This window comes from Pagrus major, chromosome 15 (genome assembly GCF_040436345.1).
Source record: "Pagrus major chromosome 15, Pma_NU_1.0".
Taxonomy (NCBI): Eukaryota; Metazoa; Chordata; class Actinopteri; order Spariformes; family Sparidae; genus Pagrus; species Pagrus major.
In genome coordinates, this window is record NC_133229.1 from 24,585,265 (window position 1) to 24,724,561 (window position 139,297).

At 41.1% G+C, this 139,297-nt stretch overlaps 26 protein-coding genes and 1 long non-coding RNA gene across 27 annotated transcripts; 13 read left to right on the forward strand and 14 right to left on the reverse strand.

The window, feature by feature from the left end:
- Nucleotides 1-1,352: 1,352 nt before the first annotated feature.
- LOC141008969 (bifunctional 3'-phosphoadenosine 5'-phosphosulfate synthase 2-like) lies at nucleotides 1,353-14,435 on the reverse strand. The gene is made up of 12 exons (XM_073481348.1): nucleotides 14,152-14,435; nucleotides 11,635-11,749; nucleotides 11,318-11,553; nucleotides 11,079-11,217; nucleotides 10,774-10,892; nucleotides 7,856-7,969; nucleotides 6,827-6,938; nucleotides 5,207-5,412; nucleotides 4,889-5,024; nucleotides 3,287-3,555; nucleotides 2,959-3,188; nucleotides 1,353-2,285 (listed from the first exon to the last, which is right to left on the reverse strand). The coding sequence occupies exons 1-12, from the start codon at nucleotides 14,176-14,178 to the stop codon at nucleotides 2,144-2,146; spliced, it is 1,845 nt and encodes a 614-aa protein (XP_073337449.1). The 5' UTR covers nucleotides 14,179-14,435; the 3' UTR covers nucleotides 1,353-2,143.
- Nucleotides 14,436-16,976: 2,541 nt separating this feature from the next.
- On the forward strand, nucleotides 16,977-19,575 carry LOC141008972 (uncharacterized). Its single transcript, XR_012180111.1, has 2 exons — nucleotides 16,977-17,205; nucleotides 19,023-19,575. It is a non-coding gene; the product is annotated as an uncharacterized lncRNA (long non-coding RNA).
- A 359-nt stretch (nucleotides 19,576-19,934) lies between these two features.
- Nucleotides 19,935-25,114, reverse strand: LOC141008971 (multiple inositol polyphosphate phosphatase 1-like). Its single transcript, XM_073481350.1, has 5 exons — nucleotides 24,475-25,114; nucleotides 24,198-24,392; nucleotides 23,518-23,615; nucleotides 22,992-23,122; nucleotides 19,935-20,615 (listed from the first exon to the last, which is right to left on the reverse strand). Exons 1-5 carry the CDS (start codon nucleotides 25,061-25,063, stop codon nucleotides 20,231-20,233), a joined length of 1,398 nt encoding a protein of 465 aa, XP_073337451.1. The 5' UTR covers nucleotides 25,064-25,114; the 3' UTR covers nucleotides 19,935-20,230.
- A 2,554-nt stretch (nucleotides 25,115-27,668) lies between these two features.
- LOC141008970 (multiple inositol polyphosphate phosphatase 1-like) lies at nucleotides 27,669-32,392 on the reverse strand. Its single transcript, XM_073481349.1, has 5 exons — nucleotides 31,714-32,392; nucleotides 31,437-31,631; nucleotides 30,049-30,146; nucleotides 28,664-28,794; nucleotides 27,669-28,350 (listed from the first exon to the last, which is right to left on the reverse strand). The coding sequence occupies exons 1-5, from the start codon at nucleotides 32,369-32,371 to the stop codon at nucleotides 27,966-27,968; spliced, it is 1,467 nt and encodes a 488-aa protein (XP_073337450.1). The 5' UTR covers nucleotides 32,372-32,392; the 3' UTR covers nucleotides 27,669-27,965.
- Nucleotides 32,393-33,712: 1,320 nt separating this feature from the next.
- Nucleotides 33,713-34,435, forward strand: LOC141009542 (histone H4). Its single transcript, XM_073482192.1, has one exon. It carries the CDS (start codon nucleotides 33,831-33,833, stop codon nucleotides 34,140-34,142), a length of 312 nt encoding a protein of 103 aa, XP_073338293.1. The 5' UTR covers nucleotides 33,713-33,830; the 3' UTR covers nucleotides 34,143-34,435.
- Nucleotides 34,436-35,092: 657 nt separating this feature from the next.
- Nucleotides 35,093-35,726, forward strand: LOC141009520 (histone H2B-like). The gene has a single exon (XM_073482168.1). It carries the CDS (start codon nucleotides 35,093-35,095, stop codon nucleotides 35,459-35,461), a length of 369 nt encoding a protein of 122 aa, XP_073338269.1. The 3' UTR covers nucleotides 35,462-35,726.
- Nucleotides 35,727-36,281: 555 nt separating this feature from the next.
- Nucleotides 36,282-36,706, forward strand: LOC141009764 (histone H4). Its single transcript, XM_073482460.1, has one exon. It carries the CDS (start codon nucleotides 36,282-36,284, stop codon nucleotides 36,591-36,593), a length of 312 nt encoding a protein of 103 aa, XP_073338561.1. The 3' UTR covers nucleotides 36,594-36,706.
- A 2,655-nt stretch (nucleotides 36,707-39,361) lies between these two features.
- On the forward strand, nucleotides 39,362-40,412 carry LOC141009377 (histone H1-like). Its single transcript, XM_073481979.1, has one exon. It carries the CDS (start codon nucleotides 39,467-39,469, stop codon nucleotides 40,070-40,072), a length of 606 nt encoding a protein of 201 aa, XP_073338080.1. The 5' UTR covers nucleotides 39,362-39,466; the 3' UTR covers nucleotides 40,073-40,412.
- Nucleotides 40,413-41,185: 773 nt separating this feature from the next.
- LOC141009093 (histone H2A) lies at nucleotides 41,186-41,687 on the reverse strand. The gene has a single exon (XM_073481501.1). It carries the CDS (start codon nucleotides 41,611-41,613, stop codon nucleotides 41,230-41,232), a length of 384 nt encoding a protein of 127 aa, XP_073337602.1. The 5' UTR covers nucleotides 41,614-41,687; the 3' UTR covers nucleotides 41,186-41,229.
- LOC141009089 (histone H3) lies at nucleotides 41,602-43,226 on the forward strand. Its single transcript, XM_073481499.1, has one exon. The coding sequence runs from the start codon at nucleotides 41,978-41,980 to the stop codon at nucleotides 42,386-42,388; it is 411 nt and encodes a 136-aa protein (XP_073337600.1). The 5' UTR covers nucleotides 41,602-41,977; the 3' UTR covers nucleotides 42,389-43,226.
- Nucleotides 43,227-46,649: 3,423 nt separating this feature from the next.
- Nucleotides 46,650-47,165, forward strand: LOC141009499 (histone H2B 1/2/3/4/6). Its single transcript, XM_073482144.1, has one exon. It carries the CDS (start codon nucleotides 46,650-46,652, stop codon nucleotides 47,016-47,018), a length of 369 nt encoding a protein of 122 aa, XP_073338245.1. The 3' UTR covers nucleotides 47,019-47,165.
- Nucleotides 47,166-51,282: 4,117 nt separating this feature from the next.
- Nucleotides 51,283-52,528, reverse strand: LOC141009512 (histone H3). Its single transcript, XM_073482158.1, has one exon. It carries the CDS (start codon nucleotides 51,761-51,763, stop codon nucleotides 51,353-51,355), a length of 411 nt encoding a protein of 136 aa, XP_073338259.1. The 5' UTR covers nucleotides 51,764-52,528; the 3' UTR covers nucleotides 51,283-51,352.
- Nucleotides 52,125-52,552, forward strand: LOC141009513 (histone H2A). The gene has a single exon (XM_073482160.1). It carries the CDS (start codon nucleotides 52,125-52,127, stop codon nucleotides 52,506-52,508), a length of 384 nt encoding a protein of 127 aa, XP_073338261.1. The 3' UTR covers nucleotides 52,509-52,552.
- Nucleotides 52,553-53,636: 1,084 nt separating this feature from the next.
- Nucleotides 53,637-54,623, reverse strand: LOC141009373 (histone H1-like). Its single transcript, XM_073481974.1, has one exon. It carries the CDS (start codon nucleotides 54,306-54,308, stop codon nucleotides 53,703-53,705), a length of 606 nt encoding a protein of 201 aa, XP_073338075.1. The 5' UTR covers nucleotides 54,309-54,623; the 3' UTR covers nucleotides 53,637-53,702.
- A 2,307-nt stretch (nucleotides 54,624-56,930) lies between these two features.
- LOC141009736 (histone H4) lies at nucleotides 56,931-57,266 on the reverse strand. The gene has a single exon (XM_073482427.1). It carries the CDS (start codon nucleotides 57,264-57,266, stop codon nucleotides 56,955-56,957), a length of 312 nt encoding a protein of 103 aa, XP_073338528.1. The 3' UTR covers nucleotides 56,931-56,954.
- A 9,597-nt stretch (nucleotides 57,267-66,863) lies between these two features.
- Nucleotides 66,864-67,335, forward strand: LOC141009642 (histone H4). Its single transcript, XM_073482327.1, has one exon. The coding sequence runs from the start codon at nucleotides 66,864-66,866 to the stop codon at nucleotides 67,173-67,175; it is 312 nt and encodes a 103-aa protein (XP_073338428.1). The 3' UTR covers nucleotides 67,176-67,335.
- Nucleotides 67,336-68,538: 1,203 nt separating this feature from the next.
- LOC141009430 (histone H2B 1/2/3/4/6) lies at nucleotides 68,539-69,500 on the forward strand. Its single transcript, XM_073482057.1, has one exon. The coding sequence runs from the start codon at nucleotides 68,548-68,550 to the stop codon at nucleotides 68,914-68,916; it is 369 nt and encodes a 122-aa protein (XP_073338158.1). The 5' UTR covers nucleotides 68,539-68,547; the 3' UTR covers nucleotides 68,917-69,500.
- Nucleotides 69,501-72,099: 2,599 nt separating this feature from the next.
- LOC141009511 (histone H3) lies at nucleotides 72,100-73,468 on the reverse strand. Its single transcript, XM_073482157.1, has one exon. The coding sequence runs from the start codon at nucleotides 72,640-72,642 to the stop codon at nucleotides 72,232-72,234; it is 411 nt and encodes a 136-aa protein (XP_073338258.1). The 5' UTR covers nucleotides 72,643-73,468; the 3' UTR covers nucleotides 72,100-72,231.
- On the forward strand, nucleotides 73,007-73,390 carry LOC141009514 (histone H2A). The gene has a single exon (XM_073482161.1). The coding sequence runs from the start codon at nucleotides 73,007-73,009 to the stop codon at nucleotides 73,388-73,390; it is 384 nt and encodes a 127-aa protein (XP_073338262.1).
- Nucleotides 73,469-74,294: 826 nt separating the features above from the next.
- On the reverse strand, nucleotides 74,295-75,701 carry LOC141009288 (histone H1-like). The gene has a single exon (XM_073481814.1). It carries the CDS (start codon nucleotides 75,618-75,620, stop codon nucleotides 74,925-74,927), a length of 696 nt encoding a protein of 231 aa, XP_073337915.1. The 5' UTR covers nucleotides 75,621-75,701; the 3' UTR covers nucleotides 74,295-74,924.
- Nucleotides 75,702-79,082: 3,381 nt separating this feature from the next.
- LOC141009095 (histone H2B-like) lies at nucleotides 79,083-79,549 on the reverse strand. The gene has a single exon (XM_073481504.1). The coding sequence runs from the start codon at nucleotides 79,547-79,549 to the stop codon at nucleotides 79,181-79,183; it is 369 nt and encodes a 122-aa protein (XP_073337605.1). The 3' UTR covers nucleotides 79,083-79,180.
- A 980-nt stretch (nucleotides 79,550-80,529) lies between these two features.
- On the reverse strand, nucleotides 80,530-81,351 carry LOC141009804 (histone H4). The gene has a single exon (XM_073482513.1). The coding sequence runs from the start codon at nucleotides 81,349-81,351 to the stop codon at nucleotides 81,040-81,042; it is 312 nt and encodes a 103-aa protein (XP_073338614.1). The 3' UTR covers nucleotides 80,530-81,039.
- A 3,804-nt stretch (nucleotides 81,352-85,155) lies between these two features.
- Nucleotides 85,156-86,334, forward strand: LOC141009290 (histone H1-like). The gene has a single exon (XM_073481817.1). The coding sequence runs from the start codon at nucleotides 85,186-85,188 to the stop codon at nucleotides 85,798-85,800; it is 615 nt and encodes a 204-aa protein (XP_073337918.1). The 5' UTR covers nucleotides 85,156-85,185; the 3' UTR covers nucleotides 85,801-86,334.
- Nucleotides 86,335-87,366: 1,032 nt separating this feature from the next.
- LOC141009094 (histone H2A) lies at nucleotides 87,367-87,750 on the reverse strand. Its single transcript, XM_073481502.1, has one exon. The coding sequence runs from the start codon at nucleotides 87,748-87,750 to the stop codon at nucleotides 87,367-87,369; it is 384 nt and encodes a 127-aa protein (XP_073337603.1).
- On the forward strand, nucleotides 87,382-88,595 carry LOC141009092 (histone H3). Its single transcript, XM_073481500.1, has one exon. It carries the CDS (start codon nucleotides 88,112-88,114, stop codon nucleotides 88,520-88,522), a length of 411 nt encoding a protein of 136 aa, XP_073337601.1. The 5' UTR covers nucleotides 87,382-88,111; the 3' UTR covers nucleotides 88,523-88,595.
- A 1,473-nt stretch (nucleotides 88,596-90,068) lies between these two features.
- Nucleotides 90,069-90,451, reverse strand: LOC141009565 (histone H2B 1/2-like). Its single transcript, XM_073482221.1, has one exon. It carries the CDS (start codon nucleotides 90,449-90,451, stop codon nucleotides 90,083-90,085), a length of 369 nt encoding a protein of 122 aa, XP_073338322.1. The 3' UTR covers nucleotides 90,069-90,082.
- A 1,011-nt stretch (nucleotides 90,452-91,462) lies between these two features.
- mrps5 (mitochondrial ribosomal protein S5) lies at nucleotides 91,463-111,848 on the reverse strand. The gene is made up of 12 exons (XM_073481498.1): nucleotides 111,776-111,848; nucleotides 110,794-110,946; nucleotides 108,770-108,895; nucleotides 108,142-108,255; nucleotides 106,896-107,015; nucleotides 105,271-105,305; nucleotides 96,695-96,785; nucleotides 96,251-96,297; nucleotides 95,965-96,022; nucleotides 92,701-92,763; nucleotides 92,183-92,319; nucleotides 91,463-92,008 (listed from the first exon to the last, which is right to left on the reverse strand). Exons 1-12 carry the CDS (start codon nucleotides 111,822-111,824, stop codon nucleotides 91,784-91,786), a joined length of 1,218 nt encoding a protein of 405 aa, XP_073337599.1. The 5' UTR covers nucleotides 111,825-111,848; the 3' UTR covers nucleotides 91,463-91,783.
- Between the last annotated feature and the right edge of the window lie 27,449 nt (nucleotides 111,849-139,297).

The window sequence follows — 139,297 nt, forward strand, 5'->3', positions numbered from 1 at the left end:
TCGCTGCCGTCTACTGTAACAAGCGTCATCATCAGAATATCGTGACGCCCCTGCTCCCAACTCTGCCCACAACAATATCTGAAGGGTCAGAGGTTTCACGTGATGGCCTATCAACACTGACTAATCTGAATCTGCAGAGTAACTAGACACTAAAGTAATCAAATACATGGTTTTTACTTGAGTAAAAGTTAAAGTCTTAAAGTATCTGATTAACTGTACGTACGCATTAAAAGGACAAGTAAAAGTAAACCATACATATATTTACATGTGTGTATATACTACATACTCTGGGTCAACTGATTAATGATCACTATAGCTCTGATGCAGTGTGTAATCTGCAAAGTAACTTGTAACTAAAGTGTTCAAATAAATATGAGTAGAAAGTTCAATATTTGCCTCCAAAATGTAGTAGAGTGCAAGTATAAAGTAGCAGAAAATGGAACAAACTCAGTCCAAGTACCTCAAAACTGTACTTAAGCACAGTACTTTCCATGACTGAGGGCAACTATAGAGTAGCAGAAATACTCAAGTAAAGTACCTAACATTGTACTTAAGGACAGTACTTTAGTAAACTACATTCCATCAACGGTTATTTTAAATTCTGACACTTAAACACAAGATTCGTATTTTTACTGCAAATGCATATCGGTTCCAAATATCAGTTACTGGCCTCATTGATTACTTAATAATCGGTATCAGTATGAACCCTGAACAAACACTAGACAAGTCGCAACACAGGACTATCTTTGGTCTGGTCCTAGCGAATACTATCATGATGTAACAAATTACATCTACTCAAATTACTGTAATTACGTCATTTTTTGGGTACTTGTATGCATGTAACTGTGTACAATTTAAATTGATATCTAAATCCTTTATCTGTGTTTTTGTAGCCGATAAGGCTATCCTGAATGAAAACCCTGACATACTTTTACTTAAGTATTACTTTAATACCACTTGTTTTACTTGTCCTTACAAGTACAGACTTTTCAGTACTCTTTCAGTAACCAAGGCTGCCTCCTGCCAGAGAAACCCAACATGACTGTGCCCTTTTACATGCATTTACAGTGGAGCCTTGTTCTGTTATCACTGTTTTCCTGCACCACTTCTCGCCAGCAGGTGGCAGCATTGTACTTTTCACACTGCAGCCACAAAATGCCAAACTGCCCAGTTGACTTCAACCTTTATCCCTCGATAGATAAGCATGCACTTTGTACAGGCATAAGTTAATGTGAGGTGTGTTGCATAACCATGACAGAGAGCGATATTGCTGAAAAGAAAACATTTCAATCGTTCACATTACAGGATTATCTTATCGACACATTATCTCAATATCAGGCGTTCACCAGTGATTCTTAACACCGGATAAGCTCCTTTATTACTGCGTCGTAACATACTCCGTCTTCCTAATTCTTTATTACACGAATGCACATGCCCATTTTTATAAAATCACATAAATCTCAGAGACATTTCAGGCAAACGCCAGGAAAAACATTGAAGGTTTTACAATGTCGACATTTGTGAGAAAGGCACTTTCACATTATTAAAAAAAACAATCTATGTTGCGTTTCACAATAATGTGAAACTTTAACACGATGAATTAATCAACATCCATACATGTAAAACAAATAGGCAGTGTTGGTATTGATACAACAAGAAAGTGACTTTCATTCTGGTCCGACAAATAACTCAACAGACGGTGATATCGTCGCCGTACAATGCTATAAAAAGTGACATCTACATGTTGTTGTTTGTCATGCATCCTTCAGATAATTAAATGTAAATATCAAAAATGATTTCCCTGTCTTGGTATGTGCTCCTATGCTTAAAAATAAAAAAAGAATCTCAAGTTACCTTTAATTTACTAAAATACATAGATTAAGTTAATATGCATATAAACAAAATATGGATTTATAAATCACATAGCTTTATAGGAATGTAAAAATGTAATGCTTTAACTGTTGAGGACAAGTCTTTTTTTGATTTGGTGAAGCCTTGCACAAAACACCCACCCCTGCCAGACTGACTCATGATTTACGAAATTCTTCACTTGAAATGAATAATCAATCTAAAATTCCCCCTTAAAGATCCTGTAATCTTTTTGAAGTATGCTGTTTTGCTGGTGAGCCGAGCCCTGTGTCGATTACTTGTCCTTCTTCAGAGAGGTGTAGTACTCCACCAACACCTTCCAGGCCTTGGGGGCCATGAAACCATCCGGAGGGTTCTCCCCGCTGCGAGCCATGTTCCTCATCTTGGTTCCCGAGATGAACTCAAAGTCGGCTTGTCTAAGAGGGTGAGGAAGGGCGATATGAGGAGAATGTGCAGAAACGATATTTACAAATTAGGCCATAATTACACCTGCAGACAGAAATACCAAAAGGTGGATACAAACGCAATGAATCTACAAGAACGACTTCTAATTTACAGTCAGAATTTCGTGACCCGTCTTTATGTTTATACTACAATCTGCTCGCAGTGCCAACAAGATAAGGCGTTGTGTTACAGAGCAGAAGACTGCTGACTCATTGTTTCACAGCAAGTCTGAAAACACGTGGTGACAAGGACAATCGCTCAAGTAGCAGCACTGTGAGCTACTGCACTTCGTTTTCATTCACAAAATAAATGATGCGAGTTTGGTAACAAGACTCGGTGGTTTAAATTTCAAGTAAATATGGCTGAATCCAAACGTCCACCCTCTTGACTTGTGGACTGAGCCCTTGTGGACTAGTCGTACACAATGTAACGTGTTATCTGTCATCACGTTAAGCCTGCGAGTTCCTGACACTTCATGGCTATACAAGCTGCTGGCAGACAGGCCTGAAGACTACAAGAATAAAATGCACCTATACAAGTTACGGTAGTATCACCATAATTGGTTCCCCAGTGACTTCTCCAGGAAACTCATGAATATGAAGAAGTCAACTGTCACATTCTCAGATCACTAAAATGTTGACTCACCGCTCTGGGTCGTAAAAGTCCATGGCCTTCTTTGTCTTGTTGTAGGCTGCTACCCTGAAGGGAATGATCTCCACAGAGGTGAGGCCCGGGGCCATGGTGAGCACCTTTCCTCCGTGGGTGGGTTCGTACAGGTCTTTTTTCGTCTCCGGGTGAGGCATGCCTGCAGGGTCCCGGCCAACAATGTAGAAGTTTGCTCCGGCGACCATTCTTGCTCTACAGTGCCACTGGACCTGGAGGGCATACAGGTTAATGTTCAGTCGCACATTTGAAATCGCAGGTGAATGGTTGAACAGTCAAGAGTTAGACTTAAGTAAACATTGCCCCTCACCTCTGTGGGTCCAGCGTACATCATAGGAGATGGAAAAATGGCGACGATGGTGCTGGCTGGGTCCAGGATGCCCTCCTCCAAGACGGCAGCGTGCTGCTTCATCCTCCAGTCCAGAGGCACGTCGTCATCTTTGGTCCAGCCGCCGAGTGGGTGCAGCAGGAGGACTGGATTCTTGTAGCCTCGCTCCAGGAGACGGCGCTTGGTGTCCTGCATCAGCAGGGCGTGACCGTTGTGGACGGGGTTACGCAGCTGGAATGCGAATACCGCATCTATCGGGGGATAACATGTGAGAGTTCATATCATGACAGTATTTGTTTGGTATTACAGTACAGTGGAGCTTCATGATATGTGCAGTCCAACATGTGCAGGGTATTGTGCATTTTAATAGCTTTCATGCTCATACTGCTTTACACATAACTCAAATGGACTCTTCTGATTTGTACAACAGGACGAGTCTGTTGATATTCCATATGTTTCTTATTGTTAACACAATCCAAGAAAAGACCAGTGAAGTGATCCTCCTCACGAGTATTGTTTGTATAACAAAACCTAACTCATTCCTCTCTGTCACAGAGTTGTTTATTTTCTGTCAAATCCCACATATATAATCCAGAATGCTCACTGGCGTACCGACTCTCTGGCCGGAAATAGTCCCCAACCAAATGCACAACTTATTTAAAAGTCAATATTCTTTAACTGTTTCAAAACATGTACTTCTTCTGGGGTCTGAGAGACGCAGACATGCTGGGGAAGTTAGAAAGTATTGAGCAGGTGTGTCACGATTTCAATTATAAATTTGACAATCGACTGAAACGATGCTTTCATCAGGTGTGTGTCCAAAGAAAAATAAAAACAACACTCGCAGCTCTTGCTGATACACACACACGGCAAAAAAAGCCACAGAAAGCCACTACTTGATACCAAGTAGCCTGTCATGTCAAAGAGGAATTTGAAAATGTGGATAACACGGATGGAAACCAATGATCTGTTGAGCTTTATGATTCAACACTTGGTAGTTTAACGGCACAGCTGTATGTAGAAAATGTATGAATCGAAAATTGATTTGAATTCTCCCCGAGTATTGAGAGATGGACAAACACATTGCTGGTTTTGGTCTTTTCATGGGTTGCGAACAATAAGAACTTATAGAATATTGTCAGCCATAATCGTTTAAGCGCACATCACAACATGCTTGCACCAGTAACAAAACTCAGGATGGGACCACAGGGCAGCACAGAATACTGCAAACGAAAAAAAAACATGACCGAGACACACTCTGTGATGTGACGTAGATAAAAAAACATGATACGAGTGAGGGAGTGAGACTAAAAACAGGTGATCACATTTCATTGTTCATTACTTTTCAAAGAGATAACGTACGTCTCCATCGGTCACCAAACACAGATCACAAACATCACCATGCAGCTTTAAATTTACCATTTTATTTCACCTGGTCCTTTGTCAAGAACGTCTGAAAAACAAATGGTGCACTGCTAAACAATTTGCTGCGATGGATATATTATATTTATGGAATTGTACTTAATGCCATTTTCTGATCCCTGATTGTTGCTGTGGTTTTGTGAGTAATTTAGATTTTCAAACCTGCTTTCATGGCTTTGAACTTCTGCTTGAGCTCCTTTGGCGTCAGGCGATAATGGTCGAGCCCATCGTTCCATCTGATTCGCTCCAGCACCTCCAGGTCACCACCTACCAGCCAATCACCTCCCTCCATAACCATCTGCACAAGGCGATAAACACTGTTATTTGTTGTAACTGCAATTAGCATTAATGATCAGTTAAAATCATTAATTTATGTTTAGCTTTCCACAAAAAAACAATGACGTAAGTACCGGAGGATCTAACTGTCTACCGTGTGGTAGACATCCAAATTATAACTATGTGTGATGAATGCCTTATTACCTTAATGTAAGGGTGCTGTGGACAAGTGGTGCCCCACTGTCTGGCACAGCGCTCCTCTTTGCGGTGTTCGTAAAACTCTGGGTTCCTGAGAATAGCCACACGTCTACCCTGGTACTCGAGAGCTACCGCCGTGCAGCCGTCCAGCTCCTGCTTTTTCTCAGTGCTAACAGGCAGGACGATGGGAACGGACAAGTTGATGGCCCCACCTGATTGAGAAGAGGATGCAGTGATATCAACCAGTGAACCAAAGCAAATATTATTTCAGAAACGTTTGAATTTCACGAATCGGAGATCAAGGAAATTCAGATTTATCTTTGGGGATAAGAACAACCCTGGGTACTCGAAGCCAAAGGGGGATTTCTGCATTTGCCGGGAGGTATGTGATAAGATTGTGGAGAGGTGCAACTAAAGTTACCCTTTAATTTATCCACATGTTAAGTCAACTGTAACACCTGAACACTACATGATACAATTGAGAGTTAAAACTATTGAAAAATGGGGAAAAAGTATTGTATGAGCTCAAAATATTGGATGAACAGACAAAAACATTAATGGATAAACAGTTAAAATGATTACCTGGATGTAATAAATAACAGTAAAAACAGATGCCTAAATTAATGGCTATATGATTGGAATAGAGAGCTAAAGGTAAAACCACCAATAACTGCTCAACCGCAGCCTGTTCCTGGATCTTTTTATCCAAATCGGCACCAAAAGTTAATGGGGTCTTTTCTATTCTGAGCTAAGACCCATACTCCATCAAACCACGCAACCAAACAACCAACCTTCCTTGGCGGCGATAATACGTATACGGTCTGGCGGATAGATAAGACAGAAGACTGTGTACATAAAAAATATCTCCTCATAGAGGACGCACTGAAATGTGGTCTACGTGCAGACTTGTTTAAAAGATGAATTTGATTAAATTTGATTTGTTTTTCAATCGTTTTAAAAAGAAATCAGATGATAATGTAATGGATTCCAAAAAGACACAAATTTAGAAGATATCTTCGAATCAAAGGAGGAAAGGCTCTCCGCCCAGAGGTATCCGCGGTATCTTACCATAACATCTGGACACAGGATGTTTTGATGGTTCCGAAGAACTGGATGGTATTTCTTAGTTATGTGAGTTACATGAGACAGAAAAAGAAAAACATTTCTTTTCAAAGTGTCCTATGTGTCATAATCTTAGAAAGAAGCTCTCAGTAAAACCAAAAACAAGTTTTATTTGATGGAAGATGCTGAAAAAAGGAAAAACTCAGTAGGTTAGTGTAAGTTTAACACGTTTTACTGTCTGTTCTCAGCTTTAGGAACATGATTAGTATTGGTGTATTAGTATTAGTGGTTTGCAGCAATTATTTGTTTTGTCTTTGTTGTGGGATGGACCTCAGTACTTTGGTTGACCCCTCTTGTTTCTGTGTTTGTGTTGGACTATTTGGAAATAGGCTGCTTCGGTTATATATCTTAATAAAGTCATAAATAAGAATCATTCCCACTTTCATTCATTCAAAAATGTGTAATCTGTCTTATTTTAAATCTAAATCTGGTTGAGTGTGTAGTAAAGGCAATGCCCTGGCAGGTTATTCGATGCATTAATGTGACGCTGCGCTCGTCTCTCACCATCCAGCAGATTGCCAAAGTGTATGACCTGGAGGAACTCTCTCTCTCTCATGAAGCCTTTCAGAGGACTCGCCCAGCCCTCTGCCAAAATCTGCACCCATTGTAGATCCAACTGCAGACAAAGAAGAAATGCTGACCATAAACAGACGGCACTCAGAACATTAACACAACTTTTAACATGTGTTTCCACTTCAGAAAAGCTGTGGCTTTATTTGCACCGACTGTAGTATTGTTAAAGTTGATCCACACGTCAACTAAAAGCCTGTAATTACACTAAGAATGACAGAATCAGTGATGGTTAGAAGACAGGCCGAGTGCCAAATCAAAAGAGAGCCTCACTGTAACTGATGATGTATTTATGATTAATGTATTAACATCCGCACTAAATCGTGACAAGATGGTCTGAGATAATTTGTGGTAACACATGAATAACAGACTGCCTACGCTGCAGCTTGCACAAACAGAAGATACCACATCAACTGAAGTCTTTACAGAGTGAATACATAACTTTGACCACGAATTAGTAAATGCAAGGAAGAGGAATGAAGAGATGCTGTTAAGAAAGACATTTTAAATTGAAGTATTTGCATGTAAAGTAGGTTGCAGTGCGTCTTCAGGACGCTGACATGTATCTTGACTCGACAGATTGATAACAGCCGTAATATATATCACTGTCATCAGACATTAATCTCCATAACTTACTTTACTAGAGTTATCACAGTGATATCTTGCTCTAAATTCAGGAAGAAAATGAAACGGCTATTTTTTAGTAGAAATCTTCATTCACCTCCAGGGAATCAACCTGAACAGTAATTTGATATGCTAAGCTCACTGCTGCACGCCTGGCTGGTTTCTTTTGTCTTTATTGGTACCCAGGGAAGTCAGAGCAGTCACATTAGCACAAGGAGTCCAAACAGTGGTGAATGTTTATGGGCTCATCACGAGCGGCTCTGTGCCGTGTCCAGTATTGACCCCCTCGCCCGTTTGCCGCGTGATAAAAGGAGCCTATAAGCTGAAGTGGTGGGTTACCTTGGTGATGCTGATAGTGGGAAGCGTGTTTGCGTCAGCCACGGCAAGATTCAGCTTGTTGTCCGGAACAAATAGTTCATTCAGCTCCTCCATGATCTCGCCTGGTACAATATTCTGTATGGAGGGAGAAAAAAGGGAATATTCATATTATAGTTGGAGACGTTTGGTAATGTTGCGACGTGATAGTTAACTTTTGTTGTCAGTTCATCTTATGATTCATTTCTCAATTAACTGTCAAATTGTTTGGTCTATATATTGTTTATCATACATATTTTGTCTCTATTTTAGGATAAGAGTAACTGAAAACCGTTGTAGCTCGTAAACATGAAATCCACAAAGTTTGTGTGAGTGAATATTAAATTCATCCTTTAAAGTATGCAACTTCTGCCTCTCAATTTATACAATGGAAAAAAGATACAACAAAAGAAGAAAGAAAACAAATTTTGGTAAGGTCGTGAAGGAGCGTGGGATCATGGGAGATGTTGTCTTCATTGTTTAACAACCACCTTTGCCGATGAAAATCTATCTGACGTGACTGGATGAGGTTAATGTATAAAAGTTTTACTCTTGTTATGTTTTACACGTTCACTGACTTCCTTCCTTGCTCTCTGACGTCACTGAAGCAAGTTTATCTAGCCTTGAGTAACCAAAGAAGAGCTTTTAGAGAGTATTTGTTTTCTATCTCTCTCCCCCTTCTCCCCTTCAAACTGTCATGATTGAACTCTTGTCGTAAAACCTACATTTTCTATCCAGCACCAATTAAAGTTTAACCCGCCCGAGTAGTGTTGGTTTTCTATCCAACAATTCCTACCAGGTAGTTTTTCTGCATTAGCATGTTGTTGAAAGTCTTTTCAAGTCTAGTCACTATTAAAAGATAAAAAGTAAACCAACCAACGTCTGGAGGAAGATACTGATAGTCAGTTTATTTTTTGTGGTTGTTAGGGTCATGAGTGTTCAGGTAGTGAAGCTAATCAGACACAGCTCAGTTTGGCAAAGTGAACAACGGGAGAAATGTGTCAATCACTCAACACCGACTGGTGCAACCGCTACGTTAACGGCTGTTGCCTTTGGGCGTTTATTAAGCAATGCACTCATGGGAACAGGATGTCTTTGGAAAATCTTTTTGCAAGCTCATGCTGGCACAGCACCGTTTAATTTAAAAGTCATTTACTTATACCTCTGTCACAGGACAATAAAAAAAGGCTGCCGTGTTTACACATTTACTTTATCAGCAGAGCTTGAGCCTTGGCAGTGGAGGTGATTATACCTGTGTGTACTCTGTGTCTGTATCGGCGCCCAGATCTTCCATGCATATTTACAAATGATCTGTGGGTCATAATGGCATTGAGAGCAAGAGATTAATTGCTTTTAGATTACGTACATTACTGTGGGAACCGAGCCCGAATGAGATTTCAGTTGCTCTTTGAGAAGTGAGAGTCATCACCTGGAGCTCTACAGCATTTTTTTTTTGGTTGTTTTAAGCCCCAACAAACTTTAATTTTGATCTCATATGTTTCATAATGTGTATTCATATGCTTTCAACTGAATCATCATTTTTGCTTCTAGGGATGGGAATTAATAAGATTTTATTGATACCAGTGCTATTATCGATTCTGCACATCAGTCTGACTCTTATCGATTCCCTTATTGATGCCTGATCAATTTCCTGTGTGGAAAAGAAGTAGGCCCACACTTTCAGGTTGTCAGAGTCAATGCAACAGTGTAGACACAGTAAAAAAAAAAAAAGACGGTTTGCATACGACTCTGTTTAATTTGGAAACAGTTCTTGGAACAAAAGGCTGAAATGAGGCGATATTTGTACAGCACTCAGTCATTCAAAGCAAATATTTGCTAAGCCTGACTGTAGCACTAATGCTAATATAACATATAATATTTACCTTAAGTAACGGTTGTGCTAATAGTTAGGAAGCAGCGGCTCTCATGCGAAAGAGTGTCAACTACACGGCATTCCTTGAATTTAAGCCCATGTTGTGTAGAAAGATGTTTTCATTCTCACATAAAATGATAATTTCGCAGACATTTGACCTGGCAATGTTGCTTCGGGAGGTTTCTTCATCTCAGCCATGATTCCTTCTTGTTGAAGTTCCCACCATGAGTTTGCTTCATTGTTTTGTGATGCTCAATGCACATGGTACAAGACACTGATAAGCTTGGTAGCGTACGATCTGGCCACCGACGGATCAGACAAGTTCAGCTCTCAAATCCCATCCCTGTTAACTGCTGCAATGACCTACTATCCCTGTTGAGATCAATAGTGTAATCTATTCTGAGCAACCGAACACCATCTAAGGGTCACCAGGATGCTCTCTCCCTCTGTATAGTTGTTATTATTTCCCTCAACAATTTTCTCATTTTGTTTTTCTCCGATTTACTGGGTATCGGCAAAAGTAAGGAGCCGCCGTTAGCAGACAGACCTTCAGAAAGAGGAAGAGGAAGGATGAAATGATGCAATACTACAGCCTGCAGAGCAGAGGAAGACGTACGAGCAAGTGAGAGAGGAGGCAAAAGTCAATGAAGGGGAAGGTCTCGCACCACGTGGAGTGAAATTTGGAAGTGTATTTCTTCTTCACTGGACCTGTTTCGTCCATTTTCAGCGCCAAACTGAGCTCAGTTAAAAACAGGGAGACTTCCCACGAAAGCCTATAGTGTTGGCAGGTATGTCTTCTGTTTCGTATCTGAAATCATTGTCCGGGTTAAACGAACCAGCTAGTCAAGCCCATCCCTGAGTATATTGAGCTTTCTTTGTGAAATAAGCTGCTTGTTTGAACAGGGATATATTATTCTGTATACTGGCAGATTTGTGGGTATTAGCTTTTGACATGTATGATGAATGACGGAGGACTGTGTAGGTAACAACATGTACAGTACGTTCTGCTGGACTGTCTGTTAACACCCACCTGGTCCCTGAGCAGCTCCAACACTTGGTGGAGGCATTCGTTGACTGTGAGCTCTCCGGTTTTCAGGACAAGATCTGGTTCCTCGGGACGCTCGTAATTTGAGTCGATACCAGTGAAACCTGGCAACAAATGTAAGAATCGCAAGGATCAGGGACATTTTCGCTCTAATAACATATGGCGCAACCCTCAAGTGAACTACCCTGTGGTTGGAGAAAGGGCTTGGCATTCCTTTAATGACTCATTGAATGGCACATATTGCAAATAACTGGGAGAGAGTTGGCTGAGGTAAGGATCGACATACAGACCTTTGATCTCTCCAGCGCGAGCCTTCTTGTAAAGTCCTTTTACATCCCTGCTCTCACACACCTCGAGAGGAGCGTGGATGAACACCTCGAAAAATGGCAGTCCGGCACTGGCATGGATCTTCCTCGCCTCCACACGATCCTGTGAAAGAAAATAGTACATGCATTTCATTTAAAACTAAAGTTTTAAGTATTACTAATTTGCTGGTAATTTTGGATTTGGGTGTAACGGTTTTCCTGACCTTGCTGAAAGGAGAGATGAAACTGGTGACACACACCAGCCCGGCATCGGCAAACAGTTTGGCCACCTCAGCGACGCGACGGATGTTTTCCTCGCGGTCTTCAGAAGTGAAGCCCAGATTCTTGTTCAGGCCATGGCGAATGTTGTCCCCGTCCAGCGAGTAGCAAGGGATAGCGTGGGACACAAGGTACTCTTCTAGAGCAAAACTGATGGTAGTCTTCCCGGCACCAGACAAACCTGGTGGGAAAATGTGACAAGCGTGAAGCTGGGTTGAATGAGGCACTGTTTCAGATGTCATATTAGACTACTGAGATTTACCGGTGAGCCAGATAGTGCAGCCTCTGAAGCCTCCCCTGGTGCCCACGACCTGCCCTCTCTTGCTCCGGCTGACATGGTGGGCCTGGTACACCACGTTGGTTGACCTGTTCAGGTCCTAAAATAGAAAAAACACAGGCTCAGATCGGTCCTAGGAAATCATTTGTAAAATAATAAAGTGAGTGGATGCCATCTGAACGCTGTAGTAGTCTGACCCCGCCTGACTTATTCTGTCATGCCATCCCAACTAACATATAATGTCACTTTACATAGCGATTAGAGCTCAGTTTAGCGTAGCATGACTGTTTTTACATGCCCTCTCCGTAGTGACTGTGTGGATAAATGGGGCTGTATTGACTTCTAAAGGGGAGGGGTAGAGGAGGGAAGGGATGGAGGGAGGGGGAGGACCGACTGGACAATGTGTCCAGTGTGCTGCCTGCAGCCCAGCGATGATGTGGCAGTGCTCGTGCCCACACGTTCGCCCTCTGCATCCACTCTCCCTTCTTCCCTACATCCATCCCATGGCTTCACTTTTTTTGCATACTCACCCCTCACCTCCTCCCTCCCCTCAGTCACTACAACCTCTGCCTATAAATGCCTGAATAGACACTCACAGGGTTTCAGTCTCCATTTAAAGAGTCCTTTTTCTCTCTCGTGCAAACCTTGCCGTGACTGTATAATGTAATGACCTTGAACCATCATACACAAGGTGTGTTTCATTTTATAATGTGAGATGATCACCACATAAATTTAGACTTTATGGTTGTCTTCTAGAGGAGAGTAATTGCCTGGTTTATAGCTCACCAATCTGACCACTAAAAAAAATCAAATGGCAGCTTTCAGGGCCGAAAAATGAAGCCAAACTACACTTCCTCGAACGGCCAAACTGGCTCCAGAAGCGAGTCAATCCCCCCAGACCTCCATAATAAAATACCTGAAGTTTACTTCTGAAATAAACACGTTTTAAAAAATGGTTCTGAATTTTTAAATCTCTCGCTTGTTTAAATGACATTAAGGCTTAGAGTAAGGGTGTTAGCTGTCAGCGACGGGCTTCATTTGGCTCGCCTCAGCTCAGACAGATTTTTGGGTGTGACCCCTTTTGAGGAGATTTCAAAATATTGAGATATATATCTGGAATCCCAATATAGCCTAAAAATATGGTGACATTATTATAAGGCCATATCGTCCAGCCCTAGGAGTCAGGCAGTGCCAAGATGGCGATCGCCACCCACATGGAGCTTCACAAAGGCTCTTCAGAAGCCTATGGATGACACGGCAAAAACTTTGTCCATGTCATGATCATGTCAAATCGACTCGCTGCTCCACCTCACAACAGTACAAAATATGCTTTACACGGTCTAATCATGAGCAAATAACATGTCGCCTACACTCGGTGCCTGTGCTGCACACACCCACACAACTGGAGTGACATACAGCATACCTTTTTTTAATTGGAAGACATTTCTTCGTGCTGTCATCCAAAACATGACTTCACTTCCTATTATTAACTTTATTTCTGGTTAATCCACTTTCTCTTTCCTGTTGAAAAGCCCTTTCATCTGCATTCCTGCATAAGAAATGCACCACAAAACCCTCGTTATTACAAATGTGGAGGATCTTACGTAACTCTTTTATCTTTCTCCCAGTTCAGCTCAGGGTGCATCCTGTTTCTAAGGAAATCACAATAGATTAAATTACAATAAAGAGCTCTCGAGTTACTCAAGTGCAGGAATTTGAGCAAGGATGAAATAACTTTGTCAAAGCGATGATAACACTTCTCGTAACTTGATAACTCACGATTTAAGGGCTCGGTCGAGTATTTGCATCATCGATTTTTAAATGTTCAATTTCTCATATAGGAAAGGGAACATCAGCAGCACATACTCGTGTTTGACACCAATGTGACTAAAACCCTGCAGCAGTTTGCAGCTTGTGGGGCGAGAAAAACTAGCATGAAGGGTTTTTTTTTTTTTGTGCATTGAAACACCACCTCATATTCAAAGATCACTCCACATATGCTCTCCAAGTTTGCAGCATTCCTGTGCAGCATCAAGCCAGCCGGTCTCACAGTGGTTTCTTTCTCCCCTCACCTCCTCCACCTCCTCCTTCTCCTCCCTCACTAGTTATGAATGGGCCAAAGTGACATGGATACGTTACTACAACAACCCCTCTGTTCAGAGTCAAGGCTGTGACCATCACACCTGGTTAGCTGGTTACAGTCAAGAGGCATATAAGTGAAATTAACTGAGCTGTTGTTGGGGTTTTCTTTTACTTTACTTTGAAGGGAAACTGATTTTTTTTTTCTCTCTCTGTAGCAGAAAAAAGGAGGAGAACATAGCGGACGGTCAGATTGACCTCATGTGTTGACAAGACACTCCTTTAAGTTAGCAAAAGGGAGTTTTGCACATCGTGGCTTCGCTTCTTGACACACATTTGAGGCTAATCTGATGACAGCTTGAATTCCTCTCCTCTCCCCCCCCCCTCCTTTTTATCTCCAGATCTACTTCTTCGTCTACTCACCGTGCGAAGCTTTTTCACTCCGGACATTTCTCTCGACTGCTGCCGCCGCTGCTGCTGCTGCTGCACACCGGGCTCAGACACACGGAGGCCTGGATGAGGGGGGAGTCAGTCTGTCGCTCGCTCGCTCGGGTTGTAACCACCAAAGTTTTTTTGGCAGCGGTGATCCAAGAAAGACGGAGGGGCTTTAAAAGGGACTTCCAAGACACGTAGCATTCCGCTGGCCCAGCCTCCGGTCCTCCTCCTCCGACGTCGTGTAAATCTGCATAATTAGCAGTGCAGCAGCCAATACTCAAGAATAACGACATGACGGGGCCGATCGGCTGAAAAAAACCGGCAGAACTGGGGCTGGAGGTTGGGCATTATTTACATTATCGACTAAAGTTGGTCAAATTTAAACTAGGCTTTCCGTCACGGCCCGAACAAGACGACGGACTGGACTCGGCTCGGGTTACCGACAAACACCGTTAAAAACACATTAGCTCCGTTTGAACTCGCTGCCACCTCCGATAACTCGCTAAAAAGTCACTTTTAAGCTAATGACAAGTGTGCTAGCTTAACTTTATTGGAGCAAAATGGCTAAAAATGAAGGTTATTCTCATTTTCCTGGGTAATGTCCTCATCCCAGTGATGTTATTCATAAAGTTGTGCCCATAACATAACCGAGTAAATGTCAAGTGAGGTTAATATTAAATGGCCGAAACGTGACATTAATGCACGCTGTGTGTATTAATGATGTTTTCGTCATGTTAAAATGCCGTAATAATGGTTGACAGTGAGATTAGACATCGGCTACAATATAAATCGTTTCAGTTCAGGCTACAAAAAAAAACAGTCCGTCCTGTTTGAAGCCGAAACATTTAAAAACACATTAGCTCCGTTTGAACTCGCTGCCAACTCCAATAACTAGCTAAAAAGTAACTATGAGTATGCTAGCTTAACTTTATTGGAGCGAAATGGCTAAAAATTAATGTTTTTCTCTCTCCTGGGTAATGTCCTCAGCTCAGTGATGTAATTCACAAACTTGTGTTCATAACATGAAGTAACCTCGCTTCATTATTTACCGAGTAAATGTCAAGTGAGGTTAACATCGAGTGGCCGAAACGTGACATTAATGCGAGCTATGTGTATTAATGAGACGCAGCGTTACATTACCGTAATAAAGGTCGAGAGTGAGATTAGACATGAGTTACAATGCAAGAGGTGTTAAAGTACAATTAATCAACTTATCTGTTTTATACAGACGTGTACTAATGCATTTAGAAAAAACTGCACTTAGGCCCACAAGCGTAAGTTATTCATCAACAGAGTTTTAATTCATCTGGTCTGTGGCTGATAATAAAAAAGAACAAGACCTGCATCTGATCTGTAAAGAAAAAGTAAATGATTGTCTATTAAAAAAAAAAAAAAAAAAGATTATTTAAACCCCAAAACCCTAAACTGAATTTCTGGCTTTAAACATGTAGTTTTGAGGAAGACATTTTAATCAGAAGAGAAAGATCTCTCTTTTTGTTTTCATGACTGAATAAACAAACTGACCTTAAGGGACAAAACAGAGTTCATGCTTTGTTTATATCTGGCGGACCCTGCCACCTTTCTAGCTTCAAACAGTGTTCTGGGGACCTTATTTTCCTCCGAGAATACAAACATTGTTCAAAGAAGCAGCCGGAGGAGTATTGTAAATAGCTGGGAGCTAAACTGCAAGGTGTCAGTAATGGCTGTGAACTAATCTGAATAACTGACTTAACTTTGTACTTTGTAACTGATGGATGAGGGGCAATATAAATGATGAAATAAAAACGTATAAAAAATACATTTCAATAAATACAGCATCATAAAACATGGTCAGAATGGCGGTACTGTAACAGGACATAGAAAATGTTCACGCTGCAAAAATACACACTTTAATTCATGTTATCTCTTGTTCAATAATGGAAAGAAAGCTTGCAATTAAGCACTATATAAGTAGTAATACTGTAATGGTACAGGTACACTTTAAATTCATTGATATGTTCATGCAAAGAAAACACAACAAAGCCACTGTAATGTCGTCCTTTCCAGAGTCGACCCTGTCTGCCTAAACATCAGCAGGAGGCTTGAACAGCTGACGCTCAGCCTCAAAGTCACAACCTTGCAGCAGTTCCCTGTAGTGCTCTTTGACGTCTTCATAGACCCAGTGAGCGAAAAGTGGTCTAGATCACGTCTTTTAGATGTCATTTATGGACATCCAAGATGTCTAAAAGACGTCCTCTGGGGAGCCAGAATGAAAGTTTTTTATACGTCTTTTCTGGACGTTGTATAGACGTTTATATGTTGTTTATCGACTAATTGTTGAATTAGTCGATAAACAACTATGTGAAAAGGGCTAGTGGCAGGAGTCATAGCTTGCAGGAGGACAAACAACATCTGAGTCAGGTCTAATCCAGATTGAACTTTTTTTTTTCTTCTTTTTTTTTTTTACAAGGTAAATAGCCGAACACAAAATATAACAAAACCACAGCGCACGTGGCAACTGAAATCTTATCCTGGTGATGAAGAATCTCATTCAACAAGTTTGCCACACCCCTTAAGGCTTTAAGCTTCAAACAAAATCAAACTTGTAAACTTGTAACTTGTCAACAGATAACTGACAATTGCAGGGGATCAAGAACATTGTGTATGTCTGTGTGCATGTTTTGTAGTGTATGTTGTCTTACATTTCCAGTTTGACAAGTCATGATGTGACTAGCCCTTTTCACACAGAAGCCCCGTTATCTCTGCAGCTGAGGTTTGCCAATTCTCCGCCTTTGTTTGTTCACACAGAACCAAGCAGCTCCGGCGTAAAGGCGCACCAGTGTGTCAATTCATACGGCAAACGGTACACGTCATGATGAGATCCTGACTCACCATACATCCTGGAAAGAGACAAAGTTATATTTTTCGCTCTAAATTACATAAATAATGCTGTTTTCTGGGGGAAAGTTCACTGAAGCCTTAGTCGGGAGGGCTGACCGTGGCGGCGATTTGTTTCAAGACAGTAACTACAAGAACACAATAGTGGAAGGAGACAAACACTTGGTGAGTTAAAGTGTTTTGCCGGGACAGACGCTGTTTTTCGGGCAGAAATGTGACGAAGAGTCGGTGGGACAGACAGGATGACAGAGGCTTGCCAAAGAGTTGCCAAAGACACGACCAGTTACTACGTTACTGTTGTTTGGTCCTGTAACGTTGCTTTGTGGGACATTTCTCTTTATTTTGTTGAGTGATGGACCTGTTTAGTTATCAGACTGTGAACACCATCTGATCGACACGCCCCCACTCTGCGCTGCCGGCTTATCCATTCACACAGGTTTGGTTCGCCTCTGATACTACCTCCGGAGGCGCAGCGAAATTTCTCCCCTCGTCGCATCTGAAACTTTCACACAGAGGAGGATGCGGAGAATTGGCGCAGGATCCCCGCACTCAAAGGGCAGTGTGAATGGGGCTAGTGATACATGCGAGACTCCAGTGTGTTTTTAGTTACCATAGGTTATGTAGGGTTCAAAAGGGTACTATGCCGAAAGTACTTTGTTAGGAACACAGCTATGGACACCAACCAGCTAAATATGATTGATTTTTTTTCATAAAGATCCTTGAATTAAGTGGAAGTAATATAGGAAAATGTAGAAAAATGCCTTTTCTAGGAATGTTTAAGAACGTAAGAAAACAATCCTGGATCTGTCTCTTTATCCAGATCCACACCGACACCCGTCCTCCATCCAAGTTTTGTGGAAATCTGTTCAGTAGTTTTTGAGTAATCCTGCTGACAAACCAACCAACTAACAGACACGGCTGGAGGTAAAAATGTATTGTAACACAATGCTCCATTTTTAGCACTGGAGGAAATTTACTCACTTGTTCTCGTTGACTGCTTCGTCCAGTCAACTAAACAAATCATTGAAGAGGATGCAGCTCGACTTGCTGTTAATATCAAAACCGTAGCCACTCTTCCAGAATTTCTTCAGGTCATTTGCGTACTCCATAACCTGTTGAGCCAAATAGTTAAACTCATTAGTGGTTTGGATACGGGTCAGTTGGTCTTTGTTTTGCAAGATAACATTTCAGGTTACCTGAGTGTTAGGTCAGCTTGTAACACAAGACACAAAACACTCTTTGTGTCATTCAATGAATGAATACAGTAGCAAAGCAAAGGAAAGCACTACATACTGTTTAGGCAGGAGTCTTTCTCTAACTTGGCCTTGTTTTTTGTTTTTTTTATATATAATTTACTGTATTTATTTGTTTATTAAACAGAGACAATACAGATTACATAGGAATAAGTAATACAACATGTAATAAAGGGTGTCATAACCTTCCACATTGTTATAAATGACTAAGAGTAACATAACTTACAACAAGCACTTCAATTATACTTCTGTGCCTGTGCATCGACCTCATCGATGTACCGACACCAGGGAGAGTTCACAGTCTTGATGGCAAACTCATAAGCACATAAGTAAAAGGCAGCTTCGGCCATATCTGGAGGGGAAAGGTTGAAGTCAAATGTTAATGTGTACTGCTGAATTACTGCACCAGTTTGAGGCCTGTCACATCTAGTGGAGCCTCAATACATTAATATACAGTACAGATTAGGAAACAGCTCCACCTACTGTGCAAATACTCACTGTGAAATATGAAGTTCTACATACTATCACTGTTATCCCAATGATACAGACAAATACTTATACTGTATTAGTGTTTGTGTTAATAATGTTAGACATTTGAGTGGGTTTTCCGGTTTATTGTATACTGTGTGATTTGGTACTAACTATTGTCAGTTTTTAATAATGAATGAACAAAACATCTGTTTTCCCTCTACTCTTCTAAATTACATAATTTTTTGTTTGTTTTTACAGGGAATTTGTCACCTCCATGACTCAGTGGACCTACTTCAGTCTGCAGAAAAGCCACACAGATCAACCGGTGATGCCATCGGCCTCGCCATCCCTCAACTGAACCAAACATATGTAAGATGCTGTTTATTTTGACAATAGTCAGGAACGTAAGAAGTACACACAAGTTATGTGTTTAAGTATTACTTTGAGAAAAGTTAAAGTCACTTATAGGAGTAGCACTGGAGTAAAAGTCTTAAAGTATCAGATATTAAATGTATTAAACGCGAGACGGTCTGCGATCTTCTCCTGGACCCTCCTCATCTCTGGTCCCTGCCTGAACTTGTCCACGTCTGACAGAGCTGATGGGTTGTTATCGACTTCCTCCACAAACCTGGTGCACTGGTCAAAAAACCTCATCAGGGCATCGTTCAGTATTGTTAATAGCTGGGAGCTTCACTGCATGATGTCAGTAATGGCTGTGAACTAATCTGCATAACTGACTTAATTTTGTACTTTGTAACTGATGGACTTTGTATGACTGAGAAGATAAATACATCTTGCAATGTATACCATATCTGGAAAATTTTCAGTTTTTAAACTAGTTTCTTTCTGAAAGTATGAATGAGGAGATAATACTTGAAATTGCGAGTGTGACGATGTCTGCTTCCTGTATGAGTGTGTGGCAAACTACATTGTCTTGTCTCAGTTAGCTGTGTGTTCCCAACATGTGACCCGAACACAATGATATAAAAATCTGAGAAGGATCAGCTTTTAAAACTCCACATTACTCTATTAAATTTAGTTCAAATCTATTGGGCATGAGGGGCAGTATAAATGATGAAATATTAAAAAACTATAGAAATTACATTTCAATAAATACAGCATCATAAAACATGTTCAGAATGGTGGTACTGTAACAGGACATAGAAAATGTTCACACTGCAAAAATACACACTTTTATTCACGTTATCTCTTGTTCAATAATGGAAAGAAAGCTTGCAATTAAGCACTATAGAAGTAGTAATACTGTAATGGTACAGGTACACTTTAAATTAAATCCCTGGGGTGGCATTGCTGTGTTGCAGAGACACCAAATCTGCCTTTTCTCAGGTGCAAGACAAAGGGAGTGAAAAATACTAAAAAGCCAAGTTCATACTGTGATATGTTCATGCAAAGAAAACACAATAAGCCACTGTAATGTCGTCTTTTCCAGAGTCGACCCTGTCTGCCTAAACATCAGCAGGAGGCTTGAACAGCTGACACTCAGCCTCAAAGTCACAGCCTTGCAGCAGTTCCCTGTAGTGCTCTTTGACGTCTTCATAGAGCGGCATGGAGGCCCTCTGGTCAGTCAAACCGGGGAAACTCACAGTCTTCTCGTTGAGCAGCGGCTGCAGTCTCAGGTCGCCTCCCCCACAGTCATATAGGACGAGGAGTAAGTTAGCTGCATAGGGTAACATATAGCTGGTGCGGAAAGAGCGTTGGGTCTGAGAGGCGTAGTTGGTGGATGTCAGGGCAGTGCTGTCCTTGAAGAAGCCCAGAAGTGTAAGCAGTGGCAGGAGGGTCTCTGCATGGCCGACCTGGACTGTCACAGCTTCAGTCACCGACTGGCCTGACCTGACATACAGGAGAAACAACATCTGGTCACAAAGATTGTATCTTATAAGGCAGGAGACACTAGTTTGGAAAAGATCCTCTCAAGAGCTAATTTAGCCAGATTTTGAGCCAAACAGCAAATTTACAAATACTAACCTAAAACTAGATTATTACTGCTGAAAAAAATAGCCAATTAAATGATTAATTGATTGGCAGAAAGTTTATTGGTGAAGGTGAAAAATCTCTGGCTCCCACTTTATACATCTTTGTTTTTAAATCCAAATGGCCAAACCTGGACTGTCACAGCTTCAGGCACCTGCTGGCTTGACCTGCCATGCAGGACAAACAACATCTGGATCTGGTCTAATCCAGATTGAACTGTCTTTGTTTCTCTCTCTCTCTTTTTTTTTTAACAGTTTTCTGACATTTTCTAGAATAACAATTGATAACTGATGGATGAATTGATCAGCACAATAATTGTTGTAATCTTAGCTCATCGTATTAACAATGTTTGATGATTTTTCTCAGAAGTTGACAACCAGATTGAAAGTATAAAGAGAGTTAAATGCTTTTAAGTAACTAGGTAACAGTCCAGTGTTGTCCGAGTTCTGTAACTGCAGACAAATTTAGGACTAACTACTAAATATGGCTGATTTTTTCCATAAAGATCCATGAATTAAGTGGAAGTAATTAAGGAAAATGTAGAAAAATGCCTTTTCTATGAATGTTTAAGAAAGTAAGAAAACAATCCTCGATTTGTCTCTTTATCCAGATCCACACCGACACCCATCCTCCATCCAAGTTCTGTGAAAATCTGTTTAGTAGTTTTTGAGTATTCCTGCCGTTGGGACCCACTGATGAAGTCGTTCATTGTGGATTTCAAAATGTACTCTGAACTGAACTCAGTTTCCCAGAATTCCACCGTATTCACACCTAGCTCCAAATTCAGCTTTGAGCTACTATTGGTCAGTGTGGCCAGATAGTCAAAACTCCAGCTCCTTCCTTTGTTCTCTCTCTTCTCCACCTCTCTCTCCACAGGGCTGCCTGCTCTCAAGTCCTCTTCTCCTGGACTCTGCTGGGCCTAACAGCTGCATTTCCAGCAGGCCCAAAGAACTTCTCCTCACAACAGCGACGCAAGGTCCTGCTAGTATTCCGGCTTAGTTAGCGCCAGCAGCTGCAACGCAAAGCTGACCAGCTAACTACACAATCCAAGGAACACGAAGCAAGATAGCACTGAACTGCTATCCCTGCAAAGGAATGGAACGACCAGTTTCCTCCACCTGCTGTCTTTCATCAGGCCTTCCACAGCAAGAACAGCATTGTTCAACATTGAATCACAACCTTCTCCTGCTTGGCCCATCAGCCAAGGAACCATCAGCACCTTTTCTTCAAAGACTGGTAACGTTGAACTGGGCCTAGATAGCACACAGCATAGCATAGCAAGGCTAAGCACAGGACTTTTTAACTCTGGTTAATATAATGCACATGTGTTCAATATATGTGTCTGTTCACTGTTTGGGTGTTATTGTTATCTCAGATCAGGTTATTGGCAGTTTCCTTTGCGACACGGCTAATTTGACGCTAGTTGAATTATGCATCACACAGACTCAGGGTCTTTGCATGCAACTAACCATCTTCTCTAACTTGGCATCATGTGACACACACACACACACACACACACACACACACACTCCTTCAGCCAGGAGCATATCACACCCACGTGATGTCAGTGAGCACCACCAGTTTCTTTGTTCTCTACTATCAATGAACCAAGTGGTGATTCACCATCTAATCCAACCCTTCGATCAGCCATCTCGTAGTCCCTTTTGATCAGCCATTTTGTTTGTAGTCTTCCTTTGTCCATGCTGTGCGTCATGGTACTTTGAACCCTAGCCACCATTTTACTTTTGTTCTTCCAGACACACACACACACACACACCTGTATATAGTACATGTTAGTTAGGTTGTGTGTTTTCATCTTTGTGTTAAATAAAAACTTTTGAACCTTCATGCTGTCTATTTAATATTGTACAAGAGTGAAAGTTGCCAACCTCTACTCTGTCAAGGACTCCAAAATCCTTCGAGCATTACTAGCTGTTATGGTAATTTTGGTTGTAATTATTTAGTTAATTATTAATCAGTTACAAAATGAGAGTTGAGTACTTTTTTCTGAGACTGATTTGGTGAATTGGCTATCTTTTCCCTTCTTCAAGGGTGGTGCCCCTAGGTGATCTAATGTAAATTGGATCTTATTATTTAGATAATAATTCCACTCGATAGCCAAATTTAACCCAAAACTCCCTATTAATGTTGCATAAAGCTGTACACAAGTTCATTCTGCTGACAAACCAACCAACTAACTGACACCACTTTGAGCACCGGAGGAAATTTACTCACTTGTTCTCGTTGACTGCTTTGTCCAGTCGACTAAACAAATCATGGAAGAGGATGCAGCTCGACTTGCTGTTAATGTCATGACCGTAGCCTCTTTTCCAGAATTGTTTCAGGTCATTTGCGTACTCCATAACCTGTTGAACCAAATAGAAAAACTCATAAGTGGTCTGGATACAGGGTCAGTCGGTCTTTGTTTTGCAAGGTAACATTTCAGGTTACCTGAGCGTTAGGTCAGCTTGTAACACAAGACACAAAACACTCTTTGTGTCATTCAATGAATGAATACAGTAGCAAAGCATAGAAAAGCCCTACATACTGTTTAGGCAGGAGTCTTTCTCTAACTTGGCCTTGTTTTTTTATTTTTTTTATCATTTACTGTATTTATTTGTTTATTAAACAGAGACAATACAGATTACATAGGAATAAGTAATACAACATGTAATCAAGGGTGTCACTACCTTCCACATTTTTATAAACGACTAAACTTACAACAAGCACTTCAGGTTATTGACCCCTTAATAGCCCGTACCTGTGCATCAACCTCATCGAAGAGCCGACACCAGGGAGAGTTCACAGTCTTGATGGCAAACTCATAGGCACATAAGTAAAAGGCAGCTTCTGCCATATCTGGAGGGGAAAGGTTGAAGTCAAATGTTAATGAGACGTGAAATCAAACACATGATGAAACACAACAAAAAGCACTGGGACGACGTGATAATTTAACCTGAAACTTAACACTGTGGTGTGTACTGCTGAATTACTGCACCAGTTTGAGGCCTGTGACATCTAGTGGAGCCTCAATACATTAATATACAGTACAGATTAGGAAACAGCTCCACCTACTGTGGAAATACTCAGTGAAATATGAAGTTCTGCATACTGTTATCCTCCTGATACAGACAAATACTTATACTGTATTAGTGTTTGTGTTAATAACGTTATTTGAGTGGGTTTTCCAGTTTATTTAATACTGTGTAATTTGGTACTAAGTAGAGTAAAGTTTTTAGTAATAAATGAACAATAAATGAACAATGAATAGATTTAAATGTGTTTTAAGAATATCAGCAGCTCTAGTGTCACTCTGCTGCATTTCATTGCGCAATCCTGTGTTGCATAATGACGCCTAAGTTGCACCTTGATCCTTTGCAGCGTGGTGATGTGTACGCTCCTCGCACAGATAAAACTTTCCCAACTTTCTCCAACACTCACCGTCTGTGATGGTATTGTACGGGACTCTGAGACGGTCTGCGATCTTCTCCTGGACCCTCCTCATCTCTGGTCCCTTCCTGAACTTGTCCACCTCTGACAGAGCTGACGGGTTGTTGTCGACTTCCTCCACAAACCTGGTGCACAGGTCAAAAAACCTCATCAGGGCATCGTTCTCTGCGTGGGCAAACTCCTTATCTGGGTAGAGAATAAAAGGAGCACGTTAAACTGAAAATGAATGTAAGATGTTAGTCATAATCATGTCATGATGAGGTCATACCTGTGATGGCCCACAGCCCTGTCAGTCCTGCCTTGAAGGACAGTGTGCTGTTGACACACCTGTGCTTTGAGCTGGTTATGAAGTTGATGAATCCTCCTCGGAGCTTCTCCTCAGAGATCATCGTGGGGAAGAGCTTGGACAGCCTGACAGCCAGATGTCTGTGGTCGTCCACACCTTTCTGGACGAGTCTGCCGTCCATGTCCTCAGTGTACCACATCCTCCACTGGGTCTGGATCTCACGCAGCCAGCTCTCCTTGCCCGCGGCGCTGCTCTTCACCAGCTCGTACAGCTTCTGCATCTTCTTGACGTTCTTGCTGGTCGGGTACCTTGTGCCGTGTCTTATGATGGCGGTCAGATGGATTTCGCGACATTGCTCAGACGGAGGCTGTAAGATGGATCTGTTCACGGCGAGTATGTCGTCTATAAGATACGGGTTCACTTCCTCGTACCTCCCTTTGGTGGTGAAGTATTTGGCAATGGCCGGGATGTTTGGGTTGTCCTCGGCGCTCACGTCCGTGCGAAAACAGCAGCAGAAGCCGATAACGGAGGTGAAATAAACAACAATAACTTTCCAAACAATGTCCGGCATGATGCAGCCTGGTAGCCTGGATGTATGGCCGCATGCGCCTCCTCCTACCAGAGACAAACTGGTGACGTGGTGTCGGGCCGTCCCACCAATCAGCGGAGGCTTTCAGCAGCAACACGAGCCTGACCCGAAACTTTACATAACGCACAATAAGGGACATTGACCGCTTTTAACCACAGTGCTGCTTGAACACAAGTTTTGATTTATAACTTTTAAAAAAAAAGTAATAAAAGTGCGTCCTGTCCTGCTGGTGATTTATCCTGTAGCTAAAACATTAACTCTCTAAATTATGTTGGCTAAAACGTCAAAGAAAAGCAGAAACAAAGACACAAAATGGCTCCATAAAAACACCTTACCTTATCGTGTCACCAGGGTAACCGCTAACTGCTGATAACTGTAGCTGCCGTTAACTAGTTAGCGCAGTAAGCGGTTCATTTAGCGGTCCTCACAGTCCAGGGGAGTGTTAGTGTTTAAACAGGCTGGGGCTAACTGGTTAGCATGCTAATTTCAGTGGATATCTCTCCAATATAGGCGTCATAACTTCAAAACTGTTATTTTTTCATAACATATTGACAATTTTTGTTTATTTTAAAGTTACTTTTTAAAAAAAGTTAGCATAAAAGATAGTCCTGTAGGTGATTTATCCTGTTGCAAAAAATACCCCCAAAATGATTAGGCCTACTCTTTATACTCTGTTGACGCTAGTTTTCTCCACTCCTGACTTTCTAGCTCGTCCATGTTTGAAGAAAGCTCTTTTAACAAATCTAAACAAGTCAAGAAGATGGCTACTTGTTTTAAAAACGTCAAAGAACAGCAGAAACAAAGACACAAAATGGCTCCATAAAAACACCTTACCTTATCGTGTCACCAAGGTAACCGCTAACTGCTGATAACTGTAGCTGCTGCTAACTAGTTAGCACAGTAAGCCGTTCATTTAGCGGTCCTCACAGTCCAGGGGAGTGTTAGTGTTTAAACTGCTAGCATAGGAGCTTTTATAACTTGGACAGGCTGGGGCTAACTGGTTAGCATGCTAATTTCAGTGGATATCTCTCCAATATAGACATCATAACTTCAAAACTGTTATTTTTTCATAACATATTGACAATTTTTGTTTATTTTAAAGTTACTTTTAAAAAAAAGTTAGCATAAAAGTTAGTCCTGTAGGTGATTTATCCTGTTGCAAAAAATACCCCCAAAATGATTTGGCCTACTCTTTAACTTTCTAGCTCGTCCATGGTTGAAGAAAGCTCTTTTAACAAACCTAAACATGTGAAGAAGATGGCGACTTGTTTTAAAACGTCAAAGAGCAGCAGAAACAAAAACACAAAAAGGCTCCATAGACATTTTTTTTTTTTTACACCTTGAGCAATTTAATGTCTGTGCAATTACTACTGACCATGTATTTATTACCTTTATAGGTGAAGTTAACAGGTGCAATTGTCCTTCTCGGTCATTTGTAGGAAGAAAGTTAATAGCGTGTAAATAGTCTTTATTTTAGCAGTGGAATGTTCATTCTGTATTTTTATCATTTTATTGTTTATTGCTCTATTATTTCTTGGCTTTTTCCCTGTTTTTAATTCCTTAAGATATTAACCACTGCTGTAACAGCTGATCTTCCCCAGTGAGGGATGAATAAAGTCATATCTTATTGTATCGTCAGGGTAACTGCTAACTGCAGCCACAGTTAACTAGTAAGCACGGTTAGCCATTCATTTAGCGGTCCAGACTGGGAGCTCACAGACCAGGGGAGTGTTGGTGTTTACACTGCTGACATAGGAGCTTTTAACCTGGACGGGCAGGGGCTATGTGGTTAGCATGCTACTTTCAGTGTATATCTCTCCAACATAGACATCATAACTTCAAAACTGATAATCCTTAATAACCTATTGATAATTTTAGGTAATTTTAAGGTTAGTTACTTGCAGTTGAAAGAGTACAAATATTGGGAAAAGGGGCGAAGGATGCCAAATATTGTGTAAGCCCGGAGCTTAACTGCAGGTAAGGCAAGTTTATTTGTAGTAGACTAACATTGTTTAAAGAAGCAGCTGAAGGAGTACTGTTAATATAATCAGTAATGGCTGTAAACTAATCTGCATAACTGACTTAACTTTGTACTTTGTAACTGATGTAATGCAATGTATACCATATCTGCAACATTTTCAGTTTTTAAACTAGTTTCTTTCTGACAGTTTGAATGAGGAAATAATACTTGAAATTGCGAGTGTGACAATGTCTGCTTCCTGTATGAGTGTGTGGCACTATCTTGTCTCAGTTAGCTGTGTGATCCCAACATGTGACCCGAACACAATGACATAAAAATCTGAGAAGGAATAAAATTGCACAATTGTGTAGGTGAATAGTAGGGATTGATTTAAGGAGACCTATTAAGCAGGTTACTTTCTTAAAGTTCCACTTTGTAAGAAAGTAGATTTTTGCAAAGTGGACTTTTAATTGCAGAGCTAATCAGCTTTCAAAAATCCAAATTGCTCTATTCATTTTAGTTCAAATCTACTGGGCATGAGGGGCAATATAAATGATTACATTTCAATAAATACCGCATCATAAAACATGGTCAGAATGGCGGCACTGTAACAGGACATAGAAAATGTTCACGCTGCAAAAATACACACTTTAATTCATGTTATCTCTTGTGCAATAATGGAAAGAAACCTTACAATTAAGCAATATAGAAGTAGTAATACTGTAATGGTACAGGTACACTTTAAATTACATCCCTGGGGTGGCATTGCTGTGTTTCAGAGACACCAAATCTGCCTTTTCTCAGGTGCAAGTCAAAGGGAGTGAAAAATACTAAAAAGCCAAGTTGATACTGTGATATGTTCATGCAAAGAAAACACAATAAAGCCATCGTAATGTTGTCTTTTCCAGAGTCGACCCTGTCTGCCTAAACATCAGCAGGAGGCTTGAAGAGCTGACACTCAGCCTCAAAGTCACAGCCTTGCAGCAGTTCCCTGTAGTGCTCTTTGACGTCTTCATAGAGCGGCATGGAGGCCCTCTGGTCAGTCAAACCGGGGAAAGTCACAGTCTTCTCGTTGAGCAGCGGCTGCAGTCTCAGGTCGCCTCCCCCACAGTCGTATAGGACGAGGAGTAAGTTAGCTGCATAGGGTAAAAAGTGGCTGGTGCGGAAAGAGCGTTGGGTCTGAGAGGCGTAGTTGGTGGATGTCAGGGCAGTGCTGTCCTTGAAGAAGCCCAGAAGGGTCAGCAATGGCAGGAGGGTGTCTGCATGGCCGACCTGGACTGTCACGGCATCAGTCACCTGCTGGCCTGACCTGACATACAATAAGTCAATTCATTGATTAGTTGATTGCCGGAAAGTTAATGGCCAACATTTTTGATAATCTGTTAATCATCAAAGGCGAAAATTCTCTGGCTCTAACTTCTCAAATGTGAGGATGTTACCTTTAATGGATGATTTATAAACGTATTTCTTAATCAAAATGGCAAAAACTTGCAAACAGAATGAAACAAACAAGACTGAAGGACAGGCTGATAAAACCGATGATACCTGTGATTGTTTTATCTGTTCCACTGAGGCTTTTTTATATTTGTTTGGACTTCAGCTCACTTTAAAAGTTCACTTACTTGTTCTCGCCGGCCGCCTTGTTCAGACGGCTAAACACATCATGAAAGAGTGCGCAGCTCGCCTTGCTGTTGATGTCGTGACCGTAGCCTCTTTTCCAGAATTCCCTCAGATCACTTGCATACTCCATGACCTGTTGGTACATAGTTAAAAGATAACCTGTACGTGCGTGGGCTTTTAAAACAACAATATCCCCGTTTAGATCGGTTTTGCAAACACAAGACACAAAACATCCTTTCTTATGTACACAATAGCAGAGGGATTCTCAATGAATGAATAGCGAGCCACAACAAACAAGGTAATGAATACAGCAAAAGACAAGATATCTAGATGACTTGTCTAATGTTGACGTTGCTGAGTACCTCTTACCCAGAGTTGACTGAGCTGTTTGTTTGCGTTGTCCTGTTTGTGTTGGATTCAACAGTTGGTTTGGTTACTGAACATTCCTGTGCCCTCAGGTGACTTAAGTGCCCATACGATCAGCTGCCTCGCTGGTTAATTCAAGTGCCTCTTCATTTGTGACCTTTATCAAAATTAAACCTCACCCTTTCCTGCTGTTGACTACAGTGGAAGGATATTTGGAGGCCATTTTTAACTATTTAAGCTGGTGTACCATGTCCCAAATAAGAAGCGGGCATTGTTTTTGTCTACTAGCTTCAATGTTCTGTTTCTATGTTATTCTGAAATAAATATATATAGATATAAACATATATTGAAAAAAGTTTTTGGCATGTTTTTTCACTTGTTAAGGAGTAAAAACAACTTAAAGATTCACGCATGAAAGGGTTAAACATAAACCTTACAATTACCCTCTCCTCTCTGTTTCTTTGCCCTTTGTAAAGTCCAAGCAGTTTTGCTTGTGCTAAATTTGAACTATTTTATTTGTACTATGTAGAAAAACAGCCTGCACTTGGTGATAAACAGCCCTGTAGATAAATTAACTTGTGGCAGTGAAACAGTAGGCTTCTTTCCTGGCAAAAATGCAGAGTATGTTTCAATGGTGTCATTGGAGCAGAAGCACAGAAAAGCACAGTTTTAAATAATAAATCGCTGATGGGTGGATTTCATTTAGCTGCCTCAGTTTTAGCATCCTGGAGCTTTGAATGCTGTCTCACTGTCACATTGTCATGGCTTACTGCGAAAGTTGAATAAAACAGATCCTTTGTTCCTTTGTAGTAGAAAATACCAAGGCCTATTGTGCTGGAAAACATCCCATTTGCTCTCGCTGTTATATCTAACGCCATGAATAAATGAACCTGAAATAATGCTCAAATACCTCCTGGCTGACTTTAATCAGCCTCATAAACATCACAGCTGACTTGAGGGCAGTTATTTGATACCGCTGTCACTTTAAATCTACATACTGTTGACCACTAATTGCTCCTACCTTTGCATCGCTCTCATCGAAGAGCTGACACCAGGGGGAGTTCACCGCCTTGATCGCAAATTCATAAGCACACAAGTCAAATGCAGCCTCAGCCAAATCTGCAGGAGAGAGGTTGGTGTAATAATGTTCAGTGGTGAAGTTACACTGAAAATGCAGCCATGTGCAAATGTCATAGAAAGCATGTACTTCCACTTTAAGCACTGTAAACTATCCTCCTATCTAGTAACACTACAGTTTTTTTTTTCTTCATCTTTAAACTGAACCTAAAAGGGCATCTCTTGTTCAATTATTGCATTTTTGAGGTCTATAATAATAATTCAAGGCCATTAAAGACTAAGTTTACTGCTGCCTGCTGCAGAGGCCTCGGGACTTCCAAATTAGAAAACAGCTCCACCCAGTGGACACTGACTACTTCACTATTTTTGTGTTTAAAAGCTGGTGTGCAGTATCTTCTGTCTGCAGTGTGTTTCAGGCTGGGACACAGCTAGAGTTCTGTATATTCACAACGCTTTGATTAAATAAAGGGCTGCACAATTAATCAAGGTATTATCGATATCACAATATGGCCCAGGTGCAATATCAAAAACACTGAAGCTGCAATATTTGATAAAGGTACAGACCAAACATTGTTATAATGAAGTACTGATGTAAGAAAACATGTTTGTTTGGTATAGACCCGAGCGGTCCGTGCATGAAATATAATTCATTTGCACTTGTTCATGTTGTATAATGGAAAATGCCAGTTAAAGGGATATTTCCTAATTTCGTTGTCCTACTTGTGCTAATGCAAATGTACATTGCCGCTCGTTCTTCGATAGCCGATGCTGCCTAAACATTGTTAACGCTTGTTCCGTTATCCAACATGTACATGGAAATACTCAGGTAACAGGGGTGTACAAATGAACCGATATGAATCGGAAAGTTGGACAAAAAGCAGGCAGCTTGTAAGGTCTGTAGAACAATTTTCTGTAATTCTGTACTTGAGCATATGCTTTTGACTTTGTTTATTAAAATTTTAGTTTAAAACACTCAAATTGTAACATTATTAAGGGAGTGTTACTCTGGCGATATGCTGCACCCCATGTGTTTGGAGTATGAATCTGGCAGTAAGAGCTCATCTAGAGCTTTCATACGTATATCTACATTTCATGCAAAATGTCACTTACTTTGGTTCTCATGTTGTGCTGTGTTATGTGCATGTAACTGTACATCTTCCTCGTAAATATAGTTTAGTTTTCACTGTTTTTCCTTCGAAGCTACAGCTGCATTTCATTGTGCAATCCTGTGTTGCATAATGATGACAAAGATGCACCTTGATCATTTGCACTGTGGTAATTTATATGTTTTTTTACGTAGATAAAACTTTCCCAACTTTCTCCAACACTCACCATATGTGATGTTATTGCATGGGACTCTGAGACGGTCAGCGATCTTCTCCTGGACCCTCCTCATCTCTGGTCCCTGCTTGAACTTGTCCACTTCTGACTGAGCTGACGGGTTGTTATCGACTTCCTCCACAAACCTGGTGCACAGGTCAAAAAACCTCATCAGGGCATCGTTCTCTGCGTGGGCAAACTCCTTATCTGGGTAGAGAATAAAAGGAGCACGTTAAACTGAAGATGAATGTAAGATGTTGATCATAATCACGTCATGATGAGGTCATACCTGTGATGGCCCACAGCCCTGTCAGTCCTGCCTTGAAGGACAGTGTGCTGTTGACACACCTGTGCTTTGAGCTGGTTTGGAAGTTGATGAATCCCCCTCGGAGCTTCTCCTCAGAGATCATCGTGGGGAAGAGTTTGGACAGCCTGACAGCCAGATGTCTGTGGTCGTCCACACCTTTCTGGACGAGTCTGCCGTCCATGTCCTCAGTGTACCACATCCTCCACTGGGTCTGGATCTCACGCAGCCAGCTCTCCTTGCCCGCGGCGCTGCTCTTCACCAGCTCGTACAGCTTCTGCATCTTCTTGACGTTCTTGCTGTTCGGGTACCTTGTGCCGTGTCTTATGATGGCGGTCAGATGGATTTCTTGACATTGCGCAGATGGAGGCTGTAAGATGGATCTGTTCACAGCAAGTATGTCGTCTATAAGATACGGGTTCACTTCCTCGTACCTCCCTTTGGTGGCCAAGTGTCTGGCGATTGCCGGGATGTTTGGGTTGTCCTCGGGGTTCACGTCGGTACGAAAACAGCAGCAGAAGCCGATAATGGAGGTGAAATAAACAACACTGACTTTCCAAACAATGTCCGGCATGATGCAGCCTGGTAGCCTGGATGTATGGTCGTATGCACCTCCTCCTACCAGAGACAAACTGGTCAACATCGTGTCGGGCTGTCCCACCAATCAACGGAGGCTTTCAGCAGCAACATGAGCCTGACCCAAAACTTTACACATTACACAATAACAGACATTGACCGCTTTCACTTGTACTTATGTATACAAGCAGTGTTGACAAGTCCGTTTGTGATAAGCAACTTTGGGCTTGTTTCTAAAGTGCAGTTGCTCATTCGGGCTTCCTGCATTAAATAAAGTTTGAGTGAGCTCTGTGTGATATATATTTATTATATCCTAAATCCTAAATAACGGCTTTTATCTCACTTTACTGCTAAAAGAAAAGAAAGCAGACTTGCTGCCAGTTGCAGTGTCTTATTTTGATTTGCTGACTGTTCATTTTTTGTCTCAATGATTGTCATTAGTACTTAAATTAATAGAAATCGCTGCATATAAAAACGACTCATCAAAATCAGTTAAATGTTAGTGCTTTTTATTCAGAAAACCCACAGTTTTCACATGTACTTGTATTTGTTTACAGGGCAGACCTATCCAATATGGCGGACGTGCTAACGTACCGCGGCAACGGTCGTCTACTTATACATGTCTATGTGTTCACCGGGGTCTTGCGTTTCCATCAAAGCTGAGCCGAGGTGATGATGGTCAGTGGGGACATTTGAAAATGCTTGTATTATGAAGAAAGACTGTCCATTTATAGATATACAATGAATATTTTAATTTATTTTGCAGTACATTGCAAACACATCGATTAATACATTAATTAATGGGATTAAAAAGCATTATGGTGGTTTATTTCAATTGAAAAACCTTTAAACGAGCCTGGGGGACTTAAAGGGCACCGATTTCAGGGAACACTTTTGACTATTTAAACCTGGGAAACATGAATCAACACTCCTTATCCAGAAAAAGTTTGTTTAACCAGCAGCAACTGACATATCCTGCCAAGTACACCTTTAATGTTAGTGTGACAGATAAAAGAGTGTTAAAAGATCTGGGACTGTCTGGTGAAACAGAGATGTGTAGTTTTATACCTTCAGCATAAAAGTGATATGTACCATTATGATGATTGATAATGTTGCTCAGAGGGAGCATGTATAAAACAAAAAAAGAAGAGGACCTAGAATTATTCAGGAACACCGTATTCAATGCCAAATGTCTGTGACACAAAGTTGCTTAAACTAACAAAAACAATTTGGTTTCTGACAAATACGAGCGAGTGGACACAATGTGATGGTCAGTCATACACAGCAGATGAAAAAAAAATAAAAATACATCTTATGTGAAGTGGGGACATGATCCTGATTCATGTTTTTGTTCAGTATGTGGCGCTACAGACCAAAGAGACATCAGACTTCATGGAAGACTAACGAAGAAGAAAAGCCCCCCACCCCCACTACCGCCGGCTTCAATTACGTCCGTAGATGTGATTTAAATACCAGTGGAAATCTGCCCTTGAAAGTATTCAACGTCAATCGTCTGACTAGCAACAATGAGCGGCAGAGGAAAGGGAGGCAAAGGACTCGGGAAAGGAGGCGCCAAGCGTCACCGCAAAGTCCTCCGTGATAACATCCAGGGGATCACCAAGCCCGCCATCCGCCGTCTGGCTCGCCGCGGCGGAGTGAAGCGTATCTCCGGTCTGATCTACGAGGAGACCCGCGGTGTGCTCAAGGTTTTCCTGGAGAACGTGATCCGTGACGCCGTCACCTACACCGAGCACGCCAAGAGGAAGACCGTGACCGCCATGGATGTGGTGTACGCGCTGAAGAGGCAGGGCCGCACCCTGTACGGCTTCGGAGGTTAAACATCGATCTCTGCTTCATCTAAACCAAAGGTCCTTTTAAGGGCCGCACACTGATTTCACATCAAAAGCAAACTTCCTTGTGTTGATATATCAATACTATGTTAACGCTGAGGTTTTCATGACTCTGACCAACCTGAGGTATAACTAATGACTGCCATGAATAAGGTCTGCTTCCGGAGCTGTAGAACAAGACTTAAAGCACAGTAGTGTTGAGTGTCCATTTGCATATGTCTTATTGTATTAAAATGCGGTTCAGTGTGTTTAGGCAATAAAATCGACCTTGTGTACTTTGATCATGCACACTTAACTCTTACGACTGCATTCATCTGGTAATGTCATGGTTCATCCCACTCACAAATATACACTAACACATAAAAAGTAAAAAGCAAATAGTGTGGTTTAGTTTTGTTCATTTGTACTCGCGTGTGTCTTGCTTTGTCTTTTTACCCCTTAGTTGTATTTATAATTCAAACAATTTAAATGAATTATTAAACACTCACATTAACATTAAATGGTGAAAAAAATCAACTTTAAAAAGTAAACTTGCAGGAGGCTACTATTATAAACATGCACAATATATTATGCAAGTCAGTTCTCCATATTTTGTTTGATCAGTATCATATGAGAACTGCTTCTCATCTGCTTCCTCTTAAAAATACAGGATGAAAAGTACACATATAATTAATACGAATCTCAACATACAAAACACAAGATTGCTTTATTTGTCCCGAGGGAAATTTAGTAGACATAAGTCTGCCATGCAAAAACATACATACACTTCACTTGATGCAGGTTTTAGGGCGGTTAAACTGACGCATGCTCAGTTTCAGTCCATACATCAACCAATCCCGTGCGAGCAACGCTACATTTGTATTTGCACCAGGCGCACATATATACCGCGCTCCGACCTCCAACACTTCATCCGTTACTCGTGACCAATCTGATTGATCATGCCTGAGACAGTGAAAGCGCCCAAGAAGGGCTCCAAGAAAGCCGTGTCCAAAGCGACCAAGACCGGCAAGAAGAGGAGAAAGTCCAGGAGGGAGAGCTATGCTATCTACGTGTACAAGGTCCTGAAGCAGGTCCACCCCGACACCGGCATCTCCTCCAAGGCCATGGGCATCATGAACTCCTTCGTGAGCGACATCTTCGAGCGCATCGCCGGTGAGTCTTCTCGTCTGGCTCACTACAACAAGCGCTCCACCATCACCTCCAGGGAGATCCAGACCGCCGTGCGCCTGCTGCTGCCCGGTGAGCTGGCCAAGCACGCCGTGTCTGAGGGCACCAAGGCTGTGACCAAGTACACCAGCTCCAAGTAAACCCGCTGATACCACCAACACAACGGCTCTTTTAAGAGCCACCCACCGCTTCAAACAAGAGCACTTTCCTGCACAACTGTGTAAACTCCCCTATTTAACTAATTGCACTAATGAGTTTAGATTACTACTATAGCATTAGTTTATATCGTTACTTAATGGTTCAGATTTATCTTCACCTGCCTTAAATGAAGTTGACCACAGGGCGGCGCTGTTAATCAGAATATACTGACCTGCCTAGAGATGAACTACAAACTCAATCTGAAGTCCCGAGTACATAAAGTCCCAACACGAAACAGTCACTATTCCCTTCTTCTATGCTGCTATATGATCTTACACCAATGAAAAGATTTGAACTTTTGATTCTATGAAACTCACAGCAATCAAATAAATGACGAAAAGTGCTCATCAAGACACCATGGTGTGAAATGCACGTGTCAGATGTGACTCAGATGTCGTCATCCTTCTGTAAAGCGAGTTGATCAGAAGTTTCCACATGAAATGAGAGATCAACTTACAGCAAATGATACCCGACGAGAATTGGGGACGTGCAGAGGGATTCAGCTTGTTATCCCCACACAACAAATAGTTCATCAGTACGATCTTTTGATTTTGGTTTACAATGTATGAATCATTTTAAATAGAGACAATCAAAAGGAACAGTTTTCTCTCTTTTCAGCTGCTAAGATGCAGGACTGACCACTGAAGCACCGCCCACAGAAACCCACCCCTGTTGCTCTCTTTTACGTCCGCAGAAAGGGTTTATAATGCGCGTGCCTGCCCTTTACCAGCAGACTTGAAACAGTCAACAAAAATCTTCAACATGAGCGGCAGAGGAAAGGGAGGTAAAGGACTCGGGAAAGGAGGCGCCAAGCGTCACCGTAAAGTCCTCCGTGATAACATCCAGGGGATCACCAAGCCCGCCATCCGCCGTCTGGCTCGCCGCGGCGGAGTGAAGCGTATCTCCGGTCTGATCTACGAGGAGACTCGCGGTGTGCTCAAGGTTTTCCTGGAGAACGTGATCCGCGATGCCGTCACCTACACCGAGCACGCCAAGAGGAAGACCGTGACCGCCATGGACGTGGTGTACGCGCTCAAGAGGCAGGGCCGCACCCTGTACGGCTTCGGAGGTTAAACATCGATCTCTTCTTCATCTAAACCAAAGGTCCTTTTAAGGGCCGCACACTGATTTCACATCAAAAGCAAACTTCCTTGTGTTGATACATCAATACTGTGTTAACGCTGAGGATTTCAAACACTTTCTGATGGTTCAAAAAGGCCTTAATGATCATACTGTTGCACCGTGAATATACCCACAGCGTAAGAGCTGGTGAGAAAGTAAAACACAATCACACACACACACACACACACACACACACACACACACACACACACACACACACACACACACACACACCTATGCCTTTTAAAGCTTAAGTTATAGAAAAAAATGTCATTAACATACATGAAACACAGCTTATAGTGAAGCTTCTGTCATATTACATCTACTGCAATAATTGCAAATTAGGTATCTATCAGGTCACAATGTTAATGAGAACACCAAACTCCATACCCTTACGAAAAATACTATAAAATAAAAATTTCTGTGGTACTATAACACATCTTCCTGTAGTAGATTCCTGTGGTACTCTAGAGGTATGTGTGGTATTTTGGGACATTTACCACAGGATTGTACCTCAGGCACTGCAGTACTTTATCATACATTCTGTGGTACTATACCACATATTCTGTGGTGCTGTACTATACATTCTGTGGTATAGTACCATATATTCTGTGGTACTGTACTATACATTCTGTGGTACTATACCATATATTCTGTGGTACTATACCATAGGCTACATTCTGTGGTACTATACCACAGTCATATATATGACTGGTATATACAGTCAGGTAACGCTAACGCAAGGGCTAATACCGCAACATGCTAGTTCTTCAGTAAACTACTAAGACACACATTATACAGTCACTCAAAATACACACAATATAAAACGAAACAGTGACAAACCTTGTGCCCCCGTCAGCCAGGTGCTAAATAAGACAAAAAATATTACGTTTAACTTAGTTTAACAAGTGTAACTTGCGTACCATCTATCTTATTTATGCCCTTTGTGGTCCTTTCAAAGTAAAAGCTCCAGTTTTATAAAACGGAAATGAATTAATACAAATAGAAAACAACGTATTATTTGGGTCACTTACAGTCGTGGAAATGCTCCAGTGTGTTACATTCGAGTGCCATTTATACAAGTAATGTAAATATCACACACAGGTTATCTTGCTTTGTTTAGTGTAGTGATTTTGATCATGTCTAAAATGATCATCTCTCTCGATCTTTGTTAATCGAAAATCATGAAATAAACCAAACTTTATGAAACAGACTGGAGCAGTTTTCACAAAGAGTCATGCTTCTGTTTAGTCTGAATAAAAATACCCTCCGTCTGCTGCTGTTGTCTCTGATATTGAGATCTAAACCAATCTAAATCACAAATCAACCAATATTTCAACTCACCCATTTGTTTCCATTTTTATGTGCAATGTTCTACTGTTGTTTGTTAGCACATGTTAATGGTGTAAGTTATTGCCTATCATCACCTATCTACACTTTACTAATTATGTAGTAAGAGGCACATATATTAGCATGTCTATTTCTGGTAGCCTAGTATTTTATATTGTCAAATAGATTTAATGTCATTTTTAAAAAAAATTCTATTTATTTTATTCTTACTAAATTTTTATTTAAAAAAATCTTTTCTCTATCTATATGCTCTTATAGTCTGTCTACACTCTGACATTTCTATTCCAGTAGGAGCAGCTGTAATGTACCCAGTGTCTGACTCTGATGTGTTCAGGTGCATCTTTTAAAGCACTCAGTGTGGCACAGTCACTGTCCAAGGTGCTGACTTTTCATCTCTGTTGTCTCAGCTGACGAAAAGCTGTGATGCTGCCAACTGCTTGTACTCAGGGGACCACAAACGCCACACGTGTTTAATAAAGGGAAATAAACTAAATACACTGTATCCCAACATCAATATCTTTCCAGCATGCGTTTGTTCCACTTATTCCCTTTTGGGTCACTGCAAATCAATACAAAGAGGTCTGAATGACCACCTGTATCCTGTGAAATGTGTCTATTCTGATGGGAGGGCAGTCACTGAATACTTTAAGTATAACAATTATGTGAATCAGACGCTGTGAGGGAAAATCTTCTGGAGGAAAATCCCCCCAGCAGAGTTCAGAGACTTGTAGAGTCCATGCTGAGGCATGTTGATGCTGTGCTGGTAGCACGTGGCTGCCCAACAATATTGACACATGTTCTTGTGTTTTCCTTTAATTTGCCACCTGTCTGTACATATCGATGTGTTTGTTCAATAACAGAAGATCTATCAACACGTTATTTATATTAAAACTAGCTGTCAGCAGAAGAAATGTTGACAGCCGCAGTGAGCAGCTCTGTGTGACACCATGAGCCTCAGCCGTCATCAGTGTGTTTGCTGCCGCCACAATAACTTCAGTTTAACAAAATATGAGCAACGACAGATGGTTGTTTTTATATTTAATCTCTGAACAAACATGTTGAGCAGCTAGAAATCATCTTTTGACGGATCTCTGATGCATTTTAAACATTTTAGGGGAGAAATGAGGTGGAAAAGTCGCTGCGCAGCGCTGAGCACGGCGGTGAAAGTGTGAGGTTTGGAGGCTCCCTGAACAAAATGCAGAGAGCATCAGAGCTCAACATGACTTCAACACGAAGAGACACGAGTCCGCTACCGGCTCCTTCACCGTCAGCCTCCAACACCTCTCCCACAGTCAGTCCGGAGGGTTTTATCGATGAAGAGAAAACACAAGTGACACGACATTCAGCCTGCACTCAGCAGACAGCGGCTGGGTTGAGTCTCCACGGTTCTCATGGTGTGTTTAAGGACCGCCTCCTGCTCCGTACTCTCCACTCGTCCAGTGAGACTTTCGTCGAGAGAAGGACTTTGAACGAAAATGGCAGAAGAAGCACCAGCAGCACCGGCCGCCGCTCCGGCGAAAGCCACCAAGAAGAAGGCGGCCGCCAAGCCGAAGAAGGCCGGGCCCAGCGTCAGGGACCTCATCGTCAAGGCCGTGGCCGCGTCCAAGGAGCGCGGCGGCGTGTCTCTGGCCGCCCTCAAGAAGGCTCTGGCCGCCGGAGGATACGATGTGGAGAAGAACAACTCCCGCGTCAAGACCGCCGTCAAGGGGCTGGTGGTGAAGGGGACTCTGGTCCAGACCAAGGGCACCGGAGCGTCCGGCTCCTTCAAGATGAACAAGAAGGCGGCCGAGCCCAAAGCCAAGAAGCCGGTCAAGAAGGCTCCCGCTAAAGCCAAGAAGCCCGCAGCCAAGAAACCCGCGGCTAAGAAGCCCAAGGCGGCAGCAAAGAAAGCAGCAACCCCCAAGAAATCCCCCAAGAAGGCGGCCAAGAAACCCGCGGCCGCAAAGAAAGCAGCAAAGAGCCCCAAGAAGGCCGCCAAGAGCCCCAAGAAGGTGGTGAAGAAGGCCCCCGCAGCCAAGAAAGCCCCCGCAAAGAAGGTCGCCAAACCCAAAGCAAAGAAGGCAGCACCCAAGAAGAAGTGAGCGGTCTGAAGTCTGAGTACAAACAACAAAAGGCTCTTTTAAGAGCCACCCACACCATCCACAAAGAGCAGCATCCTGTTACTGTGTCCTGTACAAACTAAAATATTAAGATTATTAAATCAGGCTCGATTATAACCGCTTATGTTGCTTTAAAAGACGGAGGAAATATGGTGTGTAAGAGTCACAGGTTATCAGTTCAATCAGAATGAGGGGAATGATGGGAAATTTTCTTTAGGGGAAAGTGCCCTCACTTCAGATTCAGTCAATTTATCTGTAGAAGTCGAGATTGAAATTGAACACATCTTTCTTACATCCATTCAGTGGATGAAGTGATTCATGAGTGGGATGATGCTCTGATAATAATCTGTGAGGTCACTGACAGCTGCTTTCCTGCTTTAAGGCAAAATCTTTCATGGTTGTCGGTGAAAACTTCTCGATTTTGTATAGAAATGTTAAAACAACTGATTCAGTATCAGTTTATTTTTTTTAATAAATAATGTTTGTATATTGTTTATATGTGCTACTGTTGTAGCATTTTAAATGTAGTTAATGCCTTTAGCACACACTCAGACCTATTGACATTGACGCAACGTAAATAATATTTATACAAATGCTTTACTTCCGTGCAATTTTAAAGGCGCTCGCTCTTTACTTCAGTATGTTTTACACTTCATGCAGGAGACAAATCCTGTAAATATCAAACCTACTCTATTATATAACCTCAGAGTTAGTTACTGTGTAGCTATAATGCTGTATTTGAGCAGTGTAGTACTTTTAAATTAGTTTGTTGGCATCCGATTAGATAAATAGAAGATAGTCCAATATTCAGTCCAGACAATCAGACCAGTAGTAGGCCTATTTACTGTCACACGTGGGTTATTTTCCGATACGCCAATATATGATTTATACAAGTAATAAAGTAGCGAAGTTGAGTTTTACTTTAATTGTAATTAACGAGTCATGACGAACGCTGAATTATTGTAATGCCTGATATTTAATAGAGAATTCAAGACTTTCATGCAAATACCGAACTACTTGAATGAGTGGCTTATAACAAGAGTTATAATCATGTATCAGTAACATGAGAAACATGGCTCTTTATCAGCAGAGTGTGTGGCTCTTAAAAGAGCCTTTGTTTGTTGGTCTGTTCGGGTCTTTTACTTCTTGGCGGCCTTCTCGGTCTTCTTGGGCAGCAGCACGGCCTGGATGTTGGGCAGCACGCCGCCCTGAGCGATGGTCACTCCGCCCAGCAGCTTGTTGAGCTCCTCGTCGTTGCGGACGGCCAGCTGCAGGTGACGGGGGATGATCCTGGTCTTCTTGTTGTCGCGGGCAGCGTTTCCAGCCAGCTCCAGGATCTCAGCGGTCAGGTACTCCAGCACGGCCGCCAGGTAGACGGGGGCTCCGGCTCCGACGCGCTCGGCATAGTTGCCTTTGCGCAGCAGCCTGTGGACGCGGCCGACTGGGAACTGGAGCCCGGCACGGGAGGAGCGGGTCTTTGCCTTGGCTCGGGCCTTTCCGCCGGTTTTGCCTCTTCCACTCATGTTTGTCTGTTTTCTAGAGTCGCTGCTCACAGAAACTGTGTCACTCACAGCCACCACCCTCCTTTATATGTGTGCGCAGCGCGCGGGAGAGTCCCTGTCGGACCAACCAGAACAGAGGCTTCAGCAGAGGCTGCCGGCCCGATTCTGGCGGACTTTTTGAACACGTCTCTCTCCAATGAGCAGCGGAGACTCGGGCGGTGGGTCGCTCTTCTAGGCGGTGCTGAGCTCCACGTGGAGCCCCCGACCAATCAGAGGCCAGAGGATGACGCAGCGTCACTGATCACAGCCGCTCTCACAGCTTAAAAGCAGCGAGTCTCCGCTTTCTTCACGACTCTTTTCCTTTTTAGAGAAAGAAGAAGAAGCGATGGCAAGAACCAAGCAGACCGCCCGTAAATCCACCGGAGGCAAAGCCCCCAGGAAGCAGCTGGCCACCAAGGCTGCCCGTAAGAGCGCCCCGGCCACCGGCGGCGTCAAGAAGCCCCATCGTTACAGGCCCGGTACCGTGGCTCTCAGAGAGATCCGTCGCTACCAGAAATCCACCGAGCTGCTCATCCGCAAGCTGCCCTTCCAGCGCCTGGTCCGGGAGATCGCCCAGGACTTCAAGACCGACCTGCGCTTCCAGAGCTCCGCCGTCATGGCTCTGCAGGAGTCCAGCGAGGCTTACCTGGTCGGCCTCTTCGAGGACACCAACCTGTGCGCCATCCACGCCAAGAGGGTCACCATCATGCCCAAAGACATCCAGCTGGCCCGCCGCATCCGCGGAGAGAGAGCTTAGACTCACCCGAGACCTGCGAGACTCAACCAACAACACAAAGGCTCTTTTAAGAGCCACCTCACTCTCACCTAAAGCGCTGCTTCCTTTACTGATGATACAACATGACAAAATGTAACATATTAATGATAACCATAATGACATTCAACCAATTTCATACTTAAATAACCTTTTTTTCTCCTCCCAAATGTGATAAGTCAGTGGTTGCTGCCATCATTTCCAGGAAATCCCTCTTGATTATGAACAAATGTAAATCTGTGTAATCTAAATAGACATGTTGGCTAGTAAATTATACAAACATCAAGCGAAATGTGGTTCTGTTGTAGTTTAGGGTGTAAATCTGTTCATCCTGAGGGACAATTATAATATGTTTATGAAGGTTCTCGGTCATCCACGTCATGGTGAACCTAGGTCCTGTATCGTAGGCAACTGGACTTATAATATACATTTTTGTCTCTAACTTAGTTATAGAGCATCTGTTTAATCTTAGTTATAAATGCTTGGTTGGTAGTTTAAAAAACTAAAAAACAAATCTGCTTGCACCTGCATATTGTGCATTATGAACCTTTTAGTCTTTGCTTCTACCTGACATGTTATAAAGGCCAACATCACTACAGAATAACTGATCTGCTGAGAAACAGCATCAGAGCATCCGGACCAACCAAACCAAGACTTTGGTGTGTCAATAATGAATGACGGCTCACGGTCTTACTGGCACACTTGAAAGAACAGAGACATTGAAGCTGTTACTCAAAGCAGAGCTATTCAGTCTGGATTTTATATAGTGACTTATAATTTTATGGTTTTAATGTTTATACCTATTTTTAATTAATTTAGTTTTTTTTCCACAACACTTTGTTATTTATATAGATTTTATTTACACTTATTGTGATTATTATTATATTTTATTTAAACAAAATGAGTGAACTGTTATGTGCAGTAATATATTTTATCTTTGTTGTAATTTATTGTTATTTACATTTTTATCGTCTTAATTATTCATTCTATTGCATTTGGTGTGCATTCGTCTCTAAACCTGTTTAGTTTTCTTAATATCCCATGTTTTTTTTGTTTTTTTCAATCACTTTTCAATAAAAAAAAAATTTTGCATTTTGATTTGTTTGAAATGTGCTATATAAATAAATTGGTTTGATTGATTGTCAGTGTTACTATCAACACCTGTATTTTTCCTACTAACACAAGTCAACATGTGAGCTGAGAAATAGGAGTGTGTGTGAGTGTTTTGAGTCTGTCACCACCCCTGATTGAGTTTTCAATATACTCTATACCTGATATCTTTAAAGAATTACAACTGCCATGATTTACATCTTTATAATGAACAGCCATGGGATATTAGGGATTGCCAGTTGTTATTTCATACTTATGCTCAGCCAATCTTGCCTTCAATTTACACTTTGTTCTCCCAATATAGAAATGACCACATGAACATTCAAGCCTGTAAACAACGTATGAGGGAATTGCAATTGATAAATGAATTTATATCAAAGTTACAACCAGATGTAATGTCAGTAAAGTGGTTAGCATTTATCATATTACTGCAGTGGTTACAGTGTCCACACTTGTGATCACCTTTTCTGGTGGAGAACCAGCTTTTTCGTTGTTTAGGGGGGAGATGACTTTTAACAAGTTTATCATTTAGGGTTGGAGCGTTTCTGAAGCTGATGGTTGAGCATCTGGGAGAGCTTCTCTAAGAGTACTATCACTTTTCAATATGTCCCAATTTCTTTTGACACTTTGTTTGATTTTATTTGCTTGATTACTATATTGTGTCACAAAGTATACTTGATCTGAATTTTGTGGATTTTTCTGTTTAGAGGCCAACAGCTGTTCTCTAGGGAGACATTTTGCTTTATTGTAAGCTCTGGATGTAGTTTTTGCGTATTGCGGTCAGTTGATTTTCTAAAGATAGAGGTGTGTAAATCTCCATTGACATCTTTAGAGATTTTTAGGTCTAGAAAGTTGATTTCAGATAAAGAAAAGTCAAGACTGAGCTTCAAATTTCTATTAGTATTATTCAAATACGAATGAAACTGAGGGAGTTCTGTTTCTGAACCTGACCACAGTAGGATAATATCATCGATATACCTGCCCCACCATATCATTTTATTCAAATAAATATTAAGGTCCGAGTATACAAATGTTTCTTCCCATGCTCCCATAAACAGATTAGAGTAATTAGGTGCAAAGCAGGCTCCCATTGCTGTACCCTTTTTCTGTTTAAAGAATTGATTATTATGTTATTATGATGTTTTCATTAGCTGACAGCCATTTTAATGCCTCTGCTTCTTCTTTTGTCAAATTGTAGTCCATTTTTCTCTTAGTTGCAAAAAGTTGGTCAACTTCATATATCACTTTTTTGTGGAAGGTATTCAGAGTGTGATTGCATATAGAAGTTCATTATTTGTCCTCGCACCCAGAAACCAAACGATACTCCTATACTGGACTAACACTGTGCTGGGTCCAGGTTTTCAAAGTGTCCGTCTGATTGTGATTGTTTCATTCAACATAACTTTATTTAGACATTTGCCCAATATAAATTATAATATTAATTCAGGGCCCACTCAGGTTGATGGTTGATGATAGCAGTAAAATGAAGAAGATTTCTTGTTACAACTTATTTTGTATGTGTATTTTGTTTTATATATATATAGGGATAAAGATGAATCTCTCACTGCTACATGTATTTGTAGACAACATTATATTCTTACAAGCTTAAAATAGACACATAAATTAGCCTACTTTAATGTTTTAGCTCATATCTCGTCAAACGCTTTGCAGCATAATGTTATTTAACTAGAGTAGTGGTTGGACTTGAATTAAAAATTCATGATTGATTGATTGAATGGCAGACAATATGACTTAGGATGCATTCAGATCTGGAAATGTTTTGAAATGTCTAGTGAGATGTGATTGTCAGACAGTTTTTCTCAGAGTTTCACTCAACGATTTCTGTTCAATTTACGTATCTACTGAAAATTTTTTGCATCCTGACGACCCACAAAGTCTCATAAAGACTGACGAAAGTGACACAGCCGACTTCCATCATTGAAAATATAAGATCTGAGCACCTGAAGGTCTTTCTGTGTATTTTACCATCAACGCTCAAGACTAGATTGCTTACAGACTCGGGTAATAACACGCCAACACACAGTGTAAAGCTAATGATACATATCATTTTATTGAAACAACCTAAATGTTTTTAGTTGCAGGATCAATCCAAAAACATATATTTCTTATAAATTTCAGTCCATTTTTTTAAGCGAAATATTGTGAAAATGATTGTTACAGATTCAAGTCAAAGCTTCGGTACATTTTCCATCAATTATGCAAAATAATTAAGAATAAGAAATAAAGCCTGGAACTCTGGAAGGCAGCTGTGGACTCAACTCCACCTACAGCCTGTGGAGTGCCCTGCTCCACCCTCAACCAATAGCATCTGGAAACCACCAACATATCTCATCTGCCTTTATGATCTGCTGCCTCCACTTGCAGAAAGCTGTTCCTAAAGGCTGAACGACCTCTGCAAACCTCCATCTACAACCACTGCCAGACACCTGCAGCCACAGCCTCCACCTGCTGGTTCTGGCAGAAACTCTCCAACAAACCTCAAACACTGTCCTCTCCTCCTGTGTACCAGCCACTCCTCAGTCTGACTGCTTCCACTGAAGTTATTACAACACGTCACAGCAGCTTTGATTAGGAGAACAATATTTCTTCAGTCTGGCCGAAATCAGATAGATGCCTGCGCCACAGAAAAGTTTGTGTCTCCACAGTATTGGGTTGTATGGAGAATTGCAATACAAGCGCATGCATTTATTCAATATTGACTTAAATGTCATTGCATAGAAATAAGGCTGAGTTATAGTTATAGGATTATAGCTAGAGGATATAAAGCAGCACTCCAGGGAGACCTCTGAAACAGATTATCCCACATTTTGTATTTTATTTATTAGGATTTTATAGTCTGTATTCGTAATGGTCAGATGTCTGAATGATCTAAATCAGTCTTCACCTTTCTTGACATAAAACACCACAAAATCATGTCCGACATTTAAAAAATCTGCTCAGATCACACTTTGTACTTTAAGATTATTACTTTGTGCGACGCATGCTCAGTCTCGACCACAGCCCAGCCAATCCTGTGCGAGCAACGGCTCAGCTTCATTTGCATCAGGCGCATATATTTACAGCTGTCCGACCACTGTGAGGGCATCTGTTAGCTGAACGAGTTACCGGAACAACCATGCCTGAGACCGTGAAAGCGCCCAAGAAGGGCTCCAAGAAAGCCGTGTCCAAAGCCACCAAGACCGGCAAGAAGAGGAGAAAGTCCAGGAGAGAGAGCTATGCTATCTACGTGTACAAGGTGCTGAAGCAGGTCCACCCCGACACCGGCATCTCCTCCAAGGCCATGGGCATCATGAACTCCTTCGTGAGCGACATCTTCGAGCGCATCGCCGGTGAGGCCTCTCGTCTGGCTCACTACAACAAGCGCTCCACCATCACCTCCAGGGAGATCCAGACCGCCGTGCGCCTGCTGCTGCCCGGTGAGCTGGCCAAGCACGCCGTGTCTGAGGGCACCAAGGCTGTGACCAAGTACACCAGCTCCAAGTAAACCCGCTGATACCACCAACACAAAGGCTCTTTTAAGAGCCACCCACCGCTTCAAACAAGAGCGCTTTTCCTATTTATATATAAAACCCACTAATCAGTTAAATTACATGTTCTAGCTAAATCAAGGCTTTAATGAGTTTATTCAGTGGATGTGCCCCCTTACATTCATGGTGCTGACGAGTCCCTCTAGTCATTCATTGAAAATCACAGCTGCAGTGCATCTGTTGACCACAGGGTGATGCTGTTTACCAGACTATACTGACCTGTCTAGACTTCAAAATAAAATCAATTGTATTTATGCAGTCCACAATAACATTGCCTCAGTGGGCTTTACAATCTGTACAGTGAATGACACTGTGTCCTTAGACCCTCGATTCAAGTGAGGGGGGAAATAAAAGATGGAAGAGCCACAGGTGAGGGATCCCTCTCCCAGGATGCATAGACATGCAACAGGTGTCGCATGTGCAGAAAAGAACAAAATCACAATTTGCATTGACAATATCTGACAATTTATTTAATAAATGTAAAGTGTGTGGATCCAGGAGGACGACTGAGCAGGCCGAGGCATCGCCAAGTGGTGCCAGGGCCCCATGACCTCCCCTCCACCATGGTGACCTGGAAGAGGGCAGGCCACACAAGATGATTAGCAGTAAAAAAAAAAAAAGAAAGTATCAGAGTGAAGAGGCATCGAATTTTACAGATATTAGGAGATAGTAAACAGAGGACAGCAATGATCCAGCGGAGCCCAGGGTATGATGATCCAGATCTGTCAATATGTGAGGCAGCGGGAGCCAGGAGAGGTAGATGTTCCCAAGGGCCACACATCATATCCTACTGTAAACTCGTTTTTCTGTGTCACATATAGTGTATTTTTTATACGATACCCATAACTACTGTAATGAGTACTGGAATTGGACATGTAGGCTGATTGATTAAAACCTAATTAAGACCTATACTGAAGTGTGTAGCTGACAACATAATCATTCATTATTATTGTTGTTGTTATTTAGTTTGACTTATTTTCTGTTATATATGAATAAATGTGACCCTGTTCCATTATTACTACAATCCGTGTTGGGGAGGACCACTTTAGTAATGTTTTCTGATAGTTACTGATTACGTGTTATAAATGTAGTCAGCAATGTAATCCCAAGTATCACAATAGAAGAGTAACGTAAGTTGATTACTCTCTGTTACTTTTGGAAAACATCATTACCAAATATGTGCGAATAAAGTCTGTCCTACCGACTCTTCGACACATTTCTGCCCTGAAAAACAGCAGTTATGTGACGCCATTCAGAGCAAAAACCTTAACTCACCATGTCTTTGTCTCCTTCCACTATTGTGTTGTTGTAGTTACTGTCTCTGGAAACTTGCATTGGAAAAAAGAAAAAAGAAAAAAAAATCAATGAATGATAAATATAAATAAATGAATTTGTAAACTAATTTATTAATGCCTTTTTTTATTGCACAATTAGTGAAATGCTTTATTACTAATTCGGTGACACTTGCGGTCCTCCATACATATGTAGGATAAACCTGGATGACACCAGGTGAGTCTGCACCTCTGCTAAAGTGTTTGTGTAGCATTTTGATGAACACTGACAGCCTTTAGTGGCCACGATCAGCACTGCAGCCAGTGGACGCATGATATACTGTACACCTGAACCGAATGGATCAAACCAACTCTGGTTTCAGGAACGGCCTGAGGGACCTGACGATGAACTCAAGCTGTAAAACTGGCCTCCTAATTCCACTGATCCCAATCCAGTTGAGCGTCCATGGATCGTTCTCGGCTCAGACTTGTTACGGTGCAATCCAGTGGATGCTGAATCGGATTGAGATCTGGGAAATCTGGAGACCAGGTTGCACCTTGAGCTCTTTGCCACGATCCTCAGGTCCTTCCTGAGCAGTGTTTGCAGGGTTGCAGGCACTTTGTCCTGCTGGGGGGGCCACTGCCATCAAGGGGTGCTGCTGCCACGAGGGTATTTTTCGAGGTATTTTCTGAGGAAATTAAGCAAACTTACAAACATTCTGTCATCATCAAACCAGAAACTCCTTTCAAATATTAATGTTCCCCATCTGTGTTTTTACTAAGCAAGTATTTTGTAGTTAATGAGTACTACTAAGTACTACTAAGGGTCAGTCTAATATCCATGGCTGGCAACTCATCGAGTGTTGTCCCTCTCTCTGTCACAGACAGTCTCTATGGAGGACCGCAAGTGTCACGGAAATAGTAATAAAGCATTTCACTGATTGTACAATAAATATAGGCATTAATAATTTAGTTTACACATTAATGTATAAATCTATAGATAAATAGACTAAATTACAAAGTAATTCATCATTTGATATTTTAATGGGCAATAAAAAGAGGAATTAAAATGAGTAAAATATCAATCTTTGTTAGAGAGACATCTTTTTCAAGCATTTCTGAAAGATATTTCTGTAAATCAAGCCAAAAGGCAGTAGTATGGAAACAATCTGTAAAAACATGTTCAATAGTTTCACAATGTAAGCTTAAGGGAAAAAGTCTTTTTCGTGACAATGTTATTACACAGTTAATGCCAGGCTTTGAAGCCAGTTTTTGTTGTGGCCAAACCGTGTAATTACATAAAAAATAAATAAGTCAGTCAGTAAGTATAAGTGTAACTTTTGATGCTACAGCTGATGCTATGAACTGCATGTCACACCTGTGGAAGAGTTTTTCATTGTGCACTTCCAGAAAGTCGAGATATCGAGAATAAAGATGAAATAAAATTTTGTGGATAAAGTTGAAATGCCTTGAATAAACTTGACATTTCAAGATTAAACTTGACCTTCGAGACTGCCTCAACAAAATGCCTTGTGTAGCTGAATTGGTGAAACTGTCCTTCAGAATTGGCTTTACTAACAAAGAAACTATTTCTGTTTAAGCTCATAAACAAAGTGTAGCTGTCAGCTTTTGGTTGAAAATGTACTTTTACAATACACAAAATTGTATTTCAACTTTATTCTCGACATTTCTACTTTTTTCTTAATGCATGAGTGCATAATGGGAAATGAAATAAAATGAAATAAAACAAGTAAATAATCTTTTTTTTCTTGTATAGTCACAATTTTACGTCACTACTATCCTACTATAAACTATATTATATAAATTATAGTTTTTATATTGTTCCCATAACTACTATAAATATAAATACTAGAATTGAACGTGTGGCACAGAACATGTAGGCTTGCCATAAGAAATACTGATATCGTTTGATAATATTTTCATATGGCACAAAAATAAGTTAATCTACTGTGTTGAAAAATAACACCAACAAATAACTGTGCAGCAGAAAACATAATCACCCAGTCATTTTGTATTATATTAATAAACTGACTGTGACTGTTGAACCTGTGTGTGAGTAACGTAATCTATCACAACAGGAGTAACGTAACTTGATTACTTTCAGTTACTTTTATATGACTTCAAACACAAACTTATGAACACAGAATTATGATTTTATTTTCTTGGAAAAAAAAAAAAAGTTACCCAGAACAATTAAATAATTATGAGATAGTTGGCGATTAATTCATGCTGCAACTCAAATTTTACCCACTGTTGAAATTAGTTTTCTATCTATTTCCTACTTTTTGTTTTGTTTAGGATGAATTACTTTGTAAAACAAGAAGATGCCTCTGTTGTGAGTTTTTAGTAACAGTAGAAGGTTAAAAGACTGACAGCCTGATGGAAAAATTATGCTTTTGTTTCTTTATTTTGAAGCCGAAGAACAATTACTTTACTGGAAATCGATCATTTCAAGAGCAGGAGGCAGCAGATATGGGACAGAGGTCTTAAAGGTGCATGATGTAGTGTTGGGGAAGACATTTTGATCAGAAGAGAAAGATCTTCACTGACATTTTTTTGTGCCTAAATAAACAAACTTGTCTTCATGAAGGAATAACCAAAACTGACCTTAAAGGACAGTTTCATACTGTTCTACTTTGTTTATTTTTGGCGGACCCTGCCACCTCCCTAGCTTCAATCAGTGTTCTGGGGACCTTATTTATCTCTGAGAACAGCTTGATTTAACTAGGTATGAAAAAAAAGGGGTTTGTATTATTCTCTCAATATTGTAAATACCAAAATTGGGTACATAGTGCCCCTTTGGTTCCCAATGTCATTTTTGCAGTAATAATAATAATAATAATAATAATAATGATAATGATAATAATAAAAAAATCTGATAGACGATCATTCAAAATAATTATATGTGAAGAAGAGGAAGCAGCTCTTTAGGTGAGAGTGAGGTGGCTCTTAAAAGAGCCTTTGTGTTGTTGGTTGAGTCTCGCAGGTCTCGGGTGAGTTTAAGCTCTCTCTCCGCGGATGCGGCGGGCCAGCTGGATGTCTTTGGGCATGATGGTGACCCTCTTGGCGTGGATGGCGCACAGGTTGGTGTCCTCGAAGAGGCCGACCAGGTAAGCCTCGCTGGACTCCTGCAGCGCCATGACGGCGGAGCTCTGGAAGCGCAGGTCGGTCTTGAAGTCCTGAGCGATCTCCCGGACCAGGCGCTGGAAGGGCAGCTTGCGGATGAGCAGCTCGGTGGATTTCTGGTAGCGACGGATCTCTCTGAGAGCCACGGTACCGGGCCTGTAACGGTGGGGCTTCTTGACGCCGCCGGTGGCCGGGGCGCTCTTACGGGCAGCCTTGGTGGCCAGCTGCTTCCTGGGGGCTTTGCCTCCGGTGGATTTACGGGCGGTCTGCTTGGTTCTTGCCATCGCTTCTTCTTTCTCTAAAAAGGAAAAGAGTCGTGAAGAAAGCGGAGACTCGCTGCTTTTAAGCTGTGAGAGCGGCTGTGATCAGTGACGCTGCGTCATCCTCCGCCCTCTGATTGGTCGGGGGCTCCACGTGGCGCTCAGCACCGCCTAGAAGAGCGACCCACCGCCCGAGTCTCCGCTGCTCATTGGAGAGAAACGTGTTCAAAAAGTCCGCCAGAATCGGGCCGGCAGCCTCTGCTGAAGCCTCTTTTCTGGTTGGTCCGACAGGGACTCTCCCGCGCGCTGCGCACACATATAAAGGAGGGTGGCGGCTGTGAGTGACACAGTTTCTCTGAGCAGCGACTCTAGAAAACATACAAACATGAGTGGAAGAGGCAAAACCGGCGGAAAGGCCCGAGCAAAGGCAAAGACCCGCTCCTCCCGTGCCGGGCTCCAGTTCCCAGTCGGCCGCGTCCACAGGCTGCTGCGCAAAGGCAACTATGCCGAGCGCGTCGGAGCCGGAGCCCCCGTCTACCTGGCGGCCGTGCTGGAGTACCTGACCGCTGAGATCCTGGAGCTGGCTGGAAACGCTGCCCGCGACAACAAGAAGACCAGGATCATCCCCCGTCACCTGCAGCTGGCCGTCCGCAACGACGAGGAGCTCAACAAGCTGCTGGGCGGAGTGACCATCGCTCAGGGCGGCGTGCTGCCCAACATCCAGGCCGTGCTGCTGCCCAAGAAGACCGAGAAGGCCGCCAAGAAGTAAAAGACCCGAACAGACCAACAAACAAAGGCTCTTTTAAGAGCCACACACTCTGCTGACAAAGAGCCATGTTTCTCATGTTACTGATAGGCTATATGATTTTATATTAGTACAACCAAATATAGTATAAGTATAAACCACTCATACGTTCAAGTAGTTCGGTATTTGCACAAAAGTCTTGAATTCTTTATTAAATGTTATCAAGCATTACAATAATTCAGCGTCCGTCATGACTCGTTAATTACAATTAAAGTAAAACTCAACATTCATCGCTACTTACTTGTTACTACTTGTTTAAATTATATAAATTCGCGTATCGGAAAATAACCCACGTGTGTTATTAAATACTACTGGTCCGATTGTCTGGACTGAATATTGGACTACCTTCTATTTATCTAATCGGATGCTAACAACTAATTTAAAAGTGCTACATTTCTCAAATACAGCTTTCTTTCTACACAGTAACTAACTCACTGAGGTTATATAATTAATAGAGTAGGTTTAATATTTACAAGATTTGTCTCCAGCATGTAGTGAAGTGTAAAACATACTAAAGTAAGGAACAAGTGCCTTTAAAACTGCACGGAAGTAAAGCATTTGTATAAATATTATTTATGTTGCGTCAATGTCAACAGGTCTGAGTGTGCTAAAGGCATTAACTACATTTAAATGCTACAATAGTAGCACATAAACAATATACAAACATTATTTATTAAAACAATAACAATAATGATACTGAATCAGATCGTTGTCGTTTTAACATTCCTACACAAAATCGAGAAGTTTTCACCAACAACCGATTACAGATGATTATCAGACAATCCTCCCACTCATTATGAAACACTTCATCCAATAAATAAATGTAAGAAAGATCTGCTCGGTTTCGTTCTAAACTTCTACAGATAAGTCGGCCTCTCACCTTCATTGTGAAACTGAATCTGAAGTGGGGAAAAAAGTGACATTTTCCCCTAAGGAAAACTTCCCATCTAAACCGCATTCTGATTGAACTGATAATCTGACTTTTACACACCGGATTTCCCTCCTTCTCTTAAAGTAAGATAACCGGTTGTAATCGAGCCTAAATAATCGTAGTATGTTAGTTTGTACAGTACACAGTAACAGGATGCTGCTCTTTGTGGATGGTGTGGGTGGCTCTTAAAAGAGCCTTTTGTTGTTTGTACTCAGACTGAAGACCGCTCACTTCTTCTTGGGTGCTGCCTTCTTTGCTTTGGGCTTGGCGACCTTCTTTGCGGGGGCTTTCTTGGCTGCGACGGCCTTCTTCACCACCTTCTTGGGGCTCTTGGCGGCCTTCTTGGGGCTCTTTGCTGCTTTCTTAGCGGCCGCGGGTTTCTTGGCCGCCTTCTTAGGGGATTTCTTGGGGGTTGCTGCTTTCTTTGCCGCCGCCTTGGGCTTCTTAGCCGCGGGTTTCTTGGCTGCGGGCTTCTTGGCTTTAGCGGGAGCCTTCTTGACCGGCTTCTTGGCTTTGGGCTCGGCCACCTTCTTGTTCATCTTGAAGGATCCGGACGCTCCGGTGCCTTTGGTCTGGACCAGAGTCCCCTTCACCACCAGCCCCTTGACGGCGGTCTTGACGCGGGAGTTGTTCTTCTCCACATCGTATCCTCCGGCGGCCAGAGCCTTCTTGAGGGCGGCCAGAGACACGCCGCCGCGCTCCTTGGACGCGGCCACGGCCTTGACGATGAGGTCCCTGACGCTGGGCCCGGCCTTCTTCGGCTTGGCGGCCGCCTTCTTCTTGGTGGCTTTCGCCGGAGCGGCGGCCGGTGCTGCTGGTGCTTCTTCTGCCATTGTGCGGTTTGTTCCTGCTCTCAACGCGAGTCTGAATGAACTGACTCTCAGAGGCCGGAGCTGCACTTAAACACACCATGAGAACCGTGGAGACTCAACCCGGCCGCTGTCTGCTGAGTGCAGGCTGAATGTCGTGTCACTTGTGTTTTCTCTTCATCGATAAAACCCTCCAGACTGACTGTGGGAGAGGTGTTGGAGGCTGACAGTGAAGGAGCCGGTAGCGGACTCGTGTCTCTTCATGTTGAAGTCATGTTGAGCTCTGATGCTCTCTGCATTTTGTTCAGGGAGCCTCCAAACCTCACACTTTCACCGCCGTGCTCAGCGCTGCGCAGCGACTTTTCCGCCTCATTTCTCTCCTAAAATGTTTAAAATGCATCAGAGATCCATCGAAATATGATTTCTAGCTGCTCGACATGTTTGTTCAGAGATTAAATATAAAAACAACCATCTGTCGGTGGTCACTTTGTAATAAACTGGAGTTATTCAGGCGGCAGCAAACACACTGATGACGGCTGAGGCTCATGGTGTCAGACAGAGCTGCTCACTGCGGCTGTCAACATTTCTTCTGCTGACAGCTAGTTTTAATATAAATAATGTGTTGATAGATCCACTGTTACTGAACAAACACATCGATATGTACAGACGGGGGGCAAATTAAAGGAAAAGACAAGAAAATGTGTCAATATTGTTGGGCAGCCACGTGCTACCAGCACAGCATCAACAGGCCTCAGCATGGACTCTACAAGTCTCTGAACTCTGCTGGGGCGATTTTCCTCCAGAAGATTTTCCCTCACAGCGTCTGATTCACATAATTGTTATACTTAGAGTATTCAGTGACTGCCCGCCCATCAGAATAGACACGTTTCACAGGATACAAGTGGTCACTCAGAACCACTTTGTATTGATTTGCAGTGACCCAAAAGGGAATAAGTGGAACAAACGCATGCTGGAAAGATATTGATGTTGGGATACAGTGTATTTAGTTTATTTCCCTTTATTAAACGCGTGTGGCGTTTGTGGTCCCCTGAGTACAAGCAGTTGGCAGCATCACAGCTTTTCGTCAGCTGAGACACCAGAGATGAACAGTCAGCACCTTGGACAGTGACTGTGCCACACTGAGTGCTTTAAAAGATGCACCTGAACACATCAGAGTCAGACACTGGGTACATTACAGCTGCTCCTACTGGAATAGAAATGTCAGAGTGTAGACAGACTATAAGAGCATATAGATAGAGAAAAGATTTTTTTAAATACACATTTAATAAGAATAAAATATATAGAATTAAAACAAAATATTGACATTAAATCTATTTGACAATATAAAATACTAGGCTACCAGAAATAGACATGCTAATATATGTGCCTCTTACTACATAATTAGTAAAGTGTAGATAGGTGATGATAGGCAATAACTTACACCATTAACATGTGCTAACAAACAACAGTAGAACATTGCACATAAAAATGGAAACAAATGGGTGAGTTGAAATATTGGTTGATTTGTGATTTAGATTGGTTTAGATCTCAATATCAGAGACAACAGCAGCAGACGGAGGGTATTTTTATTCAGACTAAACAGAAGCATGACTCTTTGTGAAAACTGCTCCAGTCTGTTTCATAAAGTTTGGTTTATTTCATGATTTTCGATTAACAAAGATCGAGAGAGATGATCATTTTAGACATCAGAATCAGAATCAGAATTCCTTTATTGTCCCACAACGGGGACATTTGTTTGCCACAGCAGCCAAAGGACAGAATATTACCAAAAAAACAATTACAATAGCCAACAATTAACAATATGATTATAAAGGTAAGAAATAGAATAGGCTTGTATGCACATATAAACATGATATTGTACAATATTTAAAAAAATAATAGCAGTGAATTTTTATTTACAATACAAATAATAAATATGGGTATTAAGAAAATAAACAAAGTGGGGATTATTGGGAGCAGCGCTGATTGTAGAGTCTGACAGCAGCAGTAAGGAAGGACATGATCAAAATCACTACACTAATCAAAGCAAGATAACCTGTGTGAGTTTTTTAAATTATTTGTATAAATGGCACTCAAACATAACACACTGGAGCATTTCCACGACTGTAAGTGACTCAAATAATACGAGTTTTCTATTTGTATTAAATCATTTCCGACTTATAAAGCTGAATTTTATTTTGAAAGGACCAACACATGACGTTCAAAACTAACCTTATACCTGCTAAACGAAGTTAAACTTAATATTTTTGTCTTATTTGGCACCTGGCCGACGAGGGTCAGGGAAGTTTTAAAATGCAAATAAATGTGTCCAGGTATTTAATGACATTAAAACACAGATTGTCGGTAATACTTTTAGTTGAAATGGTAAGAATGGAGACATTTCGTGCCTACATGTGTGTGTAATTAAAAAAAATGTTTTTGCTTTCTCACCAGCTCTTAATATGATTGATATTCACAGTGCAACAATATGGTCAAAGCCTTTTTGAACCATCAGAGTCAGGCCATTATTCAGCCGGAGTTGCCACACTGACTGCGTTATTGTCACAATGTCAGTATGTAGCTTAATGCAACAAGGAAGTTTGCTTTGATGTGAAGTAAATGTGCGGCCCTTAAAAGGACCTTTGGTTTAGATGAAGAAGAGGTCGATGTTTAACCTCCGAAGCCGTACAGGGTGCGGCCCTGCCTCTTCAGCGCGTACACCACATCCATGGCGGTCACGGTCTTCCTCTTGGCGTGCTCGGTGTAGGTGACGGCATCGCGGATCACGTTCTCCAGGAACACCTTGAGCACACCGCGGGTCTCCTCGTAGATCAGACCGGAGATACGCTTCACTCCGCCGCGGCGAGCCAGACGGCGGATGGCGGGCTTGGTGATCCCCTGGATGTTATCACGGAGGACTTTGCGGTGACGCTTGGCGCCTCCTTTCCCGAGTCCTTTACCTCCCTTTCCTCTGCCGCTCATGTTGAAGATTTTTGGTGGCTGTTTCGAGTCGAGAGCTCTTGAGCCTGGTGGGGCCGCTCAGGGCGTCCGCGCTTTTCTACCCATTGTTGTGGGTGGAGCTTGGTGAGCGGCAAGAGGTGGGAGGAGCAGGACTCTGGAGGAAGGAGGACGTAAGTGAACCAAGGCAGGAGAGAGAGAGAGAGAGAGAGAGAGAGAGCAGGAGAGAGATAGAGAGAGAGAGAGAGAGAGAGAGAGAGAGAGAGCAGGAGAGAGAGAGAGAGAGAGAATAAAAGAAGATAAACAAAATCAAATAAAGTGCTCATGTGTATTTAGTGCAGGCTTCAGAATTATGCTTTCCAAGAATTTATCCTTAAAAGATTACGACTAGATCCTTGGAAAGAAAAAAGTTATTCACAGAGCATCTTGGCCCTAAACTAAGCTCATCAGGTGAAATCTGTCAGGTATACAGAGGGGGACTTAGGAGTTTCCTTAAAATCCATTTTGCTCGTTAAACGGCGGATAATCTGGGCGAAAAGAGAGGTGGTATTTACACTCTGAATTATCTGAACATAAAACAAACAAATCTCCCATTCCCTTTAAGAGCCCTCTGTGTGTGCTCACCATTCTCAGTCCATGGATCATTCGGGACAGAAAAAGCTATAATTTACATTATTTTGCTACAACAGATAAATCATGAACAATATAAATTGAAATCATTTTCCATTTTCACCTGTCAGTGTGCACAAGCCGTGGAGAGCTCCTTCATTTGTCAAACACTTGCAGTCGTCCTTCACTGTTTCTACCTTGAACACATAAGAATCACAGTTACTTTTCCCACTTCTCAAAACAATTCATGTTGAAACTTCCATTAAATTCACAACACCTTGCAAAACCCTACAGGTGTACTCCAAATATTTTTGAAGTTAGGTTATTGAATTTTTAAAGTTTGGCCCCCTGAGCTAAATTTCAGCATTTCAGTGATTCTGTGTGTATTCTGAACGTCACCAATCATTTGTTTTTCACTGGATTGGATTGAAATTTGTCCTGAACATCAAAATATTTTCAAGCCATTTTTTTTCCATTTAAGCAGATGATGTTATGTTGAAAAAAAATCCTACATTTTCACACTTTTTCAAGCATTTTCAAAGCTTATCTAGTCATTTACGCTTCCAGATAGAAACGCCATTCAAACTCGGAAATATTCCACAATTTGTCTCCATTCGAGGTTGTATTCATCTTTCAAATCCCATTAAAGCTTTTAAAAATATCCAACTTTCTTTGAAGCTTTGTTGCATCGCAATTATAATGGAAGTCAATTAGAAATCCCTTCAAACCCACTCACTTTCCAACTCTTCTCCCTCCTTCATACATTCTCATAGAAACACCATTCAAACTGTAAAACGTTCACAAAGATTAGGACTTTCTCACATTGATTCAACTTTTTCACAGCATTAATAATTTTTGCACAGTCGCAGTTCAAACATTCATAACTTTTCAGCCACTTTCAGATTTTTGCATTAGTGTGTATGGGGTGTAATGTTGACAGCCAGAGTGGAGCAGCTCAAAAAAATTATAACAACCTCGTCCTAAACTCGCCCTCGATTCACAGTCTTCACTCCAGCAGAAAAAAATACTTATATATATCAGCTTGAAGAAAAACTCGTGCTGGTTGCTGCAGTGGGTCTCTGGAGGCAATCGGACAAAAACTTTTGGCTCGGTGGGCTTTTAAATGACAGGAACGCTCATCAACTGCAGCATTAAGTCCCGTTTAACTGAGCGGAAAGGCAAACACATCCACTTTTCTGAACTGCTCCACAAGCCACATTTTTAACCATACACACACGACTCTCATAGTTTCTACCATATAATTTATTTATTATTTGTTGTTTATTTCCTGACATTTTAACTATATTTAACTATTAGAAACTCCATTTAAATATTTAAATGTTCCCAATAATTGATACACTGAGATTTATTTAACTTTTCAGTCCCATTCAGAGTATTTGATTCCTTCTGACTGTAACACATTAGCTGCTTTTCGACACAAATTCAAGCCAGCATTGCAGTTTGGCTCACATTTTATATATATATATATATTTATTCCTTCATCTCACCCAACTATTAGGTTCCCCATTCACACTGCCGTTTGCATGCGGGGACCCTGCGCCAATTCTCCGCATCCGCCTCTGTGTGAAAGTTTCAGATGCGGCGAGGGGTGAAATTTCCCTCCGCCTCTGATGCGCCTCCGGAGGTAGTATCAGCGCCGCCCCTCCCTACACGCAGAACACCCGCTGTGCGTAGGGCCCCACGATCCACGGGGGGGCCCCATTTTGCGCAAGGGGACGCATTCTCTGCAAATGCGCAAAGGATGCGCATCGCTGCCGTGAGGCGCGCGTAGAGCACCAAGTCAGCCCGAGGCAGGAGAGAAAAAAAAGCTGCTAGCCTGCTAATCATGAGACAGAAGAGAGGATAATTCTGGACTGGAGATTAAATTTTCCAGCGGCCCTGATGATCATTTATTGAATGTCTTGTTAACTGCACATACATTCACCTCTGTTGAAAAAGGAGTGGTTAAATGACCAGCTGGTGGTCGTATGTTGACTCAGGGTTATAGCCTATCAATCTATGCTATCAATAGAAGTTTTGGGCTATTTTTATGGAGGTAAAATGTCGCCATCTCTCGGTGAATTTAATTCATAACAGTCATATAAGATAAAATAAGATAAATTAAGATAATCCTTTATTTGACCCACAATGGAGAAATTTAAAGCGTTGCAGCAGCAAACAGCAGTGTAGGAATATAGAACCTAAGTACAAAATGTAAAAATAAGTATATAAAAATATATATTTAAATATAGAAATATCATCAAATCAAATCATAATCAATATTATTATTAGTTGTAGCCGTATTTGCATTAATTGCATTTTAATCTCTTTAAAACACTTACTCGTCTTCGCTTCCTATTTGAGTAAACATGCATCATATAGAATAACTAAGAGCCCTTTTAAACGAAAAATGAAAAAGAAAAAAAAAATACTCGATCTCATATTCATTGAGGGAAAAGAAAACACTTTAGTGCGGCAATCAGCCTGTCACACCGTGAGGGGTGTCTTGTCCTGGGTTTTTTTCTGTCTCGTGAACTTCCTGTTTTATTTTGAAAAGTAACTCTCCTCTCGTTTCAGGTCACTTGCCCTTCCTCATGTGCCACCAGTCTGACGTCTCCCCTGATCCCTAATTGTTTCCACCTGTGTTCCCTCACCTGATGTGTCTTATAGTAGTTTTGTTTGTAGCCTTTTTCCTTTTCCTCCGATTGGAGTGATTTTTATTATTTTTTTTGTTATTTTTTTTTGTTTTTTATAGCCGTATGTGCCAGTGTAGTTTAGTTCTTAGTACTTTTCTTTGCCTCTTCAAGAGTGATTTTTTGTTTCATTAGTCTTTTGCTTTGAGGTCGTTTTTTGCCTCGAGTTTTATTGTAGTCTTGTTTCTGGTTTTCATAGCCTACAGATTATATTGATTCATAGCCGGTTTATTTGTCACCTTATTTATGAGCTCAAGTGGAGAAATCAAATCTCAATAAAGACCTGCTCTAACTGCTCTAATTGCTCTAAATCTGCTCCTGAGTCCTCCTTCCTTGTCCAGGCCTGACACAGCCCACCACGCCAATAAAGCCACACAGCCACCTCTTGGAAGCAGAAGTGGCTGATCAACTTGTGACCGCAGTGTCTATTTCCCCACAACAGATAAGTCCTGTTTCGACCATTTACAGCAGGGGGAACGCATCCTGACAGCTCGGAGTATTACTGTCAGATACTGTTCCCCCTCTGTTCAATATTAAAGGAGGCTCAGACAAGCATTTAAGACTTTAATAACATTAAACAAAAAAATAAATAGTGTATACTTACTTTTTTAGAACATACAATTATTATTCAAATTCAATAAATACAAAATTAAATGGCAGAATGTGCAATATTTAACACATCAACAAAAACATCAAAATAATTTTTTTTAAATGATAAATATGAACATTTTCATATAGGCTTTGTAAAGAAAACATCCACATTTATCAATTTCTTATGTTGGTCTTTTAAGTTCCACCGTCCACAGACATCACAGGATATCTGTGACATTTGACATTTGTGTTATAATGTAAACATCAGTGTTAATTCCTTCACCAATATTCTCTATACCTATAATATTATAAGAAGTCAGCAGTATGACTTTGAAAGAGCCTCCTCTCATATTGAACAGAGGGGGAACAGTATGTGACAGTATTACTCCAAGCTGTCAGGATGTGCTTTACCTGCTATAATGGAGCTGGATTTAAGACAAATATGATAAAATAGCGATTTATATTCAGCCTATAAATGAACGAGCACACTTTCTTCCAAAAGTCCATAATATTCAAAATGAAAAGTCTCTCACAAATATAACATTTTTTATTGATAGAAATAACAGTAGTTGGCTGTGTTAATAAAGACATAAAAACACAAACATGTGTGCTGTATAACTAGACAGTCATGAAATTTGGATTTCACTTCTACAACACAACATCAGCGCCTCTGTGGTACGAGCACAACAGCTCGGGGGCGAGCTTTTTGTGAACGCGCGCTTCCTTCGCTCTTCGGGCCATTTCGGACCGGGGCGGAACCAGCGGAGACACATCTCGACGAGGAAACAGAGCTCGATACAACACCTGCTTTCTGTGTGAATTATACTCTGGTTCGTGTGTATCTAATGTAAATTAGATTCATTATTTCGTTTTGGTTTCCTTGTTTATTATATTTTCCGTTTTGGGCTGAAAATAGGAAAACAAACACCAGTTTTCAATGTTTGGCGCAAAAAGAAAAACAGAAAAAACGAAATATTGACTCGTTTTTTCGTTTTTCGTTTGTCAGATTAAATTGAATAATTGAATTGTCAGATGATGCACGGTCCGTATTACATGTGTCAGCTTGTTTCTGTATTTTGTATATGATTCTTTATTTCCATCACTTGGATTTTTGATGTAGCATTTATAAAGTTTGTTCTTTTTTTAAATTGAATTTAATATACCCTTTGTAAGCCATAGTTTCTGACCCCATGCATCACGATGTATGATCTTTTCAGGTATAGTGGAGTTTATGGAACCCATTATTTCATTAATTAGAGCATTAGATGAAGCATCTGGGTCATCACAGCTATAGACTGAATCTCATGTCTTAGCTCGGAGGTTTTCAGATAGTTTTATCAAAAGAATGAGGAGTAAAGGGTGTTCATGAAGTCATTTTTCGCATTATCGTCTTTGGCTATATCAATGTTAAAATCCCCGAGGATAAAACAGTTTTTATTAGTTTTTGTTTATACAATATAAAAGTTCATCTAATTTAGTCTTAAAAATATAAATGTCAGAATCTATTAGGAATCTCTTCACACGAGATTTCAAAACAATTAAAGCCACCAATTCAGTTTGGCATTTGCTTTTTAACAAACCCTAAATTACTTCAGAGTTTTTAGATATTCTTGACATTATTAAAAGTTGTCACAGCCAGCAATGTGCATTTGGTGTCATTCTTCCACATGATCTTATTTTTATCTACATATCTTCGTTTAAGTAAATAACTTGCCTTCTCTAGTTTAAGTAGTTGTTCCTAAATGTTTACAGTAATCAAATTAATAACAGGAAGTCTTTTTTTTTTCTTTTTTGCCAGAATGAAGAATTTGTCATTTAAAAAAATTCATATCTCAACAAGTTTTCACTTAATGGGAACCACATTTTGGTTCTGTGTAGTTTAATGTAGTTGTTGAGCTGAATCTCAGGAATGGGTCTCAAAGAACTACACTTCCCAGAGTGCACCAGCAGCAGCAAAGTGGCTGCTTGTTACCTGATCAGTCACTGACTCGGAGCACCTGTGAAGACGTGGAGGCTCTCAGTCATTCAGACAAACAAACTTCAGAGAGAAGAAGCTCCAAGTTCACTCACAGGTTCAGTCCAATAGTCGATGAAATGTTTTATTTACTCTCATGGTGTTTGAAATGCTGCTTAATATGTTCAAGTTTATGTTTAACTGCTGTGTAGATTGGTTAAGGAACACATTGCAGCATTGACTTCATTGATTTTGTGTTTAATGAGTTTGTGCTAAAATAATATTTCATTTTGAGTTTGAAAAATTAAAAGTATAAGATACAAAAGGAATAATACAAAGTTAAACATGGTAAAATGTTGTTAAATGTTAAAACTTTACTAACAATTTGGAAAATTCATGAAATTAGATTTTTCTTTATTCCATTTAAAAGGCTTAAGTGGTTAATTCATTTAAAATGTTTAATTAAATGTTTGAATTCATTTAAAATTCATTAAAAATGTTTAATTAAATGTTTGAATTCATTAAAAATGTTTAATTAAATGTTTAAATTCATTTAAAATGTTTAATTAAATGTTTGAATTCATTAAAAATGTTTAATTAAATGTTTGAATTCATTTAAAATGTTTAATTAAATGTTTGAATTCATTTAAAATGTTTAATTAAATGTTTGAATTCATTTAAAATGTTTAATTAAATGTTTGAATTCATTTAAAATGTTTAATTAAATGTTTGAATTCATTTAAAATGTTTAATTAAATGTTTAAATTCATTTAAAATTCATTAAAAATGTTTAATTAAAATGTTTGATTAAAATGTTAACTTTTGTTTCTCTGTCTTTTAAAGGTTTATAACCTAATTTACTGAACAGACCAATCAACTGACAAAGCCAAAAGAAAAATAAAAGTGATTGAGTCAGAAATTTGAGTTTTCCCTGTGTCCTTTGGAAGTTGAACAAGAGGAGGACTTGACAGCGGAGCGGCCTGGCCCTGAGGATAAACGGCTTCAGATCCAGAAATAAGCTGTTGATGCAGAGTAAAGTTGGTCCAGCAGCTCAAAAAGGAGAGGACCACTGCAAAAAGCAGCTTCACCAGACAAGCCAACTTCATTTCAAGAGGAGCAAGCAGCATGAGGACTACAGGATTGGACTGGAGGTCGACATTAAGACTGAGGATAAGGAAGCAGGTCTTGTTAGATATAGCTTTAGAGAGGAAAAGCACACTTTTTGGGTTATTTTGGCTGTAGATTTTCCAAAGAAGGATTATTTTACTGATCTTGAAACTTCAGTATATGTTAAAATTCATTGTTTATATAAAAAAAAATTCAAAGATATTATATTACTCCTTTTTATTAAAATAGCTAATTATTTTCACTGGCTGTGATCTCACATTCAGTGGTTTTATTTCATCAGTAGATATTTTGTATTGTGTTGACTTAGTTTTCTATCTGTCTGATACCGATTTTATAATTGCACTTTCAAATAATTCTGGTTATATTGCAATCCATTTTGCAGTTATCCACCCAAACCTGTTTCCGATGGTATTATCCGTGTATTGGTTTCAATCTAACTTGATTATGTCAGACATTAGCTCACAGAGTTTGAATTTGTCAAATAGTATATGTGTTTTGAGTTAAGGATTAAGATTAATAAGATTAATATTATCTGGAGACACAGAGAACAAGATGAAACAAACTTCCAGAACCCAATGAAAAACAGGCTCAGTGGGTATCAGACAGATAGACAACCTTCTACAAAGACCGAAATTTGGTAGTTAGAAAGTGAAAAGTAGTGGATATATGAATTTGTGAAATTGACAGATTCTTCGTTCTGGTAAAAAAAAAAAAAAGACTTCCTGTCATTAATCTGATTACTGTAACCATTCAACAACAACTACTTAAATCAATACATGTTGCCAAGTTTCCTCAGGGTTTCATGGATGTTCAGGACACATCTGTTACCTGTTTATAAACTTTAAACACTCTTTACAGATATCGGGTTGTGTAAGGTTTCATGAATTTAATAGAAGTTTCAACATGATTTTTTTTTTTTCCAAGAAAATCCATGACATGAACTGGGAGGCCCTGGGTGAGTTGGTATTGAATGACCCATTATTATCTTGAAACACATTTCTTCTGTCATGTGTACAATGTAACAACAAATCAAAATATACATAAAGCAAATAGATGCATTCTCAGGGGAATGAGTGCCATCTGTCAGTGTGCACCAGCACCATGGACAGCTCCGTCATCTGTTACCTGTTTATAAACCTTAAACACTCTTTCCCCATTCCCCAACACATACATCAATACATTAAAATATACATAACAAATAAATAAAGGACATTCTCAGGGGAAAGTAGTCACACCGCTAACATCCCCTCCACCACCCAACACGAGAGTCAGGTCATATAAATGTAATGTGAATGTGATATGACAGGTCTTAAATATGTCAATGTCAAATGTGAAAAACAGATTATTTCCTTCAGACTTTCTTCGTCATGATTTATTAGACCGTGATTACTTGTCTGATTAATTTCTGTTGTGTTAAAGCGACATCTTAACGAAGAGACTAAACTGTTTGTTGGTGTCGCTCCACTGTAAACAGGAGAGCTCCCTCTGTAGAGCAGCAGGATGCTTTGTGATTGGCTGCAGCTGTGTCTCAGCTGGCTCAGGTGAGTGCAGGTGGAGCTTCTGTTCTCTTCTCCTGAGAGTCCTGTGTCGCTGTCCGAGGTGCTGAAGTGACACCGACAGAGCTGCTGTCTCTGTTTAAGGTGCCCAGCCTGTGCTGCTGCTGAGCTTTGTGGAGCAGCGATGAAGCTGAATCCTGGCTGAGAGAGACTTTTTGCATTTCTGCACTTTCTGCATTTTCAAAAATGCATTTTCAATTTTTGAAAAACTTGATGCTGAAATCAATATCCCGCTCAGATCTACATCAGATCTAACAATTTGGTTTTCTGGTGGAGTGTGCTGATAACAATTTGATATATGTTTATTTTTTATTTTTTGAAATTCTGCTCATTCAGAATTGAATTAATTATATATCCATGATTTTACCATCAAATATCACAGAGAACTTAACGGTGATGCTTAATGCCTCCTTTACCTCCCTTTCCTCTGCTGCTCATTGTTTCTGTTCAGATGTTTGAAGCTGATTTCAGCATGAAATTATCTGAGAAATGCTGCAGTGAAAATAATTGGAAATTATCAGAGGTAATCTTGGACCTACTGTCAATTAGAGACCAACCCATTTCTTAAATGTGTTGATCAAAATGCCATGATCTCTGATGTCAACAGGACTCTGACAAAAACAGGACAGCGACATTGTCTGAATCACTCAAAATTCTCAGTTACCTTAAATAAAGCAGTTTCAGTGTTTTTTCTTTGTTTGTTTTTTCTGATTTATTGGCATCTATAAAATGCATGATCAGACCATAATGCATGTCGATAAAAAAAAAAAAAAAAAAAAAAATCTCAAGAAGTTCAGTGATGAAAAGAAACTTAAATAATAACAAATAAAACCATTTTCACACAATTATTTGATATTTAGCAAATGTCCCAATTTATTTTGTGACAAGAATGTTGAGAACAAGTCAGATCCTGATCACAGTGCTTTTGTTCAGTAGGTGGCGCTAATGTGCCAAAAAGTTCATCATCAGCCCTCATGACAGGCCAAAGAAGAAGAGACCCTACCCTCCTCAATCACGTCCTCAGAGAGGATGTAAATAACCGAGACTTCAGGAGAAAATTCATTCAGTTTGTAAAATCTGAGCAGCAACAATGAGCGGCAGAGGAAAGGGAGGTAAAGGACTCGGGAAAGGAGGCGCCAAGCGTCACCGCAAAGTCCTCCGTGATAACATCCAGGGGATCACCAAGCCCGCCATCCGCCGTCTGGCTCGCCGCGGCGGAGTGAAGCGTATCTCCGGTCTGATCTACGAGGAGACCCGCGGTGTGCTCAAGGTTTTCCTGGAGAACGTGATCCGTGACGCCGTCACCTACACCGAGCACGCCAAGAGGAAGACCGTGACCGCCATGGATGTGGTGTACGCGCTGAAGAGGCAGGGCCGCACCCTGTACGGCTTCGGAGGTTAAACATCCATCTCTTCTTCATCTAAACCAAAGGTCCTTTTAAGGGCCACACACTGATTTCTACTGAAAGCTTGTTCCTTTGTCCAATTAGTTGTAGAGATTTATGATAAACTACATAAACATGAAGTTTGTTCCAAGATAAGTAAAACTGACTAAAGTGAATATTCAATAGTAGTGCTTCTGGAGCTGAGGCCAAAGCAATGACCTATATAAACCTAATAGAGATGCAGTATATCAGTGTGGTTTTTCTTCCACAAAGTCTGAGTTCACATAGAAAGTATTTAATTGTATTTTACTGGTTGGTGCTTGTCATGTTGATCGTTAACTATTCTGGTTGGAGCTTTTGCTCCGGTGAATTTCCCTGGTGAGGGTTTAATAGTCTTATCTGACATATAGTGGGCTTTATGTATTGAGATATTTCTTTAGTTTTTGCCACGAGGACGGCATTGTAACATTAATAAACACCTTCTATACGGTGCCTTTTAGTGTGTATTCCTTAAACATATGATGTGCGGAAACCACCACTTGAACTACTGCAAACAACAAATAGATGTGTTTTATTGTGTATTTGTTAATGTGGTAGACTCAGTATCAAATGCAATATGTACACTGATAACATCGATGGTCACACCGTCAGTAGTGTCCCACCACAACTTATCACTTTACATTAAAGGGAGATCGTCTCATTAATGTAGTGAACACATGGAGGCTGTGTAGAGAGTTGTGTTCAACACAGCTATAAAATAATAGTTACTCTGTATACTAATGAGCGGATTGATATTGTTGTATTGATACTTCAGTACTAGCGAGCTACTCATTTAATGTTGACTCCTTTGGAAAAATATGTATAATAAAGTTAAATGACTGGCTGTGTTACTTTTCTGTACTTTTGTGTGTTTGTGCTGAAACATCCCTGACATGTAGCTGGCTGTGACACAAGACCGTGTAAAGTGTTACATCTGAACTGAAGCTCAAGTTTGTCATTATTCGTTCACACATTTGCTGTTTCAACTCAAACTAAAATGAAACTACAATGAATCAAAAGGTCACAATGAGGCTCAAGGTCTGTTCTGTAGTTTACCATAAGTGACTCTTACTTTATTTGTATTAATTGTAAATTTTGCAACGACAAAACCCACTCACTCTGCCTCTAAATAAAAGAGAAAGAACAAAGTCAGGACTTGTAATTTTAGGTCAGATGAGACGAGTCTTCAGATTACATGATCGATATGCTGACGCATGCTCAGTCTCATCCAAACACTCAGCCAATCCTGTGCGAGTAACAGCACAGTCACATTTACATCAGGCGCCCTCATATACCGCGCTGCGACCCCCTAAAGTTTATCCATTACCCGCAAGAGTAATCGAGCCAACCATGCCTGAGACCGTGAAAGCGCCCAAGAAGGGCTCCAAGAAAGCCGTGTCCAAAGCCACCAAGACCGGCAAGAAGAGGAGAAAGTCCAGGAGGGAGAGCTATGCTATCTACGTGTACAAGGTGCTGAAGCAGGTCCACCCCGACACCGGCATCTCCTCCAAGGCCATGGGCATCATGAACTCCTTCGTGAGCGACATCTTCGAGCGCATCGCCGGTGAGGCCTCTCGTCTGGCTCACTACAACAAGCGCTCCACCATCACCTCCAGGGAGATCCAGACCGCCGTGCGCCTGCTGCTGCCCGGTGAGCTGGCCAAGCACGCCGTGTCTGAGGGCACCAAGGCTGTGACCAAGTACACCAGCTCCAAGTAAACCCGCTGATACCCACCAGCACAACGGCTCTTTTAAGAGCCACCCACCGCTTCAAACAAGAGTGCCTTTCCCGTTTAGTTATGCATCTTAATTTGTTAGTTTAAAGCTTATTGTCTCTCAGTTCTGTGTTGCATTTTAAAGCATAGGATATTAAATGTGCAGTAAAATGTTCACTACCAGGGTTTCACCATCATTTACTACTGTAACTCTTAAGCTCAAGTTGACTTTGTTTTTAGTGATTCATAAAATTGTACAAAATAAGATGAATATGTCAATTCACAGATGTGTCCACAAGGTGTCACTGTTGCCTGTATAGTGACCTGTGACAGAAATACTCACTCAATCTGAAGTCATGTGTACATACACTGTCACACTTGTAAGAGCCATATTGATATCTGTTAAGTTTTAGTAGTTTTTTCTTTAAAACATTTTATAATGCTCCTTAAGTACACAGGTGATGACATCACCGACCCCTAATCAGACTAGGTTAAGCAGCCCAAGGAGCTACAGTTTCTGACCATATAAAAGAATAATCTTGTAACTTTGCTTTTACTTTTTTAGTAAAGTTTTTTTCCTGAACAGAAGTTACTGCCTCAGAATATTATTGTGTCAAGCTTAAAAGCGAAGAGGACTGCTTAATAGTGGTGGTAAAGTGCACGGAGGAAATATTGCCGCTACAACACTGTCACTATCCTCAACCACTAGTATCTACAGTAAACTATATTGTCTTCCAGCCGACTGTTCCTTGACCCATCCATACATGTGGGTTTTACTTCATTTTGTGCCATAAATGTTAATACTTGACAATAACTTGTTGCACAAAAATAAATTAGAAACAGCACAACACACACACATAGCTGCTTCCAGTGAATTAGCAGGGTATGTAGCAGACAACGTAATCATTCATCATGATATACAACAAAACAAACAAGTGTTACGTTGATCAGCCTGAAGAGAATATAAAGTTATTCTGTCGCTTTAGATTATATAAATAAATGTCCCCAAGATTTTGAACCTTGTGGGAGTTTGATCATTAAAACAATTCACTAAATCTGAAACAAGATTAGAGAACAGTTCACATACAAGGATCATTTGTCAGGGATTTCTTTCTTTGTGAAACATTAAGGTTCGAAGTCGTGCATTAATGTTTTAATTTCACATTATGCTTTGACATGTAAATTTCAAATGCACTGATGTAGTGACTGATGTTTGGAAGCACCTTACCTGATGCGTTAATGACTCAAAGATAAGTCTCAATCTAAAACAATCCAGCTGACGGAAAACATTTTGATCACAATGTTATACAGCTCATCTCTGTAGCATCCTTATTTATTCATCTTAAAAAGTTTGGACTAGTCTGTTTGTACGGAAACCCTAAAGGGCCATGCATTCATACATTTTATTTCCTCCGTTTTCCCGTGATAACGAGTTAATTTCATTTGTTTTCTCGAGATCTCGAGATAACGAAGCTTTGTTTTCCCGAGATAACGATATAATTAATTCGAGATCTTGTCATTAACTACATAGCTGGTCAGCTAAGTACTTAATGACGAAATCAGGCTCACTTAGATTGCACCGCCGATATAGCTGAAGCTTTGCTAACCTCTTTTTAGATTACGCACACTAATGCGTATATTATCTGTAATAGCAAAGCATAACGCTATTTCAGCCTGTGTCAGGCCTTGATGAAAAGATATGTGACGCGGTGATCGATATGCTCCTGCTCCTCTGACATTGCTACACTGAATGATGTTTCCTGCAATGATTTAATATACTACACTATCGTTTTGTTTTCTCAAGATCGCAAAAAAATTATCCCGTTATCTCGGGAAAACGGCAGTTGTTATTTCCAGATAATAACTCGAGATCTCGAGAAAACAAATGAAATTAACTCGTTATCATGGGAAAACAGGAAATAAAATGTATGAATGCATGGCCCTTTAGGGCTTCCGTAGTTTTGTACAATAACTACATTTCTACAATGTTAATTTGAAATAGATTAGAGATGAAATTAATATGTAATTAGATAAAATCAATAAAGAAATGGCTGTGCACACTGTTTTATTTCTGTAACATAATAGCTCTCTTTAAAAATAAAGGTTGAACTTTATTTTAGAGTTAGACAAAAACGACAAATAATATGGTCTATTAGACAGTAAACATACACCTTTTTAAATTAAATTATCTAATAAAGATGTAATAAGACATAATTTGTATCAAATAAGGCAAAAACTAGAAATAATATGTTAATAATATAGAAATAATTTGGTCTTTATTTAAGCAAAGTACACTAGTAACACATACAAAATCCATAATTTGTATTAAATTAGGCTTAAACCTAGATATATGTTCTTTATTAGGAAAAAAAACACAAAAAACTGTTATATCCTGTACTGTAATAATATAGTTATATCCTCATAATAATTAGTTGCTAATTACAACCTTGTTAGACCATTAGTAGACATTGTTAGATGTTGATTAGTGAAACATTACAAGAAAATCCTTCTCTAAAATAAAGCAGAGAACATCTTATGTCCTACCTGTCACACCTGTATTACTTTTTAGAGGTGGATTAGCAATACATCACATCAAACCACCTGCTCTGCTGGTCCAGTACAACTCTATATTTCTGACAAACATTTCCAGCAACATGTAGATTTATAAAGTGGCAATAGCATAAATCATAAATGTCCCCTCTTCAGTGTGTGACTGCACTTCTCCAGCCTGGTGGGCCACATCTCGGCTGCTTGCAGTGACTGTGGGCCCAGGCTAATATCTGGGTCAGGGTCAGTCTCCATCGTCTCATGTGCAGGTTGATCTGCAATGACATGACGTGTTTTAGTAGCTAAATCCAAGAGGAAAGCAGAAAATAACTTTGCCCACTGTGCATACATTTATTGTTATGTTGAGGATAAATGGTCTGAAAGTCTTACATACCTTTTACTCCACCATGACACCTGCTGGGTCATTTGGTTAGCTTGTAGCTTGTAGCAGGAGCAGCCTACAGCAAAGAGAAGTGAAACGACGCGGTTTCCTTGTTAAGGCTCAGCAAAGGTCACACAAAACTCTGTATGAAAGAGTCCAACTCTGTGGTACCAGTGCAACACTGGTTAATCTGACGACCTTATTCTGCAATGTTAATATTTGTGAAGTGTATTACAGACCAGCTGTATGAGCACAAATGCTGCACAATGTCACGATTACTACAAATGATTAAATTGTAACAACAGAGGAAGCAGCTCTCTAGGTGAGAGTGAGGCGGCTCTTAAAAGAGCCTTTGTGTTGTTGGTTGAGTCTCGCAGGTCTCGGGTGAGTCTAAGCTCTCTCTCCGCGGATGCGGCGGGCCAGCTGGATGTCTTTGGGCATGATGGTGACCCTCTTGGCGTGGATGGCGCACAGGTTGGTGTCCTCGAAGAGGCCGACCAGGTAAGCCTCGCTGGACTCCTGCAGCGCCATGACGGCGGAGCTCTGGAAGCGCAGGTCGGTCTTGAAGTCCTGAGCGATCTCCCGGACCAGGCGCTGGAAGGGCAGCTTGCGGATGAGCAGCTCGGTGGATTTCTGGTAGCGACGGATCTCTCTGAGAGCCACGGTACCGGGCCTGTAGCGGTGAGGCTTCTTGACGCCGCCGGTGGCCGGGGCGCTCTTACGGGCAGCCTTGGTGGCCAGCTGCTTCCTGGGGGCTTTGCCTCCGGTGGATTTACGGGCGGTCTGCTTGGTTCTTGCCATCGCTTCTTCTTCTTTCTCTAAAAAGGAAAAGAGTCGTGAAGAGAGCGGAGACTCGCTGCTTTTAAGCTGTGAGAGCGGCTGTGATCAGTGACGCTGCTTCATCCTCCGCCCTCTGATTGGTTGGGGGCTCCACGTGGAGCTCAGCACCGCCTAGAAGAGCGACCCACCGCCCGAGTCTCCGCTGCTCATTGGAGAGAGACGTGTTCAAAAAGTCCGCCAGAATCGGGCCGGCAGCCTCTGCTGAAGCCTCTGTTCTGGTTGGTCCGACAGGGACTCTCCCGCGCGCTGCGCACACATATAAAGGAGGGTGGCGGCTGTGAGTGACACAGTTTCTGTGAGCAGCGACTCTAGAAAACATACAAGCATGAGTGGAAGAGGCAAAACCGGCGGAAAGGCCCGAGCAAAGGCAAAGACCCGCTCCTCCCGTGCCGGGCTCCAGTTCCCAGTCGGCCGCGTCCACAGGCTGCTGCGCAAAGGCAACTATGCCGAGCGCGTCGGAGCCGGAGCCCCCGTCTACCTGGCGGCCGTGCTGGAGTACCTGACCGCTGAGATCCTGGAGCTGGCTGGAAACGCTGCCCGCGACAACAAGAAGACCAGGATCATCCCCCGTCACCTGCAGCTGGCCGTCCGCAACGACGAGGAGCTCAACAAGCTGCTGGGCGGAGTGACCATCGCTCAGGGCGGCGTGCTGCCCAACATCCAGGCCGTGCTGCTGCCCAAGAAGACCGAGAAGGCCGCCAAGAAGTAAAAGACCCGGAACAGACCAACAAACAAAGGCTCTTTTAAGAGCCACACACTCTGCTGACAAAGAGCCATGTTTCTCATGTTACTGATGATCTTGTATATGATTCACTATCTGTAGAAATCGAGGTTACACATCACTTTAGTAGAGTTGAAGGTAAAACGAGGCTACTTGAGCTCAATCCACTTAACATCTGATATTAATTGTAGGATACTTTAATCGATACTATGAGTAGGCCTAACTCAAGATTACAGCCCACTGAAGTACATGATTTACATCCTATAAATTTACATATACTGTTACAGTACTATGTGCTACAGTAGTCTACGCTGTAATGCTGCTGTCATCTGTTTACATGGAGTTTGCCTTGATGACGCTGAATGATAAATTAGTGCAAAGGAAACACCTGCACCTATTTTGTGTATTCTCTTATTGTCTGAGATATTATACAGGTATACACATTAACTGTAGTGAAACATGATGTCTGACTGTCCACAGGTCGTTTTCGGGTGATATAATATTTCTACATAATATCCAGAAGCTGTTTCCAACGTAAATATTCAACAGTGTGAGGGACTTAATTTACTGTTAAAGGGGAAAATACCTGTCTGTGTCTTTTGTCTGTCATCTTATGAATCATTAACAATTAATTGAGACACTTACTAGAAATGTTCCTGAACAGACGCAGTGGGTTATTTCTCACCTTTTCCATCCACACAGACAAGCTGACACATTGAGATTTTTATGGAACAAAACAGCTCATTTGTTTCCAAGTGAAGAGGAAGTGAAGAGTTGTCTTATTATAAATATCAAGTAACACATAGTAGTAATAATAATAATAATAATAATAATAATAATAATAATAATAAAAAAAAAAATGTATACTTTATAAATAAATAATCATCAATCATGAGAATTAAAATCCATTTAATAAAGGTGTCTATGTGGCCTGTGTAGTAATACAATTCAACATTAATTTGGAGACACTAGGTCACATGACATGAGAAAAAATAAAAAAAATAGCCAGTCTTAAAAATATATTTGGAAATAAGTATATAACACATAAGTCATATACATACATATAATCGAGTCAGCATGTAAAAAACATTGTTTCTGTGTAAATCAAACAAACAATAGTGTCATTTATTGACGGTCCCTAAATCAGCCTCCAGCGCAGCGCGAGTCTCTGGGAGGAGCTGACCGTCCTCCTGCTGCCAACACCGGGTGAACCTGAGTGAAGAGCGCCGCTGGTGTCTCCGGAGTGAACCCTGACCTTTCCAGACATGTTGCCGCTCATATTCATTATATTCAGACAAGTAGCCAATAAAAAGGACCTGCAGTAATCCACCACCTGGTGCACTTCATGTTCCCCCCCGAAGCAGATTTATCATGAAAACAACGTTACATTTGCTGCATGTTTCATTATTGTTCTCATACAGTAATCTCATCGTACTTGTCTGAACAGGATGCTGCTCTCTCTGGATGGTGTGGGTGGCTCTTAAAAGAGCCTTTTGTTGTTTGTACTCAGACTGAAGACCGCTCACTTCTTCTTGGGTGCTGCCTTCTTTGCTTTGGGCTTGGCGACCTTCTTTGCGGGGGCTTTCTTGGCTGCGACGGCCTTCTTCACCACCTTCTTGGGGCTCTTGGCGGCCTTCTTGGGGCTCTTGGTGGCTTTCTTGGGGCTCTTGGTGGCTTTCTTAGCTGCCGCGGGTTTCTTGGCCGCCTTCTTGGGGGATTTCTTGGGGGTTGCTGCCTTCTTAGCTGCCGCCTTGGGCTTCTTAGCAGCTGCGGGCTTCTTGGCTTTAGCGGGAGCCTTCTTGACCGGCTTCTTGGCTTTGGGCTCGGCCACCTTCTTGTTCATCTTGAAGGATCCGGACGCTCCGGTGCCCTTGGTCTGGACCAGAGTCCCCTTCACCACCAGCCCCTTGACGGCGGTCTTGACGCGGGAGTTGTTCTTCTCCACATCGTATCCTCCGGCGGCCAGAGCCTTCTTGAGGGCGGCCAGAGACACGCCGCCGCGCTCCTTGGACGCGGCCACGGCCTTGACGATGAGGTCCCTGACGCTGGGCCCGGCCTTCTTCGGCTTGGCGGCCGCCTTCTTCTTGGTGGCTTTCGCCGGAGCGGCGGCCGGTGCTGCTGGTGCTTCTTCTGCCATTGTGCGGTTTGTTCCTGCTCTCTCAACGCGAGTCTGAATGAACTGACTCTCAGAGGCCGGAGCTGCACTTAAACACACCATGAGAACCGTGGAGACTCAACCCGGCCGCTGTCTGCTGAGTGCAGGCTGAATGTCGTGTCACTTGTGTTTTCTCTTCATCGATAAAACCCTCCAGACTGACTGTGGGAGAGGTGTTGGAGGCTGACAGTGAAGGAGCCGGTAGCGGACTCGTGTCTCTTCGTGTTGAAGTCATGTTGAGCTCTGATGCTCTCTGCATTTTGTTCAGGGAGCCTCCAAACCTCACACTTTCACCGCCGTGCTCAGCGCTGCCCAGCGACTTTTCCACCTCATTTCTCCCCTAAAATGTTTAAAATGCATCAGGGATCCATCAAAATGTGATTTCTAGCTGCTCAACATGTTTGTTCAGAGATTAAATATAAAAACAACCATCTGTCGTTGGTCATATTTTGTTAAACTGGAGTTAATGTGGCGGCAGCAAACACACTGATCAGGGCTGAGGCTTCCCGTCAGTTAATCACCATGACTGTAAACATGTCCTCTGCTGAGGACGACTGTTAATATAAACACACTGATAATACTTCTGCTGCTTAATCAGATGCATCATATAATGTTCCCGAAAATAGATAAATAAATACATTCATAAATCATCATTGCTGAATATTAAAAACCTACAAACACAACACTTGTATTCTGCAGACACTGACAGTGAGGATTTGGGTTCCTGGACTTTGGATTAAAATAAACTCTTTGACTTTATAAACCCAGTTTGACCAAAAAAGATCCCGAGCTGCCTCGGGCCCACTGATGGATCTGATTATGAAAATCATGGTGGGATTTTAAAGGATTCAGTTTAGTCACTTTGGACCTGTTGAATTAGATCAGTGTGCAGGAGGCAGCGCAACATCATTTTATTTCAATGTACCTTGTATTCAAAGATATTATTTTACTCAATGGACTTAGTTACACTCCATCACTAAAAGAAAGAAATAAAGGATTTAATATAATGTTGACATGTAAATAACTGTACAAAACATAATGATCTGTGAGTTTTGTGTGATCCAAAAAACATTAAAGGGGCACTATGTAGTTTTGGAGAAGAAATTCAAAATCAGAATTTTAATATTCAAAATATAAATGAGGTAATAATACAAATTCAGAAGTGTATATATATATATATATATATATATATATATATATATATATATATATATATATATATATATATAGTTTCCCCATACCTGATTAAAACATGCTGTTTTCAGAGGAAAGGTCCATAAGAACAATGCTTACATTACTTTGATATCAAAAGTCTAGTTTATTTACTGAAACACACTCCTTTGTTAAATATGCTCTGTAACAGATTAATCAACAAAGAAAACAAAGTTGATGTTCTGCTACAAACACTGCACTCTCCTCCCGGTTCTGCAGACCATCCCTCGGCCTGTCATTGAAATTTAGGTTTTCTATTTTTTTCCTGCACAATTAATAGTATTTTAATATACATTTAAGTGTGAAATACTCTCGTTGCAGATTACGTCAAGCCTGTGTCCCATATGTCCATTCACAATGCAAATTGGAAATATGAGTAATATAGGAATGCTATACTATAATAAAGGATAAGTGTGATAGGAGATTAGTGGAAGAGAATAAGAACTATGTTTATTGTGCATACAAAGTTTATGAGACTTGTCAGATTGACCTGGCAGTTCTTCATGCAGATCAGTAATCTGAAATAACAGCTAGAAACTGTAACAGCTTCATCTTGTGCTGACCTAAATGAACTGAATCTGTTTTATACAACCCCTGGCAAATATGATGGACGCAACACTCTTGGAGGACGAACATTCAATTGTTTAATTTTGTAGAAAAAAAGCAAATCACAGACATGCCACAAAACTTTTTTTTTTTTTTTTTTTTTTTCAAAATGCCAACCTTCTGGCTTTAAGAAACATTTAAAAAAAGAAAGAAAATTGTTGTAGTCAGTCACAATTGCTTTTTTTTAGATCGAGGAGAGGAAAAAAATATGGAATCACTCAATTCTTTTTCTTTTTTTGAATAAATATACTGTCTGTGATTTGCTTTTTCTCTACAAAATTGAATGAGAATCCTCCAAGAGTGGTGATGCCATCAGTTTTGCCAGGGGTTGTAGATCATTCCCAACTACTGGAGAAACAGAAGCTAATGCAAGTTCAGCTTAATATTTTTTCAAACATTTGAAAAGGGTTTTGTGTATATTTTCTCCTCTACTGGAACCAGGAAGGGTGCTCTTGTTTGAAGGAGTGGGTGGCTCTTAACCCTTGTCCCCTCCTCAAATTTACTACCCTCTGGACACCTTTGTGGCAAAAATGTACACGCACAGAAAAACTGCTATAAAATCATCATACGTCAAATATTTTTTTCTACTTTGTTTTTCATAAATCACTTAAACAATTTCCCACTTATTCAAAACTACCAAACATTCAGTCATTTTCAGGATTTTAACCCCTTAAATGCCAGTTTAATTATTTGAATTATTTTTTGTTACAAATAAAACACAAAAAATGAATTATTTTCCATCAAATAAATAGTAAGGCGATGGGGCTTTGGTGGTGATTAGAGTCTTGGATATGTCAAAGATTAGCAGCAAAATTGATTTTATTGCATAAGTATTTTTTATGTAGTGTCAAATACACTGCTTCATTGACTGCCATTCAAACCACATTTTTTAATTTTACTGCCAATACAGTATAAAACCATGCAGTATCTAATGTCAGCATTTCATTTTGAAGAAGTGATATTTGACATTTTTACTGTATTCCACCAGATTCAACCATTTTCCCAGTGTTTTTTGTGTTTTTTTGTAACAAAAAATTGAATAATTCAAATAATCAAACTGGCATTTAAGGGGTTAAAATCCTGAAAATGATTGAATGTTTGGTAGTTTTGAATAAGTGGGAAGTTGTTTAAGTGATCTATGAAAAAAAAAAAAAGTAGAAAAAAATATTGATGTATGATTTTATAGCAGTTTTTCTGTGCGTGTACATTTTTGCAACGAGGGGGGCAAAATGCATAAAGAGTATAAAAGACACGTGAGAGTAAAAGACATTGGATTTCAAAAAATTACTAAAAATAAAAGTTTTTGCAAAAATTCATGCCATAAGCTGTAACACAGCCAAAATGATCAAAGAAAAGGAGGACACTTAAGAGCCGCTGTGTTGTTGGGTAACAGCAGATTTACCTTTGATGAAGTTCAGTATGCAGTCCGACAGCGTCACCCTGTGGTCAACTAATGCACTGCAGCTGTGATTTTCAATGAATGACGAAAGGGATTTTTCAACACCATGAATCTCTGAGGGGGAAGTTGAGGCTGAGATTTAAGATCTGAATTAGAGATCACTTCATCAGAAGAAGGCTTCGTTGATCTATGCAACTCAAAAGCCACTTGAGCTGCCTAGATTTGATAAAAGCAGTTTGACTGTAGCGTTGTGTTACATTTTGCTGTTTAGAGTCTAGACACACTGAATTAAACATGTAATTTTAACTTTGATCAGTGGGTTTTGTAACTAAACAGGAAAGGCACTCTTGTTTGAAGCGGTGGGTGGCTCTTAAAAGAGCCTTTGTGTTGGTGGGTATCAGCGGGTTTACTTGGAGCTGGTGTACTTGGTCACAGCCTTGGTGCCCTCAGACACGGCGTGCTTGGCCAGCTCACCGGGCAGCAGCAGGCGCACGGCGGTCTGGATCTCCCTGGAGGTGATGGTGGAGCGCTTGTTGTAGTGAGCCAGACGAGAGGCCTCACCGGCGATGCGCTCGAAGATGTCGCTCACGAAGGAGTTCATGATGCCCATGGCCTTGGAGGAGATCCCGGTGTCGGGGTGGACCTGCTTCAGCACCTTGTACACGTAGATAGCATAGCTTTCCTTCCTGGACTTTCTCCTCTTCTTGCCGGTCTTGGTGGCTTTGGACACGGCTTTCTTGGAGCCCTTCTTGGGCGCTTTCACGGTCTCAGGCATGATTTGGCTCGATTACTCTTGCGGGTAACAGATAAACTCCGAGGGGTCGGAGCGCGGTACATAAGGGCGCCTGATGCAAATGTGACTGTGTCGTTACACGCAGAGGATTGGCTGAGTGTTTGATGAGACTGAGCATGCGTCAGCATATTGATCATGTAATCTGAAGACTCGTCTCATCTGACCTAAAATTACAAGTCCTGACTTTGTTCTTTCTCTTTTATTTAGAGGCAGAGTGAGTGGGTTAGGTCGTTGCAAAATTTACAATTTTATACAAATAAAGTAAGAGTCACTTATGGTAAACTACAGAACAGACCTTGAGCCTCATTGTGTGACCTTTTGATTCATTGTAGTTTCATTTTAGTTTGAGTTGAAACAGTAAATGTGTGAACGAATAATAAACAAGTTTGTTTAATAAACAAACTTGAGCTTTTCAGTTCAGATGTAACACTTTACAGTCTTGTGACACGAGCCAGTTAAATGTGTCAGGGATGTTTCAGCACAAACAAGTACAGAAAATATTTTATAATGCCTCTAAATAATATTTATTGTTACTTAATATTTAAGTAACACAGCCAGTCATTTAACTTTATCATAGATATTTTTCCAAAGGAAATAATATTAAATGAGTAGCTCACTAGTACTTAATACAGTATTATAGATCCACTCATTAGTATATAGATTATAGATATAACTTTTATTTAATGGCTGTGTTGAACACAACTCTCTAAACAGGCTCCATGTGTTCACTACATTAATGAGACGATCTCCCAGTAATGTAAAGAGATAAGTTGTGGTGGGACACTACTGATGGTGTGACCATTGATGCTGCCATTGTATATTTTTCATCTGATCCGGAGTCTGTATCACAGTAACAAATACACCAAAAAAACACATCACTGCCATGTTTCTATTATCTATTTGTTGTTTGCAGCAGTTTATGTGGGAGTTTCCACATTTTTTGTGTTTAAGCAATACAGGCATCTTACAGAAGGTGTTTATTAATTTTACAGTGTCACTCGTCTGGCAAAAACACGTGAAATATCTCAATGCATAAAGCCCACTATATGTAAGATAAGACAATTAAACTGTCACAGGGAAATTTACTAGACAGCTCCAACCAGATTAGCTGATGATCACCACAGGGCAGAGGATGTAAAAAACAAGAACGCTATCAGCTTCTATGTGGACTTTGTGAAAGTAAACTACACTGAACAGCTGTAGGACTATTTACACTAATATAATCACTGCTTTCCCTTCAGGTCCAGACAACACTATTGAGGGCCACTTTGATTTGCAAGAGTCATGGCCACTACGTGTCAGTCATTGAAAAGTTGTCGGTCCAAGTGATGTAGAAAAATAGATGTAATAATATTAATAACTAGTAAACATTTTCTTGGTATAGAGTAGAAGTAGAAGGAACAAGCTTTCAGTAGAAATCAGTGTGCGGCCCTTAAAAGGACCTTTGGTTTAGATGAAGAAGAGGTCGATGTTTAACCTCCGAAGCCGTACAGGGTGCGGCCCTGCCTCTTCAGCGCGTACACCACATCCATGGCGGTCACGGTCTTCCTCTTGGCGTGCTCGGTGTAGGTGACGGCGTCGCGGATCACGTTCTCCAGGAACACCTTGAGCACACCGCGGGTCTCCTCGTAGATCAGACCGGAGATACGCTTGACTCCGCCGCGGCGAGCCAGACGGCGGATGGCGGGCTTGGTGATCCCCTGGATGTTATCACGGAGGACTTTACGGTGACGCTTGGCGCCTCCTTTGCCGAGTCCTTTACCTCCCTTTCCTCTGCCGCTCATTGTTGCTGCTCAGATTTTACAAACTGAATGAATTTTCTCCTGAAGTCTCGGTTATTTACATCCTCTCTGAGGACGTGATTGAGGAGGGTAGGGTCTCTTCTTCTTTGGCCTGTCATCAGGGCTGATGATGAACTTTTTGGCACATTAGCGCCACCTACTGAACAAAAGCATGAATCGGGATAAAGTATTTTTTTCACCTGCTGTGTATGATGGACCACTTCACCACGTGTCACCTGTAGGAGCCCAATTAAATAATGGCCACGATTCATACAGATGTCTTTTGAAGATGTTTTTGCTCCCTCTCTGTTTCAGCAGACACCGTGAAAACATGTGCGCCTCTTGGACCACATGTAGAGTATCGTTACTCTGGAGTCTATGTTCCTCATCCGCAGCCATGTTGTTCTGACCCACAATGCTACTGACATGACCTCACCATACAACAACACATTTCCCACAATGCCATCAACTAAACTGCAATCACGTCACATTCTGCAGTAAGATCTTACATAAAGGGCAATATATCTTTAACAAACATGTTTGAGTACCCTTTAGACACATTTCTTATCAACCTTTTAATGACTTTATGAACCTAAATGATTATGCACTTATGACAGAAACATACACAATAAACAAATCAATGAAACTGTCTCTGTTGGTGTCACTTCAGCACCTTGGACAGCGACACAGGACTCTCAGGAGAAGAGAACAGAAGCTCCACCTGCACTCACCTGAGCCAGCTGAGACATGCACATATCTTTTTCTCCTTCTGTTTTATTTCTTGCAGATTAAGCACTTAGTGGACCGAGCCACTTTGCATATGTCAAAAAAGTTCTAGGCGTTTCTGATTAAATGCATTTGGGATGTGTGTATAATCATTTTATCAATGTATTTAGTGTCCATGTAGTAACAGTAGCAACAGAATCATAATGATTTTAATTGGGTTAAATACATATTTTCCATATAACCACAGCTGCTGTGACATGTTGTATTAAATTCAGTGTGTAAACAGTCAGAGTGATGGGCGGCTGGTAGAAATGGGAAACGAGTGTTTAAGGTTTATAAACAGGTAACAGATGAAGGAGCTGTCCATGGTGCTGGTGCACACTGACAGATGGCACTCATTCCCCTGAGAATGCATTTATTTGCTTTATGCATTTATTTGCTTTATGTATATTTTGATTTGTTGGTACATTGCACACATCACAGAAGAAATGTGTTTCAAGATAATAATGGGTCATTCCAGACCAACTCACCCAGGGCCTCACAGTTCATGTCAGGGATTTTCTTGAAAAAAAAAAAAAAAAAAACATGTTGCAACTTCTATTAAATTCATGAGACCTTAGTTATGATGTTATATCTCCACTAGTTTTCACTTTCCCTCAACCAAAATGTGGTTCTGTGTAGTATTAGACCTCCAGGTTGTATATCTGTCTGATACCTACTGAGCCTGTTTTTCATTGCGTCCTGGAAATGTGTTACAAGCCTTAATGGCTTGGTTTGTTTCAGACTTGATGATGTCATCTTGTCATCTGTGTCTGGAGATAATAATTATCTTAATTCCTTAGCTCAAAACACACATATACTATTTGACAATTTCAAACTCTCTCAGCTAATTTCTAACATAATCAAGTTGCATTTAAACCAAAATAATCCCACCTGAAACAGGTTTGAGTGGATAACTGCAAAAACAAAAAAACAAACAGAATTATTTAAAAGTGCATCTATACTCGGTTTCATCATTAAGCAGTTAGTGAGATCATGGAGCCCTGCTCAGTTTTCAAATCATACAAGAAGCCATCCGTCATGAAACAGCCTGGAGAAGTTCATTTTTGCTGTAAGTTCAGCTGAATTGTTGACGTCAGAAATTAATTTGGAGCGTTTATAATTGTGAAATATATGTGTATTGAGTGTGTCCAGATGCACTGAACAAGATGACATCATCTAGTCTGAAACAAACCAAACCATTTCAAGCTGTTACTTCAAGATTTCCAGAACCTAATGAAAAACAGACTCAATAGGTGTCAGACAGATACAAAACTTTGAAGTCAACACAATACAAACATCTACTGATGAAACAAAACCACTGAATGTGAGATTACAGCCAGTGTAAAGTGCAAAGAATTAGTTAGTTAAAAAAAAAATTATATAGTGATGGAGTAGTATAACATCTATATATATATATATATATATATATATATATATATATATATATATATATATATATATATATATATATATATATATATATATATATATATATTTAAATATAACATTTAAATATTTTTTGGGGGAAATCTACAGTGTTTATGGAAGTGTTTATATATTGCTCTGAAGCTGCGTGGCACTCAGTTTTTTATGCAGGACCAAAAAACTTCTGGATGTGACAGAACTACATAAATACTACACAAAACCCAGAAAGTGAAAACTAGTGGAGAGATATGAAGTTTTGAAAATGACAAATTCTTCATTCTGCTAAAAAAAAAGAAGACTTCCTGTAATTAATTTGATTACTGTAAACATTTAGTAACAACTAATTAAATGAATGAATGTTGCCAAGCCCAATCCAGTAAACCAATGTTTAAAAAACTAAGTGCTTGATGAGGTTAAGAATACACATACATAGAATCACTAAAAGAAAAATACACTTCAACATTATACTGAAGCCTTTGTTTCTTTCTAAATATATTGTAAGTGAAGCAATGTGACTAAGTTGAATACTTGTACATTATTTGAGTATTTCAGGGATTTTTTTTTTCTATATTACTCTCCACTACATTTGGAAAGCAAGTATTGTATGTTTTGCTTGACAACATTAAATTAATAACTTTATTCAGTGGTTACAGATTGAATGCTGCACTTGAGCCACAGTAGCACATTTTAAATGTATCTATTTTATTGTCAGTCAGATAAAATAAAAAGAACACTGATTTCAATAATCGACCATAGTGTACAACAGTACATGTAAATATACTTATATTGCCTTTTAAAATCAACTCAACTTGTTTGTCTCTTTTTTTAAAATTGCATATATTTTATTACTTTGTACTGCTGCCACCAGTAAGGCACACTATCTGATCAATATTTTTATTTTAGCTCTGTAGCGTCCAAATTCTCACTTTCAGCAACAGCAGATTATAAATGTTGTGTGAAACAATGTTTTTAATGTTCAGAAATGATAAAATGAACAAATTATTTTCGAAAAACATTATATGATGCATCCGATTAAACAGCAGAAGTATTATCAGTGTGTTTATATTAACAGTCGTCCTCAGCAGAGGACATGTTTACAGCCATGGTGATTAACTGACGGGAAGCTTCAGCCTTGATCGGTGTGTTTGCTGCCGCCACATTAACTCCAGTTTAACAAAAAATGACCACAAACAGATGGTTGTTTTTATCTTTAATCTCTGAACAAACATGTTGAGCAGCTAGAAATCACATTTTGATGGATCCCTGATGCATTTTAAACATTTTAGGGGAGAAATGAGGTGGAAAAGTCGCTGGGCAGCGCTGAGCACGGCGGTGAAAGTGTGAGGTTTGGAGGCTCCCTGAACAAAACGCAGAGAGCATCAGAGCTCAACATGACTTCAACATGAAGAGACACGAGTCCGCTACCGGCTCCTTCACTGTCAGCCTCCAACACCTCTCCCACAGTCAGTCCGGAGGGTTTTATCGATGAAGAGAAAACACAAGTGACACGACATTCAGCCTGCACTCAGCAGACAGCGGCCGGGTTGAGTCTCCATGGTTCTCATGGTGTGTTTAAGTGCAGCTCCGGCCTCTGAGAGTCAGTTCATTCAGACTCGCGTTGAGAGAGCAGGAACAAACCGCACAATGGCAGAAGAAGCACCAGCAGCACCGGCCGCCGCTCCGGCGAAAGCCACCAAGAAGAAGGCGGCCGCCAAGCCGAAGAAGGCCGGGCCCAGCGTCAGGGACCTCATCGTCAAGGCCGTGGCCGCGTCCAAGGAGCGCGGCGGCGTGTCTCTGGCCGCCCTCAAGAAGGCTCTGGCCGCCGGAGGATACGATGTGGAGAAGAACAACTCCCGCGTCAAGACCGCCGTCAAGGGGCTGGTGGTGAAGGGGACTCTGGTCCAGACCAAGGGCACCGGAGCGTCCGGATCCTTCAAGATGAACAAGAAGGTGGCCGAGCCCAAAGCCAAGAAGCCGCTCAAGAAGGCTCCCGCTAAAGCCAAGAAGCCCGCAGCTGCTAAGAAGCCCAAGGCGGCAGCGAAGAAAGCAGCAACCCCCAAGAAATCCCCCAAGAAGGCGGCCAAGAAACCCGCGGCAGCTAAGAAAGCGACCAAGAGCCCCAAGAAAGCCACCAAGAGCCCCAAGAAGGCCGCCAAGAGCCCCAAGAAGGTGGTGAAGAAGGCCGTCGCAGCCAAGAAAGCCCCCGCAAAGAAGGTCGCCAAACCCAAAGCAAAGAAGGCAGCACCCAAGAAGAAGTGAGCGGTCTGAAGTCTGAGTACAAACAACAAAAGGCTCTTTTAAGAGCCACCCACACCATCCAGAGAGAGCAGCATCCTGTTCAGACAAGTACGATCAGATTACTGTACAGAACAATAATGAAACATGCAGCAAATGTAACGTTGTTTTCATGATGAATCTGCTTCGGGGGGGAAACATGAAGTGAACCACGTGGTGTATTACTGCAGGTCCTTTTTATTGGCTACTTGTCTGAATATAACGAAATAATGAATATGAGCGGCGACATGTCTGGAAAGGTCAGGGTTCACTCCGGAGACACCAGCGGCGTCCTTCACTCAGGTTCACCCGGTGTTGGCAGCAGGAGGACGGTCAGCTCCTCCCAGAGCCTCGCGCTGCGCTGGAGGCTGATTTAGGGACCGTCAATAAATGACACTATTGTTTGTTTGATTTACACAGAAACAATGTTTTTTACATGCTGACTTGATTATATGTATGTTGATGTATGTATATGACTTATGTGTTATATACTTATTTCCAAATATATTTTTAAAAGACTGGCTATTTTTTTTTTTTTTTTTTTCTCATGTCATGTGACGTAGTGTCTCCAAATTAATGTTGAATGGTATTACTACACAGGCCACATGTTTTAAATAGATTTTAATACTCATGATTGATGATTATTTAGTAGTATACATTTATTATTATTATTATTATTATTATTATTATTATTATTATTATTACTACTACTAGGCCTACTACATGTTACTTGATATTTATAATAAGACAACTCTTCACTTCCTCTTCACTTGGAAATAAATGAGCTGTTTTGTTCCATAAATATCTCAATGTGTCAGCTTGTCTGTGTGGATGGAAAAGGTGAGAAATAACTCACTGCGTCTGTTCAGGAACATTTCTAGTAAGTGTCTCTTAATGAATTGTTAATGAATCATAAAGGTGACAGACAAAAGACACAGACAGGTATTTTCCCCTTTAACAGTAAATTAAGTCCCTCACACTGTTGAATATTTACGTTGGAAACAGCTTCTGGATATTATGTAGAAATATTATTCATATATTATATCACCCGAAAACGACCTGTGGACAGTCAGACATCATGCTTCACTACAGTTAATGTGTATACCTGTATAATATCTCAGACATGAAGAGAATACACACAATAGGTGCAGGTGTTTCCTTTGAACTAATTTATCATTCAGCGTCATCAAGGCAAACTCCATGTAAACAGATGACAGCAGCATTACAGCGTAGACTACTGTAGCATATAGTACTGTAACAGTATATGTAAATTTATAGGATGTAAATCATGTACTTCAGTGGGCTGTAATCTTGAGTCAGGCCTACTCATAGTATCGATTAAAGTATCCAACATTTAATATCAGATGTTAGGTGGATTGAGCTCAAGTAGCCTCGTTTTACCTTCAACTCTACTAAAGTGATGTGTAACCTCGATTTCTACAGATAGTGACTCATATACAAGTTCATCAGTAACATGAGGAACATGGCTCCTTATCAGCAGAGTGTGTGGCTCTTAAAAGAGCCTTTGTTTGTTGGTCTGTTGCGGGTCTTTTACTTCTTGGCGGCCTTCTCGGTCTTCTTGGGCAGCAGCACAGCCTGGATGTTGGGCAGCACGCCGCCCTGAGCGATGGTCACTCCGCCCAGCAGCTTGTTGAGCTCCTCGTCGTTGCGGACGGCCAGCTGCAGGTGACGGGGGATGATCCTGGTCTTCTTGTTGTCGCGGGCAGCGTTTCCAGCCAGCTCCAGGATCTCAGCGGTCAGGTACTCCAGCACGGCCGCCAGGTAGACGGGGGCTCCGGCTCCGACGCGCTCGGCATAGTTGCCTTTGCGCAGCAGCCTGTGGACGCGGCCGACTGGGAACTGGAGCCCGGCACGGGAGGAGCGGGTCTTTGCCTTTGCTCGGGCCTTTCCGCCGGTTTTGCCTCTTCCACTCATGCTTGTATGTTTTCTAGAGTCGCTGCTCAGAGAAACTGTGTCACTCACAGCCGCCACCCTCCTTTATATGTGTGCGCAGCGCGCGGGAGAGTCCCTGTCGGACCAACCAGAAAAGAGGCTTCAGCAGAGGCTGCCGGCCCGATTCTGGCGGACTTTTTGAACACGTCTCTCTCCAATGAGCAGCGGAGACTCGGGCGGTGGGTCGCTCTTCTAGGCGGTGCTGAGCTCCACGTGGAGCCCCCAACCAATCAGAGGGCGGAGGATGACGCAGCGTCACTGATCACAGCCGGTCTCACAGCTTAAAAGCAGCGAGTCTCCGCTCTCTTCACGACTCTTTTCCTTTTTAGAGAAAGAAGAAGCGATGGCAAGAACCAAGCAGACCGCCCGTAAATCCACCGGAGGCAAAGCCCCCAGGAAGCAGCTGGCCACCAAGGCTGCCCGTAAGAGCGCCCCGGCCACCGGCGGCGTCAAGAAGCCCCATCGTTACAGGCCCGGTACCGTGGCTCTCAGAGAGATCCGTCGCTACCAGAAATCCACCGAGCTGCTCATCCGCAAGCTGCCCTTCCAGCGCCTGGTCCGGGAGATCGCTCAGGACTTCAAGACCGACCTGCGCTTCCAGAGCTCCGCCGTCATGGCTCTGCAGGAGTCCAGCGAGGCTTACCTGGTCGGCCTCTTCGAGGACACCAACCTGTGCGCCATCCACGCCAAGAGGGTCACCATCATGCCCAAAGACATCCAGCTGGCCCGCCGCATCCGCGGAGAGAGAGCTTAAACTCACCCGAGACCTCCGAGACTCAACCAACAACACAAAGGCTCTTTTAAGAGCCACCTCACTCTCACTGAAAGCGCTGCTTCCTCGGGTGTACTCATTATTTGTATTTATACTATAATATGCAGTATTTGCGCTGAATCATACAGCTGGGGAGTCACAATACAGGGGAGCTGTTCTGCAGTACACTTCACAAATCATTGACATTCAGGGTCTTGGGTCATACAAAATATTTAACTTTCAGATGAATAAACAAAGATGTTAGTTTTTCCACAAGTGAATACCAAGCTGATCTCAGAGGAAAATAAGGTCGCCAGAACATAGTTTGAAGCTAGGAAGGTGGCAGGGTCCGCCACATATAAACAAAGTGAAACTGTATGACACTGTGTTGTCCTTTAAAGTCAGTTTGTTTATTCAGACATGAAAACAAAGTTTATTTAGTTTGTGTAGGCACAAAAAAGAGTCAATGAAGATCTTTCTCTAGTGATTAAAATCTCTTCTCCAAAACTACATAGTGCACCTTTAATCGTATTTAAATAAAAAAAGCATATTACCTTCAAAAAGGCAAGTGATTTATAATTTATTTCTACAAACGTGTTGATGGAAACATAAAGACGTAATTAGATTACAGACATAATCAGTAAAATTAGGATTATTTAAAGGATTAATTATTTAAAATAAAGTAATACAGGCGACTAGTCTGTAAACATGAGCTTCACACATCACTCTGGTCTTACGTGAAACCAAACAGTTATTAAAAGTTATTAAGATTAAATAAAAGTCATCTCAGACATTTATTTTCTCTCGACTTTATTCGCACATATTTGGTATTGATGTTATCCAAAAGTAACTGAAAGTAATGAAGTTACATTACTCTTCTATTGATTACTTTGCTGACTACATTTATAACATGTAATCAGTAATGAATATCAAATATATGAATATCAAATGATATTAATATTTCCAAGCCTACATGTTCTGTGCCACATGTCCAGTTCTACTTATTATAGTAGTTGTGGGAATAGTATATAAACTACACTCTATATGATACAGAAATTTCTTTTTTTGCTGCTAATCATCTTGTGTGACCTGCCCTCTTCCAGGTCACCATGGTGGAGAGGAGGTCGTGTGGCCCGGGCACCACTTGGCGATGCCTCAGCCTGCTCAGTCGTCCTCCTGGATCCACACACTTTACATATATTATATAAATTGTGTTAATGCAAATTGAAGTTCAGTATGTAGTCTGATTGGTAAACAGCATCACCCTGTGGTCAACTCATGCACTGCAGCTGTGATTTTGAATGAATGACTAAAGGGACTTTCCAGCACCATGAATCTCTGAGGGGGATGTAGAAGTTGAGGCTGAGCTTCAAAATCTGAATTAGATAAATTTCATCAGGCATCAGTAGAAAGCTTCATTTATCTACTAACCCCAAAGCCAAAAACTACAACATGTAATTTAACTTTGATTAGTGGGTTTTATATCTAATTAGGAAAGGCACTCTTGTTTGAAGCGGTGGGTGGCTCTTAAAAGAGCCTTTGTGTTGGTGGGTATCAGCGGGTTTACTTGGAGCTGGTGTACTTGGTCACGGCCTTGGTGCCCTCAGACACGGCGTGCTTGGCCAGCTCACCGGGCAGCAGCAGGCGCACGGCGGTCTGGATCTCCCTGGAGGTGATGGTGGAGCGCTTGTTGTAGTGAGCCAGACGAGAAGACTCACCGGCGATGCGCTCAAAGATGTCGCTCACGAAGGAGTTCATGATGCCCATGGCCTTGGAGGAGATGCCGGTGTCGGGGTGGACCTGCTTCAGCACCTTGTACACGTAGATAGCATAGCTCTCCCTCCTGGTTCTCCTCTTCTTCTTGCCGGTCTTGGTCGCTTTGGACACGGCTTTCTTGGAGCCCTTCTTGGGCGCTTTCACTGTCTCAGGCATGATTTCTCAGTCAACGATACGTTGCGAATGATACACCGCCTTGGTCAGTTCGCCCTAAATTATGCGCCGATGCAAATGTAACTGCGTCGTTGCTCGCACACGATTGGTGGGTTGCTTCGGGCCAAACTGAGCATGCGCCAGAACAAAGTAACGGTCTGAAACGTGAAGAGGATATTGATCCTGAGTCTGGTGAAGGTATTTCTAACATCGTCAAAGACTCTTCAAACCACACTGATAGAAAATAAAAGAATAGACCATTAACAATGAAAAATATGTTTTTAAATAAATGTTTCAGCTTTCCAATGGTGGTCTACTTTATTTTTTAAAGGCAGGAGCATGTAGGATTTGGTGACACTAAACTACCCTGAGCCCTCTACATAGTGAGACCTTTTGATTCATTGTCGTTTCATTCTTTAATTTAAGTGGAAACAGTGAACGCTTGAAAGCAGCTGATAAAAATGAGCCTCTCTGTATCATAATACTGATATAAAAACTGTGTATTACATCATATTATAATGAGTGTAATGAACTTTGGCTGAAGTGGAAACGAAAGGTCTTGAGTCAGGACGTCTCCTGCCTGCACCTGTGACGGGGAGGTTTGTTTGCACAAGACACCAAACTCCAATGTAAAAATCTAGCAATTTACAATTCAGACTGTTATGAGGAAAATGTGAAGAAACTAATATAAGAAATAGGTTTTTAAAAAATCTGCACTAACAGCTCCTTAATTCGGCACATGTGCAACACTTATTTAGGTAAAAATGCCTGTTGTCCTTGTGTGTTACACCATGATGGGCAGGAGTAAGTGTGTACCTGTACAATGAAGCGCCTTTTCATCACTGCACTGTATAGTGTGCAGGATTTGTCTGTTGCTGTTTGTAAAATCAGAAAAACATCAGAAGATCAAACTTTAAATCTTTCTGTTGGATGATGTTGGATGAACTAGGCCTCCGAGCTGCAGGAGTTCATTTGTTTAAAAGATACAACTTGTTTAATGATTCAGATACAAAGTTTTTACCGGTCTGTATTTTATTTATTTAACACATCTCGTATTTTTGCAACAATTCCATTTGAGTGAAGAAGCAGAAGGTTTTTTTTACAGTTATAAAGGAAACACTGGTATCTAGGACTTCAACATTTCAACACTGTCCTTTAATGGATGTATCTGGAGAATTATGTCACCAAATGAAAAAATGTTATTCTTCTTGAGAAAAAAAAAACATCCTTATTATACACATATTTTCATCTTTTCCAGGCGGCACTTCTGTCCTCTATCAGTCCAATCAATAATCCGTCTTGTGGTTCCGGTCCAGTCATCAGTCCACTCCCACACTACCAGATGGAGCGCTTGACACCAGCCCAGACCGAGCGTTTGATTCCCTGTGCGGCTCGTACTTCGTCCCAGTGCAGACGGGTATTGGGGATGTCGTCCTCGGGCTCCCCGTCGGGTCGCGCCCCGTCTTTCGGACTTGCCACCACCACAGGCAGCGGGCCTGTCTGCGTCTGAAACTCCACAACGTGGAGCTGCTTCTTCTCTGCCAGCTTCTGGTGGGTTTCCTGCAGGGGGGAAGAAAAGAGGTTACTGAGGCTCTGAACTCAACAGGACAAGTTTCTTCTAGTTTTCCAAAATGCTTCAGATCGAGAGACCGATGCTTTCCCAGCAGCAGGTAAAACACATTTCTGAACAATCTCCCATTAAAGATCCCTCCTACTTTGTCAGCATGCCCTCACCTGATTGGCTAACGCAGTGAAGAAGGCCTTGGTGATGTTGAGGAGATTGACAGATCCTTGTACTTTGCAGTACATGTCCTGTATGCCGATCAGCTTGCACAAAGTGATGACCGCCCGGTGGCAGTGCAGACCATAACCTGCAGACACACACAGAGAGAATCAAGCACAATATGAACACATTTATTATCATGGTTGAGCTCTAAAAGTGTCGGTATTTGACGTCCTGACAATGACACTCAAAAAACAATCTTTTTCAGAGTTGCTTTAAAGGTTTACCTACATAGTGTTGCTTTAATTGTCCACCTTAATGCACACTCACCTTTCTGTTTCTGTCTTATATACCATCACAATCAGTGCATTCACAGGAGGGATCTAATACCAAAAAATGCCCAAAAAGGGGAGCCAGATATACCTGGGCGATTCCAACAAGTAAAGTCTACGTATTAGAAACAGTTTCCAGGAAGCTTAAATCGAAGCCGTTATCACGTCGACTAAATACTAAACGAACAGAGACGTACCTTGGTTTTGTTTCTTCATACGAAGCGTTGTCTTCTTGAACTTAGACTCAATGTCGTGAAAAACTGTTGAAGAGGCAAAAACAAACAAAAAAACTCAATTACTCACTGGATAGAAAGAAAAGAGAGAGCAAACATCCAAACTACTAAATAAAAACCAAACAAAATTATTCTAAAAACTCTCATTATATTCATGTGTCTTGTGCAATCTCCAAGTGAAGGCACTTGTGTTATGTTATGCATCTTTTCTGCTGTTCTCCCTCCGGTCTTGTGTTTCTCCACCTGCCCACCAGATGTCCTTTCACATGCCAGCTTCTCCTGCTCACTGCAGCAGCTGTGGCTCATAAGTTATTCAGACACAATCCCTCAGCGGGAGCCGTGTGCTGCTGAATCACGCCCGATGAAACTGTACAACTTCGTAGCTCGAGGCTAAAATCTTGTTGTGTCAAATCTCTCTTGAATCACCTCTGGCTGCCGTCCCTGCATCCTCTAGGCATCCAGCTGAAATGTAACACTCTTAATGAATGAGGTTTTTAACTTGGTGCTGCAACAACAGCAAAGGAAGGAGTTATGGATGGGAGGACAGATATGAAGCGGTGATAGAAAGAACATTTTGTGCTTGGAGGACACACCCTGCTGTGTGAAGATGCAAAACTAAATGTCACACACATACACCACAGAGGGAGCTGAACATTTGCTGTGGCTGCAGGAGGTCCGCGCTCATTTGGAAGTGCGTGTCTTTTGTGTGACTCACAGATCCAAACAGCGACAAAGTCAAAGCAGACAGAAATGATGGTGAGTGTTTTCACATGTTTCAAACACCAACTCTGAGCACTGGACTAAGATACGAATTCAAAGACGAAGACTGGAAGAATCTTGTGTACTTCTATTATTCCAAATTTTTTCCAACAATATTAAAACCCAGTGAAATCCAAAGTTTACTGAAGGTAACAGTGCATTACACTTGGCAGATTACTTTACTGTACATTGGCTGTAAGATACGTAATGACATGCGATGACGTGATGTGTATCCGTGTGTTTGCATTCAGGTCAAACACTGAACTCACTTCCCCACATCTCCGGTTCGTTCTCTTTTTTTCTTCTCTTTCTACTCTTTAACGTTAAGTTTATGAAGTAAAGAAGCTCCAGTCGGCAGTCAACATTACATTCCTGGTATTTACTCCTCCAGAAGGTCTGGCTCTGCACCCGACTCTTCCCTCCTGAGCTGGCCGGCTCTGATCAGCTGAACAGCGACTCTGCCCGACGCTCCTGACATAAATCGGCACAAAACTTTTATTTTGCTTTAATAACGAGACCACTAGTGGCAGATATTACATCGTTTGTGTGAAAGCTAAATCGACAGGTCAAAATGCTTTGTTTGCTTGTTCTTCAGTCCTGAAGGTCAAAAGTGGAAACTGCCCAAACTGAACCAATCAGCTCGCTGCCACATTCAATTTGGCTTCGTATCGTACTGAAAACCACCGGAGCAACATGAATGTTCACAAAGTGACCCTGGTCCTCAGGAAGTGGGAATACTGGTGTCAGCGCCAAGAACTGGAAGGTAAGTGGAGCTCGGACATCTGCCAGATCTGAGCAATTGTCCAATTCACAAGCCTGCGGCCTCCTGAACAATTTCTCTGAAGAAACAACGTTGATCATCTGGCGGGAGAGAAATCCCAGATCTGGACTGCCACCAAAAACCTGAGTGATTACGCACCTGCAGGCAAACTGGCCACTGGACTTCAACTATCTCAGATATCTTACTGACTGTCAAACAAACAGATGGGTTGAAAAAATCGTTTGCTGGCTTCGGTGAGGGAGTGGAGCAGCAAAGGTGGACGAAGGAATGATGACAACAATGATTTATGAGCTATGTGACAAAGAAGTAAACAAACAACCAATCACACTACAGTCCAGACAGGTTGCAGATGGTCGCACGGCGAGAGCCGGCATGCGGGAGGATTTCACTATTTTTCTCTATGAATTAAATATGACCAAGTTTGAGCTCACACACACACACATACAGACACTTCTGATCTGGTCTCAGGCCAGAACAGGAAGCTAACTTTCTCCTCCGGTGGGCGCGGTGAAGGCTGATGACTCACACTCATTAATCTTCCTGGCTTTGCTCTCCAACAGCAGCAGCAGCAGCAGCAGCAGCCAAATGGCGCCACACAATACGAAAGTACGACTGGTGCTTCTTGACTCTGATACCTTTCTTCAAAAATCCATTTTCAACATTGTGAGTTCAAGATGAGTACAAACAGGTGATATGAGGAGACAGTGCAGGACAAAAAGGGGAGAAGAGAGAGGGACGGGGGAGGAAGAGCATGAGGAGATGGAGAGAAAGGCGGGAGGGGGGAGGTGGAAGTAATAGAGTTGTAAAGTGGGAGATGCTATTTTTGGCGCACCTGCTTCTGGAAGTTACGTCCCATTCATTTTCTCATTTTATGTGACTCAGAGTTGGAGCGCTTCTACAGCTCGGACCAGCATGAAACTTGTCCGGTTGAATCATCAGAACTGTAAGAAAATATCTGGTTCTTTGTCGCAATAACATCATTATTATAGATGGTTTTGGCCGCGTCAATCGTGTGGTGAAAATCCGATATCGTGACAGCCCAGTCTGCAGTAGAGCAGCAACAATTACTCGATTAGTTGTCAACAATTACATTAATCAGCAACTAATTTTAGAACCAATTAATCTGTTTTTGTAATATTTTAAGAAAAAAAATGTCAAAATAGCAGCTTCATAGATGTGTACATCATCCGGTTTCTTTCCTCTTCTATGATAGTAAATCATCTTTGGGTTTGGGGCAAAAACAAACATTTGAGAACGTCATCTTGGGCTTTTGGAAACATCAATCGAATTAATTTCACAGTTTTCTGACATTTTGTCGTCCAAACAACTATTCAATTAAGAAAACAATAATCAACAATGAAAATAATTGTTAGTTTGTAGCTTAAATAACTTCACCTCTGGGTCAATTTGGGGTGAATTCAGGAGCTCCAGTACCGTGACAAAGAAGACTGGCTGTAGTATTTAGAGTCGTCAACTACAGCTGGCAATCATAACGCTAACGCACAGATCATCTAAACTCAGTAATGTTGAGGATGTTCTTGTTAAAAAACAAAAACTAAAGCATCAGCTGCTCTTCAAACAAGAAAAGGAAGGATGTGAAGGAGCAGTCGGAGGAGGAGAGGCTGTCCTAGAAGGAAAAGTAAAAGACGGAGATGCGGTGATGAAAAACACAAATATAAATCACTTACTGGTGTGGTTGTCGTATCGTTCTATATAGTACAAGTAGTGGATGGCTCTGTTCTTGGCCTGCGGATAACAGTAACAAGACAGAAACACAAACAGGAAGTTATCTTTTTTTTAATTAAATCAACATCAGTATTCATAGTATTCAAAAACTGGTTAGTTTTTACTTTTCTTTAATTGCAGAAACTCAAAGAAAACAAATATCAGTTAATTAATCAACACAGAAGTTTAATCGTGTTGGCGTTTGTGTTGAAGTTCACTAGAAATGCTGCAAAAGCGGAAAAAGCTCACCTTCCTCAGAGCTGTGTTTCTGTCTGCTGCTTTACCCAACGCGAAGCCTGCAGGAGGGAGAGGAGTCGGATTTAAAACATCTCAGAGAGTGAAGAGGCGAACGCTGAGCTCCACGTCACAGAGAGAAGACACAGTTCACGGTGTCATTTGTATGAGATGTTTTCAATTAAAATCAAAATGTGAATGTCGTGTTAGTGATTATAAAACTACATGAACTCTTTGATGTGATGCCTTTTGAAATAAAGCTACTTTAACAGACTGTAATAAGAGGTTGAGGCGGATTTCTACAGAGTTTCGTCAGCAGTTACTTCTGAAGAGCTTGAAAACTGTCAAACTGTTTCCTGAACCTCTCCAAATCTACAGAGGCTGGGGAGGTTTCTCAGTTACTTTTCCAACTTTCGTTCCTGTAGTCATGATCTATGTTCAGTTTTCAACGGGTCGAACCTGCGACTCCGTTGCCGTTTCCCACGGCGACCAGGCAGCTGATGGACCTCTTCCTGCCCTCCTTGGCCGTCATGTTGAACACACTCTTCACCTACAAAAACAACAACAAACACGACCGTTATTTAGATTGATGATGCCCCGGAGAGATCTGGGTGTGAGAGCAGCAGGACAGAATTAAATACAGATAAATTAAACACTTAAAATAAAAATAGTTAGAGAGTGTATAACATAGAAATATGAGAACAAGATAGAAAGAACTACACAGAGCAAATAAACTCAAACTAAAGTAATCTCGGTTTTAGGTGTACTAATTTTAAAGTTATTGAACAGACAAAACTACAACAGTTTGTTTAGGTTTTTAAATGTGAATGTATGTCTGTGTGTTGTCACTGTGGACCACAATCCCGATCCAGATTTAAATGACTTTCATCGATCTGTAAACAAAGTAAACAATCATCTATCTCCATCACACACACGCAGCCTCGTCCTCCCTCGTGCAACCACACAAGCTGATCAACTATCTGCAGTAAGACTTTTAAAACACCAGGGGGCAGCAGAGACACACCACGGACAGAGAGAGCGAGAGATGGAGGGAAGGTAAAGGAAGAAAACAGCAAAAGAGAAGAAGGGTGGAGGGTGAGGGAAGAGAGGGAAGAGAAAAGGAAAGGAAAAGAGGATTTGTTGCCTCTAAAGACATGGGATGATTTAGATTAGGAAGTAATGAAGAGGACGACAAAGACACAAACGTCTCGATTATAGATTAACAAAACTTTACGAACACACACTCACACAGGAAGCGACAGTGTGCAGAGCTGCCGAACGTCACTATGATAAATAAAACTAGCCAGTTATACTGATGAGCTAATTAAAGTGAGCTCATTAGGATAATTACAGCACTGATTAGAAGATATTTTAAGCCGTACCTTTCTTCAGTTAATGTCTTATAAATAAACCCTCTGATTTTATAGTAGCTTCAACCCTCAAGACTAACGTAACTACTTTTAACTACGATTAATTATGTTACAACAATCTTCTTCTTTTTCAAGTTGTTACGGCTAACGTGATAGCAAACGATTGCCGGTTTGCACGTTCAGCAGGTAGGAAGTAACTAGAGCTGTGACGGTATGGGGGTCACAGTCGCTACACAATATGAGGAATGATGCACATAATCAACAAGAACCAAATTCACGGATCAAATAACCGAACCTAGATACTAAACATCAAAAAAGTTTGCTAGCTTCTGGGTTTAATTCATGGTTATTCAGCCCACTCCTGAGTGCTGAATAACCATGACCCGTGTGTTCCCACTTGGACCACTGACTTAGTTTGTTTTAGCTAACTTCCTGTCCTTTTCGCAGTAAGCGATCCCCTCCCTCCTCTCTACATCACCACATGAACTCGCAGCGGTAATCACCAGATGTGCAGATAACAGTACGGGACCACCTCTTTATGGAGTTCTCTGTCCTGATTGGATATATTGGGATGGGATACTGCATGAGCGCAGGCAGGAGAGTTACTGAAAACACACACTATAACAGTGACTAGTATTGGAATATGAAGCTATTTAACACTTTGTTAAATAAAGAAAATATCACAGCGACTATGTTTTGCAAATCTAAAGCCTCCATGAACCAAAAATGTAGGAAATAAAGAGTCATAATTGACTTTTTCTGCACTTTGAGGTGTCCTGTCAACAGTTTTACAGACGTCTGTTATATAAAGGTGCTCGATTGGGAAAACTGAGTAGCCACTAGGCAAAATTGGAAGAAAGACGGAGCGGCCCTGAGTTGTGTGCGAGTCAACTGAAACGCCTGAGCTTGGACGAATCACCTGCTTTCCTTAAAATCAGTTGTTGGGGAACAATTTGGCTTCCCAGTAAACTTCATCAGCAACGAATCAACAGTGAATTGTGGATAAGACAAGGTTGTGTTGGAATTGCTCCCCTGTCGTTGGGAAACAAATTGAACAGGTTAACGCCTCCTAGTGACGAAAAGAAACCTCTGAGCTCTCTTGACTCCCTCACTTCTGTGTACTCAAGTTAGATGCTGTTGTTCTTAACACGCAGTAAACAATCCTGTTATATTTATCATGCACCTTGTTGTTTTTTTGATTGTCTTGAAAAACTTCCCTATAAACCCCAAAACCGTGGCTTCCAACTTGACCTCAAACACCACAATAAAAAAAGTGATATCTCTTCTCTTGTAAACAAAAAAGGATCCAGGAGTGTTCCTGTGTCTCTTCGTATCTATTGCTTGGTGTTTTTTTTCTCAGGGCGAGCTTGTGCAGGGACCACCAGCACGGTTCACCTTGACGCTTTCATTCCCCGCCAGAGAGCGTAAGTGACAGAACAAGCGTTGAGTTTCGGCTGAGGGGGAACTTCAAAGTCAAGATGCGCCTTCAGCTTCGCTCGTTATGTAACGCGCATTTCAGTGGAGGATTTATAATTTGACTGCGGGGCCACAGCAGAAGGATTGAGGTCAGAGAGGCAGCAGACAACAAAACACAACAAAAAAAAAAACACACACAACCCTGCAGAACACACACACACACACACAAGAGGTACTAATGGTGCCACAAGCCTCCAAATACTTGACACGTTTTTTCTTTTACCTTTCTCTACCTTAAATATACATGCATACAGAAGAGTTGTTGTAGCGTAAATGCCAAATTTAAATGTGAAGGAGGGCATCGACATAGTCTTTCTCGCGGCAATGCTTAGTTGAGGATAAGGCAACTACTCAAAGATCCAGACCAGATTGGATCTCAACACTGTTTCTTCAAATCAAAATTCAACTTGTTATGAATTCTCACGTTTCGATGCGACTTGTAGCTTCTTACAGCCAAACTCTATTGGAAATATGTGTAAATAACTCCAGTGATGTTTGGCTCTTGGCTCCACATTTTAGGTGAGGATGCAGCAGTTTTTTTGGCGCGGCGCTCGCAGCGGAGCAGATGGGCCGAGTTTCATCCTCCGCCGGATGAGCGACAGCACGGCGGTGGGAGGATGCTTCTAGCTCGCTCTCACTTCTGTTTCATCTCTGATTTTCTCAATCTGCTGCCGTGCGTCTCTCTCCCCTGTATCCGTCTGTACGCTGCAGTGCAGGGGAGGAGTTCTCACCACATGGAAGCAGAAGGCGCTGCGAGTGCACAAACCTCTCCCGACGCTAAACACGCCTCTGACTTGAGATGACATCTCGACTCTTTACACCGTTCATGACGCTGAATAGCGCGAAGAGTTTATTTAATCCTGCACAACTGAAAATACGTCTTCCATACGGTGCTGGACAGGATAAATCCTTGTAGTACTACATATTAATATCTGACTACATACAAAAAATACTTAAAGGTGCACTACGTAGTTTTGAGGAAGACATTTTAAGCAGAAGAGAAACATCTTTATGACCAAACAAACTAAATAAACAAACTCTCTTCATCTTTCATGACTTTGTTTATATTTGGCGGACCCTGCCACCTTTCTAGCGTCAAACAGTGTTCTGGGGACTTTATTTCCTCTGAGAACAGCTTGTTTATTCAGTTATAGGAAAATAAATATTTCTGAGTTTGTATTATTACCTCATTAATATTGTAAACATTAAAATTCTGAGTTTTAATTTCTTCTCCATAACTATGTAGTGCCCCTTTAATGTCCATCTCCATGCGATATGATGATATAACATCGGTCTGTGTTTCCTTAGCTTGTGTAGTAAGCAGGACCCTGTATTCTGGAGTTACTCTCATCCACCCTGACCTTCCTGTTTGATTACCAACTTTTAAAAACTGACGAATTACTGTGAAGCAAACTTCGAATGTGTTCAAATGATCACTGTCTTGGCCAAATTGGCAGATCCTGACCAGAAAAGTGCCTATTCGGTGTGTGATATTGTGCCTCTGCTCCTTTTTCCCCCCAATGGCATATTTTGTGTGTAATACTTTTTCTTGATTTACAAAAGGGTTATCTTTATTACAGCCAAGGCAGTGAAGCTCAACTAAAGAGAAAATAAGACTTTAAATGCCATTAATGGTAGTTGCCAGTTTGAGGGGAAAAAAAGTAGAAATGTCTGAGATCTACAGTATGCGCCCAGCAGACTGCACTGCCCTACGATTAGCTGGCTACTACTACCTACGTTTCATCAACAGCCACCTTAGTCGTAGTTTACAGTTGTTGTTTCCACTTTCTGAATGTGTTACAAGCTTTAATACACAGTTGCAGCTCCTTCAGGATCAAGTAACAGAAGCTTTGTGGCTACATTTAATACAAGGACTTCTCACTGCCCTTACCTTCTCTGTCATCACTCATTTTTACCATCAATTAAGCCGATCTCACGGCACAGCTGGTAACTGCTCAACACGTTATGAACCGCAATCAAATTTCATAATTGTTTCATTGTCTGACTACAGACAGCAGAAAGAAAATATGACCTCAAATCACAGAGATGCCAATTCAAACAGGACTTTTATTATCACATTACCTCTGTGTTGGTGAGGTATGGTCAGTAATATGCAGAGGAACTTTTACTTTATCTCCACAATTATTACAAAATTACTAGAGGTTTCCAGGTAAAACTAGTCCCATGTGAACAGGGCTCATGTCACATGCTTCAATTTGTTGAGTCTGTTGCACTTACAAAAAAATATAGATCACTGTCAAAATAAAAGTCTGTTCAGAAGTTTATGAGAAATCCTGCTGACTTACAAATTGCAGAAAAAAAAACAAACGAAAACATAATAAACTCCAGTAAAAATCAACATTGTTTCATTAAAATCTGTTAGATTTGGCTGTAAAATAGTCACAATAATGTTTTTGAGGACCTGACACACATTTATCTCTGCACTGCTGTCATCATGTATGATTCATATTGAGAGGAAAAATAAATGATTGTGCCGATGTGTGCTGCTTCAAAAGGAAGCTTCTTAGGACCACTGAGCAGGAAAATAATCATCATGTTGGCTCATGCAAATGACTCAAACATGCGTAGGTTATTGTGAGTAAACAAGAGAAAATAAGACAAAATTAAACTATTGTCATTCAGCTTTTTTTAATCTCTGTGAGAACAGTTAAATGAGTTAAAATCTTACATATTATTGAAACTGCTGCGTTTGTCTGCAATTAAGAAACAATGAAGTGTAAATTCAGGTTATTTGAGAAACCGCCTCCTGTTTTAATTCCAACAGCTCAAAATTGCCTTCATTAAAAAACATCTAACTAAACTAAAATGCATATTATTTGCATGCAATTTAGCACCACGCTCTGTGCAATCTTCATCTACATCTTCATCTTTTAAAATGTGCTTTTCACTTTGGATATTAAGTTTCGTACGTGCCTCGCTGAGCTGCCTGTTAAAAAAAACGCAACATTTAATCCAATAGAAAGTCTCGCAAAGTTGCTCTCATCCATCCTGCTGTCTGTTTACTTCCAGCAAAACTTTCAAGGTTGTTGACTTCAGGGAGAGAGAGAGAGAGAAAAGGATAACAACCCCTGTTCTGACACTGACAACGCTCCATCTCTGTTAATGAAATCACTGAGTCCTGTCCAAGTGGCTGCTGTACCTGGAGAGAGGCCATGAACATCACTTTTCCCTCTGTCGCTCTAACTCTCCTCTCGCTCTCGTCTTTACCGTTACCTCCGTCGTCCCTCGCTCTCTAAAGCTCCGACAGATTACAGTTCCCTCTAAGACTGTGCACATTCAGCTAAATGGTTATTATGCTGGATTAAATTATGCACGATGGTGCACGCTCTACTTTTGATGTTTCTCTGTGTTTCACCCTATCATGTCCTCACACGCTTCAACTTAAACCTCCATAAATCATCGCTCTTTCACAGTTCAGGAGCAGCACAATGAGATGAAAGACAACGTTCATATACCCAGAACAGACCACATTAACTTTTGGTATGGACCCGGAGAAAAACACGGATCCAGGAAATGTTTCCTGACATTCATTAAGAATGCAATATAGGGCGTTTTTCAACATCTTTGCAGGCATCGTTGTCAGGCATGTTTTTGGTGGCTGGTACCTATGACTGAGTACAAAAGGTCACTGTTGGGCCTTTGAGCAGAGGTATGCACTCTACTGAATGCCATTGTAGTGTGAAGTTCTGTGGTTAAACAAACTGTGTGGTGAAGACAATAACCCTCTTTATTTTCTTTTCCGTCCTCTCTCTCACCTTCCGACTTTCTTAACTCCCTCTCACAACTTTTCTCCTCCTCTCTTCCTCCTCTCCTCCCGCTGGACGTGTTCACTAACGGTATGCCGACGTCACCGTCCTTGGGAGACGAGCCTTTTATTCCAGTAAGCCTTTTTCATTTCATTAGGCCTGAATTTATAGTGGTGCACACACACACACACAACCAGATACACACACGGAGGATGTATTTATAGAGGGAGATGGCACCATAAAAGCGTCCGTCAGTTTCCAGGGGGAAGCCTAATGTCTGTGACACCACTCTTAATTATGCAGGAGGGAGGGCTGGGGAAGACTATTAATGTGACACACGCAGACACACAATGTAGATACTGTGTGACAGAGAGTCTATGTACAGAATGTGTATTTAACTAAATGCGTGCATGTGTGTCCCTGTACAAGTAAATGTGTATACAGTGTGTGTGTGTGTGTGTGTGTGTGTGTGTGTGTGTGTGTGTGTGTGTGTGTGTGTGTGTGTGTGTGTGTGTGTGTGTGTGTGTGCGCGCGCGCGACCTTGTTGCATTACCCCCATTAGTTTAGTCGGGTCCATTAGTGCTAATTGAATTAAGGTAAAATATAGTACGACAGACAGAGAATCTAAATGAACTGAGTCCGTCCATACAGCTTATCTTTTCTCTCACACACACACACACACACACACACACACACACACACACACACACACACACACACACACACACACACACAAGCTTTGTATTTCATCTTATTCAGTTCGTGCTGATGAAAACTCGTACCTGCTTTGTATCAAACACAAATGCAAATGTGACTTTTTAGAAATTACACTATTTGGCCTCAGGAAGCACAAAAAAAAAAAAAATTCAGGTCAACTGAACATTTTAATAAGCATAATATCTCCACACGCTGCAGCGGCAGAAGGACATAAAGTTTAATGCTCAACTGCAGCTATCCATGCTCAGCAGTTTTGCCTCCAACACCACCCGTGTGTACACGCCACACTGGATCTTCCACCATTCTGAGTTTCCTGAAAACAGTTTCAGCCTCTGAGGCTTTCTGCATCATTATTCTGTACAGTCGGATTTAGTTAGAGCGCTGTCGCTGTCACTGCAGGGCACAGAGACGTTTCTGCTGCCTCCATGTGGACAAACATGTCAGCTGTTACAGGTTTTAAAAATATTTTATTTAAACCATCCAAAGACTGTTCTCTCAGTAATTAATGTGACAGTTTTATGAGTTTAATTCTACTCAATATTCAATGGCTGGTTTGTTGTTGTTGTTGTTTTGTTTTTAACCTTTGAAGGCAGCTGAATTTGCGACATCACGTGATCATGTGATCTCAAGACTAGGGGTCGATTGATGTGACTTTTTCAGGGCCGATTCTGATTATTAGAAAATCAAGGAGAGTGAAAACCGATATTTGGAGCCGATATTCATTTGCAGTTAAAACGAAACTCTTTGTGTCAAAATAATAAAACAACCGGTGATGAAATAAACCAAAGTACTGCTCTTAAGTACAATTTTCAGTTACTTTACTTGAGTAATTTGATTGTCTGCTACTTTATTCTTCCTCTACACTACATGTATTTGATCAATTTAGTCACGAGTTACAGATTCATTTTATTTTATTGTTTATAGGCTGTTAATTGTGACGTGTAACCAATCAGGTATTGTTGTGGGCGGGACATTGTGTGAGAGGACGCTGCATCAGAGCCAAAGTAGCACATTGTTAAATTGGTTTATGTATCTGCGATGTGACAGAAAAATCATCTATACCAATAATCAGAATAATGCTGAATATTGGCCCCGATAATCAGTCGACCACTACTCAAGAGTTCATATTGCCAGGCTTCAAGCTACGTGTAACAGATCAATACTGCGTTATCGATTCTTCGCTACTCACAAGCTACTCTACGTATAGCAAAGAGCAGCACTGATGTTATTTTTTCCTTCTTCCCCCGACTGATGTCAGTAAGAGCTTTATTTACCAACTAGCTCCACTGATGGCAGCGCTCTCCTACTGTTGATCTAATTGGTGGAAGTTAGCCTGCGATAGACAGTGATTGACAGATGGTTTGTCGAACCACCTCGAGTACTTTCTGAAAGTGTCTTCCCTTTTCCAAACAGTTTGTGGGGGCGACTTCCCAGATGGTTCTGTGTAAGAAACCGTCTGAAGTGTCGAGTTAGTTTTCTTTATATTTTCAGCAGTTTTTAATGTTGCTGACTGATAATTTGTGTAATTATTAGAAAAACATCCAATTAAAACACTGACATTGTTACTTGCAGTTTTTACAAGGTCAGAATGAAGCTTTTAAAAAGTTAAACGGTGTTGACTCACATTTACAAAAACAGCTGCTGATAATTAAAACTCCCATGTTTATGTTTGTGGTTTGTTTCAGCAGAAAAGAGAGACGCTCACCTCAATGACACGGGAATCAAAGTCTTCGTAGGTTTCTGTGGAGAGAGGGAAACAAAGACAGCTTTTACATACAAACACATTTGGGCACACACACACACACTCAGACACTTTAAACAGATTAAACCAGGCTCCTGCTAGCGTATCAAATACCCAGAAGCCCCTGCTGCAGTGTAACGAGTTGACACTTCTCATTGTCAGTGACCTCTGAAGGATGTGACTCTCCCAACAGCAGCCTGTTCACTTCTTACCAATTAACAACAAACAAAGGAGCGCTGACTCAGAGGCACCGAGGAGAAAACATGCATGCACACACACGGACACACACACAAGTATGCGCACACACACACACACACACACACACCTCAGCTGGGACATTAGAGCTCACCATCTGTAAGAAGCTAAACCTGATCAGAGAGAAACAACCTAGTTACAGCTCTCTGAACATCACATTCACCAGGTCCGCTGTGTATTCGTGTGCGAGTGAGAGCGGCAGACAGCGTGTGTGTTAACGAAGAGTGTTCGTACGTGTTGGAGAGAGCGCAAATGTATTTCACGGTGTCAGAGCTTGTTAGCACGGCGACGAGAGAGAGAGAGAGAGGGGTAATATCAAGAGGAAATAAGAGAAACAAAGCAGATGAGTATGTGAAAGAATCAGCCAGAAGAAGCAGGAGAAAGCACCTCGTCCACCATCAGGAAGTAGTTTGAGGTAAATGTGCTGAACTCGATTCAGACAAAGTTAAAATGAGTAATAATAAGGCTGGGAACAGGAGGCGAGCAGCTCCGTCAGTGAATCAGGTGGATTCTAACCAGCTGTGGGTTTGTAATGAAGAGTTGATTAGGCTGCAGAGGCGCCTTTATTGGCTCCAGAGACTTTTAACAAAAAAAACATTACATTCAACCCAAAGTCCTGATATAAACCCTCCTGTGAACTTTACAGCCTCTACTCAAACCTAGAAGATTTGATTGTTGTAGGTCTTTAATGTCCCCAAAGGACAATTTGCTCTTTAGTTGACAGTCAATTACAAAACAAAAAGGGTCAAAAGCACAAACACAAGGCAGAAATATCAACATGTAACAGCAGGAAATGTCCAACTAATATTACCAATTTTTTTTAGGTATAAGGTCATTTGGTGAAGAAATTATTGGACAAATTGACATTTTACTCAACGATGTCTCCAGATGAAAAGTCAGGTGACTGTACAGTAAAACATGGTAGAAATGAGAACGGTCATTTAGGTTTCCTTGTCGAAGAACGTGTGGGAGGAAAGAGATGAATAAAGACGGAGATGTGTAATGGAGGAGAGAAAAAAAATGGGTCGAGAGATGGCAGGAGAAAGAAGGAGTGAGGAGCGTGAGATGGAAAAAGTGAGAGTTCTGGGTATAAAGACGGGAAGTGTGACAGAAAAGAAGAAAAGCCACACAGCAAAAGGAGAGAGATGTCTTTCTAAATTAGGACATTGTCTCACTTGACACTTTGGTCACATTCTCATCTTCATCAGTCCTAAAGGGCCGCCGAACTGCCTCGTCACTCCTCTTACATTCGTCCTCTTTTACTTCATCCGTCTCTTCTTTTTCCATCTCTTCAGTCGTCTACTTAAATGTTTCTGCACTGTGTGAGTGTTTACCTCCGTTGGGTCCAGGGTCAGGGGAGCCCAGGCTGATGCCCCCCCACGAGTTTCCCGTCCATCCTCTTTCCCTCTTCACCTTCATCTTCTTCCTCCTCTCCCACTCATCCCTCTGATTAACTGCAAGAAGAAAATGATAGGTGCTATTAGTCATTTTTCAAATTAACTGTGTCGTTATTTGTGAACAAATGGAGAAAAAACTAGCAGCTTCTATCTCACACCAGCAGCGCGTCTGTTTCTAAAAATCAAAAGCTCCCTGTGGAGATTTTGACCTCTCGTAGGACGGCTATGGAGCTGTTTTTTCTCAGAGTGGGACCTCATTTTGTCAGTGCACATTCCTGCCAATGGTTTCACACTATTCCACTGATCCACTAGTGGTGGTATCATCCCAAGATATGCAGCAATGTGCCAGCACAGGCAGAGAAGAAGAAGAAGAAGGCTGTAAGCTAGTTAATATGGATGTAAACAATGCTGGATATAAAAAAAAAACAGCTTTGCAAATGTTTCATGAGGAAGGAAATGCACTTGACATGTTTGTTAAACCTCAATAAACACAATGAGTTCTGGCAAGATCAGACGCTTTAAGACCTCTGTCCTAGCTCTGTTGCTTCCTAAATGACCCATTTCCAGTAAAACAATTGCTGTTTGGCTTTAAAATAAAGAATCAAAAACTTTTCCATCAGGCTTTCAGTCTTTCAACCCTTTACTATGACTAAAAACTCTGAAAAACAGAGGCCTCCTCTTGTTTTATAAAACAATTCAGAGCTGCAACAATTAATGAATTAATCCCTAACTATTTTGATGACTGTTTGATCGTTTTGGATATATTTTTTTAAAGAAAAGAAAAGAAAAATTCTCAGATTCCAGCTTCTTAAATCTGAATATTTTCTGGTTTCTTTCCTCCTCTATGACAGTAAACTGAATAGCTTTGGCTTGTGGGCAAAACAAGACATTCGAGGACATCTTCTTGGGCTCTGGTAAACACTGATCAACATTTTTTTCAACATTTCTTGCATTTTATATAACAAACAACTCATCTATTAATCAAGAAAATAATCAACACATTCATCATCAGTGAGAATAATCATCAGTTGCAGCAACAAGTGAATGTGTCCCTAAACTCAGACAGATTTGTAGAGTTAAGGCAGCAGTGAGTGCAGCGGTATGTGATTTATCATTTTTGTGTGTCTGCATGTCCACAAACTGAAACAGGTTTGTGTGTATTTAGTGCGATCTGTCTTCGTACCGAGTTCAGCTTGCACCTCCTGCTGCTCGCTCTCGCTTCTTTGGCTCACGGTCCGCACAGTCCCGTCCTTTACCACCGGAGTGTTCAGGCCAGGCCACAGAAAACCGGCGCGACCTGCGAGTTAAAACAAAAAGCAAGAGAAAAAACAATCAGGGAAAAGGAGCATCATGTGATTTAATTTAAATTACATTATTTGAGACTTCTCCACCACCACAGACAGACGAGCAGGGATCGTGAAGGAGTGATAATTTAAAGACATTTAGTTAAAGTGAAAGCAGAGGAGAGAAGAGACAGACTGACACGACTGTGACACGGAGACTGAATGAAGACTGATAGTTCCTCTTAAAGTGAAAACAGGAGAAAGAAGACATGCGGAATGAATAAAGGCTGATTCCTCCCCACAGTAGAGTGCTGCAATAAATTAGTAACATCAACTAATGAATATTCTAGCGTGTCGTGTCCATCAGCAAAGCAGTGCACAACATAACAGGAAAGAAAGAGACATTTTAAAACTTCTGAACATAATAAATCATAGAAACAATCCAATTAATATTTGGAAGGTATGACTCAGACATCAAACCCAGGAAAGTCAAGACAATAATCTGCAGAGACTAAAAGAAAGACAGACCTTCTCCGATCCTCTGTCCTCGGTTCAGATCTCTCCTCAGTTTGCGTTTGGCTCTCTTTCCTCGGCCCTTTTTGGCTCCGGCACCCGACTCAGCCAACACACCTTTCCACAACTCCTCAGCCGTCACTGTAAATAAAAAACACACGCACAGCTTTAAAGATCTGTCAGATTTGTATCTTTTCTCCATTTTATCTGTGTAAGACAAGAAAAAGAAAGGATTGTGAGACATCTGGCCACTACCCAAACTTTGCTGAACACACAATGTCAGTCAAATTAAATAAGATACAAGGACTCAGCAAATAACTCTGTCGCTGATCTCTAAATTCAAACAATAGACCCAAAAACGATGAGAAAGAACAAAGTGTTTAAGTGTATCTTGAGTACGGCTTTTACAATTAAATGTTTTTTTTAAAAGATTTTACGTCAGTTAATCACTGCCACTGCCATTTCATTACAATAATTTCTTGGTCTAACATTATAATACTTTTTTATTTTTATTTTTGTGTTTTGATTGTAAGTCGAAAGACCCTTCAAGATGTCACCTTGTTCTCTAGGATATTGTGATTGGCATCTTCCATTGTTGTATGACAGTTAAACGACCCCCTCATTAGCTGACTACTTGTTGAAATCATTTTTAGTTGCAACCCTCAATTACTTTAATCAAATGCATCCAATGCCATAAGACTGGATCTACTATGTAAATTACCATTTAAATTCTCCGAGTCTCAGCTAACGCCACTTTCTTTCTTCCCTGACTGAAAAGTCGCAATCCTGCCGACAGAGCCGCTGTAGAACTTGACGGGGCGTTCTCAGTTCAACGTCAATCCATTTTCTCAGCCACACTTTCACAGCAGGTAGTTTAGCTCGCATACTAATCGAAAACAATCAAAAATTCAAGACTATGAATGTGATTTCTTAGAAATGATGCAGCCGAATTTAAGTGCCAGCTGTTCTGAGGATGTATGGACTCTGCAGGCTGTAAAGGCCGAGAATAAAGATGTCAAACAGCTGACATATGGGATCGCCAAGGGACTGCAATTAAAATACAATAAAGTCTTAATGTGTGCAAAGACTCGGCCCCTAAAGTAGATATACAGTACGGCCGGTCCAGTTTAGGATCTGCAGTATATGCACAGATGAAGACCCATCCAAAAAAAATGGGTTAATACAACCGAAACCCTCCTGAGAGTACATATTTAAAAGACTCTTCATGTAGAAATATGAGCCCGGATACAGAGTTGATGGAACGTGGCGGGTTTCAAAGAGTGTTTGACAGTGTGTGTGTTTGTATTCCTGACATGCTGACAGACACAAAATACGCAATTGTCTGAGAAACGCTCAGGCGGTGACTGTAAATGAAAAAGACAGGATTAAAAAAAGAGGAACTAGTGAGCCGGTGAGCGAGTGAGAAGGAGACACTCGGGAAGCAAGAGAGTGTTTAAAAGCTAAATATATGCCCATTTCAAAGACTCACATCACAACAACATACCTGAATGTGCTGATAAGATACACTACAGGACCAACACAATGAGGACACCCTGACATTACACCCAGATGTGATTGTTGTAGTTGGGGGGTTGTAGGAAATGATTTAGATAATCATGCTGATGCACATGAGCAGTAGAAGTGTACAGGCCGTCTCCACCTCAATCCAGTTGGTTTGAAATGGCTAAATCCAAGGAAAAGAAAAGGTAACAGCTGCTGGTTTAGGTTTGTATCTTTAGCGACCAGCTTAGCGTGTAGGTTCGTAACTCGAAGGTGGTTGTCATCGTTATTTTACTTAGCAACAAGGATTTCAAAAACAGTAACAAACACATCGTGGAAAGAGGAGGGGAATGCCGGTTGAAATAGGCACCCAATAAACAGGCTCATACCTACAATCTACATGCTGCTGTAGTTGCCAAGAAGTCACAGCATAGATTTCTCATTGTGCATTTGTAAAATCGTGGGTCACTTTGGGCTGAAGCTGACAAACTAGGATGTTATGGCTCTGAAGTGGGGACGAGTGATCTTTATATACTTACACTTGTTGAAGAAGCTGCCGTGTCTTGCCTGCTGCCATGCTGTTGCAGGGAACAGGGGGAGTGCAGGGTTTCTTTGGAGGGATGCAGGTGAGGCTCGACTCGCCAACTGGGACACCTGAACTGCTCCGCTTATCGTACGGAGCGGTGCCACACCTGAAAGAGAGAGACATCCACCAAAGGAAGGAGGCGTAGAATCACTTAAAACGTCAACTTAACAGTAAACATCCTGATAAATGTCACATCAAGCATCATGCTGATATTAGTTAAGCATCAGCGTAAAGTAGAGTAAAACTGTATGGACAGTAAAGCCTGATGACATTTGAGAAATCACTGTGATAAAGTGTGGTTGTGAGGTTTGCCGAATTAAAGCTTGCACTCCACGATTGCGTAGCTCGTCTTCCGTTATGTTCTCAGAGGCGTCTACGTTTCCAAATAAACATGGGAACATTAAATTGAAACATTTTTGAATAGAGTTTGGTGGTGGATACCCAAATCATTTCAAGGCTACTTGGGGATCACTTCTGTTTACCATAAATAAAACTAGAGTGTTAATCATCAGTACTAACATCTCCATACTTCAGACTATTATAAGTATTAGTTACAATGACGATTACAGCGCAGTGACACCGGGGAGGAGCATCCAGCATGTAAAACAGACACGGTGCGAGGCAGCGAGTACAATTAATTTCAATCTAAACGTCTGAAATGTGACGACCTACTGTTATTATCCACTGCATGATGTGCTTATACACCATAAACTATAACATGTAAAACACTGACTGCACTGAAAACACAGTTATTTCCCAGGCGTCCCCGGTTAACGACAGCTCTGCAGCAGCGACAGGCGTCTCCCGGGTCCGTAAACACAACTGACCACAAACAAAACAGTCACACGTAAACATAAACACAGTAAACATACAGCGACATATATAAATAACTGTGTTAAAGAAGCTTTGGAGGATAAGAAAGAGACATAATTCACCTCCGAGTGTGATGCGGAGGGCACAGCACACCCGAAAGGACGCCGCCATATTGGGATTCTGAGGGGTCCTTCAGAGGACAACATGGCGTCTTGAATATGCCTGTTTAAAAAAATAGGAAAACGTAAATTGCGGTACGAGGGTTTGATTTGTGTTGTTGCTGCTGTTGTTGTTTGTTTAAAAAAAAAAAAAAACATTTATTTACATTTCCATGTTGCGGATTATTATTCATTTATTCAATTCTATTTATTTTTTGTAATTGGTCCAGCTCATTCTTGAATGGTTTTGTCTCATTACTATCGTACTGATGACTTTGATAATAAATAATAATAAACTTGAATAAAAAAAAAGGGTTTTAGTTAGCAAGAAAGTAAAAAAAGTGTTCATCGACACATTAAAAAAAAAGGAAAAATATTATTATTTTTTTATTTAACCTTGAAATACCACACGTATCACAATTACAAGGTTAATAGTAAAAACAATGTATTATAGCTAAAAGTTCATATAAGGATGGGAAAACATGCTATGGAGAAAGTCCACATAATATAATAATATTAAATAAATATAATATTTATATATGAACATAAACAATGAGGTATAAGAATAATAAAAGAAATAAATACAAGTGTATGTTGAGCTGATTTGTTTGATGTGTGGTTTAAAGGTGTGTATGTTGTTTTTGTTCAGTTTGTCTTCACTTCGCCATGAAGATTGTGGGTCTTTGGTTGATGTTTAAGTGTACATTGCATCTTGAGAAACGTAAATGAATTTGTATAAAAAGTAATACACAGATAAAATTACACTAGCATCTACAATCAAAACTCAAACTAAATCTGAAATAAGGGTTTTGAACTGCCCAAGTGGTGGCAAAGAGTCCAAGGCCTTTTGCAGATTCTTCCACGTGCTGTTAGATAATGACATTTTAGAGTTCAGAGTAAGACAACGACAATTTAGGGGGGAAAAAAATAACATAAAACTAAAAACAAAATTAAATAAGCATGAAAAGAAACAGCTTAAAACAAAATTCAACTGATGGAAACACTCTATGACGTCAACATCATTGTGATTTCATCAGTATAATAAACCAGAATGGACAAGAATAGAAACAAATAGTGAAAACACAACAGAGCAAACATCCTTCGTCTCAGTCACGGCCTTCTTCCTCTGCTCATTTTCTCATCCTCCTCCGTCTTCCTTAATTTTCTTCTTATTCTCATTTCCTGTTAAACAACACAGAACATCACCTCCTGTTCCTCATTAAAACACTGATGCTGTTACTGCTGGCACTGCTTCACATAGAGCAGTCACACACACACACACACACTTCCACCCCTGTATCTCTGTAACGTTTTTCTGTTTCTACGTTTTATATCGGGCCTGTTGGTTGTATTTGATTATGTTAATGTTTCAACATTGAGCCGTCTTTGATGCTTTTTAAACTGTTTGTAAGCACGAGTTGAATAATTTGTATGAAAAACGTGAATAATTTCAACGTGAATGATATGTTTGTGTCTCTCTGATGAGCTCTCAGTTCCATGAGGAGAAAAATCAAATTAAACAGATTATTTTCCAGGAGGCTTTCTGCTGATTGGCTGCATATATAAAAACCCCACCGAGCCTTGGATTTCCCCCCTTTTTCTCCTGATATTAATTATCACATCAAGAGGAGAGGAGACAAGATGATTATAATGTGGAGAATCTGGGGAGAAGAGGCGGGAGAAAGGTGAAGTGGATGAGATACATACACAGATGGTCATAAAATAGAAGAATAAGTGTGTAATCATCCACACAGCTGGGAAAATATTGAACCACCAATAAAAACTTGTCACACAAGAAGTCAGCAATGCACATCATACTTAGCAACATCATGTAGAAAATGGCATTTTGTGCGATGTTATTTGAAGGTAAAAAGCTACATAATGTTCCTTTAATAGCAGCAGACTTTGAGATGATCACTGCCGACGTCATTTTTCGACCATCTAACCTGTCCAGCCAGATCGCCCCAGGGAAGAGAGGCAGAGAGTCGGGATATGAGTCACGGTAATCCATCTTGGATTTAAGGCTGCTGCTGGCTAATGTCCAGTCGCAGGGAAATTAAATAGATGAAATGGGACTCAGGATGTCCAGACAATTGAAAATCAGAGACTGTTGTGCCCACATCTTTACAGAGGCCTGTCTCCAGCACAACCTCCCCGGATCAAGCTGTGTCATCTGCATGTTATCGTTATTCACAAGTGTTATTGTCAAGTGCACACACACACACACACACACACACACACACACACACACACATACAGCTCTCTCTTAAATCAAGTGCAGCAGGCCACCAATCAGCACCTTTGGACATGATTGCATGATTGAGTGGTGATTATACGGCAAATGCGTCTCAATTTCACCTTATTCAAGATAATTTCCTTCCTTTTTACCAAAACAGTGGAGAGCTGCAATCAAAATGCTGCAGAAGAAAGAGAGAAAGAGCAGCCGCCCAGCTGTGTGACAGCAGGAGGTGGGAGGTGCTCTTGAAAGAATCAATGCCTTTTCTTACAGTAACTTTTCTCCAAAATAATTGCCCCATAATGACAGCTTCATCCAGGGTTTTTTTATGTAAAAGAGTGAGTCACTTTCCGCGGCTTTGTACAGTAGCGAGCGGGGGAGTGAAGAGTGGGAAAATATTTTTTTTGAGGTAAACACAGTGGTGCTGCGGGAGTTCAGTACAACTCAAGTCAAAGTAAGAGAAGTTTGTCTTGGAAACAGAAGTGAAGCTCAGAAAATGTCAGTGATGCAGTTTTGGTTTCTGCACTGACTGGGTGGGCTGTTTCAAACCAGGAGGGTCAATAAATATTATATTCTTTCATATACAAATGTAACGTGGGAGTCGTTATTTTGGAAATCCAGGAACCTGGTGGTGAAAGTCAGTTACTTTGGTAACAAAGACAGTGAGCTGCATCCGACGTCTCTTTAGTGGACGTTTTTTCATACTTGCCTCTTTTCCTTGCGTCCAAGCTCCACCCACCGAGGATGCATGGAGAGACCCTACCTGTGCATGTCCTTTCCTCTGAAGCCCCGTATGACGGCACATCTGCCATCTTGTTCAAATATGCCAAATGTAGGGGTGGAGTATTTATACGTCAAGCCTTCCGTGAAGGCTGCTCTTGTGTATCCACGCCCATGACCAACAATAAAAGCTTTGGGATGACCTGTAAGATGGCGCACCGAAACGACTCTCGGTTCAAGCGAGGAGTGAGGAAATATCAAATAAGTGACTTGGGATGTACTCGCAATTAGGAGACTTGTAGTTGGATCATTTCAGAGGCTTGGATGATACGAAACAAAGTTTCAGCTCCGTATTTGGGTTCAAGCTGGGTGGAGCTATGCTGTGATTGACCTCATGTCACTTGCGTCCATATATGCTAATAAGAATGATAAGTGACAAGTTTCCCTGCCATCACAGGTGAAAGATAACCAACAGGAGAAAGAAGGAGCGATTTGTACTCGCCCACACAGTCTGAGGAGAGGACTAATGAAGCTAATCAACTGAAAACACCTGTGTGGGTGTTAATGAGCTTTAAAAGACAACAGTCAGTGGTAAAACTAGATAAATGATCAAAAAACTTTCAGAACAAACAGCTCCTGATAATCCACATCTGATTATGTTATTTTGTAATGAAGGAGGCAAGTTGGACTTTAAATTGTGTTATGGTATCAGGCATTTTCCTAAAATCAGAGAAAAGTCAAGTTGAAATCACTCTCAGAAAAAGAATAAAGTGCTACAGAGGTAACGAGGCCCAGAATGACTGATGTTACATCTTGTTATACTCACACTCTCATAGCTGAACTCCACATTTTCCATCAGAGACTGAAATCTCCTGGCTTACAGTAAGACTTCATACCATCTCTACCTGTTCAATCATAATCTCTCCCTCCGCTGCGCTCTTATCTGGGACTTAAACATCAGCGCCACCTCTCTCTCCTCAGATCTGTACAGCAGGTCCTTTTCTCAAAAAGGACTTTTCTCATTCTGGCTTCTCCATGTTCGGTGATACCATCTGTTTTCCTCTGACCCTTCACCACCTCGATGTTTGTACTGTTGGTATTTGTTCTCTTGTGCTCCTTGGAGACATGTGTCTTCAGTCTGGAGCCGTGCCACTAGCTATAAGTGAAAAAAAAAAGACTATACATCTGGCTGTTTTGCATTACATAGCAATTACGGTGCAGGAGAAACATTATTTATGATGTTTCAGGAGCAACACCGACACGGCATGTAATGGTACCGCAAAACATTTTATTTTGGAAAGGAAAAGGAGAAAGACAGAATGAGAGCGAGGACAGACACACAGAAAGACAGAGGGAAGAAATCCTCCAATCATCTGTCTCCTCCAGGTGGCTTTAGAGATTAAAGGTACACATCTATCACACCGCCTGCCAGAGACTCTCTCCAGGCTGCAAGTCAGGAGTTGAACAGCGCGAGTGTGATTTCTCAAGAGAAAGAGTAATCGTCTGAGTAAGCTTTGTTATCCACTCGAAGTAAGCCACGGCAAAGCAACTGACCAAGGACAAAACCACAAAATCACAATAGCAGCAAAATAAAACAATGCAGAACGAATGGGAGTAATTCAGCAGCACATTATAAATATGAAAATCTATTGAAATAGTTTTCAAATGAAGTGCCGACTCAGTTGACCTGAGGAGGAGGCTGCTCGTGACGCTGGAGCTAAAACTGTAAAAGCACAGCTTCGTTTTGAGCCTTGACCACAGAACATTTAACAGCCGTTAGTCCACAGATCTGAGAAGTGTTGATGTTGTATATGGGCTTAAAATATCAGAAATATATGACAGTGAGTGGGAGAAAAACGTGGGAATGAGAGACAAAGGCTATGATGGTGTTTACAATGAAAAGAAGACATGGATGTCTCTCGATCAAAGGGGTGATTCTTACATTTCTCGTTCAAAGCGTCTCATTTGTTACAGAGCAAAATGTCAGACACTAAATTATATACTGTCACTTTGTCAATGTCAGTTTTATTTCCAAAGCACCTTGAATTTAAATACTTACTCAGCAGAGAGAGCCGAAGCACAAAGCAGCAGGAAATAGAAAGAGAGAGGCAGATAGTTAGAGGAAGAGTTGAAGGGCTCTCCCAGCGGAGTTGTCTTCAGGTCATCTTCACCTGACGTGGATCGATACCCTAACTCCCTGCTGGCCCCTCTCTGACACCTCCTCTTCCTCTCCTTCTCCTCTTCTATCCTCGAACAGACAGGACGGGACAGGAGGCGAGGGGAGGTGACAGCACACCTGGCTTTGATTGTACCGACCGGTAATTGTCACCAAATCCTTCCTGGCTGCTGGAAAACAGGGAACAGCAGAAAGCAGCAGACGATAGAGCTCATCGGACTGCAACCAGGTGTTAAAACCTGTTTTTGATCAATAAAATCATTTTTCCTGGGCTGATGATGGAAGAAGCTAAGCAGTTAGCCATCTCTCTTTCTTATCATCTCTGCTGAGAGCTGCCGACGGGAGGAGAGTTCAGAGATTACTTTTTAGCATTTTGGATTAAAAAGTGGGTTTATATTCACTCCTGTTTATCAACCTGACTGCAGCAGGTGACCTCCACTGTCGGGTGTTTATACTGTAGCGTTGACTGCTGACTGGAGCTGGAGGGGAAACCTACTTTTTCTACCATGAATCATGGTGCGTGCTGAGTTCACTGAGAGTTGATCTGAATTTAAACATAAAGACACACACACCCTCGTTGTGCGCCGTTTCTCGCTAGCTTACGGCTAATGTACAGTAAAGCAATGTGGCTGTTTGGAGCGGATAAACACTAGTGCAAGCAAAGCGAGAAAATATATACGAAATCTGTCAGATGTGACTCGGTGCAAATGTTTACAGGGGAGGTGATGTTTTAAAGTTTCATTCATGTTAACTTTAGTCTTTGTTCGCCGACTTTCTTAATCCAGGAAGCAGCAACAGGCGACCACATTTAATGCACCGTTACCTCGTTGTACACAACTCAACAAAATGACTGGTCTGATGTTTTTGTTCCCTTCAGTGCAGAAGCAGGGAAAACTCAGAGGTCATTCATTTTAATTTAGCTTCGGATGCAAAATGGGCCGTAATTTGGTGACTTTGGTGCTTGCGGAAATTCAAAGTAGAAAGCCTAATTGTCAGGTAGCATTGAGGACAATAGAGATGCAGAGCTGTAAGTGGAAAGAACGTTTTCATTCCCTTTCAAGAACACATTTCTGCAAAATGTGAAATTACCATTGTTGTTTTTAGACCGTTGCTTTTGTGTCTACCATTTTACTTTTTCTCACTTTTGTCATTTCCTTGCAGTGAATTTTGGATTTTCTTTTTTACAAAGCACTGACTATAATTTCAATGATTGATTTTCAATCCATCTCCTCTGCCATAACACCCAATTTTTCCACTTTTCTTGTTTTTCCCTTTGAACAGAAGAAAAGGTTTGTCAGTTCAGCGTTAGATGAAAAAATTACCACGCGAGACATTATGTAACGGGGAAAAATTTAAGAGATAAAGAGGAATAGGTCATGGTGGAGGTTAAATTGAAAGATTTGAGGGATGAGATATGAGAGAGAGAGGAAGTCATGGATACACAGAGAAGAAAGGGAAAATAGCGAAGGGTGAGAGCAAAATGATACAGGAAAAGGAAAAATATAAAAAGGAAGGCAAGATATGAGAGAAAAGAATGAGGTGACTTAAAGAAGGAAGAGGGGAAAAGGAGGAGGAACAGACAGATGAAGAAGATGTTGCATGAATGTATAGTGTACGTGTTGGCAAAACTAGACGTTGTAACAGCTCCTTTAAATATTCATGCATGAAGACTACAAAGCTGTGTCTCAGTTCAGTTCACTTTGCCCCCATCCTTTTAATCTTTCACCTCCTGACTGTGTGTTCAACAAGTTGTGACAGAAAACTTCTCTCTGAGGACTTTTTCTCTTTTTTTGCCTCTGCAGCTTCACATCTCCCCACAACACCTCGTGGACAGCTGAAGCAAAATCCTTATTTTCACATTCACAAGCTGGCATTTACTCTAATGAGGCAGACTTAAAAGAAAGAATGAGAAAGCCACACACTCATAACTCAGATGCAGTTTTTTTTAATTTTAACTCTTAAAGACTGATGTTTTACCAGGATGTTTTCACACCTCCACCCTCTTTTGTAACCCAGATGTGTCACAATCCGACCTGGTGACGGGCGTTACTGTAAGTACTTGGTCCGGTAACTTAATGACAGCAGGCTCGACATCCTATCTGGTAAAGTGGTTATTTAGGAGGGAATCAGTTCATAAGCTATATGGAGAAAGGATAAAAGTGTAGGAGAGTAAGTTTGATGAGGAAGAGAGTTGAGAGCAACACAGGAGAAAAACGAAAGTGTGTAAATAAATAGTCAGTGGAATCGATGAGAAAGCACTCTGAAAGCCGAGTAAGAGATGTGTGTGTGTACACTGGCCTGTATGTGCCTTGAAAATGGGAAGAAGGTCGAGTATAAAATGAGTTTTTAAAAGGAAATGTGTGAGGCGAGGTGAGCAGAGGGAGGAGGGGTGGGACGGTTAGTAATGAAAACAAAAGTGTGTGGAGAGGATTGAGGAGGTAGAAGAGAAAGTAGAGAAGAAAATAAGGAAAATACGAGGCGAGAAAATTTAAGGAATGGAAGGAATAGTAAATATGGAAAGAGGAGGATACTTAGGAGGAAGTATAATGGGGAAGGACAGCTTGGGGGGAGGCGTAAGGGAGGAAGGAAGAGAAAAAGGATGATGCGGATAAAGGATGGAAGGTAAGCAGGATGAAAAGGGTGAAAGGACAAGAGGGAAACAAGGGAATTGTAAGTAAATAAGTATATTGTGAGCCACAGAGCCAGCAGTGTCATCAGCCAGGGGTGACCCGACCGGAAACAGAGGGAGATTAAATGTCACTTAAATGGATCTTTTAAAAAAATGAAAACAACAGAAGAGAAGCAGAAAACCAAAAAAAAGGAGGAAATGTGTGTGTCAGGCAGCAGAAATGAGAGTTAATGAGACATAAAAGGATAAAAGGAGTGACACACATGGACACCCACTGAGACCAAAGGAAGGATGAAAGAGAAAGAAAGAGAATCACAGTTAACCGGATGAAAGTATGAAACAAGAGCAAGTAGGAGAGATCGAATGTTTTAAAAGTAGTTATATGGTGGTCCCGAATGAAAATTAGTCATTATCTACTCACCATCCATGTTGATGGAAGGTTGAGTAAAGTTTCATAGTCCACGAAACATTTCTGGAGCTTCACAGCACGGCAGCCAGCGGTGTAGTGCTAGTGTATTTGTTATACCGGCATCATAAGGTGTAACATTTCCTTGCATGTTACTCAAAGCGCGAAATCAATCAGGTCACTTAAATGTCTTGACCAAACTGTTGGAGAGCCAAGCACTTAAAATACATGTGATTTTCAACCAGATTATGCAAACTGTGAACATTATGAACGTTATTTCCTCACTTCGGCCCTGTGCCATTACATAGCAGCATTCTCCTTAACAACTGAAACAGAAGGAGACTTATTTTAAAATGTAATAAAAACAACTAAAAAAAACCATTAAACGGCGCCATACAGCTTGTCTGGCATAATCAAGGTTTCTCAAGGTCCTAAATTGAATTGAAAAGATATTATTTACACCCCTTTTTAAGCCAAAATCTTCCTGTAGATGCTAAGCTAAAAGCGTTATATACATGTTTGTAGAATTTTCTTTTTTGGGTGAACTGTTCCTTTAATTCGACCACTGTATGGCCCTTCCATTAAAATAATTTGCCATTATCTCAATGCTCTCAAATCAAATTACGAGGGAAAATATACTTACAATAAACAGCAAAACTTCATAAAAAAGGGTTCAGGTGGCGTGTATGTCACCGTCCACTCTTAGGCTTGTTATCACGAGAAAACAAGCTTTTGTTATCTCGACGCAATAACAAAATAATAAACTTGTGATCTGCAAGCCTGGCTGTTCTCCACTTATGTACAAGACAGAAAACAATGGGAGAATAAATAGATGAAATGAAAAGGGGAGAGAGCCACACCAGCGTAAACTCAGAGGAGAGTAAGTAAAAAGGAGGATATGTGAGTTGCCTTCATTTCCTTTTGAGAGCAACCATGCTTTTTTCCCCTTTCGTCATAGATTAGTGTTTTTACATCATTCAATCTGGACTCCTTCAGGCTCTGATGATTTAAGCCTGGCTCACCTTCATTGCGCCAGCAGAGTTTTACTTGACATTTAAGTAAATTCAATATGTAACCTCACCTGAACCTCAGCCAGCTGCCTTCCCTCTGGACATCTGTTCATTATCTACAATTTTTCTCTTTCTGCCAACTTCTCTTAATGTCAGACACACTGTGTCATCTTTCACAGCAGTAAAGGGAGAGAAGTGAAGCAGCCAAAACTGAAGACAGAGTCACATTTTCACCTGCAGTGATGATGAGCAGGCCATGACCGGGATTATTCATCATTACTCACTCTGTCTGACACTGTGATGACACAGTGAGACACTGCTTGGGCTCGTACAAAAGCTCTTACTTACTACAGTTACATCACAGTCTGGTCGAGTTCATTTCACTTGTAGACAACATCAAGTTCATTCATTTCTCTCCTTTGAACTGGATAGAAATTCAAGGAATGGACTCCAGTGCTCCAGCCATTAGCATGTAAAGCATTGTTATCAAAACCTAGAATTTAGTAGATAATTTAGCTAAAATTGATGAGAGGATACCACCATACCGAGAATGTTGTTGCTGGATTGTCGTAACTACTTGATAGTCCCTTATAAAGACGGTATAAAGCTAAAGTCGTGTGCAGTTGTCCTTTGAATCAATCAAGAACAAAGGTGAGATGGCTCTCAAGCTACAGTCTTTGCATATTTTGATTGTAATCCTGGAAAAAAACATTTTGTGAACCACGTTTAATGTCAGAAAAGGTAAATATTCGACAGACAAAGGAATAGAAACGACTTTATTGACACCAAAATTATGAAAATCCAACTGAAATGACATTTAGTCAGATTTAAAATAATGGCAACGTGCTTTTAAAACATGTTTTTATCATGTTTTATTTGTGTTTTTCATATATTTATATGTGACATTTGACAAAATAGTGAGGACCGAAATGCAAGAGACTCAGGAGGCAGGCAGGGTTCAGAACAAAAGGCGAGCTTTTTAATAGTAAGCTGAAAACCAAAAACCACAGAATCCAAATCCAAAAAATCCACTAAGTGCAAAAATAACAAAATACAACAAAGAGACACAAAAGCTTAAACAAAGTACAAACCAAGACAAGCAAAGTACAAATCAAGGGGGAAATTACAAACTAGGAAAAACACGAGGAATAGAAAACAGAAACAAACCACAGTAGATGGGACACAAAGACATGGGAACAGGCTCAGGAGAGCAAAACAGACAAACTGACAAAGACAGCAGGGAGCACAGAGACTACAGTATTTACACACGGGCTGATTAACTAACAGGACACACGTGAACACAGAAAAAGGGCGGGAAATCACACACAAGGAGGAAATGAAACGCAAAACATAACACATGAGGGCAGAGCTTCATGCTTCTGTTTGTCTGGCAGGCTGAGCACCAGCAGGGGAGGGAGAGGCATAGGAAACATGGAAGCCTACATGTGTGTTGTTCGTGTTATTGAAGAGTTAGGACCGCACAGCCGCGGCTGAGCAGCCAATTAGCTAACCTACAAACTGATGTTAGCAGTGCACTTTAGCCTGGAGAGTGTTTGGTTGGAAGTTTAACAAGCTAAGGCGCAGGACGAGAAGCGTGTTCGTGTTTGTAAGATAGATAAGACTTTAGCAGAAAAGCCAATGTGGGTTTTTCAAAGTCTGTGGCTCTTGTGTTGTATAGCAGGCAGCTGGCTGGCTGTTAGCATGAATCTATTATTAAGACGTGGATACAAATATTTTTTCTCTTGGGATTCAGATTTTTCTAAGAGGAGAAAAGATGTGTATGTGGTGTAAATGACAAAGAATTAAATTTAAGTTGGACATTAAGGATTCTTTGTACTGCGCCAATTACAGACAATTGTTATCTTTAATCCAAATATATATATTCTTATTCACCAGAAAAACCTACATCTGTCAAACCTCAGTTGTCGGCATCCACATTTACAGTTAAAGCAGGCATCTGTGCAGCATCACATAGTAAGTCAAAACTCAAGCTAACACAGCACGGCTCAGCACAGCACGGCCCAATACCCTGCAGTCATGCAAAAGCTGTTGCCAGTTAGACCGAGTGAGAAATGTGTTTTTTTTAAATGATTGCCATTCCATTATTCATTTAACCAGCATTCTGCACTTATTACACTTGTTGAATAATGTAAGCTGATAAATAATTTACTACGAGATAAAATTGGCTCCAGTTTGTGGGTTCACAATTAGCTGAGAGTACGAGGGATTAAGAGACAACGCGAGAGAAGAAAGCAAAAGAGAGAGAGAGAGGGAGACCTTCACTAGAAAATGAGTCAGTAAAATATGGATTTAACCACACAGAATAATACGGTTGTGATTTAGGTTGGGTTTTAATGACAGTGACAGTGACAATTTTTCTCGGGAGGAAATCTGGATGAAGAGTCGGTCTATGTTCAAAAGCTACAAGATGGAGAGTTCACATTGGCAGCCATGTGCAGACGTTTGTGGCTAAAGTGCAGAGTCAAACTGTCACAAAGATTTCACCGCAAGTTTTATCCTTGTATATGTTAGTCCCAAGTTGAGCCTCTTGTGCATTGGCATTACATTTTGGTTTATTTTTGCAACATCACATAATGTTTTAGAAACCGATGATGACCTCTACGGCCCAAATGTGTGCTAACAGCCACAGTGAAACCACTGGATATTTTTAGGGAGACAGTGGCACAATTTCCAGTCATGTTTGTTGGTACCAGAAACATATACTTTTGAGGAGAAGACAGAACATCTCCAGTCATGTTCGTGCCAACCAAAACAGGTATTTTAAGCCAGAACATGATCTTTTCCTAACCCTTACCAAGTGGTGTTTGTACCTAAACCTAACCAGACCATAAACACATGTTGTCACATCATAACATTGAAAACTGAACCTAAAGAAACATAAAATTGCAACATAAATGGAAAGTTTCAACATGTCCATGGCCTGCAGAGACATAGATTACTGACATGCATTCTGGCGACTGGGTTGATAAAACCAAACATCAGCAAAATCTGAAAAGAAGTCATGAATAATACTTTATAATATTATTTCTGGTGTTAAACTGATGATCATGCAATGGAGGATATAATCATTATTGTTGTGATAACTTTCCAGATATAATGTCTCATATAAAACACTTAAAAGTTCAAATCGGTTTAATATCTATTACTCAACAAATGGTTCATATTTCACGTGTCACTGGTACCTAAAGCAGCACCCTCCAACAACACAGTCCCTTACATCTATTTCATTGTTTTTACACAAAGCTGAGAGGTTGATTGCCAACTTTGCAACCGCTTTACAGTAACATTACAACAAATCAGAGGCATCAGTCTGATAGCTTGTCACCAGAGTGAGGCAGCAGAGGCTACGCTAATGTTGCAATGCAAGTGAAGGTGACGCGTAAAATGCAATTTGTAAATCTCAGGGTAACAAACTAGACAGCAGAGGAAATTGATGCAGCTGCAGTAAATCATGACCAGCAGTGATTCCTCCCAGTGCACATAGACAGAGAGTAACACACACACACACACACTTAACAACGCACAACAACACTGCATCCAGGCAGTATTTTTAATCAGGTCATGACTGAACCTGATCAATACTGAACACAGAGAGAACACGTCATATTTCCGTCTGTCCAGAATGACTCACGCAGAATAAAGCAGCAAACCAACATCCTGTTTGTGATGCATGGCTTAAATCCAACAGTTAATGGCCAGTGAGCTACAGGAGAGAGTGTTTTACAACCATCATCATTTCCCTTTAGCAGAAACACTTCTGATGTCCGATAGAAGCCTTGGAGAAGACGTACTATCCTTTCAGCACAACCCCTTTGAGCCGGCTGAAGCTGTAAAGTAAAAGAATGAGAGTTCAAAGCTGAGGAAGGAAAGTTTGAGTTTTCAAAGTGACGCCTCTCTGCAGCGACATTCTCGTGTGAGATTACATTTCTAAAATTAAACTATCCCTACTGTGGTCAAAAGGTGTGGAAACTTCTGTGGATGTATTCTGCAAATTTAAACCATCAGTCATGGACTGACCTCTATCACCAACACAACATCCTTGAGAAAAATGGAAAGAAGTGTTGAACCCATTTTTGTTGGATTTAATCTCTGTATTTCCCACCAACCTTTTCCATTTACAGACGGATAATGAAATACACCGAACTCATCGCTGCTGCAGATACATTTGTATAAGGTCGAGATTATACAATTTCTCTTTTCTTGCTCGATGGTTTCCATTACTGCCTCTGTTTTCTCCAGACAGGACAAAGATTGGCTCTTTGGGACGTGAGAGGGAAAAAAGATTCCTTTAAGTTCAAATAACATGGAGGTTGTTTTGTTGGTAGATCCACCACTTTGGTCCAGACTGAGATTTCTGTGTTGGATGGATTACTATGAAGTTGTTTACATTCACAGTCCTCTGACTGTGAAGCTTAAAGACTTTAGTGATCCACTGATTTCTCCTCCAGCAGCACTACGAGGTTGAGATTTGTGGTTTATAGTGAAATGTCTGGACAACTGTCCATGGAGACGGTCCCCCCAGGAAAAACATGCCAATGTGATCATGTTAGCATCCTGATGTTAGCATTTAGCTCAGTACAGCCTTACAGAGCTGCTAGCATGGCTGTCAACTCTTAAGTCTCGTTGCCTGATTACAAATGATCTCTCAAATTAGCCAAGCTATCAGCATCTTGAATGACAGGATATAAATGAACAAACGCCTCGTCTGACAAAGTCATCTTCACCCTAACTAGCAGAAGGGTGATCCTCAATAGCATATAATGTCAGCGGGGATATCATACACACACACACACACACCTCTAGCGTAGCCACCGGGGCTAACTTTACAGGAAAGCTCTACTTGTGAAGTCATGTTACATAAACTCCCTCACCCTCCCTCCCTCGACATTTTCCTCTCCTCTGCAGCTTGACTGCTTTTAACCCTTAAGCAATTCCACAACACTCAGCTCTGATAGTTATCTCGGCCCGGTGCTGCAAAAAACCTTTCAAGGGAATGCAAATCTGCCATATTAAACGTACCCCTCTGTTTTCAATAAAATATGGATGGAAATATGAGCATAGTTTTACTTTGATGACACTAAATGTGCAAATCATGGTGAGTACATTATTTCAGCCATAAAGTGGTTTGGCTCCTTCTTTTCATCATTTCCTTTCTCTAAATGTAGCTTCCCGAAAATCAGAGCCGTGAAGTGGAATTTAAAAAGGAAGGTTTAGAAAGCCTTTTCTTGGCAGCAACGTCAAGGTTTGCTTGATGAAGTGTGAAGCCTTGACCTCACTATATACTGGTGTGTCAGGGTCATTGGTGAGCTCTGGGACTTTAATCATCCATTGTGAGAGCCTGTCGGTGAAATGTAGAGGGTTGAGGGATAATTTCCTAGATAATACTTCCTCTGTGTGGAGAGGGCCTGAGGAAAAAGAAAGGGGATGGAGGGAAAAGTTATCAGCTTCATCTACATCAAACTGGGCTCATCATGGCCGGGTAGGGTTTTTCCAGAGTCTCTCTGGAGCCGGCAGAGGAAGCTATTGATGGTTTGTTAATGAAACACATATCACTGTTTCCCAAACAACATAACCGTTGCAGCGTACCATTGACTTTCATCATATGCTCACTGTTAGATTAGGTTTAGGCAAGAAAACTACTTGGTTAGGTTCAGGAAAATATTGTGGTTTGGGCGAGCACAGTTTGAGTCACACCAGTAGATATTTCTAAGGAGACCTGTGGAGATTTCCAGCAGTGTTGGGAAGTTAGATCATCGACCAAAACAGATATTTTATGCCAAACCATTATGTTTTCCTCACCCTCACCAAGTGGTTTTTTGTGGTTAAACGTAACTAGAGCGTAAGCACAGCGTTGTGACAAGAGAGAAATAGTAAATTCAACCTAAAGAGCGGTAAAGTTGCAACATAAAGAAACATTCACTTTGAACTCATCTGTGGTTTTGCAGAAATGTACTTGGCTAACATTTATTGTGGCGATCGGGTCGAGGAAATGGAGTTGCAAAAGTTGAGACGAGATGAGATGAAAGCATGAACAACCATCTCCAGGCTGTGGTGTGATCTTAGCGTGTATGTTGAAGTACTACTGACTGCGTGACCACTGTATTGTGTCTTGTTTTGCTTTATTTACCTTTGTTGTTATCATTCGTACCCTTGAAATGTACATTCAGTGAACTTACTGTAGTTTTTTTCCCTTGCCCCTCTCAACAAACCTGTTTAATACTAATATTTTAGTCATGCATTTATTCTTCCCTTGAGCATCTCCAATAAAACAGGTGGGAGTTCAGAGCCTTGCTTGAAGGAACTTGTCTATTAGAAAACGTTTTCTAAATATCCAAGTAAACAGTGTAATGAGTGAACCCTGGCCCGCAGTGGAAACCAGATTGAGGAGAGTCAGCGGGCTGGTAAAAGTAGAATCGTGCAGAGCTGAGGGCGTCACAGCCCAACATTAAAGTAACTTTGAACTCCTGTAACTTTAATTCTCTTTGACATGGGGAGATGTAGCTGTGAGCCACACCATGTACACTACAATTAGGATCAGTGAACCACGACCACCGTAATATAATCATGTTATTCTCTCTCTATCCGTCTGTCTGTCTGTTAGCCTGGCTGGAAGCGCTGGGTTTTCACACTCGAGGTCAGGGACAGAGAAAAGGTCATTGGACCGCTAGGAACATTTTCAGACAATGGAGACTGTTAATGTGCCTTTATTAACAAGGAGTGCTGGACCAGACCAGTGGAAAATACACAGTTGTTTATGAGGTAGAAAAGCATAATGAAGAAAAACTGCGCACCTCGGCAGAAACACTCATCTCTGTTCCCGTAATATCACTGTTTTTTTTTTCCCCTCCTCCTTCTGGGTTTGAGTCTGATTCATGCTTTTTGCTGGAAGTGTCAGCCCGTCTGTGAGCATCATTTAAAACATTTATTTACAAGGAGAAGGTTGACTGAGCACGTCTGCTCCTCCTCAGTAAACGACCTGCTTTGCGTTCGCACAGATCCAAAGCTTTTTCATCAGGGAGCTGCCCAGAACCTTCACTGTCTTACACTGTTTAGATTTGATCTGATTCACGAAGTGGAAAAAACATCTGACAAAAATAATTCATGAGCATTTGGCTGCGGATACCAGATGACAATGTTACTTAACAGATTCTTGCCCTTGGTCAAGGTTCTTGTCCTTGATTTATAACGATAAGCAACACATCCTCGCTGAAAATAAGAGAAAAAACACAGACTAAAAGGGCACATTTAATGCCTTAGTAGCAGTACACCCTCATGTGCCACTGAAGTACTTTAAGGTTTAATTAAAGGAAAAGTGAGCGTCATGTTGCAGATGTTACCTGCAGTTCGAAGAGTTTGAGCCAGCAACCATCACGGGTTTAACCATCCAACTGATGCTTTGGTCTACAGGATTAGGTTTTCATTTATTTTGCTTCTAATCAAATTTTACTCAACAAAAAAACAAAGCTTTTGTTGAAAAAGGTTACTTGAGGTTAAACTGGATGTCCTTGTCAGTGTTGTTAAAAGTCCCCAGAGTTATACTTCAGTTAGAGTAATTATATCGTCTTAAATATTACTTTGATAAAAGTGAAAGTCATCCGTACGAATAGTCCCTGAGCAAAAGTCTGATCTGATATAAAAAGCAGCAGGCAATAGACTGAGTAAGTTTTTGGCTTCAGTGTATCATCAGTGAAATAAATGTTGATTGCACAATATAATGGATATAGAATAATAAAGCCATCAGCGTTAACCTTCAAACCTCGCTGTCGCTATACAGTTTTGTCTGCCACTGGGCGTGCGGTCACCCGCGAACAGAAAGTTTAACTGGCAATCCGTTTTTATTACAGGCTAAATGAGTGAATAAACTCACATTTTGTTCGGAAACAATCCAGTTGTCCTTGCATCAGTAATACCACTTGGAAACACTGAGATGTCTGTTGCCACTTTTAGTACGTCTGTCCGCTTCTGAGTCTCTGGCTCTGCCCTCTTCTACATAAATGACAAGTGATGTAAATTACAGTCATATTCAGTCTCCATCCACAGTTTCACAGAGGAGACCTGACAGCTGAGCGGGACTTTGACACTCCCTCGGCGCTAATGGTTCACAGCCTATCATTAAAACAGACTCGCGGGTAGGGACAAAGCCGGTGAGGGCACGTAACTACTGACATTGTGATTTTGAATTTGGCTTGTAGTGATGTTTCAATTACAAACCTGTATTAAGTGCAGGGAAAGTCAGTGGAGCATGAGAGGCTTCAGTGCATTCATCAAAGAGGAGCTTTTAATGACAACCTTCGTTTGTGCTGAGAGGACTGACAGCTTCTACACTGATTTTCATATTGTGTTGCATTGTGTTATTGGCATGTATTGGAAATACTTGATTGCTTAATGACATAATAAGAGGCTGTTATCGCAGACTAATCTGAAAAAAAAAACGAGACTGAAGATTAGAAGATTTTGTGATACAACCAAAAGCACCAGAAAATCACAAACTGATTCTTTATCTGAGATGTGTAAGCGTCAGTTTTTGACGAGTTGGGAATGAGACTCAGAAATCTACTTTTCTTTCAAATAGCACCTTTAAATGATCAGAAAAGGGTAATTTAAGCATCTGCAATAGGATCACAAGCTCCAAGTCAGATAAGAGATGGACCATGCGTGATATATGGTCAAGCTAAACTGCAACTAAATTGACCGGAAAAGATCATGTTTTGGCTTTAAACACTGTGTTTTGGTCACCAGAAACTCGGCTTGAAATGTCCAGACTTCCTGTAAAAAATATCCTGCTTTTGCCAGCACAAACACGGCTGGAAATTGTCTGGAGGTCTCCTTGAAAAAAAAAACAGTAGTCTCAAACTGTGGTCACTAACTCACCAGCCTTCTCGCCTGTCACTCCACCACCTTCACCTCCCGATACAACAATGCGGTCTGGGCTCTTATAACAACTTTTGAATTTGCATATTTGTTAAATTGACCTTGACTGAAATGTCCACGACAACCTCAAGAAAAATCATGCTGATACCAATTAAGACAATATGTTTCTCCTTGAGACTGGAGATGAATCATCCCCCCATTATTCCAAAATTCATTTTCAGGATGATAAAAAATCCTCCCTGAACCAAACTGTGGCCTCAACACTACATTCACTGTCCTTCTGCATTCATTTTTTAAATAAAACCTGCTCCTCCTGTGCATGACCTAGTGAAAACTTCACTCTCACAGGTGCAGAACTTCAGCTTTGTCGTCAAGGAAACATTGTGAGCAGCTTTTGTGTCGACTTTATTAACATTTTACACAAAGCGTCCTGCTGCCCACCCAAAAGCTGTTACTCAGAGAGACGGTGAAAGCAGCTTTAAGTTGCAGCATGGAGCCTGAAAAACATGTTTTCATCTCTTACTCTCTTCCTCTGTGACAAAGCAATTCATACTCTACTTTCTGATGAATACACACACACACACACACACACCCAGTATACTGAAAATGTGCTCTACCATCATGATGTTTGCTCATTAGTTGGCTGATGAGGAACAGAGTCTGTCCGCCCGTAATTGTTAACTTGTACACGAGAAAATGTTCCTCCATGCACACACAGACGCACACAGACACACACACACACACACACCCACACACAAACAAAGTGCAAATATAATTTCATTGTTAGAGAAGGGAAACAGTTTTGGATGTTCTTGACTTGGCGCAGGGCAAATTATGTCATGATGCTGAAACAGTGCCCAGCAGCTCATTCACTTAACTAAGTAAACATCCACTCACCACACACACACACACACACACGCTGAAAACGAGACTGTCTCTTTCTTTAGATGTGACGCACAAACATGGCATTTGTTGCTTCATTTATTTCTCTCTCTCTCTCTCTCTCTCTCTCTCTCTCTCTCTCTCACACACACACACACACACACAGATATGCAACCATCACCATTAGTCATTTATGGTCGGAGCTATCTTAACTGACAGGACAGCAAACAGCATATTGCAGGGAACAGGCCTATTGTGCCGTCTGCTGAAGCTCTATGGATGCCATAAAACATCTGAAACTAACATTAAGGTGATAAACCGCCTTTCTCTGCTTACACACACACACACACACACACACACACACACACACACACACACCAACAGCCTTTCTCCCCCGTTTCTTCTTATTTTCAGATGGAACTAATTTGACCTTTGAGCCATTTTCAGCTCTGCTTCAGTTCAGTGCAGCATGATAATGGCAAGATGTCCTTTACTCTTTTTATATGCACACACACACACACGCTCACACACTTGGATAAGACAACGCTCACACAATGAGAGGACCTATAAATTCACGTTCAGTTCACCATAATAATGGCAAGATGTGATTTAGTGGACCAGAAAACACACACACACCCACCCACACATACACACAGTTACTAGTTACTATATGTATGCACATAAACGACACACACATGATGTACACAGGTACATGTAGAACATCTAAAGCACAGAAAACACAGATCAACACACACACACACACACGCGCTTACATGCATGTACACATTCACACGGTTCATTTCATTTGTAACACCCTGTTCATTTGATGGCATATATGGCCTCTTTCCCTGATTTTATGGCTTGCAGGGCTCTCAGCAACACGCCTGAGTGATCGCTCATCAACTGGGACAGTGATTTAGAAGGTCTATCACTAGGTGGTACACACACACACACACACACACACACACACACACACACTGCCCTATACATACACTGATGCAGGAGACATAACTTGACTGCAATTGTTCAGGGACACACACAAACACACACACACACTGGCTGCTGCCACCATGTCCTTGGGGACAGATCTAAGCAGGTGAGGAGAAAGTAATGAAACGTAAAAAATAAGAAAGAAAAACACATATGGGCTCCGTGAAGATGCTCGGGAGGAAAATATGAAGAGAAATGATGCTGCAAGATTGAAAGGTGCAGGACCACCTGTACTTTTTAAAAACTCAGTTGTTTAGAGGCGACAGCACGCATCACTGGGGGGCTCAATTGAGAAACAACTCCAGCTGTACATACTTAAACACAAAAATGTTCCTACTGTCGCCCTGTCATGTGTCTTACTGGTATGGGCTCAGTGCCATCCATGATGATACTGCCGTAATTGTTGCCTCATAACCAAACCCCAAAAGGTTTTTGGCACCACCTGAGCCCATAAATGGGACCTGGCATGAATGTGTGGAGAATAATGGGAAACTCAGACTGATCAAAAGGCTGGTTTTCCATCTGGGACAGCTGGGGAACACAATTAACTACCTGGCAGGATGAAACACTGAAGGACATGCTGCAATTACCACTGACTTCAGACATGACAATATAGTACATCTATTTGTTTTCTGTAGGATGTTAATCACAACTGGGGAGACACAAGATTGTTTTTAGAAACACTTTGTGACTGTATCTTAGAGTTAAGGTTAGCAAATATTATTATTACTCACTCAGACACCTCCTGTAAGCCTGTAAGGTGCAAGATAGACGTTGGTAGTTTCCTCTTTTACATAAATCAATGGCTGCGTGTGGTTGAAAACATGCCAAACTTCTAGCCGATATAAGCTGATCCATTGGTTGGTTAGGGCTGTCACGAATAACATCTTTTAGGCTCCGGAGCTTCGGTTTGGATCAATGGCAAAATATCCGAAGCTTCGGCTATTCGAATAATCAAATATTACGGTCCAGCCTTACCTCGAGTGGCCGCTAAAAACACAAAAAGCCCTCTCTAGAGCCAGTATTTGGTTTGTTGGCTTGGGGCTACTGTCAAAACATGGCGGGCCAACTCTCTGGAAGAGGACTTGAAACAATTGAAACAAACTGAAAACAATTCCTAGTTGTACACTGATTAATTCTGCCCCAAATTCCTGTAAATCCTATACAGTGCACTATTAATATGCAAAGACATTGTGTAGTCTGAACATGGCCTTAAAGGCAGGTTAAATGTCTCTTTAATCTAGGTCGAGGACATGAAAACATTTTTATTTCTCTCCCCTATGTTCTAAGATTAGGTGTTTAGATGTGCCATTTTAAGTTGCTATTAATGCATCAGTTCATGAAACTTTATCACATGTTAAGGTCAAGCTTAGAGATGGTTTGCTGGTATTTTAGTTGGTGGACCTGGTTGGGGAAAAATCTACAGACTGAACTTAAACTTCTGAATATTGTACCAGTGAACAGCTTTAAAACTATGGTGAAATTTGTCTGTGTGAAAATGTTTTATCTGATTATTTGTGTGTGCTGTTTTTGTTAACTTGCTGTGTGACTGCCATTCTTGACCAGGTCTCTCTCCTACAAGAGATCTGTGATTAACCTTGTTAAATAAAGGCTAAATAAAAATAAAATGCCGTATGATAATATTTAAACAACTGCATTGTATTCAGGTGAGAACAAAAATATCTTACTGAAGCAAAAACATAAACTCATTTTGAGATTTTAGCTGCGGGCTAAGAAGTCCATTGATGCTAGTCATTACCCATGAATCACTGCCTTTGTTGGATGTATTATCCCATCATGTTTGAGAAGGAGGGGAGCAGGAGTTATATAGTCAGAGAGAAATACATTTTAAGCCCTGAGTGTGTGGGAGCCATTAGCCATAGAGCCATGTTATTATGTGCCTGTCACCTCAGTGATAAGTGGAGCTATTGTGGGCAGCGCTGCACAGTATATGTGGCATTTATACAGAACTATTAGAGTAGAGGCAGAACATCAGGTTTTTGAGCATTGTATTATTAAAATCTGATCTTTTCATTGTAGGTGTGAATGATCTGCTCGCTGTGTCTATCACACCAGTCGACTATTTCTCTCTAGAAAACACCACAGGCCTCCACACGTGTCACGTTCCCCAACAGACGGAAAGGTAATCTGATGTTTTCTTAGGTCAGTTATGTTGTGTATGTGATACGTGCATGGCCTGTCCAAGCTAAGTTTTCATACAAGCATTGGTATCTCTCCCTCATTATCAAATAAAATGGGTGTCTAAACAGCCGCCAGTTGACAGTAAATCATTTTAAATGTTTGTTTATTGACAAAAACTTAATGCTGAAGAGAACTTAACGACCTCAAGGAGACATTTCATGAAATTTGATGTTGCCTTTCTACTTTTCATGGATCAATATATCTTGATTTGCATAAAAATATGCTTTCTGCCAGGCAAGTGGAATAATAATGTGTCAACTTTTGAACATTTATTGTACTTTGTGATTAAAGATTCTGCCTCTGAGTGGTGGCAAACAGAAAAAAAACTGTCTGTCAAAAGCTGTACTCAGCCTGACTAATGTACAATACGAGCAGCCTTTCCACCATTTCAGCGTCATCGTCTCATTCAGAACGACCAGGACAATTTGAGTGGTTATTAGGCATGACAGCTCATGACACAAAGCGTGCTGTAATTCTAGATGAAGTCTTTTGCTCTGCCACTATTCTCTTTTCTGAATATATCAGCTTGTATAAGTAAATGTGTGAGCGCCTATCAGGATATGTGCAATCTTACCATTGCTAATGAGTGTATTCTGGTCAGACCAGGAGAAAAGATGTTCAGTGGAATTATACATGAAACCTGAATCAACCGTCACGCTTCGCTGATGGTCGGTGAGGATGATAACAGATCATAATCAAATGAGCAGTTCAGGAATAAAGGTTTAATTGGCATTTAAAATGGCAGGGATGTGCAGTATGGGGCTTTAGATAGATTGGTCGGGGACAGTGAAAACCAAGAGCGTGTTTAAAGAAAATTGCTTTCTTTATTAGATATGCTAGTGGTCTGTTAGCTGGTCGTCCACTTTGCTCTTGACTGAAATATCTCACAACTACTATAAGAACTGCCATGATCATTTCTGCTGATATCCATGATCCTCAGAGGATGATCTCTAATGACTTTGGTGATCCTCTGCCTTGAACCTCGAGCATTACTAGTAGGTTGACATTTTTGGCTTCATCAAACCTCATCAATCATTGAATGGATTGCCATGAAATTTTCCTCAGACATTCATGTTCCCCTTGACTTTAGTTAGCCTCTGACTTTTCCTCTAACACCAGCATCAGGTTGGTGTTTGTGGTTTTGAATGAAATATCTCAAAAACTACTGGATGAATTGCCATGATATTTTCTACTGACATTCATTGTCCCATGAGGATGATGTCTCCTGACATTGGTGATCCCCTGCCTAGACCTCAAGCATTACCAGTAGGTTGACATGTTTGACTTTTAGCTTAAAACCGCATCAATCATGTTTTTTGTCAATCTCTTTACTTTTCATTTAGCCCCATCATCAGTTTGTTCAGCACTTTAGTTCATGACCAAATAAAGTGCCGCAGGAATGAGTCCTAAAGTTAGTTAAGTCTCCTCGATGGCTGAAATAAGTTCTGTGGTTAACACAAGCGTAATAGCTTTTTACATTTGGTTCTGCAACATAAAATATGTCAGTTAATTCCCCACTTGTGAATTGTGCGTCTTGCAAAACGGCAGTCCTTAACAAGTGGTTAAATGAGACTACAGAAGTTATTGAGGACATTAAACTTCATCACGCCATACACAGACACTTAGACCCACTAGTCCGTTTACACAGGCAATTTCAGTCGGGATCTCTTCTAACTCCTACAAAACTTGGACTCCTTGTCCTGTTGATTAATTATGTCACACATCTATGTTCTGTATGTGACTCACGCATCAACACTCTGATAAAGTAGTTATTTACATAGTCATGTTTTTATATAATTGTTCTGTCCTAAGTCAAAATGCGAGCTTGAAAAAATATAACCTGTTAATCAGCTCTGTTGCTTTTCTTTCTAAATGCATTATTGTGTCTGATTTTGTGTTGTTATTCTGTAGAAGATCCAGCAATCATGCCTGTAAGGGTGCCGGGAACACAATTTAATCTCGATATATTGCAGATAGGTAAGCTGTGAAATATTCATTTTCCCCTTCCACATTATTGCCTCATAGTTCTGATGGAGAGGAAAAACCCTGAGTGAGATGAGGACTGAACTCTGTGTGCCACCTTGACACCAACTATTCCAGGTTTTTGTAGCTTTTCCTCTTCGCTGAGTAACAAACACGCAGGATGTGGCAGGTGAAGGCATATTTTTAACAGCATTTCTGCTGCCTTATGTCTGCTCGTTAAAGTCATAAATTGACTGGACAGCACGCTGCAGTTTATGATAAAAAAAAATGCTTTAATTAATCAAAACAACCATAAATATGGACCATAAAGAAGATCACTGCATCAGCATATGAAGGATATTACAGACTGCAGGAAATTTACAGATTACTAAAAGCAGTGAACTTCCTCCAGACTTTTTCTTGCAACCCACTGAGGCATGATCCAGCAACAAAAATCTTTAATCGGATGGGTATGAAGTTATTACATCACCAGAAGTCGTACATCAGCCTACTTGTTGTGAAAATGTCTGTGTATATCATAGTTTCCCTACAGCTAAATCATATTGAACAGGATTAAGATCAGGATTAACTGATGTTCGTTTAATATTGTGAGATTAGTGCACAAGAGGCATGTTGAGCATCTTGTCCTCTCTCTAGCTGTCTCTCTCTTTTCCCTCTCTCCCTCTCACACACACACCCTCTTTCCGCCTTGGTGAATGTGAAATTTCCACAAAAATAAGATTTGAGGATTAGGATTATAGGCCGATCCCGACTCCGTGCATGGACTGCAGATTTACTGGGCGTACACAGGTTTAATGCAGGGTGACTGACTCTGGATCAGTTCTTACAGCGGCATTACACTTGCACAAACACACAGTCACACAACTGCAAAACTAGAATGTCCAACACACTCACACACACGTATTCACAGATGATCTAGGTTCTAGGTTGAGCCAGCGTGATTCAAACGGATTACCATAATGTTAATTAGCATATGGATAGTTAGCATAATGTGATTTTTCTATGGTGACAATAATTTGACCCGTCCATTACATAACCCGCTGCTAGTTTTCTTCTACGCAGCCAAACTTCTCTGGCAGGAAGAAAACAGAGACATTGCCAGATCAGGATTTGCCTGAAACTATGGCGTCCAATGTCAACAGGAAGACAACTTGAGACAACATTCATAAATCATATAGCTGAAAATGTGCTGTAAGGCTTAGAGAGGGCAATTTTGCATAGCTTGAAAGTGAAGCTGGCAATATTTTTGACACTGACATCAAAGTGACAAATCCAAACTATTTTTAAATAAATACATTTTCTGTTTATCCATCCATGTCTGCCTTTTCTTGGATATGGAGCTATACAGCACTCAGCTAGCGGTGCTGAAATCGCCAAAGGAACCCGTCTCCTTCTACAAATCATGATCCGTTTACTCAAAGGAAATGTTCATCTACTCATGGATGAGAAGCATGTAGCAACACGCTTATGTTGAGCCCTGCATAGTGTTAGCATCCTTGGCTACCAACATTGGATCGGATCACTCCCGTCTCTGAACATTAGCTAGCTCAGTTAGCTCAGATAACTAGCCCCTCGTCCATGAGTAGATGCACGCCACCTTCTGTGCTTTGATATGAAAATAGTTCCTACATGAAACTGCTCACAACAAGATCTGTTACCGGGGTCATGAGTCACCACCACCAATAGAGTGCCATCTGTTCCCATTATCTTTGAGTTAAGGCAGCTATATCTACAACTGATATCTCCAAAACTCGGGAACTCCCACCAAAACGATCTAGATGAATAAACAGAACTAGAAGATAAGACAAAAATTATGTATTTTTGTTTATAGGGTGAACTGTCCTTTTAACATCTGTATAATTGTGAGGATTACTAACCAACTCTGCTGCTCAACACAGCTTATCTCTCATTGTTTTGCTTTGTTTTTTCGCTGCACATACATCGAGTATGTATGGACTGTATGAGTCGTCCCCCTGTCATCAACACCCTCGTAGGCGCCCACAAGCAGTGACAACCCATCTGTTACTGAATGCTGCCTGTCCAGCACGACATGACAGAGAAAAAAAAAAGATAAACCGGCAGTGGCTGAGGGAAAAGTGGACCATTGAGTTAGCTAAAGACCCAAATTGACGTGTTCTGAGGGGTTTCCCTCGTTACCAGTAACCACTGATATGCTGACGACACACATCTTTACACTTTACTCACTCTAGTGTTTAGTTTCATATCAGTAAACTGCTAATAACAGACAATAAGAGATAAGAGAAGATAATATGATGGCCCAAAATGATAGAATAACCAAAAACTAATGCTCCAGATTTTAAAAAATGTTTTAGTTCTTTGGTTTTTTGCAATCCTGCTAATATGATAACACATCTCCTGCTGCCTCCATGGAACATAATAGGCATAATCAGTCACACAGAATTAGTTTCAATAATCCACTTCATGAAATAAGACACTAGTGGAATCATTTCTTAATATTTTCGAATGATGGAAGGAGTTTTCTCCTCAGATTTTTACTGAGTTTTGTTTGTCTGGAGGCTTAGTGAACGGATTTACAGATAAAGTTGCTGATCTCTCCACCAGCACATGCCACCATGAAACTAGATGCCTCTGAGTACAAGTGCTGACTTTCCGAACTTCAACCTCTTGTAACCGCCGTCTGTATGTACATCATGCCATTATTACGCCGTTGTAAATGTGCATTCATCTGCTTTTATATATATCTGTTAGTGTGTTAAGAGTACAATATGGGACATCTTGTCATTATCATGCTTTAATGAACAAGGTGACGGAGCAGCAAAATTGCTCCGAGGTCTCATCATTTCCATCTGCTGACAAGGTGGAGCAACCAGGTCAATGAGAAAGACAACTCAAGAAAAGACGATTAAAGTAGTACATTAAGAATTAATTAAGAAAAAGAAATTGCTCCAAGGAAAAGAGTGCATGAGTGTCTCTTCTCCAAAAGTGTGTCCAGCCAAAGGAAAATTAAATACATTGAAACTGGGCCTGCAGATATGACTTTATAGAATAGCCCTACATTCTTGTCCTTGTTCTGATTATCATGTTAACTATTTCTGTAAGACTAAAAATCTGCCTCCACTAATCTGAATTATAATTCTCTTGGATGTACCTGAAATGTACTAACGGTAGCAACGCCTCACACATGTGGCCCACCCGTACTTAGGACTAAGAAGCTCTCAGGGTAAAGTCCAGGACAAATAATGCAGAAATATCACAGAAACAGCAACATCAATTTACTTTATGACTATATCTATATACATGGAGGTACAGATGTAAAACACTGTATAGTAGCAATCATAAATGTAGACCAAAATGCTGAAATGAAATGGGTCAGAGATT

Excerpts from the sequence above, each read along its gene's own strand:
- LOC141008969 (XM_073481348.1), bottom strand. The coding sequence starts at position 14,178 with ATGTCCGGAGTGAAAAAGCTTCGCACG. Across the intron at positions 11,218-11,317 it reads TCATCTCTCCTTTCAGCAAG|GATCGTGTGGAGGCGAGGAA; the intron begins GTCAGGAAAACC and ends TTTCTTTCACAG. Across the intron at positions 6,939-7,855 it reads CCACTATCAGCATCACCAAG|TTGGATCTACAATGGGTGCA; the intron begins GTAACCCACCAC and ends CTTTGTCTGCAG.
- LOC141008971 (XM_073481350.1), bottom strand. The coding sequence starts at position 25,063 with ATGCCGGACATTGTTTGGAAAGTTATTGTTGTTTATTTCACCTCCGTT. Across the intron at positions 23,616-24,197 it reads GTACAATACCATCACAGACG|ATATGGCAGAAGCTGCCTTT; the intron begins GTGAGTGTTGGA and ends TTTCCCCTCCAG. Across the intron at positions 23,123-23,517 it reads TCGATGAGGTTGATGCACAG|GTTATGGAGTACGCAAATGA; the intron begins GTACGGGCTATT and ends TTGGTTCAACAG.
- LOC141008970 (XM_073481349.1), bottom strand. The coding sequence starts at position 32,371 with ATGTTGACCAGTTTGTCTCTGGTAGGAGGAGGTGCATACGACCATACA. Across the intron at positions 31,632-31,713 it reads AGGGCTGTGGGCCATCACAG|ATAAGGAGTTTGCCCACGCA; the intron begins GTATGACCTCAT and ends TTCTCTACCCAG. Across the intron at positions 28,795-30,048 it reads TCGATGAGAGCGATGCAAAG|GTCATGGAGTATGCAAGTGA; the intron begins GTAGGAGCAATT and ends ATGTACCAACAG.
- LOC141009542 (XM_073482192.1), top strand. The coding sequence starts at position 33,831 with ATGAGCGGCAGAGGAAAGGGAGGCAAAGGACTCGGGAAAGGAGGCGCC.
- LOC141009520 (XM_073482168.1), top strand. The coding sequence starts at position 35,093 with ATGCCTGAGACAGTGAAAGCGCCCAAGAAGGGCTCCAAGAAAGCCGTG.
- LOC141009764 (XM_073482460.1), top strand. The coding sequence starts at position 36,282 with ATGAGCGGCAGAGGAAAGGGAGGTAAAGGACTCGGGAAAGGAGGCGCC.
- LOC141009377 (XM_073481979.1), top strand. The coding sequence starts at position 39,467 with ATGGCAGAAGAAGCACCAGCAGCACCGGCCGCCGCTCCGGCGAAAGCC.
- LOC141009093 (XM_073481501.1), bottom strand. The coding sequence starts at position 41,613 with ATGAGTGGAAGAGGCAAAACCGGCGGAAAGGCCCGAGCCAAGGCAAAG.
- LOC141009089 (XM_073481499.1), top strand. The coding sequence starts at position 41,978 with ATGGCAAGAACCAAGCAGACCGCCCGTAAATCCACCGGAGGCAAAGCC.
- LOC141009499 (XM_073482144.1), top strand. The coding sequence starts at position 46,650 with ATGCCTGAGACCGTGAAAGCGCCCAAGAAGGGCTCCAAGAAAGCCGTG.
- LOC141009512 (XM_073482158.1), bottom strand. The coding sequence starts at position 51,763 with ATGGCAAGAACCAAGCAGACCGCCCGTAAATCCACCGGAGGCAAAGCC.
- LOC141009513 (XM_073482160.1), top strand. The coding sequence starts at position 52,125 with ATGAGTGGAAGAGGCAAAACCGGCGGAAAGGCCCGAGCAAAGGCAAAG.
- LOC141009373 (XM_073481974.1), bottom strand. The coding sequence starts at position 54,308 with ATGGCAGAAGAAGCACCAGCAGCACCGGCCGCCGCTCCGGCGAAAGCC.
- LOC141009736 (XM_073482427.1), bottom strand. The coding sequence starts at position 57,266 with ATGAGCGGCAGAGGAAAGGGAGGTAAAGGACTCGGGAAAGGAGGCGCC.
- LOC141009642 (XM_073482327.1), top strand. The coding sequence starts at position 66,864 with ATGAGCGGCAGAGGAAAGGGAGGTAAAGGACTCGGGAAAGGAGGCGCC.
- LOC141009430 (XM_073482057.1), top strand. The coding sequence starts at position 68,548 with ATGCCTGAGACCGTGAAAGCGCCCAAGAAGGGCTCCAAGAAAGCCGTG.
- LOC141009511 (XM_073482157.1), bottom strand. The coding sequence starts at position 72,642 with ATGGCAAGAACCAAGCAGACCGCCCGTAAATCCACCGGAGGCAAAGCC.
- LOC141009514 (XM_073482161.1), top strand. The coding sequence starts at position 73,007 with ATGAGTGGAAGAGGCAAAACCGGCGGAAAGGCCCGAGCAAAGGCAAAG.
- LOC141009288 (XM_073481814.1), bottom strand. The coding sequence starts at position 75,620 with ATGGTGTGTTTAAGTGCAGCTCCGGCCTCTGAGAGTCAGTTCATTCAG.
- LOC141009095 (XM_073481504.1), bottom strand. The coding sequence starts at position 79,549 with ATGCCTGAGACCGTGAAAGCGCCCAAGAAGGGCTCCAAGAAAGCCGTG.
- LOC141009804 (XM_073482513.1), bottom strand. The coding sequence starts at position 81,351 with ATGAGCGGCAGAGGAAAGGGAGGTAAAGGACTCGGCAAAGGAGGCGCC.
- LOC141009290 (XM_073481817.1), top strand. The coding sequence starts at position 85,186 with ATGGCAGAAGAAGCACCAGCAGCACCGGCCGCCGCTCCGGCGAAAGCC.
- LOC141009094 (XM_073481502.1), bottom strand. The coding sequence starts at position 87,750 with ATGAGTGGAAGAGGCAAAACCGGCGGAAAGGCCCGAGCAAAGGCAAAG.
- LOC141009092 (XM_073481500.1), top strand. The coding sequence starts at position 88,112 with ATGGCAAGAACCAAGCAGACCGCCCGTAAATCCACCGGAGGCAAAGCC.
- LOC141009565 (XM_073482221.1), bottom strand. The coding sequence starts at position 90,451 with ATGCCTGAGACAGTGAAAGCGCCCAAGAAGGGCTCCAAGAAAGCCGTG.
- mrps5 (XM_073481498.1), bottom strand. The coding sequence starts at position 111,824 with ATGGCGGCGTCCTTTCGGGTGTGCTGTGCCCTCCGCATCACACTCGGA. Across the intron at positions 107,016-108,141 it reads GGAGGTGCAAGCTGAACTCG|TTAATCAGAGGGATGAGTGG; the intron begins GTACGAAGACAG and ends TTCTTCTTGCAG. Across the intron at positions 92,009-92,182 it reads TCACTGCGTTAGCCAATCAG|GAAACCCACCAGAAGCTGGC; the intron begins GTGAGGGCATGC and ends TCCCCCCTGCAG.